Source organism: Oryctolagus cuniculus, chromosome 17 (genome assembly GCF_964237555.1).
Source record: "Oryctolagus cuniculus chromosome 17, mOryCun1.1, whole genome shotgun sequence".
Classification (NCBI taxonomy): Eukaryota; Metazoa; Chordata; class Mammalia; order Lagomorpha; family Leporidae; genus Oryctolagus; species Oryctolagus cuniculus.
In genome coordinates, this window is record NC_091448.1 from 19,104,836 (window position 1) to 19,228,124 (window position 123,289).

At 57.6% G+C, this 123,289-nt stretch overlaps 5 protein-coding genes across 10 annotated transcripts; 3 read left to right on the top strand and 2 right to left on the bottom strand.

Moving 5' to 3' along the window:
• The first annotated feature begins 14,166 nt into the window (after positions 1-14,166).
• HDAC5 (histone deacetylase 5) lies at positions 14,167-50,772 on the top strand. 4 transcript variants are annotated; one of them, XM_017349223.3, is made up of 27 exons: positions 14,167-14,325; positions 19,143-19,352; positions 26,243-26,317; positions 38,845-39,110; positions 39,194-39,338; positions 39,429-39,543; positions 39,753-39,883; positions 40,018-40,164; positions 40,252-40,364; positions 40,670-40,801; positions 40,959-41,181; positions 42,035-42,246; positions 42,372-42,653; positions 43,256-43,421; positions 43,978-44,111; positions 44,367-44,487; positions 44,906-44,955; positions 45,078-45,185; positions 45,457-45,512; positions 45,603-45,690; positions 46,476-46,595; positions 46,746-46,843; positions 46,993-47,111; positions 47,518-47,651; positions 48,128-48,212; positions 48,323-48,488; positions 48,567-50,772. In XM_017349223.3, the coding sequence occupies exons 2-27, from the start codon at positions 19,331-19,333 to the stop codon at positions 48,604-48,606; spliced, it is 3,348 nt and encodes a 1,115-aa protein (XP_017204712.1). In that variant the 5' UTR covers positions 14,167-14,325; positions 19,143-19,330; the 3' UTR covers positions 48,607-50,772. The 4 variants fall into 4 exon arrangements, with proteins under 4 accessions (XP_017204712.1, XP_017204713.1, XP_069916731.1 ...); XM_017349224.3 differs by having other exon boundaries at positions 26,246-26,317; XM_070060630.1 differs by lacking the exon at positions 48,567-50,772 and having other exon boundaries at positions 48,323-48,492.
• G6PC3 (glucose-6-phosphatase catalytic subunit 3) lies at positions 50,134-56,245 on the bottom strand. Of its 3 annotated transcripts, none has more exons than XM_002719432.5 (6): positions 55,877-56,245; positions 52,089-52,195; positions 51,639-51,729; positions 51,332-51,450; positions 50,995-51,136; positions 50,134-50,771 (listed from the first exon to the last, which is right to left on the bottom strand). In XM_002719432.5, the coding sequence occupies exons 1-6, from the start codon at positions 56,092-56,094 to the stop codon at positions 50,408-50,410; spliced, it is 1,041 nt and encodes a 346-aa protein (XP_002719478.3). In that variant the 5' UTR covers positions 56,095-56,245; the 3' UTR covers positions 50,134-50,407. The 3 variants fall into 3 exon arrangements, with proteins under 3 accessions (XP_002719478.3, XP_051681680.1, XP_069916733.1); XM_051825720.2 differs by having other exon boundaries at positions 55,799-56,241; XM_070060632.1 differs by lacking the exon at positions 52,089-52,195 and having other exon boundaries at positions 55,877-56,241.
• A 3,412-nt stretch (positions 56,246-59,657) lies between these two features.
• LSM12 (LSM12 homolog) lies at positions 59,658-85,828 on the top strand. Its single transcript, XM_017349222.3, has 5 exons — positions 59,658-59,890; positions 61,627-61,760; positions 81,890-81,999; positions 83,353-83,479; positions 84,188-85,828. The coding sequence occupies exons 1-5, from the start codon at positions 59,767-59,769 to the stop codon at positions 84,278-84,280; spliced, it is 588 nt and encodes a 195-aa protein (XP_017204711.1). The 5' UTR covers positions 59,658-59,766; the 3' UTR covers positions 84,281-85,828.
• Positions 85,829-96,643: 10,815 nt separating this feature from the next.
• On the top strand, positions 96,644-99,630 carry TMEM101 (transmembrane protein 101). The gene is made up of 4 exons (XM_002719430.5): positions 96,644-96,841; positions 97,149-97,329; positions 98,059-98,205; positions 98,660-99,630. The coding sequence occupies exons 1-4, from the start codon at positions 96,705-96,707 to the stop codon at positions 98,966-98,968; spliced, it is 774 nt and encodes a 257-aa protein (XP_002719476.1). The 5' UTR covers positions 96,644-96,704; the 3' UTR covers positions 98,969-99,630.
• Positions 99,631-100,607: 977 nt separating this feature from the next.
• Positions 100,608-104,434, bottom strand: NAGS (N-acetylglutamate synthase). The gene is made up of 7 exons (XM_008271564.4): positions 103,927-104,434; positions 103,195-103,469; positions 102,906-103,119; positions 102,553-102,733; positions 102,060-102,231; positions 101,787-101,969; positions 100,608-101,160 (listed from the first exon to the last, which is right to left on the bottom strand). Exons 1-7 carry the CDS (start codon positions 104,350-104,352, stop codon positions 101,007-101,009), a joined length of 1,605 nt encoding a protein of 534 aa, XP_008269786.2. The 5' UTR covers positions 104,353-104,434; the 3' UTR covers positions 100,608-101,006.
• Between the last annotated feature and the right edge of the window lie 18,855 nt (positions 104,435-123,289).

Genomic DNA, 123,289 nt, shown 5'->3' on the forward strand with positions numbered 1-123,289 from the left:
TTTTGGTCTGGCTGCATTTGTTTTGGGTTTTGCTTAGATCTCAAATCTTCCCTGTTACCTTCTCCCTCGCCCATCACCACATTCTGTCTTTTTCTCGGTGCCTTTTGGAATTTACGCTTGTCATGGTCTCCGGGTTTGCTTTGTGTCTTCTGCATCAGCGGGGACCTTGTCTGGCTTGTCCCACACCTAGCGGTGCTAGTGGTAGTGGTCCTCAGTTCTACCTCAGTTTCCCTTCCTGCTTGTCACTGGGGCAGCATCTAGAGCTGCAGAGCCTCGGAGACAAGCAGGAGGAAGGCAGCTGACTCGGGTGTTTTTATTTATTTATTTACTGAGTTATCTGTGTGAAAGGCAGAGCCACAGAGAGAGAGAGAGCCAGAGACAGAGCTCTTCCATCTCCTGGTTCACTCTCCGAGATGGGCTGGGCCAGACCAAAGCCAGGACCACCCTGGTCTCCCGCAGGGGTGGCGGGGACCCAAGTACTTGAGCTGTCATCCACTGCCTGCCCACCAAGAGCCTCAGCAGGGAGCTGGATGGAAGGTGCAGCAGCCGGACTTTAAACCAGCGCTCCAGTGTGGGACGCCAGTGCTGAAGGCGGGCCTCGGCCCCTGTGCCACAACGATGGCCCCAGGGACTTGGGATTTCTGGGGTGTGTGTATATGTGTTTAAGATTTACTTATTTATTTGAAAGGCAAAATTGCAGGGAGAAACGGAGAGACAGAGAGAGAAAGGAGAGAACGTGACCTTCCGTCAGCTGGTTCATTCCCCCCAGATAGCTGCAACGGCCAGGCCTGGGCCAAGCCAAAGCCAGGAGCTTCGGCCAGGTCTGCCACATGGGTGCAGGGGCTCAAGCACTTGGGCCTTCTGCTGCTGCTCTCCCAGGCCGTAGCAGAGAGCTGGATCGGAAGTGGGGCAGCCAGGAATCAACCAGCACCCACATGGGATGCCCGCACTGCAGGCAGTGGCGGCTTAACCCACTCCACCACAGCACCATCCCGTGACTTGGGTTCTTTGTTTATTTGAGAGTCAGAATTGGGATTTAGTCCAAGATGGTGGAGTAGGGAGGGAGCTTACTGCTCTAGTCCAGGAGAAGATTATTTTAAAAAGTGGAGAGAGTGTAGTCTCAGGGAAGAGTTAGGGAGAAAACAGCAGAGGAAACTGCCGAAATCGGAGGGACACGACAGACCTACATGCAGGGGGTGGCGCCCACAACTCAAGGCGCCAGCAGCCGAGAGCCCATGTGCCAGTGTTGGAAAGTGAGGTCCTTTTCCAACTCTCCCAGGAATATTTTGACATTTTTCACTGTAAAGATCTTCCACGTTGTATTAGTTTTCTAGGACTGCTGTCACAAATTACCACAACTGCGATGGCGCAAAACCACTGAAACTTATTCTCACAGTAAAGGAAGCTAAAGTCTGAAAGTAAAACAACAACAACAAAAAAAGACAGTCCTAATTACAGAGAGAAAGTGAGAGACAGAGAGAGAAGCCTTCCATCCACTGATGACCACAATGACCAGGGCTGGCCCCTCTGGGTCTCCCATTTGGGTCATCTTCCACTCCTCTCCCAGGCGCATCAGCAGGGAGCTGGGTTGGAAGTGGGATGCAGGCCCTGCAGATGGGATGCAGGCAGCTTAACTTGCTTCGTCACAGCACCGGCCCTGTGGCTTTGGGTTCTTAATGATCGAATCTGAGCCAGCCCTGACTCTTACCCAGGGTGGCCTAGCCCCTGGCCTGGCTTTGGATCAGGACAGCCTGTGGCTTCCAGCAGAGCTGCACGTGGACTAGACAATGGAGGCTGCCATGGTGATGAGAGAAGGAACCCAGATCACGAACTCTCACCCAAGGTATGGAGTCCCTCGGGCCGGCTTCTGAGCGAGGGAGACAAACCTCCAACCCTGTGGACAGGGAGCACAGGTGCAGCTCCTCCTGGAGACCCGGATACAGGAGTTCCCTGAGCCCTGAGTGAGGTCAGTTCCAGCTGAAGGAAGATCACAGAGCTCATCTGTTAGGAAAATGGCGCAGTCTTATCTATGTGCAATCTACACCCTGACACCATCCCAGGCGCTAGGGCCCCCCCCCCCCCCGCCATCGCCCAACCACTGGTGTCAGCCCCACCCCCATCTTAATGGGATTCACTGCTCCTACTTCCCTGCCAGCTCCCTGGCAAAGTTTTTTTTTTTTTTTTTTTGACAGGCAGAGTTAGACAGTGAGAGAGAGAGAGAAACAGAGAGAAAGGTCTTCCTTCTGTTGGTTCACACCCCAAGTGGCCGCTATGGCCGGCGCACTGCGCCGGGATCCGAAGCCAGGAGCCAGGTGCTTCCTCCTGGTCTCCCATGTGGGTGCAGGGCCCAAGCACTTGGGCCATCCTCCACTGCTTTCCCAGGCCATGGTTTAACCATTTGTGCAGTTGTTCCGCATAAAGACCCCACAAAGGGTGGGGTGGCGGTGATATTTTTGCAGAGTAGGAAACAGGCCCAGAGGGTGGCGCGTCTTCAGCTTGGAAATCCCATACTTTCTCCTCCAGCGCCTTTCTCCTAAGTTAGATGAACTTGGCATTGGCTTTCCCCACCTGCTGTCCCTACCCCCTGTTAGAACCTGAATGGAGTTGGGGCGGCTGGAGCGAATGAAGCGTGCAGAGCTGCAATTGCAGAGAGAGGCTGGCAGGAGGCAGGGAGGTTCCGTGGTTGCAGAGCTGGGAAGGACCCCCATGCTCAAGGGTCTCCCCAAATCAGATGTCTTCTCCATCCTAGCACTGCCAGCTAGAGGGAAAGGAAAAGACTGGGGCTCCCTGGTGGTGGGGCCCATCTCCCTTCTCTTAGTAAAAGGGTTAGCACACTCCGTTCTGTGCAACCAGGTTTGGAAATGGACACTCAGATGGAAAATGAAGGGAGGGGGACTGGTGTTGTGGTGCAGCCACTTGTGATGCCACAGCCCATATCTGAGTGCCATTCCAGTCCCGGCTGCTCCACTTCCTGTCCAGCTCCCTGCTAATGCACCTGGGAAGACAGCAGAGGGTGGCCCAAGTGCTTGGGCCCCTGCACCCGTGTGGGAGACCCAGATGAAGTTCCTGGCTCCTGGCTTCAGCCCCAGGCCAGATCTGGCTGTTGTGGCCATTCGCAGAGTGAACCAGCAGTTAGAAGATCTCTCTGTGTGTGTGTCTTTGCCCTTGTCTATCTTCATTGCTCTTTCAAATAAGTTTTTAAAAAATAATTTTAAAATAAGGGAGTGAGGGAGGGAGCGGTCTCAGTCGCACTCTGGTTTAAGCCATAATAACACGGGCCAGTACTTGCTTAGCGCTGTCTGCCTGCCAGACACGGTGCCAGGGCCAGGGCTGCTGTCCTGCCCAAGCTCCCAGAGCTCCTGGGCGGCGGGGCCGAGACTGTGAACCAGGCAGTCTGACTTCAGCATCTGCGGCCTTAACTACCACGTTGTTTCGCTTCTCAGGATTCCAGGGACCCGAGTTCTTAATCTGGGGCTTCAGGGAATTGGAGTCCCCTGTAATTACGTGCAAAACACCACGTGCCTGTGCATGCGCTTCGTTCTGAGGCAGAATCCGTGAGCTCCGTGCCACTGTCACCGTCTGTCCCTCTGCTCTGTCTCGGGGACCAGCTCCAGCCCGCCCCTCCGCACCCCGCGCCACCCTCATCTCTGGGTGCCTTACACTCCTGGGCAGACCTCACCAGCTCCTGCTGGGACTGGTGCAGTAGCCTCCTGCGTGGTCTCCCCAGCCCAAGCTCTCCTTCCTTCTCTTCATTCTTCTGACATGCAAACGGGGTCCTGGTTTCCTTTCTTTATTTTTTAAAGATTTATTTATGTATTTGAAAGTCAGAATTACACAGGAAGAAGGAGAGGCAGAGAGAGAGAGAGAGAGAGAGAGAGAGAGAGGTCTTTCATCCGATGGTTCACTCCCCAAATGGCTGCAACAGCTGGAGCTGCACCACTCCGAGGCCAGGAGCCAGGAGCTTCTTCTGGGTCTCCCATGCAGGCGCAGGGGCCCAACCACTTGGGCCATCTTCCACTGCTTTCCCAGGCCATAGCAGGGAGCTGGATTGGAAGTGGAGCAGCCAGGACTTGAACCAGCGTCCATATGGGATGCCAGCACTGCAGGTAGTGGCTTTACCCGCTATGCCACAGCGCTGGCCCGCCTAGTTTTCCACTGTAAAAATTCTTCAGAGCCTCTCCAGTCCCTGGCGGACGACATGTGAGTCCTCAGGGCCCTCAGCATCTGCCTCTGCCTCTGGCCTTCTCTTGTCTCTCAGTCAACACCAGTCCTTCTCTACTCACTCATTCTTCAAGTCCCAACTCACTTGCTGCCTCCTCCAAGGAGCCCTCCTAACTGCCCCAGGCAGACGCAGGTTTCCTTCCACTTGCCTGTGAGGCCTGCCTCCATGACAGCTCCGCTGTATGCCCTATATTTTCTCCAGGTGCACCTCACATCTCCTTGCTGAACCCTGAACTTCCTCCAGTCAAGTCTGTGGCTTTCTACCTTTGTGAACCACAGCGTGGCCCACTGAGGAGTCAGCAAGGGTTTGTTGCATGACTTAATGCCGTGTATCAGAAGGGAGTGTGAATGAGTCTGGGCGACTCCATGCTCACCTCCACAAATACTTCCAGTTGCCAGGTGAGAAGGCTTAGCCTCTTAGGGACAAAGGAGAGCACACAGGGATTGTGTGTGTGTGTGTGTGTGTGTGTGTGCATTTGGGGTCAAGGTGCTGTATTGCTGACTGTGGAGTTAGGCAAACCTTGGTTCCTGTTTGGTTCTGCTGCTAACAGGCTGTGTGACCTTGAGTGAGTCACTTTACCTCTCTGAACCTAAGTTGCTTCATCTAAGAAAATAGATGACGGCGCCTTCCTCGCAGGATTGCCGTGAGAGTCAATAGATAACTGCACTGCCGCGGCCAAGTGCGCGCCCGGAGCATTGGCAGGGCCTCAGCAGTGCGAGCGCCCTTCCCCCTCCCTGAGCTTGCAAACATGTGCGGAGTCGTTCCGGGAACCACATGGCTTGCGTATGTGTCTATTTCGGCGGATTTGCCAATGCATGTCACGCTCATTCGTATTTTCCTCGTAGGAACCAGCCGCCGTGCGCGACCCGGTGCGGCCGTGCCTGGGTTTCCACTGACATTTGCCTTGGTGTGGACAGTGGCGTGTTTGGACAGGAAGTGGGTGCGCACACTCAGCGCGCTGGGTGCTGCCTGTGGAGCCGGTGTGGAATTCGGCTCCTGTGCCACGGGGTGCGGGGTAGGAGGCCGTCTGTGTGAGTGGCTTTGTGTGTGCGCGAAGGCCTTCCGCTCTGAGCTGCTGTGTGGCCAGTGCCTGTGAGCCAGCTGTCCATTCTTGAACTTTCCGGGCCGCCGTCCCACGGAGCAGCCACTGGCCACGTGTGCCCCTTGAGCACTGGAAATGTGGCTGACTGGACTCAGGCTCTTAAGTTTTAATTGTATTTACTTTTAATTAACTTCCAGGTAAAAAGCCGCAGTACACGGCGGACAGACAAACTTCCAGCATGTTCCCCACACAACGGGCCGAGTGCGTCTTCCTCTCTCTAACCACCAAACACCCATCCCTGGAGCCCCAGCCCCCGCATGGAAATAGACCCCTGGAGCCCCGCCCGCGGTACGCGTGTGTGCATGCGCACCGAGGGCCCACAGAGGAGGCCGCCCCCTCCCCCAAGTCCCCAGCAGAGCCGTGAATCAGCCTGACAATGAGGTGAGTCATTCATGAACTGCTCGGGCCGGCCCGGCAGGCGGGAAGCGAACGTCAGCCAGCCGCCCAGCTCTACCCCAGCCCCCCCGTGGGATCAGTCAACCCCACGCACTGCAGATGTTGCCGGAGAAGCTGACGCGGGCAGGCCAATCGCGGCGCCGCGGCTCGGCTCCCCAGCCCCTCCCTCTGGTTTGCAGCCCATTCATCCCCAGCCCCTCTCTCCCCTCGGGTGGCGTGAGTCATCTCGGCGTCTCCCAGGGGGCCAGACCGCCGGCTTCACCAGCCTCCTCGCTCGGCTGACCCAGCTTGGGTCCTCCTGTAAGGCTGGGGGGCACAGGGAGGCTGCCCCCCCCCCCCCCGTGGGATACCCGGACTGGGCTCAGGAAGGAAGCTGACCTGCTCAGGGCTTAGGGTGGGGGAGGCGGCTGCAGGGCCTAGGGCAGGTGGCAGCTGGGGGACCGGGCTACTGCCGGGGCTGCTAGGATGAGGCAAAAACGCGCCTCTGGTTTGGGGGAAATCCCACCTACTACCTCCCCAGTGCCTGATCAGCGCAGGGACCCAGTGGCTTCTCTCCTCCGCATCTCCCTGACACCCCCTCCCCCACCCCAGCATCAATCAACCTCTTTCTGGATTAAACATGACCTGAGGATCTGCTTGGATAACTGGATCCCCTGGCAATGTCCCTCACTGGGTCAGGAAATACCCTCCAAAGCCTTAGAAATGCGTAGAACTCTGACCAAGCAGGTCCACGTGGAAGAAAATAAAAAACCATGTGTGCCAAGATTCCACTGTGAGAGTGCAGCTGGGGCCAGCGTTTGGCACCGTGGGTGAGATGCCTGCATCCCACGGCGCAGTGCCTGGGTTTCATGGGCGGCTCCTGACTCCAGCTGCCTGCTAATGCAGACCCCGGGAGGCAGCAGCGGTAGCTCAAGTAGCTGGGTCCTTTTCTCTCACATGGGAGACCCAGACTGATTTCCTAGCTCCCAGCTGTGGCCTGGCCCAGCCCTGGCTGTTGCACGCATTTAGGGAGTAAACCAGTGGATGACTGCGCTCTCTCTCTCTCTCTCCCATCTCAAATAAATAAAAAAGTAAAAATAAAAAACTAATGTGCATTGGTGGCTGGCGTTATGGTGTAGTGGGTTATGCTGCCACCTGCAACGCTGGCATCCCATATGGGCACCAGTTCAAGTCCTGGCGGCTCCATTTCCAATCCAGTTCCCTGTTCATGCGCCTGGAAAAACAGCAGAAGATGGTCCAATTCCCTGGGCCCCTGCAACCGTGCAAGAGACCCTGATGAAGCTCCTGGCTCCTGACTTCGGCCTGGCCCAGCCATGACTGTAGTGGCCATTTGGGGAGTCAACCAGCTGATGGAAGATCTCTCTCTGTCTCTCCTTCTGCCTGTCATTCTGCCTTTCAAATAAATAAATAAGTAAATCTTTTTAAAATGTTCTTTAAGAATGTTCCTCATACAGCATTAGTTAAAACTGTGAAATCCTGGAATCAACACACATGTCCATCAGTGTGCAACGGAACAAAGAAACTACAGTGAAACAACACAACGGAATACTAGGCAACCGCCAACCATGGCGTGGATTTGATACTGCGGGAATACTTCTATGACGTATGACATCAGAAATCAGAGGTGCTGTGACCCACGTGCCTGGGCGCCTGGGATCCAGTCCTGCCTCCGCTTCTCATCCGGCTTCCTGCTGTTGCCCACCCTGGGAGGTAGCAGATGTTGCTGGAGTACACGGGACCCTGCTGCCCACCTGAGAGACCCTCATGCAGCTCCTGCCTCCCGGCTTTGGCTTGGCCCAGCACTGACTGTTACAGGCATCTGGAGAGTGAACCAGTGGATAGCAGATCGATTTCATGTGCTTTCTCTCTCTCTCTCTCTCTCACTCGCTCTGCCATTCAAATAAGTAAAAATAAACTTTAAAAAAAATAGGGGCCAGCGTTGTGACAAAGTGAGTAAAGCTGCTACCTGTGACACCAGTAGCCCATATGGGCACCGGTTCAAGTCCTGGCTGCTCCTCTTCTGATCCAGCTCCCTGCTAATGCACCTGGGAAAAGCAGTGGAAGATGGCCCAAGTGCTTGGGCCCCTGCACCATGTGGGAGACCTGGAAGAGCTGGTGGCTCCTGGCTTCAGCCTGGCTCAGCCTTGGCCATTGTAGCCATCTGGGGAGTGAACCAGCAGATGGAAGATCTCTCTCTCTGTAGCTAAGTTTCAAATAAATAAATAAATTCATATTTATTTATTTATTTACTTATTTTAAGATTTATTTGAAAGTCAGAGTTACACAGAGAAGGAGAGGCAGAGAGAAAGAGAGAGAGAGAGAGAGAGAGAGAAACAGAGAGAGGTCTTCCATCTGCTGGTTCACTCCCCAGATGGTCACAACGGCCGGAGCTATGCTGATCCGAAGCCAGGAGCCAGGAGCTTCTTCTAGGTCTCATTTTTAAAAATAAGATTTAAGATATAATGTACAGTTCAATAATAATAATAATAATAATAAAAGCTGAGCAGAGGAACTGCGTTGTGGTGCAGCAAGTTAAGCCACTGCTTGGGATTCCCACATCCCATACTGGTGTGCCGGTTTGAGTCCCATCACCTCTCTGCTTCTGATCCCACTTCCAGTTAATGCATCTGGGAAGTAGTGGATGATGGCCCAAGTGCGTGGACCCTTGCAACCCAAATGAGAGACCTGGATGGAGTTCCAGGCTCCTGGCTTTGGACTGAGGCATTTGGGGACTGGATTAAAGAACGGAAGTGCACTCTATCTCTCTCTCTTCTCTGTCAGTCTGCCTTTTAAATAAACAAAACTTTAAAAGATGAGAGGGTGGGTGTTGTGGCATAGCAGTTGAACTATTGCTTGGGACACCCATGTTCCATATCAAAGTACCTTGTTCAAGTCCCGGCTACTCCACTTTCTATTCCAGCTTCCTGCTATTGTGCCTGGGAGGCAGTAGCAGATAATGGCAAGTACTTAGGTTCTTGCCACTCACTTGGGAGACCTGGATGAAGTTCTGAAAGGCAGAGTGATTGAGAGACAGAGGGAAACACACACACACATACACATAAAACACACACACACACAGAGATCTTCCATCTGCTGGCTCACTACCCAGATGACCCCAATAGCCAGGTCTAGACTGAAACCTGCCTCTTCTCCATCTGGGTCTCTGGTGTAGGTGACAGGGGCCCAAGTAATTGGGCCATTTTCTGCTGCTTTCCCAAGATGCATTAGCAGGGAACTGGATTGGAGATGGAGTGGCCAGGACTTGAACCAGCGTTCATATGGGAGGCTGGCATTGCAGGCGGCAGCTTAACCTGCTGTGCCACAATGCTGGCCCCTAAATATACAAATCTCCAAAAATAAATGAGCAGAGCAAAAAGATTAGAAAAGTATTTCCCTAATTGCTAACGGTTGCTGCTGCTGCATTATGCAGTTAGGAGTGATTTTATTTTCCTCTTTGTACACTTCTGATCCTTCCCACCTCGAGCTTCTACAATGAGAGATCATGACTCTTTACAGCAGAAAAAATAATTAACATATTAAGTGTTTTAAAAAGCCATTTGCGGGGGTGCTAACAGGAATTAACTGTAAATGGGTATTTTATTGTAGTGATAAAAATGTTCTACAACTGGGTTGTGGTGATGGTTGTACAACTTAGTAAATGTATTAAAAACTATTGAATTGTATACTTAAAACAGGCCAATTTTATCTTATATGAATTATACTTGGGTAAAATTATTTAAACAAATTTTTAACAGAAGCCATTTGCTGGGCTTTCTGCCACAGAGGTCAGCCTGCTGCGCTTCTAGAAAGCATGAGACAACCAAGCAGGGGAATCTACGGAGCCTGCGAGAGTGGGGTGGGAAGCGCAGGTGTGGAGGGGGGGCAGAGGTCATCTCCAGTGTGGAAGGTGACACTGGGCTCTGTGAGTGCTAGGGGTGGGTGCGTGGGAGACTGGGGTGGTGGGAGTGGGGCTTAGCTTTGGACCAGGCCCCTGCCAGCCCTTCACACTCGTACCTCATCACCTCCCCACCAACCCGGTGAGGAGGCTGTCACTGTTGTCACAGAGACGCAAGGGAGCTCAAAGCTGGTACGTGGCAGAATCTTAGTGCAGGCCACGCTCTTCACCCTCTTGTTGGGGTGCTTTCTTCACAAAGGCAGTGGGATCTAGTGATTAAATCAGTGGCCAAGGGGCCAGTGCTGTGGTGTAATGGGTTAAACCTTTGCCTGAGATGCCAGTATCCCATATGGATGCCCGTTCGAGTCCTGGCTGCTCCACTTCTGATCCAGCTCTCTGATATGCCCTGGGATAGCAGTAGAAAATGGCCAAGGTCTTTGGGCTCCTGCACCTGCGTGGGAGGCCCGGAAGAAGCACCTGGCTCCTGGCTTCGGATCAGCGCAGCTCCAGCCATTGTGAAGAGGCAGAGGCAAAGAGAGAGAGAGAGAGATCATCCATCTGCAGGTTCACTCCCCAGATGGCCGCAACGGCTGGAGCTGCGCTGATCTGAAGCCAGGAGCCAGGAGCCTCCTCCAGGTCTCCCACGCGGGTGCAGGAGCCCAAAAACCTTGGCCATCTTCTACTGCTATCCCAGGGCATAGCAGAGAGCTGGATCGGAAGTGGAGCAGCTGGGACTCAAACCAGCATCCACACAGGATGGCGGCACTGCAGGCAGCGGCTTTACCCGCTACGGCACAGCACCAGCCCAAAGGCTTCCTTCTTAGCCATCCCCTTGGACCTCTGCTCTTCTTGCTGTTCGAGGGGGGAGAAGGCTGCACACCGGCCACTCCCAGGCCTTCTGGTCACCTGCTGTCCTCTAGCAGGTAGCTGACCTGCGGAGGACGGCTCTGATGTGTGAGACCTGCAGACAAGGAGACGGGCAGTTTTTATCTGCTCTCACGCTCTCTTTCTCGCTCTTTCTCACACACACACACACACACATGCTCACACACATATACAATGGTTTGTTTTCTTTTTGCTAGATGCCATGACAGACACTGGCAGCTGCCCCCAGAATAGTCTTTATTTTTAAACAAATTCACAGCTTGTTCTGGGAGAACCTTGGTGCTGGTTTTCCCCAGGCTTGCCACTGCTGAGTGGCAGGAGCATGACCCAATCTCTAGAGCAGCAGGGAGAAAGTAGGAGGGCTGGGGGAGGGACGGATGGAATCAAGGGCTAGGTAAGGCTCTCAGGTAAGAGTGACTGGGACGCTAGCCAATAGCCAGGTCCTCCTTGTCTGTGCTTGTTTTGAACTGCAATTCCAAGATACAGTTAGCAGGCAGAGCTGGAAAAATCTTCAGAAGTCATCTGCCCCTTTTCCAGATGAACACACTGAGGCCCAGGGAGATGATAGCTTGGCTAAGGCTCCTGTCCGCTGCTCTTTTCCCAAATAGCTCGGAGTCAAGCATGACTGCCCTGCTGGCCGCTGGTCTGAAACTCGCTCTGAGCCTCAAGCTCAGAGAGGGCCCTGGGGGTGCGGAGGAAGGACTCGTTCTTCTTCCCTTCCTTCTCAGCTCCATCTCCTTGGCACAGCCGGAGACGGCTCTGGCTGGAAGGAAGGGAATCCAGTCCAACCCTCACAAAGGGAGCTAGGAGCCCACAGGGGGGCCTGGGCCAGACCCAGGCATCCCGGGGCAGTTTTCATCACATTCTGCATAACTCATTCCCGCCGTTGCTTTGGACCTGGGAGTGCACAGATCGTCCGCCATGCATTAAGCTCACTTTTGGTTCCCAAGTTCATTGGAAAGAGCCCAAGGGCAGGACAGGGTGTGAGCGACCTTAAAGCCGGGTACTGGGATGGACGTTGTCACATCAGCCATCATATCTTTTTTTTTTTTTTTTTTTTTTTTTGACAGGCAGAATGTATAGTGAGAGAGAGAGACAGAGAGAAAGGTCTTCCTTTTGCCATTGGTTCACCCTCCAATGGCCGCTACGGCTGGTGCGCTGTGGCCGGCTCACGGTGCTGATTTGAAGGCAGGAGCCAGGTGCTTCTCCTGGTCTCCCATGGGATGCAGAGCCCAAGCACTTGGGCCATCCTCCACTGCCTTCCCTGGCCACAGCAGAGAGCTGGCCTGGAAGAGGGGCAACTGGGACAGAATCCAGCACCCCGACCGGGACTAGAACCCGGTGTGCCAGAGCCTCTAGGTGGAGGATAGCCTATTGAGCCGCGGCGCCGGCCAGCCATCATATCTAATTTGTCATTCGCTGAGCATCGGAGGACAGAAGTTCAAGTCCTGCTTCCCAGAAAAGGAGACCGAGGTCCTGAGGGGAACTGACTCACCCTCAGTGCACAGGGATGGAGCTGTCCAGACCGGGTTTCTTCACCTCCCTACCTGTTTCCTCCTCCTCCTCTCCCCCTCCCCCCTTCCTCCTCTATCCTCCTCCTCCTCTCCTCTTCTTTGCAGTCCCTACAGTACAGAGCATTGTGCCGGCCTCATAACATGCTCAGTACATTCTTGCTGAATGGGATAAGTACAAGACACCTTTGTGTACCAGGTGCCTGTAGTGATTGATAGACACTTTAAAGGGAGCACATTGTCTTTGATAAATATCAAATACATGCTTATGCTTATTGCTTGGGTTTATCAGCTCAGCTCCTCCTGGGCTATATTATTTCCTGCCAGAGGCCATATTTAGGCAGAACTGGACTAGTCCCACTCTGTGGAGGCAAAGCCAGGCCCCAACATGCACTAGAACTGTGGCCTGGACGCTCTGGCCAGGGCCTCCCTGGAGTCTCTCGAATCCTGCCCATGGATCTGAAGATTTCCACCCAGGAGAGGCTGTGGGTGAAAGGCTGGCATGGAGGGCATAACTGAAGTGTGTCCCCTGTGTGCCCCCCCAGGCTTTGCCAACCTTAGAAGGCACAGACCCAGGCTGAGTAAGAGGGGGTGTGGAGGAGGCGGGTGCTTGTTGGCGGCCCGACAGTGACCAGGGAGCAGGAGGGAGGCTGCTCTGTCTCCTTCCCCGAGGCCTGCCCAGCACCGTTCTCCAGCCCGTCTCAGAGCGCCTGGCTGTGTGGCTCACCACTCCCCATTCCTCTTCCAACCCCTTTCAAAGTCCAGTCCCGGAGCTGCCTGCCAGGATGTAGGTTGAATGGCTGATTTTCTTCTGAGATTTATTTCCTGCTACCAAAGGCCAAATTCACCACGGGTTCCCAAGGTCAGAAGCTCCCCAAGCAGCTGCCAGATCCCCTCTGCAGGCTCACTGGACATCAGGCACCTGGGGTAGGGGTTAAGGAGATGGTCCCTCAGCTCCTGTTTCCATGGTGATGGGCCCTACCCCAGGGACACAGAGACAGTTCTCCTCTTTGTAAGGAACTTTAAGCTCCTTAAACCAGAAGCATCCCTACAGCCCCACACCTGCCACAGGTGCTCGAGAGTCATATGGTAGAGTGAATGAATTATTTAGCCCTCACTCACCTGAGAAGAGAAAATCGGAAGCCTCATCCGGATCCCATATGGTAAATTCTGAGGACTTCCGGGGCATTGGGCCCCTGGGGGACAGAGATGGTAATCTCTGAGACCTTCAGACAAAGGCCTGGAGTTCTGGGCTGAGCAGCCCAGCTCTGCCTGCCCCTGGTCGTCGTGTTTGGAGAGCCCAGAGACATGGGTGTGAACCCCAGTTCTTGCTTGCATGGACTCTGTAACTCCGGGCAATTATTTAACTTCTCTGAGCCAATTGATACTGATGGATATTTAGGTTGTTTCCAACATTGCCTATCAGTCGCTTCCCTTCTATGTTGATTTCCTTAGAATACATTTTTCGTAGTGGAATTGCTGAGCCATCGACAAACTAAGATTAATCACACACACACTCACACCTGGTCCCATGGGGAGCTGTAGGGATGATGGCGCTCAAGCCAGGGACCAGGAGTCTTTCTGGCCGCTGCTCGGTTCTTTGCAAGGCCTGGGAACCTCACTCCCATAGCCTGGCCGTTCCCAGGCGTATCTTCGCCTAGAGCCGATGCGGTGTGCGCGGTCAGAGCTGGGGGCTCCGAAACCAGTCTGAGCCGTCCTCTTCCAGCCTGAGCCCCCAGCAGGGGCTTCTGCCACCTTCCCAGCCCCTGGGAGAGTCCACTCCCAGTTCTCCTCCCCCACCACGGGAGCGCGTGTTAGGGAGCAGCTTGGGCAGGCAACGATTGCACCATCCGAGGTTTGAAAAGGAAGTCGAGGTAGCGCCGGGGGAAAGCCGTAAGTCCCAGAGGCCGAGCTCCAGCACTCAGCCCCGCCCCTGTAGCGCCCCTGGCACCGCCACTCCGGAGGCTCAGAGCCCATCTCTTCCACCCCCCTCCCCATCCCAACTCTTTCCTGGGTCCTGGCCCTTTAACAAGCTGTCACGGTGGCGCTGCTGGCCCCGCCTGGCGGGGAGGGCCGGGAGGGAGGGGAGGGGTTGGTGGTGGCTGAAAGGGGGGGGGGGTCTGGGTCTATTTTTAGCTCCGGGTCGGGTCACGTGACGGGAGTGACGTCTCCGAATGTTGTTGTTGGTGGCGGCGGCGAACGGAGCCGGAGGAGCCGCCGCAAAGATGGAGGAGCCGTCGAAGAGGCGCTGCCGCTGCTGCCGCCGCCGCTGCTGCCGCCGCCGCCCGCGAAGCCGGAGCTCGAGCCGCAGGGGGTGAGCGCGCCGCCCCGGCCCCGATTCCGTCTCCCCCGGCCCGCGGGACGCGAGGCGGCGCCCTCTCCTCCTGCCGTCGCTGCCCGCGGGCTCCCCACACGCGCGCCGCGCTCCGCGCCCCCTGCCTTCCTCCCCGCGCCCCCCGGGAGCAGCGCCCGCCGCGCCGCCCGGCCTCTGGGTTGCTCGCGCGCCCCTCCCCGCCCCTCCCGTGCAGGGGTGCCCTCCTTGCAGGTAAGGGAGGGGCCCGCCCTCCCGCGGCCCGCGCCCCCGAGTGGCCCGGAGAGCGGCCGGGGTGTCTGCTTGCCTGTCTGGCGAGGCACGTTGCGCTGCGGGGCGACTTGAGGCCTGCACCTGGCTTCCCTGCAGACCCCTCCTCGCTGGACACCCATCCCTTGGTACTTTGAGGTGAGGGGCGCTGCCCACCCGCAGCGCTTCTCCCCCTGGCTAAGAACGCATTCTCGATTTTCTGCCCTTGACTTTGGTGCATGAGGAGGGGGACTGCGGAGCCCACCTTACTTTTCTCTCCCCCTGTTCTCACCCCTTGGTCGGTGAGGCGTTCCTGCGTTAGTTTCCACCCTCTTCTCCTGTCTGACGCCCCGGAGCTGGGGAGAGACAGCTAGGAAATGAAATGGAGCTCCCCCCACCCCACCTCCGGGCTTTTTGTCTGGGCCAAGTGCCCCCCGTTTGACATCCTGGGTCTGTGGCGTGGAGGCAGAGCACAGCCAGTGCCTTGTTAACTTGGGGGAGTCAGCTTCACTACCCCGTCCATCCCTGGGGTCCCGGGGAAGGTGAGAACTGGCTTGGTGATGGGGAATTAACCTGGGAGTCTTAGGGGGCAGGCAGGGGAGGTGGGTGCTTCACCTGGGGGAGGAGGTGATCACCTTTGGCCTTCTGAGATGAGGTGTGTCCCTACGAAGAAAGGGTGCTAACGACAGTTGTCTCTGGGAAGGGGTGCAAAAGGGACCCACTGTTCTGACAGTGACCACTGGGCTTCTGGGACCTGCAGTTAGCTTGGGAGCCGAGGGAGGGGGTGGTGGTGGTGGTCGTGGCAGCGGTGGTCTTAGGGTTCAAGGTCCAACCAGGAGGGGAGCACCGTGCCAGAGCAGAGGAACAAAAGGAGGCAGGGGAGGGGAGATCAAGGAGTCTTGGCCAGAGGGACCCCTGGCCGGGCTGCCTTGCAGGATTGGAACCTGGGGCAGGGTCCTGCTCCGGCCTCCTCTTGGTTCTGAGGGTGAAGGGAGAGAGGGTCCACAGCACCCCGCGTCTCGGGCACCAGGGCCCCTGAGCCAGCACTGGCTGTGGGGATGCTAGCTTGGGCTGGGCCGGGGATGGTGAGTGAGCCATGTTGGGGCTGCCTGTTTGTTCATTCCGGTCTTCCCTCCTTCCTCTCCCTGAGCTGAGGGAGAGCTTGGTTTGCCTCCTCTGCTTTCCTTGAACCTTCTCTTTGCCCTCTCTCTCCACTTGGGCCTGGATCTGGGCTGTCTTAGAAGGCAGGTCGGGGTCCCTGAGAGGCGTGGGCCCCCAGCACGTCCACCCTGTCCTGGCAGTGTGTGTGCACTGGGGCCCCCCCGCAGGTATAGTTTCCTCCAGGGACGGGTGGGAACTGTTGGCTCTGTGCCAGCCTCCCCTTCTGCCCCAGTCCATCCTCCTGTCCCTTCTGCTGGGTCACGGAATTTGGAGGGGGCAGCAGTATCCCTGGCCCCACCCACCCCAAGTAGCTGCCGAGACAAAGGTTTGCTTTCCCTTCCCTAGGGGGTGGCACCTTGGAAATGGGGCCTGGGCCTGGAGGGGAGGGGGTCATTTGTGTTCTCCATGGCGGGGAGGGGATCAGCTCTAGGAGCGGGGGGCAGTGCAGTCGCTGCTGAAGTACCAGCTGTTCTTTAATAATCAATTCTTCCTACTCACATCCCTTTCAGGAGGGATGTCTGGAACGCGGCATCAGGCTCAGCCAGCTTGCTAGAGGACGCACTCCTGCTGGGGGGGGGTGCGGGAGAGACAGCGAGGGGGGCGGTTCTTGGCATTTTTGGAGCACTGTGGCTGCTCATGAATGAAAACCTGAAGCAGCCCGTGAGGGGCCTATTGTAGCCGACTTGGGCTAATTCAACTTTCTCTGCCTTTCTTCTCCCCCACCCTGGCTCACCCCAGCTCCAGCCCCAGCCCTTTCTTGAATAGGGACCCTGTCTGATCCTGCTGGTGAGGGGCTATCATTCTGCCTGAGGTTTTAGGGCAAACAGACCCCTCTCCTGCCCTCTGCCTCCCCCTCCTCCCTTGCTCCCCTCTCACCCCCCCCCCTTTTTTTTTTTTCTAGAAATAGCAGCCTCCTCCATCTGGCTTGTGCAGATGCCTGGAGCTGCGTCTGAGCAGACAAACAGAAATGGGCCGATTGCAAAAATGAATTTGTCAGCCCGGAGTCTTTTTTCCTCCTCTGATGTCCTTCCCCTCTCCCTGATTTTGGGCCTGGACAGCCAAGTCAGTCCCCCTGCATAGCTCCGTGGGCAGTGGAAGCTTCTGGAGGCTGGGGCCACGGTCGGAGGGGCCAAGGTGCCCGGTCCTCGGTGTCTTTGTGTGGGGTATCTGAGCTCCCGTAGCTTTTGGGCAAAGTTGTTGGAGCAAGTGAAGCAATCTGCAGCTCTCCAGTTTGGTTAAGACGACTCGCTCCCACCGCTGGGGCCTGGGAGCGCAGGACCTGGGCCTGCCTCCTGTGAGGCGCCGGCTGGTGTGTTGGGAGCGGGTGGCACGGTGGTAGTGGAGTCCAGGTCCAGCGCGGCCCTCCGCGGGACACCTGACTTGGAGGGAACTGTTGGAAAGCCAGCATCCGGTGGGGCAGCGTTTTGAGAAGGGGAGTTTGGGTCCTGGAGTTACTGGATGGGGGTCTGTGAGGAGAAAAGAGTGGGGGGGGGGCGGGAGGGGCAGGGCCCTGGCGGGGGGTGGGGGGTCTGTCTGGGAAGCCGGCTGCCCGCTGGTTCGGCCTCGCCCTCACTCTCTGCCAGGACCCTCGTAGCCCCGCAGTCAGCAAGTTTCTCTGGCCGAGGCGGGAACAAAGAGCTCAGGTTTTAAACATCAGGCTGCCCTTTCTCCCCTTCGTGCCCCACCCTAGACAAGAATCTCTGCCTGTCCTGATCGGGCCGGCCGTGAAGGCTGCTTTGTTTGCAGGGAGGCCGCGCCGGCCGGTGGCTCTTGTTCTCTGGGGAGACTTGGTGGGGGTGTTGTTGGCAGACTTGCTACCGGTGGCTGGGGCCCCAAGGGTCCCCGCAAACCCCGCAGGGTGGGGAGAGAGCATAGCAAGTCCTGGGCCCAGGAACTGCTCCCGGCTCTCCTCCCCAGCGGGTGAGGGTGAGGGTCAACACCTTCCCACCCAGAGAGAGGGTGGGTGGGCCAGGCGCCTGCGGGCTGGGGGCTGAGCTGCGCTTGCTTTTCATACCACTGGGCTCTGCCCCTTCTGAGCACCCTGCCATGGCGGTACCTCCCACCGAGGGAGCTGGGCTGGCTTCCTTGGGCTGCTGGGAATCGTGGGAATTTCTGAACCTGTGTTCCCCAGCCCACGGGAAAGGGTGTGAGCAGGACTGGGCGCCAGCGCTGGTGTGGGCACGGGCAGAGCTGCCTGCCCACGCGGGCCCTGCCAGCGCATCAGCCCCACCTGCCACATTCCTGAGCTCAGCCCCAACCCTGCACAGTTTCTTTGGTCCTGCTCCACACCTGTGCCTGTCCAGAGCAAGGCAGCCCCTTCAGCACCCTTGCAAACCCTGGATGAGAGTGCATGGCTCACTGAGAATTCATCGTGCCAGGAGGCAGTGCTGAGTGCCTGTTCCCGGCGTGGGGAGCAGAGTTAGGGCTGAAACCTCAGGCAGCTCTGAGCCTCCTCCGATCCTTCCCTGCCACTGGTATTGGAGGGCCTGCCTTCATCTGGAAGCAAATGAATGAGATCATGTCTGGGTGGATCTGGGCTGTTCAGGGATGGGCCCAGGTGGGTGCACACACAGTGTCTGAGGCTTGAGGACTGGCCGGGGCTGGGGCGGGGGAGGGCTGCAGGAGTTGGCGAGCCCATGGCTCTGTCCTAGACTCTCTTGTTCCTATGTTGACCTCATCCACTTGGGTGCCTTTGTTTCAAGTAGGAAAAAAAGGCCCTTATTCGGGGTGGTGGGGAGAGGCTTAGCAAGTGTCAAGCCATGGCTTAAGTCGCAGGCTGGATTTCATGCCTGTGGAGACCGGACCTGGCACAGAGCACAGAGCCCTGGGCTTGGGCCCTGGACCCTGCAGGCCGGGACTGCTGGATCCTCAATGTCTCTGACTTTCCCAGTTCCTGGAAACAAACCCTGTGCCCTGAGCCAGTGTTGAGTGGGGGTGGTTGGGGGTGGAGTGGGGAGGGACCAAGACAGGGTCTGGCAGCACAAAGGTCAGGACGTTGGGAGAAGAGGGCTCTTGCCAGCTCAGGCTGCTGGGGCTGGGATCCCCTGCCCGCTTCCAGGGCCTCCGCGTGAGCCCTGCGGCCACCACGCCAGGGAGGGCCGTTGGAAACCTCCCTGCACTTTGGCCTTCAGTGCACCCTGGTCCCGTGTCGGGCTCCCTTGGGAGTCTGTCAGATCTCCCCGCCTGACCACGAACGCTCTCACTTGAAAAGGAGTTTGTTTGGGTGTGGCCACCATGGCCATTTCCTATTGGGCACCAGAGGCTTCTGCAGTTCGGAAGCTGCTTCTGCTCATTCCCGGGGCAGGTGTCCTCCTGCGCGGCCCCAGGTGTACGCTGCCGCGCTCCAAGGTCTCCTTCAACTCTCAGCTTCCTGAGTTGGGGGCCTCTAACCCTGCTCCGTCTCTCCCCAGGGTTGCCGTTCTGAGTGCCTGACTGCCTCGCCCCGAAGGATGGCCTCGGATGGGCATTAGAGGCACGGCGGCCCCGGGCTCCCGTCCCGTCCATCTGTCTGTTATCGTCTGTCTCTCTTGACATCACCGCAGCTCCACCCCCTCCCGTCCCAGCCCCCAGCGCCAGCTTCCTGCGGGCCCCAGCCGGCATGAACTCTCCCAACGAGTCGGGTAAGAGCGGGGAGGTCGGAGGAGAGCACCCTGGGGCCGCTCGGATGCAACGGGGCCGTGTGGGTCTCCCGCGCAGGCCTGTGGACGCTCAGTGCTGAGCTGTCAAGGAACCAAGGGGTCAGGAGTGGAGCAGCATTGCAGGAAAAGGACGTGCCATGAGGTCACCCTGGCTGCTCAGGACCCTGGGAGGGCGTGGGTGTGATTCTGCCGTGTGTCTGCCCTCAACTTGGGGGCCCTGGGTTCCAGCTCTGCTCTGCGCTGTTAGCCGAGGCAGGCCTGAGGGTGGAGGCCGGGTCCTGGCTCTCTCTGGGTGGCCCGGGATGATGTTGGAGGAATTTCCATGCCATAGCTAAGTGTCCAGCTTCCTTTTGGTGGTGGTGGCTTCTCTCTTGGTGAACTGTTTCTCTGTGTTCTCATTTTACTGTTTAATCCTCGTGGAGATGGGCAGGGCCCCGGGCCCTAACCTCTGCCTGGGTGTGTGGAATTGGGATGCAGGGGGGCTGTTTACAGAGGAGCCTTGGCGCTCCTCTGAGTCCAGGTGGACTGTCCGTCTTCCACTTGGGCCCAGGATATGGCTGATTCCTTTTTTTTCCTTAAGATTTATTTATTTATTTGGAAGGTAGAGATACAGAGAGAGAAGGAGAGAGAGAGGGAGAAGGAGAGAGAGAGAGAAAGGTCTTCCATCCACTGGTTCACTCAACAGATGGCCACAAATGACCACCGCGACCACTGGGGCTGGGCCAGGCCAAAGCCAGGAGCCAGGAGCTTCTCCTGGGTCTCCCACGTGGGTGCTGTGGCCCAAGGACTTGGGCGTCTTCGGCTGCTTTCCCAGGTGCATTAGCAGGGAGCTGGATTGGGAGTGGATGTTGGCACTGCAGGTAGAGGCTTAACCTTCTATGCCACAGCGCCGGCCCCATGGTGGATTCCTAATTTGGGGTCTTCTGCTGTGATATTTCCCATTCCCCTCCGTTCCTGGGACCCTGCCCAGTGCTGCCACAAATAGTCTGTGGGTAGGAACCCAGGCAGCTTCATGTGAGGCTGGCTCTGGACCTGTGCCCTCGGGGATGTGTCCAAGTGGCCAGAGTGGACCCTCAGGAGTTTCCCAGGAGGGTCATGGGTCAGTGTGGTCAGTGTAATGACTGCCTTCTCTCTCGGGCTGTCTCCTTCTGCACAGTCTAAAGGGGGCAGAGTCCATCTTGCTCAACTTGAACCCGCCACAGCTCATCACACCCCCACGTCTTTTTCCATAAGGGTGGGTGGACATTTCCTGTCTAAATTTGAAGGACAGGGGCTCGGGGCCAGGGTGGGAAACCTGCCTGCAGAAAGCTATGCAGGTGGTGCCCGGGAGGCACCCGGGGTGCCCTCCACTTTGTTCCCCGTTGTCTGTCCTGCCGGGTTTGGGTTCCTGCCTGTGCCCTGGAGGCCTGGCTGTGCCAGCTTTGTTGTCCAGCTCTGGCTTTTCTCCTCCTCTTAGGCTGGTTGAGGTAAAGGGCAGGAGAGGCCTGGGGAGTGGTCACCAGTGTGTCGCCCGTCTCAGCCGGACACTGCCCCTCGCAGGTCCAAGTGTCTGACGGCACGAGCCGTGCCAGCTGCTCCTTCTCGGAGCTGAGACGCTGATCCATCTGTAGACCCTGCCTCAGCCTTGGCAGGGGCCCAGCAGCTGCCCAGAGGCCTCTGTTGGTGACTCGTGATGGATGTTCCCTAGCTGTGGGGCTTCATTCCCTTGCAGTGAAAGGTCCTAATCATCAACCCAGGGTAGGGGAAGTTATTGGCTGCCTTTCCAGACGCTACTGAGCTGAGTCCCCCTTGCAGGTCGTCTGCCAGAGCTGGCAGGAGTGTGATGTAGCTGGAGGTGGCCCCCGGAGCGAGCGGCTGCCCTGCTGCCCAGGATGGACCGCGTGGGGCCATGGACTTGGCCCTGCCTCCTGGCTGGCTTTCCGGCTACCCCCAGCAGGGGGAGATGCTGTCTGCTTGGTGTTTGGGAGGGAGAGAAAGGAGGGGGCTGGGGTTTGGGAACCTCCTTTTAGCACTGTTGGGAGGCCTCAGAACCGGGATCCTGGCTTGAGGCTGCCCCCCTGAGGTGCTTCTCCCAGCGTTTGCCTGGGGACGGGCTCTTCCAGTTGTGGGGTTCGGGCTGCTGTGGGTCAGGGAGGCAGCCAGCCTCTGCCGTTCCCAGAGCTCGTGCCGGCTTCTGGGCTGGGGCTGCGGGTGCCCGGCGCCTGGCAGAAGCCTGCAAACATGTGCCCTGGGACTCCACGGAAGTAAAAGGAAACCATGAATTATAGGCAGAGCACATGGGTGTCCACTTCCCTGCGGACACCCTGCAGAGCGCCCCAAGAAAGAGAGGTTTGGGGCCGGGGATGGAGACAGCACTGCTGGCAATGCTTGGTTCCAGGGCCTGGGTGCCCTGGTCCTGAGCACTGCCCACCCTCGCCCTGCCTCCTGTAGCATTCACTGCGCCTTCCCCTGGGGCCAGAGCCACGGAGCTGAGCAAGGAGGGTTTTCTGTTCATCTAGCTCCTCCCCACACAGCCCTGCTGAATGTCACGGGCAAGCTCGGCCGTGCGGGAAGAGGTGCGAGCGTGGGAGCTCCACCCCTGCCCCAACAGCAACAGGTCAGCAAGAGCAGGCGCTGCTGGGGGGGTGTCCCCTGGAGTCTGAGCTGCCCACCCTCTCTCCCCTGGGCTGGGCTGCACGAAAGCATTTGACCCGGTTTACCTCTGCCGGCCCGGGCCTAGGGACAGAGGCCACGGACAGGGCTGCCTGTGTCCCCGAGGTGACATCGCTGAGCTCGGCCGCCTTTTCAGGCAGGAGGGGACCGAGCCCGTGCTTGTTTTTCTGGAATTGTTTGTTTCTGCGTGTTCTGCGCAGTGGGCTTGGAGGAGGGACAGAAGCTGCCCTGGGACCTGAGAGCTGGGCCCACGCTGGTCATCGGGTGCCACTGCCCAGAGAAGAGGGAAGAGCCAGGCAGTGGGTGTTAGCTAGTCTGGGCGGCAGCGGGCCCCGGCGTGGGAGGCGGGCTTCAAGACAACACCTGCCTGCCCAGCACCTCCCAGCACCCTCTCCACTTTCTCTTCTTCCTTTTCCCAGGAGGGAGGGCACTGAACCCTCCTTTCTGGGTGACCAAAGAAACTGGGGCATGGGCGTGGGGTGGAGCCGGGAACCTCGGCGTCCTGTCTCCCAGCCTGGGGCTCTGCTGCTGAGCCCCTGGGAGGGCCGGCAGCCAGCCCTGAGGAGGAGAAAGTGGGTCAGCGCTGGCTCGGGCAGGGGTCGGCGAGGGGGCCCCCATCTCCCTTCTCTCCTTGGATGCCCCTAGCACACCTTGCGCACCGCTGCAGCGTGGGGTCTGCTCCCCTTCCTCTCCCTCTCCCTTAGCCCAGAGGGGTTGAGGGCTCAGAACCAGGTGACTGGAGGAGGCAGGCTCAGCAGTGAGGGGACCGGGAGAGGCCAGAGTAGGTGTTCACGTTTTTCCTGGCCCGGCTTCCAGGGAGAGAGCTCAGCCAGCACCTTGTATGGGGCCTGGCACACGTTAGCTCACAGCCGGTGCTGACCGGCTCTGGCACCACTAGGTTCAGGGGGCAGACAGGCCTCTCCCTCCTGGGCCCTGGGGCAGCTGGCGTCTCCTACTCCAGCACGGTGCTCCTGGGTTAGCCCTTAGCTTCCTACAAATGTAGTTTATTTTCATCTACTTGAAAGGCAGAGTGACAGAGAGAAACAGAGATCTTCTATCCTCTGGTTCACTCCCTAAATGGCCATGACAGCCAGGACTGGGTCAGGCTAGCGTCAGGAGCCATTCAGGTTTCCCATGAGTGGCAGGGGCCCAAGCACGTTAGCCATCCTCCACTGCCTCCCAGGAGGCATCGAGAGGCCAAGTAGTTGGGACTCGAACTGGCACTCCGATATGGGATGCGGGTGTCGCAAGCAGCGGCCCAACCCGCTGTGCCACATGCAGGCCCCAGCCCTTCATCTTCTGACCATGCACAGAGCAGAACTTGCTCTCCTCCACTGGGCCCCACCCCAGCCTTTAGACCCAGCACATGGGAGCCTGGGAGAGCTCAGGGAGCCAGCACTAAGCTCTTCCTCTCCTCCAGATTGAGAGTTGTGGGGTCAGAATGCAGCCTCTGAGGCAGGGGTTGGCGCCCCTGCAGGCTGGGGAGGACATGTGCCGTGGGTGCTGCGTGGGTGCGTGGGCTGACCCCTTGGAGAGCTGGATGAGTAGGGACAGAGAAGACGAGGAATCCTGAGAGCCTAAGGAGAGAGGCTTTAGCAGGAAGGGTTGAGGTTAGACATCAGGTTGACTTTGTTGCATCATCTGAATCATAGAAAAAAAAAAAAGAAAGACGCTTGCCCTACTCCTGTCCCCCCCCACCCTCCACGCGCCCCGTCCCCTCCCCAGCTTCCTTGCCTATTCCCCTTGAGAATTCTGGGAATTGCATTGAGGATTGGCTGTGCCTGACACTTCCCTTCCCACCTCCCGGGAACCTCTGTGGTCCTGGGAGCTGGCTCCAGCCACCTCTGGGTGCCCGTGGATCGGGTGGGTGCTCACAGGAGTGTTTGCTAAGCGAGGGGTCCTCTCCCTGGGGCTCAGGCTGCCCAGGCTCTGGGGGCTCTGCTTTCAAGTCACAGCAACCAGCGACTTCCTCTTCTCCAGAGCAGGGCCCTGCTGCCACTCTCCTGAGCCTGGGGCAGGCAGAGGGAGCCAGGACAGGGCCAGCCAGCCCTTCTGGTTGCTCCCAGCGGGGGTAGGTGGAGTCCTGGCTGGGAGCGGCCGGTGCCCACGCTCTCTGCTCTCCCTCGAGTCTGCTGCTGCCGCCCCACAGTGGGCACCTCGGCCGTCCCTTCCCTTCCCCTTGAGAAGGCCTGCTTGGCCAGGATGAGGTCAGGGCAGGGGCTGGTAAATGAGGTCCCTGGGCCCACCGTGGGGTGTCCACCACAGCCCAGCCCCCCGGGGGAGCACTGCTCCCCTTCATCCTTCCAGGGTCTGCTTGGCTGAGAAGCTGCAGCTCCAGACCCCCGATGGGTTCCCCGCCCCCAGGTACCCCAGCAGCATAGGCACTCTCGCCAGTCTAGGGCCCCAGAGAGCCTGCCCTCTGTCACCTCCGCTCTCCAGGGCAGGCCCATCTGCCGTCCCGGTCAAGGAGATGGGCCCCAGGAACCATGGCCACCGTGTCCTTGGCTGGCCAGCTTCTCCCAGGCTCTGACAGGAGGGTGAGGTCATTCAGTCCAGAGACAGGTGTCCCTGGCTCCATGCCTGGAGTAGGGGGCAAGGAGGGGCCAGGAGAGGGCTCCAAAATAGCAACTGTGACATCAGGAAGGGGGAGGGGGATAGAGACCCAGGAATAACCAGGCTATTAAAAGGCTCCAGTGAGGTCAGGAGGCCAAGTGGGATCTCTACACTAGTGGGAGGTGTAAGCTGGGGAGGTGAGGCAGGCCAGCAGTGGCGAGGGCAGGCCCATGGCCCCAGGTCCCAGCAGGGTCCAAGTAACAGGGGCTGCTCTGCCAGCCCGAGGCTGGTTGAGGGGGGACTCTTCACTCTTCCTGGAGGGCTCCAACCTCAAATCATTTCCTCCTTGGGTGTGGGGATCATCGGACCTGTTCCGGGAAACCCAGGGCCAGCTACGTGCATTAACTTGCATGGGAGGCAGTGCAGTGTGGTGGTTAGAGCTCAGCTTTGCACCCCGGATGTCCCAGCCCCCTGTGTAAGCAGCTATGTGACCTAGGATGAGTGACTTCATTGCTCTGGGCCTCGGTTTCCCTACCTGTACCTCACTCCCGAGGTCATCATGCAGGATAAATTAGGTGATGTGTATGATGCTCCCAGCAGCGCACGCGACATGCTGCCAGGGAAGTGCTTCCTGTGCTCTGAGAACTGGCAGCTGCTGTCTGGTCCCCGTCCCCTTTCCTGGCCTGGACTGAGGCCTGCCCAATACGAGGCTCCCTGCCCCCTGGGAGGCAGCCCCTGGAGGCCAGCACTGCAGAGAGGACCGGAGGGAGCTGCCATTGAGTGTCTGGCTGTCCAGGGGGCTCCCTGCTGGTTGAGGGGGTGGGGAGGGCAAAAGTTAAACAAATCCCCAGGCAGCTGTTGAGAGAACTCCAGGCAAGGTGCAAGGTTAGGCCAGGTGGCCGGGTGTCTGCCAGTCTCTCCCAGCCCCTTCCATTTCTTTTCCTGCTTTGGGTGGCAGGACCAGACCAAGTCTGACTTCTTGATCGAGCCCCTTGCTCCCAGCCCACGCCCGAGTACCCTGGCCTTGGCCCTGAGTGCAGGCTCTCCCCCGCTCCCATCCCCCTCGCCTGGCGCTTCCTCCTGGGGTGGAACGCGCCTCCCCCATGGGGCCTCCGCCAGGCCGGGCTCCTGGCAGCCGGCCGGCGGCTCCCTGAGCATGCTCCACCTATTTATAGACAGGGCCCTCCCCCAACTGCTATTTCAGTCTCCTGCCAGCTGCCGGCGGCTCATTCGGGAAGGAGGAGCAGGGAGCCAGGCCCAGAGCTGTCACCCGGGGCTGGGAGGGAACACAGAGAGCCCGTCTGCCCAACGAGCTCCTCTTCCTGTCCCCTGAGTGCTCAGCCAGACCCCAGCTCCTGGGAACTGAGGACGCGCCAGTGGTCGGCGCCCCTCTGGGGAGAGCTAGGCCACGGTTCCAGGGCCCCGGGGCCCCTCCTGCCCCTGCCACCACTAGGAGCGCCCAGGCCGGATGAGGCGCCTCCCCACAGTGCGGGTCCCGGCAGCCGTGGCCTCAGGGAGCCCCTGAGCAGTGCAGACCGCACCCGGCACCTTCCCCGCATCGGCTCCCCGCCTCAGGCGGCCCCTCCCTGGCATGCTGCTGGTGCCCAAGGCGCAGGGGCTGGTGGAGATGCTGCAGACCATCTACGAGACGGAATCCTGTTTCTCAGCAGATGGCATGTCAGGCCGGGAACCAGCCCTGGAGATCCTGCCCCGGACTCCTCTGCACAGCATCCCCGTGGCAGGTGAGTGCCTCGGCGCCCTCCTTGGGCTCTGTTCTTGGGCATCCTGGTCCCTGAGGCAGAGCAGCTGGCTCTGAGCCCTGCCCAGGTGGGCTCCTGCTTCAGGCTCTCTCGAGGGTGGCGGTGAGCATCCGTGGGGCTCGGCAGGGGGCAGGGCAGGGTGCTCACAGGTGGCTGCCTTCCCCCGGGCCACGCAGCTGCACCACGCTGCATCCCTCCCGTCCCTTTGGCTTCCGGCAGGGTCTGTCCCAGCTGCTGGGGGCTGGGGATTACTTGAGGCTCCTGGCCTAGTTGGCACCACGGTCAAGGGGGAGGAAGTGGGCCAGAGACCTGGCTCCAGGCTGCCTGCTCCCCAGCTTGGGGCAGGGGAAGACGCTGAAGCGACCCAGCTGCTTCGGCTGGTTTGTGCTGGGTAGAGGGTCGAGTGCAGTGATTTCAGCAGGTCCCCAGTCAGGCGGCGTCTGAGGATCGGACACTGTGGGGGAGATGCTGTGTGGTTGTGGGGGGTTCCACAGAGGCTGGCGGTTGGCGTGCGGGGGGCGCGGCTGCCCCGGCTCCCGGCTCCCCCATGTCTCCCCTCTCCCCGGGCCTGGCCTCAGCCCCACCTCTCTAGGATGCAGAGGCATTGCTCTGGCTCAGATGGGCTTCCGGACCCCCAGCCCTGGCTGCAGGATGGCCCCTTCCCCGGCTGCCTTCGCAGCAGCAATGCTTTCAGCCCTTGGCTGGGGGTGGGGTCCCCCAGAGCCGGGCCACTCCTTCCCTCACTCCCAGGAACCTGTTGGCAGCATCAGGCCTTGCTGGCACAGCCTCCCCACCAGGCCGGCACCACAGGATGCTTCCTCCAGGGAGGAGCCTGCTGGACCCACGCCCACCTGCCCCTCCTGGCAGTGGCTTGGCACTGTGTGTGTGTGTGTGTGTGCGCGCGCGCGCCCGTGCATAGGGAGTCCTTGCCTCTGGTTACGTGGGTGTGGATCCCAAGCTTCGAGTTAGAAGGTGGGAAGTGTGTGCCTCTGCAGGTTCCTGTGGCTCAGGGCTGGCTAGGGAGAAGGTTACAATGGAACTGGGATGTGTCAGAGGATGAATGTTTTGGGAAGGGTTTGGAAAAGCCTTGGCACATGGCCTGCCACCTGCCTGGGCAGGGATTTCCGTGCGGCATCCTAGCGTGGGGGCACAGCGTGGAGACCAGCCCTGCAGGGTCCATGCAGGCCCCTGGGACTAGGTGGGCGTCCACAGAGGCGCTCACTCGTGCCTACCCAGTTCTGAGCTTGAGCTAAGGACCTTTCTGGCTGGCTTTCAGCCTCTGCGACTCCAGGCAGTCTCTTGCAAAGCAAAATGAACAGTCGCCCAGAGCATCTGCTGGGGGCAGCTCTACCGGCGGCCACACCAGCCAGCCCATCCCACCCCGCCCCTGCTGCTCGGTAGCCTACAAGCTGCAGCCAGCTCGGGCCCAGGGTTCCTCTTCACATTTCGAGGTAGACCCCAGGAACCTCGCAGGCCACAACCCTGCTCCCCCAGCCCTTCGCTAAGCCCACCTGCCCTGGCCCCCCCGCCCCCGCCGCTGCCCGGCCTGCTGCGTGGTGGCATGGTCCATGCTGGCAGGGGAGAGGCGTGAGTCACCTCAGCAGCTCGGGGAGAGGCCGAGGAATGTTCCCCCTGCGCGGCTCTGATGCTGTGTCTGTGACGCGGCTCGGGACAGATATAGGCCTGGAGCTCGGCGGCCTTGTTTTTTTTTTGGACTCTGGAATGTAAATAGACGTTTCAAATAGAAACACTTTAACCTTTGGGTTAAAAAAAAAATCCTCCCTGGATAAACATGGCCATGAGGGCCCAGTCAGCCTGGTGATTCCCTCCCCACCCCAGCCCCTCCCCCGCCTCCCGGTCCCCCTCCTGATCCCTCTGCAGCCGGGATGCAGGGATGCGCTTTGGGGCTGAACGTGTCGCACAGGCGTCCCTAGCCCAAGGGGTTGGGACGAGGGGCTCTTCAGGGTGGTGGCAGCTGCTACCTCTAGCAGCAAGTCGCAGGAACCCTGTCTGGGGGGCGGCCTTCTTCTTTGGGGAGTCTTGCTCACTGCCATTGCCCTGCGGCTACCATAGTGCCCGGCCCTGGGATGAATGAATGTTACAGGAAGGGCTGGGGTTGCTGGCCAGGGGCTCGGCCCTCTGGGTGAATAGCCAGCTCCAGTGTGTCGCCCCAGCAGCTGAGCCGTGGAGCCTGGGGCTCTGCTGTTGTTGCTTCAGGGGCCTGGGGTGTGGGAGGTGAATCTTGGCGTCCACCCGTGGTGGTTGGGGTCCCCACCTAGCTGGCTGACCTGCCACAGCCCAGCACCCACTGGGCACCACTGTTACCCAGGCCTGGTCCCCGCTTGGGAAGTTTGAATTCTTTTTTTAAGGTTTTAACTGATTTTATTTGAAAGTCGGAGTTACAGAGAGAGGGAGAGGCTGGGAGAGAGAGAGCTCTTCCATCCGCTGGTTCGTACCCCAAATGGCTGCAATGGTCAGGGATGGACTAGGCCAAAGCCGGGAGCCAGGAGCTCCTTCCGGGTCACCCAAGTGGGTGCAGGGTCCCAAGCACTTGGGCCATCTTCCGCTACTTTCCCAGGCAGCAGAATCAGAAGTGGATCAGCTGGGCGTCAAACGGGCACCCGTGTGGGATGTTGGCATCACAGGTGGAGGCGTTACCTGCTATGCCACAGGGCCCGGGAGTTTGAATTCTTGTAAAGGATGCACAGGAGTTCTTGGCCCCTTCTGTGGGCCCTGGACTCTGACTGTGCGGGCTGCGGCTGCTGCTGGGTCAGTGTGTGATCACTGTGGATGTCGGGGGGTGCTGTGGGGTTCAGGGTTGGCACTGGCGCCCTCCCTGGGTGTTGCTGTCTGTGTCCTTAGGCCATTGCAAGCGTGGCTGTGTGTGCAGGTGTTGGGATGCCGAGAACATGGGGAGGATGAGTCTCGGGTGGGACAGGAACTAATGACACTGTCGTGTACCAGGTGACAAGGGCGTCAGGTACCGTTCTTTCTTCCCTCATCTCTCTTTTTTTTTCCAAGGTGTATTTTATTTATTTGAAAGAGTTACAGAGGGGCTGGTGCTGTGGAGTAATGGGTAAAGCCACCATTTGTAATGCCGGCTTCCCATATGGATGTCGGTTCGAGTCCTGGCTGCTCCTCTTCTGATCCAGCTCTCTGCTGTGGCCTGGGAAAGCAGTAGAAGATGGCTCTAGTCCTTGGAACCCTGCACCTGCGTGGGAGACCTGGAAGAAGCTCTTGGCTCCTGGCTTCAGATTGGCGCAACTCTGGCCATCACAGACAAATGGGGAGTGAACCAGCGGATGGAAGATCTCTCTCTCTCTCTCTCTCTGTGAAACTCTAATTTTCAAATAAATGAATAAATCTTTATTTTCAAAGATTTTATTTATTTATTTGAGAGAGTTACAGACAGTGGGAGGGAGAGACAGAAAGGTCTTCCTTCCGTTGGTTCACCCCCCAAATGGCTGCAACAGCTGGAGCTGTACTGATCTGAAGCCAGGAGCCAGGTGCTTCTTCCTGGTCTCCCACGCGGGTGCAGGGGCCCAAGCACTTGGGCTGTCTTCTGCTTTTGCAGGCCACAGCAGAGAGCTGGATTGGAAGAGGAGCAGCCAGGATTCGAACTAGCACCCATATGGGATGCCAGCGCTGCAGGCAGAGGATTAACCTGCTGTGCCATGGTGCCAACCCCATCAAATAAATAAATTAATTTTAAAAACTAAAAATAAAAAAGAGTTCCAGAGAGGCAGAGGCAGAGAGAGACAAGTCTTGCATTCGCCGGTTCACGCTCCAGATGGCCTCAACAAGTGGAGCTGAGCTGATCTGAAGCCAGGAGCCAGGAGCTTCTTCGGGTCTCCCACGTGGGTGCAGGGGCCCAAGCACTGGGCCATCTTCCACTGCTTTCCCAGGCTACAGCAGGGAGCTGGATCGGAAGTAAAGCAGCCAGGACTCGAACCAGCACCCATATGGGATTCCAGTGCTGCAGGCCAGGGCTTTAACCCACTGTGCCACAATGCTGGCCCCTCTTCCTTTCTCTCTCTCTTTCTCTCTCTCTTTTAATTTATTTGAAAGGCAGAGTTACAGAGAGGCAGAGGCAGAGAGAGAGAGAGGTCTTCCATCTGCTGGTCTCCCCGGATGGCCTCAACGGCTGGAGCTGTGCGATCTGAAGCCAGAAACTTCTTCCAGGTCTCGCCTGTGGGCGCGGGGGCCCAAGGACTTGGGCCATTTTCCACTGCTTTCCCAGGTAATAGCAGAGAGCTGGATCAGAAGTGGAGCAGCCAGGACTTGAACCGGTGCCCATATGGGATGCCGGCACTGCGGGTGGCAGCATTACCTGCTACGCCACAGCACTGGCCCCTCTCATCTCCTTTAATAAGATGTTAACAGCTACATTTCATTTTATTTTGTTTTGTTTTTAAAAAGATTTATTTTATTTGTTTGAAAGGTAGAGTTACAGAGACAGAGAGAGAGAGAGAGAGAGAGAGACAGAGAGATTTTCCATCTACTGGTTCATTCCCCAAATGGCAACAGCCAGGCCTGGGCCACACCAAAGCCAGGAGCTTCTAAAGGGTCTCCCACGTGGGTGCAGGGGCCTTGCACCTGGGCCATCTTTCCGTCTTTCCCAGGTGTACTACCAGGGAGCTGGATCAGAGTGGAACAGCTGAGACTTGAACTTGTGCTCTGATGTGGGCTGCCAGCATTGCAGGTGGCAGCTTAAGCTGCTGTGCCACAACACTGACCCCCCAACAGCCATATTTTATAATTGAGGAGGATCAGAGAGGCTAAGGAATTTGCCCAAGGTCACAGAATAAGTGGGAGCTTGGAATTGAACTCAGGTCTCTGGGTAGGGCCATTGTTGATCCACATATTGTTGATTCTTTTGTTCAGATTTTTATAGGGTAGCCCTTCTGGGTACATGTGTCCTCATTCCAGTGTACATGCTTGGTAGTGGCCCTTTGGGCTCGATTTTAGCCCCATTTTCCCCTTTAGCTGGGTGCCTTGTGCAGTGTACAACCTGCACAACCTCACGTGGTAGGCCAGACTGTGTGCCACCAAAGCTAGTGCTCCTAGAGGATGGAGCCAGTTCTGGCCTTTGAGAGCTCCTCCTGGGGAGTCTTGGTTGCTTGCTTGCTTGCTTGCTTGCTTGCTTTTTTTTTTTTTTTTTTTTTTTTTGACAGGCAGATTTAAACAGTGAGAGAGAGAGACAGAGAGAAAGTCTTCCTTTTCCGTTGGTTCACCCCCCAAGTGGCCACTATGTCTAGTGCACTGCGGTTGGCGCACCGCGCTGATCCGAAGCCAGGAGCCAGGTGCTTCTCCTGGTCTCCCATGGGGTGCAGGGCCCAAGTACTTGGGCCACCCTCCACCGCACTCCCTGGCCACAGCAGAGAGCTGGCCTGGAAGAGGGGCAACCTGGGCAGAATCCGGCGCCCCAACCGGGACTAGAACCCGGTGTGCCGGCGCCGCAGGCAGAGGATTAGCCTAGTGAGCCGCGGCACCGGCCTGAGTCTTGGTTTCTTATAAGTCCTTGGGGCCCCTTGGCCAACTCCTTCCCCACAAGGATTTTGTCCAAGAGAAGAAGGCGCAGGGCAGAGTTGGAACTGTCCCCCGCACAGCCAGCCTCCCTGCCCCTTGCTCCTACCTCTTCCCGTCTTCTCTGTGAGACCCTCAGCTGTCCCTTGCCCGCCGCACAGCTGCCAGGCAGGAAATCAGATTAACTGTGTCCACTCGCAGCTGTAACAGCTGGCGGGGGGCCGGCGCCCCCGGGGCGGTGAGAGGCGGCGGTTCTCAGGCTGCTTTCAGTTGTACGGGAATGGCCCAGGGAGTGCGTCCAGATGCAGAGTCCCAGGCCCCTGGCTTAGCTTTTGTAGGACAGCCCAGGAACTAACACTTAAAAAATTTCTTTGTTTGGAAAGCAGAGGCAGAGAGATACAGACAGACACACAGAGCTGGCATCCTTTGGTTCTCTCCCCAAATGCCCACAATGGCCCCCAGCCTTGGCTAAAGCCTGGAGCCAAGAACTCCATCCACGTCTCCCACGTGGGAGGCCAGAGCCGTCACAGTTCCCTCCCAGGGTCTGCATTCGCGGGAAGCTGGAAGCGGGAGCCAGAGGCTGGTGTCAAACCCAGGCAGAAATGCCCATTCCAGGAGCTAACGTTTTAAGCTCATGTTTCTGGTGACTCAGACCTTGCTTGGATAGGGGCTGTGAGGTCGGGGTCACGGGGTGCAGCAGACTGCCGCTGGATGTGAGCAGCATCCCTGGGAGGCCCCGTGGGCCGTGGGCCTCCTGGGCAGTGGCCCGTGCAGAGGGAGGGAGGCTGTCGCCAGTTAGAAGCGAATCCAATTCCCAGCAGCCTGATAGTCTGGAGAGAGAGGATGTTTTGAGACGCTGGGGAGCAGGTGTCTAAACCCCAGCGGGTCGAGGGGTTATGGCACGTGGCCAGGTGGGCAGGGCACTCTGCCGGCTGTTCAGGGCTGGGCTGTGGCTGCGGAGTGGAGGCGAGGCCGACCTGCGGGGGGCGGGGAGCGAGCAGCGCCAGCAACAGCTGTGGCCTGCGCGTGGTCAGTGTGCCTTCGATTGCCTCCCGCCTTGTGCCCGAGTGTTTCCTGGAAGTGGCTGGGAGATGGGAGGCAGCCTCTCCAGGTGGCCTCCCAAGCCGATGCGCTCCCGCTGGGCCTCCGCAGCCCCTGAGTAAGAGTTGTTCAGACATGCTGGTTCCTGGGCACCCCCTCCTCTCCTGCCCCCGCCCCCGCCCCCAGCTGCCTTCTCCCCTGCACTCCTGGGCTCTGGTGTACATGCGGCTGACCAGGCGCCCCGTCCACGTCCCTAACAGAGTGTGGTTCCTTCCTCCATTTCTCATTAAATCGGGAGCATCCCTCAGGGTGTCTCCTTCTGTCAGAAGAGCAGGGGTGAAGGGCTGGTTCCCCACCTCCTTTCCAGACGACCTTGAACAAGCCGCTTCCCGCGCTGGCCTCGCTTTGCTCCTCTGTGAACTGGGGCGGCTAGTTGCTGGGCTCTGTGAGGTCAGTGTCACGCTGCTTCTGCCTTGCGGGGAAAAGAGGCCGAGGGTCTTCCGGGTCCTCCCCGCAGAGGCTGTGCGCCAGTGCTGGGGAGAGCGCGCGCTTAGGTTAGAGCGCCAGGGACAGCCATGAGCTGCTGGGGGCCCCCAGAGTAAGGACTAAAACTCATGTCCTCTGTGCCAAGGAATGCTGCGAGGGGTCTCACTGCTCGGCCCGAACGCAGAGGACAGAGGGACCTGTCTTTGATTTATCTGAAAGACTCAGGGAGAAATCTTCCATTGGGTTTACTCCCAGGTGGCTCCATCCTGGTCTCCCGCATGGGCGGCAGGGCCCCAGGCACCTGAGGCAGGCATGACACCTGCTGCCTCTCAGGGTAAGCATAGGCAGGAAGGTGGAATCATAAGTGGAGCTGGGACTTGAACCCAAGTGGCATCTTAACTTCTGCACTAAACAGAGTGGCCCTTCTTGGCACTGGGGAGGCAGACGGAGATGGCCTGGATGTGCTGGAGTTAGGAGGGGGCTTCTCCCAGAGTCCTCTCCCGCACTGGCCCCAGGTGCTGGCCCCTCAGGCTTGGGTGGTGTGGGGTCCTCAGGAAGAGGCCTTGACTGGGGACAGGGTCACAGGGTGACCTTAGGTCAGTCTGCCAGGGATTCTGAGCCTGGCACCTGCAGTATCCAAGGGTTCTGGCTGCACACGATTCTAAGCCTTTTATTTGTTTGTTTTTTGTTTTACTTTATTTATTTGAAAGAATTACAGAGAGTGGTAGAACCAGCGAGAAGTGTCTTCCACCCACTGGTTCACTCCTCAAAGGGCTGCAATAGCCAGAGCTGAGCCGATCCAAAGCCAGGAGCCTCTTTCGGGTCTCCCACATGGGTTCAGGGGCCCAAGCACTTGGGCCATCTTCTACTGCTTTCCCAGGCCATAGCAGAGAGCTGGATCAGAAATGGAGCAGCCGGGACTTGAACTGGCACCCATATGGGATGCTGGCGCTGCAGGCAGTGGCTTTAAACCATTGCACCACAGCGCCTGCCCCTCTACGCCTAGTATTTTATGCATTTTAGAAAATGCTGAGAAATGGTCTGTAGGCTTCACTGGATTGTCAGCAGGGTCTGGGGCACACGGCAAAGTCAGGAGCCGTTGATGAGAGCCCTGACGGGCACCTCCTTAGGTCCTGCCGCGTGCATCTTCCTGAGCCTACCCACCCTTGGGGCAGGTGAGGTGCTCTGTCCTCTCCCATCTCACAGGTGCCTGTGTTGAGCTCAGGGAGGCACCCAGCACCTTGCCCCAGTGAGCGGTGCACCTGCCTGGAGCCCCAGCATCCTCTTACTCTTAGCCATTACATGATGTGTCTTCACTTGCGTTACTGGACAAGTTGTGAAAATTGCTAGGTGAGAGTCCTGCCCAGCTGGCACATGTGGAAACACCCTGTGCACTGTGGCAAGACCTGTTGAGTCTCAACGGGCCGCCCCAGTCACGCAAGAGCACAGGAATAGATCATGGGAAGCCGTGCTTGGTGGGGAGTGTCCTGGGTGGAGCCGCCTGCCCAGCGCCCTGCAGGCAGCATGGGGGAAGCGCCTTTCCTCCTCCAACGAGGGGCAGATTGAGGTGACGAGACATTCAGTTAAGGCAGCCGCTGACCGCCCAGGCTGGACGGGCAGGTCCCCAGGGCTGGGGTGCTGCTGGAAGAGGCTACCCCCTGGGAGCCTGGTGCTCACCAGAGAAGGAGGGAGGCTCCCCCCGCCCCTGGGCAGCGCCATCTACCCCGCGTTGGAGCCAGGCCGCACACGTTTGTGTTCAGAGGAGCCTGGTGTGCTGGGAGTCAGGACGCCCAGGTTTAGATCCCCGTCGGCTGCTGTGTGGCTGGCGGGCCCTTTGCAGGGCTGCGTCGCTAAGAAGCTTGGTTTCCTCGCCTGGGTCACAAGGGGGTTGAAGCAGATGATCTCAAAGGGCCCTTTCACCCTCTCCCCTCGGATCCCGGGATTATCTGCCCCGGCCTCATTTCTCTTCCGCATCAACATTCCAGGCGACTCAGAACACCCCTGTTTCATACTCTGCACTCCACGGGTCCTCTCCTCCCTTAGTCTTGGGTGGCTGCTGGCCCCTTCCCCCCCCGGGGCTGGCCAGGGTGTGCCACAGGGACATCAGCTGAGCTGACGACATCTCCAAGAGAGGCCTTGTCACTGGCACGTAGCGTGTGCCCAGCAGGAGGAAGGTTTGTCCGTGCATGCGGACAGCTCGATCTGTTTCCTATTTTGAACTGTTGTACTCAAAGGTGCCACTAAAGCCTGCTCCTCGTGGCCCAGTGTCCCTTTCCCGGGATGCCCGGTTGTAGGTGGAGGCTGTGCTGGCAGTGGTCCCGAGGGTTGCCCCGTCAGCGTCAGCATCATCTCTGCCAGAGGAGCCAGGCCCTCCCTGGGCTGGCGGGCATGGGGGCGGCCTGGGAGGAAGTCTCACTAGGGTGTCACCACTGCCCATTTGTGACCATGAGCTGGGCAGGGCAGCCTCTCCTGAGAGAGAGCTCAGTATCTGCAGAGCCTCTCTGATGACCAGAAATGTCCAGCTCTGCCCACCTGGCTACCCAGCCTAGAGACTCCTCCATGGAGGCCATGTGGGTCACCTCTGCAGAAAGCCGTGTGGTCCTTAGGCCTCCACTCCCAGGAAGTGCGAGGGCCTGAGTCCCTGGGAAGACAGAGTATGTGGCAGGGTGGGTGTCCTGGGCCTGCCCGCAGCCCTGCCCCCTCCCTCCGCAGGAGGCCTCTCCTGACTCCTGCAGCTGCATCAGGGCGAGGCTGGTGGGGAGGGGAAGGACCCAGGGCCTTGCTCTGCGTGCGACCTGGCTTTTCAAGTGGGCTCTTTGCTTGGAGCTCCCACGTAGTGCCCTCTTTGCCCCCCTGCCCGTCCACTTCTCCTTCCAGGAGTTCTGCAACCTTTAGTCTGCCAGGAGGCAGCCAAGTCTCTTCCTCTCCAGACACACCCACTTCCGCTTCCAGGTGCTTGGTCCTGGTGGCTGCTGCCGCCGCCTGCTCTGCTCGTGCGAAGCTGGCAGAAGGCACAGACCCTCGAGGGGTGCAAGGCCAGCAGACTGTAGGCTCTGCCAAACAGGTTACATCCTAGGGACTCCACGCCCTTCCCTTTCCTGAGTGCAGCCAAGCCACCGTGGCCCCTTCTGTTTTGCGTGGAGCCAGGTCGCTGCCTTCTAGACCCCTGGAGTACTGGCTGCAAGGTCTTATTTTCCCAGCTGGCCCTGCTTCCCACTGCATGGGAGTCGGGCTGCGTGGCAGGGCCCTCTGGCTGCCTTGCCACCTGCCTGCCCATGGGGCACAGCTCCCACTGCAGCACCGGGCCTGACATCTCTGTGGAAGCAGCCCTGGGGAGAGATTCCCCTCGCCTGGGCCTATGTGCTTTTTGCAGGGCTCCTGCAGGGGAAGCTACCACTGCTGGCTGCAGTTCCAGCCCAAGGCAGGGTTATCTGCTGGGAGCCAGGAGCACTTGGACCCCTGCCTTCCCTGGGCGGGCAGGCGGCCTGGCATCCGGCTCCCGCAGCCCTGGTCCTGCTGGGAGCAGCAGGTTGAAGTCTGCCCACCGCTTGGCTGAGTGATCCGAGTGCCGTGGACCAGGCCAGCCCTGCCTGGGAGCAGATGACCCTACAGCAAGGCTGGGGCCTTCCTGAGAGCTCCAAAGGCTGCTTACGGCAGCCCTGCTTTGCATCATGGGGCCGGGGCAGGACATGGGTTGGGGAGTGTGTGTGTGTGACCCCACCCTCCTGGCCACATGGAGCCACTCCTGCAGATGTGGCTCTGGCCCCGTGGCCGCAGAGTCGTCAATGCGGCTGGCAGGAAAGCCACAGAGGAATGTGCCGCGCTGGGGGATTAGGGGCTGTGGGCATGCAGAGAGGCGTCCTGCCCGGGCTTCAGCCTCTCCCACCCACCCGCGCCGTTGGGAGTCCCAGGGGCCACATTCAGCCAGGAGAATGGCACGGCCGTTCACGGCCTCACCCGTTCAGTGCTGGGTTCCCTGGAGAAACCCAGGTCCCTCTGGACAGGGTGTGGCTGCCTCTCTTAGCCCACTCTGTGCCCACTCCCGGTCCCCTCCCCACTCATAATGAGGGCTGGTGGTGAGGGCCCTGGGGCTGTTGTCAGCTTGGACTCCGGGGGGGCCCCCGCTGCCACAGGAGAATCTTCGTGGCGCCCGTGGCCTCCCTGGGCTATAGCAAGGAAAGTGAGGGCTTTCTTTGGAGAAAGAAGTGGAAAAGAAACGAGCTGGGGTGGCCCTGCCTCTCTCACTTCCTCCTTCCCAGCACTGTATCCTGCCTTCCCCTTCCTGCCCGCGTGGTCCGGAGGTTTCTGTGGGGTGTGGGCTGGGCTTGGGGCTCCCTGCTGCTGTGCTGTTTGCCAGTTGCCCTGGCAACCATAGGGCAGCGGTGGAGAGTGGCATTCAGTGACCAGAGGACAGTGCACGGGACCAGAAGGTCGAGATGCAGCCTTCCCGTGAGCCACTGCAACCTTTTGGGCTCCCTGGGGTCTCTGGGCCAGGGTCTTGGAATCCAGCAAACTGCCCCCCCCCCCAGGCTGTCCCCTTCCCTGGTGGGGGCCCCTCCCTGGGGCTGGAGTCAGGTCCCTGCCTGAGGTCCCTGCTGCAGCCCTTACCCTTCTTCCTGTCTGATTCCTTTTCCTTTCCTGTCTCCTCCTCCTACCTCCCGCCCGCCCATTCTCTCAGCCCCCTTCCCCCAGGCACAGCTGCCGTTGGGCTCACTCTATATATAGCGGCATTTTCAGGGTAATTACAATAAAACTGTTGAAAGGAGAGAACCCAGCAAAGGAAGCCAGTCTGACTCCCAGCCCCCTCCTGTCCCTGGCTGGGTGCAGCCCTGCATCCCATTCCCTGCGGCTGCCTGTCAACCCCACCTTCCCATGGCCGCTCCCAGGGCCCCCTCTGCACCAGCTGGGTGGGAGGCAGAAGACAGGAGAGGGCAGTGCGGTGCAGAAGGCGTCCACAGGCCTGGCTGCCGGCCCCACTAGTTCTGGAGCCGCCGCGGCACCTCCGTGTATCTCCTTTGGGGGAGGATGATGTTGAGAGAGGGGAAGAAGGTGCAGGATGGTGGTGAAGACGGAGGATTTAGGTTCACATCCTGTGGCTTCCCTCGCCTGTGAGTGATGACTTAAGCCTCTTTCCACCTCAGTTTCCCTTATCAGTAAAGTGGGGTGATCACAGCACCCAGGTCATGGGGCTGAGGCCTGAAGAAACCCCTGGGTAAGGTGCCCGGTGTTCCGTGCCCGGGGGCTGGGCCTCATGCTGGTGCTCATCTTCTCTCCGAAGTTCATGGCGTTGACCTTGTGGGATGAGGGTGGAAGGCTGTGCCCACGGGGCAGGGGATGTGACTCTCTGTCTTCACTCTCTGGGTCTCCTCGTCCTGCCTGGTGGCCCACTGGGCTGCCAGTGGCTGTGGGGACTGGGACGGAGCCCACTGACCCCTTCCTGTCTCTTGTGCCTACAGTGGAGGTGAAGCCGGTACTGCCAGGAGCCATGCCCAGCTCCCTGGGGGGCGGGGGCGGGGGCGGAGGCAGCCCCAGCCCTGTGGAGCTGCGGGGGGCCCTGGCGGGCCCCGTGGACCCCGCGCTGCGGGAACAGCAGCTGCAGCAGGAGCTCCTGGCGCTGAAGCAGCAGCAGCAGCTGCAGAAGCAGCTCCTGTTCGCCGAGTTCCAGAAACAGCACGACCACCTGACCCGGCAGCATGAGGTCCAGCTGCAGAAGCACCTCAAGGTGAGAGAGGTGGGCGCGGCGGGGGCACCCCCACGCCCCACCCCCGGGCCCGCTCACCCGACCCCGGCGCCGCACCTCTGCAGCAGCAGCAGGAGATGCTGGCCGCCAAGAGGCAGCAGGAGCTGGAGCAGCAGCGGCAGCGGGAGCAGCAGCGGCAGGAGGAGCTGGAGAAGCAGAGGCTGGAGCAGCAGCTGCTCATCCTGCGCAACAAGGAGAAGAGCAAAGAGAGTGAGGCCCGCCCCCTCCGCCCCGGGGTGGGGGCGGGCTGCGGGGGTCTCTGCCCCAGACCCCCCAGGTCAGCTCCGCTCTGGCCCGCAGGCGCCATCGCCAGCACGGAGGTGAAGCTCAGGCTCCAGGAGTTCCTCCTGTCCAAGTCAAAGGAGCCCACGCCAGGCGGCCTCAACCATTCCCTCCCACAGCACCCCAAATGCTGGTAATGGCGCTGGGCAGACGCGAGAGGGCAGCCGGGGGCAGGGTGGCTGTGAACAGGCCCTGCAGGCTCCACCCCACTGCCTCTCCCCACTGCCCTCCCTGGAATCCATTTCCTGCCACTACATATATACAGGAATGTAGACCACCGGGTGGCCGGCCCGGGCCTGGTGATAACCCAGACCTGCTTCTGTCGCTGTTCCCCACCTGCAGGGGAGCCCACCATGCTTCTTTGGACCAGAGTTCCCCTCCCCAGAGCGGCCCCCCTGGGACGCCTCCCTCCTACAAACTGCCTTTGCTTGGGCCCTACGACAACCGAGATGACTTCCCGCTCCGCAAGACAGGTGAGGCAGGGCCTGGCCTGGCCTGGCCTCCCGGCACGTGGCTGCTGTGAGTCGGCCCTGACTCGGGTGGGCTGGGCTGCAGGTGTGCGCCAGCGTGCGTGGATGTCGCTGAGCCCTGGCTGCCTTCCCTCCAGCCTCTGAACCCAACTTGAAAGTGCGTTCGAGGCTAAAACAGAAGGTGGCGGAGCGGAGAAGCAGTCCCCTCCTGCGTCGCAAGGACGGGACCGTCATCAGCACCTTTAAGAAGAGAGCAGTTGAGATCACGGGCGCCGGGCCTGGAGGTAAGGGCTCCTCCCGTGTGCTTTTTCCGGGGGCCTGGGAGTGGGAGTGGCTCGGAGCAGGCCCAGTGACAGCCCCCTCTCCTGTAGTGCCGTCCGTGTGTAACAGTGCGCCTGGTTCCGGCCCCAGCTCCCCCAACAGCTCCCACAGCACCATCGCCGAGAACGGCTTCACTGGCTCAGTTCCCAACATCCCCACCGAGGTACAGGCCTGGCCCAGGGCGGGGCCGGGAGGGAGTGGGCGCCAGAGCTGCTCTCTTTCCCTTTCCCGGTCTGCCTGCCTGAGCGCGCCCCGGCAGGAGGGTCCTTGCTCAGACATGACGCTTTGTAGAGGGGTTCCCCCCGACAGGCCTGTGGGGGCTCTGATGGCCCAGTCACCCCAGCTGGGGCTTGGGGTGGGGGGTGTGGAGCAACCGTCCGAGACCTTGGCCTTGGCCCCAGGCTGCCCTCCCTCACCAGCTCCCCTGTGCTGGCGCTCATGCCTGTCTCTCCCCTGCCTGCTCCCCAGATGCTCCCCCAGCACCGGGCCCTCCCTCTGGACAGCTCCCCCAACCAGTTCAGCCTCTACACGTCTCCCTCTCTGCCCAACATCTCCCTAGGGCTGCAGGCCACGGTCACTGTCACCAACTCACACCTCACTGTAAGTACAGGCCTCTGCTGTTGGGGTCACTCGTCCCCACGTGTCCCAACCCGGGCCCCGCAGCAGTTCAGATGGTCCGCCCTAGAGCTGAGGGTGGGCAGAGGGTAGACGAGGGATGTCGGTCCCCGATCTCCGGTCTCCCTCCACCCCTTGCCAGGCCTCCCCGAAGCTGTCGACGCAGCAGGAGGCCGAGAGGCAGGCCCTCCAGTCCCTGCGGCAGGGCGGCACGCTGACGGGCAAGTTCATGAGCACATCCTCCATCCCGGGCTGCCTGCTGGGCGTGGCGCTGGAGGGCGACGCCAGCCCCCACGGACACGCCTCCCTGCTACAGCACGTGCTGCTGCTGGAACAGGCCCGGCAGCAGAGCGCCCTCATCGCGGGTGAGTGGGCCGCTGGCCCTGCTTCCGGGGGCTCCAGTCAGGACCCAGTGGCAGGGAGCGGCAGCCGGGGAGACTCCTGCCACGGCTCCCCTCGGCGGCACCACTGAGCTCTCCCGCATTCTGCAGGCATGGAGTGTGTACAGCATGCCAGGGGCGGTTGTGGGCGGAGTCTGCTGCTGTGTCGGGGTGTGCGTCCCACAGCAGCGCTACCCAGTAGAAACCCCACACAAGCCACCTGCGCAGTTCAAAGTTCTTCAGTAGGCGCAATAAAATATGTAGTAGGAAAACAGGTGGCATTACTTTTTTAATATATTTAACCCAGTGTAGCCGGAATGTTCTCATCTCAACACGGAATCAGTGTAGTCATCCATCAGTTATTTTACTTTTTGTTTCATACCAAGTCAGCCCTGCTGTGTGTGATGCTCCTGGCACACCGAGGTAGTCGGGCTGTGTTTCTGGGGCTCAGGCGGCCCCTGGCCATGGGACTGAACAGCACAGCTTCGGCCCGGCCAGCCCCTTCAGTACCTCTGGGCATCAGAAGAGGTTCTGCTTGAAAGTCTGATCCTGGCCCCAGGCCTTTCCAGCCTGCGGGAGGATCCATGACCCGGAGTTCTCACTGCCACTGGGGAGAGCCAGTGGATGCCACTCGCACCTGGGAGGGCCCAGGAGCTCGTGCGCACTCTGTTAAGGGAATCCAAGGGAGGGAGTGGGGAACCCAGAGGTGGAGAAGGGGGCCCAGGTTTGGGGACGGGGTGCTCCGGGCCCCTCCCACTTCTTCCTGAGTGCAGAGGCACTGGTGTTCCAGGAGGGGGAGGGGTTCTGACGGCGTTGCTTCTCCCCCATCGCCCCACAGTGCCGCTGCATGGGCAGTCCCCGCTGGTGACAGGGGAACGCGTGGCCACCAGCATGCGGACGGTGGGCAAGCTCCCGCGGCACCGGCCCCTGAGCCGCACCCAGTCCTCCCCGCTGCCGCAGAGCCCCCAGGCCCTGCAGCAGCTGGTCATGCAGCAGCAGCACCAGCAGTTCCTGGAGAAGCAGAAGCAGCAGCAGCTGCAGCTGGGCAAGGTGAGCCTTGGGCTGTGCGCGATGCGGGATGCGGGATGCGGGGGCCACCGTCGCGGCCTGGTGGCTGCGGGGCAACAAGCAGGAGGGCCCGCTCCCAGCTGCTGTGCCCCGTGTGCTGCCCCCAGATGCTCACCAAGACCGGGGAGCTGCCGAGGCAGCCCACCACACACCCTGAGGAGACCGAGGAGGAGCTGACGGAGCAGCAGGAGGTCCTGCTGGGGGAGGGCGCCCTGCCCATGCCCCGGGAAGGCTCCACGGAGAGTGAGAGCACCCAGGAAGACCTGGAGGAGGAGGAGGAGGACGAGGAAGAGGACGATGAGGACTGCATCCAGGTCAAGGACGAGGAGGGCGAGAGCGGCCCGGAGGAGGGGCCCGACTCGGAGGAGTCCAGTGCTGGCTACAAAAAGGTGCCCCCAAGCCCCCACTGGCCCCGGTCCCTTGGCCAGACCCTGTGTACCCTCCCACCCTTGCTTTCGCTTCTCAGCTATGCAGGAGCTGCCTTCTCAACAGAGCAGGGGGGGAAGAAAGAGGCCGGGAGGGACTCGAGGGCGGGCCCTGCTTCTGTGGGTCCCCAGCCCCCGCCTCCGCTCGTGTGTGTGCATGTGCACACGTGGCCTGTGTGTGTCTGCATTTCTGCCTGCATCGGTCTCTGTGCGTGCGTGTGCGTGTGTACACACACGCCCCCGCTGCTACTACAGTCTGCCTTGTGCCTAGCGCTCTGCGCTCCATTCATTGCGGACACAGCCGAGTCCTCCGGGCCTGACTCATCCCGCCCCCGCCCCCGCCCTCCCAGCCTCTTACCTCAATGCTACTCCTCGCGGTGACTCATCACATCCCCCCAGCGGGTGAAGGCTGGAGTGTCTCCTGTCCCTGGGGGGAACAAGTGGGAAGAGGTGGGGGCAGGAAATCTGGAAGAGCAGGGCTGGATCGGGGCTCCCCCGGAGGCCGCAGGGCCATCTGCCCTCCCTGGCCAGGCCAAGCCTCACCCAGACTCCTTCCCGCTCTCCAGCTGTTCCCAGATGCCCAGCAGCTGCAGCCCCTGCAAGTGTACCAGGCGCCCCTCAGCCTGGCCGCTGTGCCTCACCAGGCCCTGGGCCGCACCCAGTCCTCACCTGCTGCCCCCGGGAGCGTGAAGAGCCCCCCAGACCAGCCCACCAAGCACCTCTTCACCACAGGTGAGCTTCCCCTCCTCCCCTCCGTGCACCAGGGGACCTTTAGCATCCAGCCCCAAAGTCAGAGTCAAGAGGCAGCCAGGGAGCCTCAGACGCTCTGCAGGGATCCTCCTCTTCTCTGCGCCACAGCCACAGAGTGGTGGGGGCAGCCTCTGCCCACCACCGGGGGACACGTGACTTTGCACCATAGCCTCACAAGCCCCAGGGCTCAGGGTGGGGAGAACCTCCTGTGTCTTTGGAGTCGTGCCCCTTCTAGCCTCTCCTCCTCCCTGTGAGGTCGGAATGAGGCCTCAGAGAGTTCAGGAAGCTCTTCCCCACGAGGCTGGGGCCCCATGAGGGGAGCAGCACACAGGGCCTAGGGACGGCAGGGGGAGGACGTGCAGGGGCAGAAGCTGGAGGGAAGACAGGTGTGTAGGAGGGTGGCTGGGTGGCTGTGGGAAGGAGTTGGGGCCAGGGATGGGTCAGGGAGAGCTTTGTGAGCTCTGCTGAGGATGGTGGTGGCCAGGCGGTGACAGTGGGCCCAGAGCAGGGCTGGCTGACACAGGGCTGTGTGGCCCAGGTGTGGTTTACGACACGTTCATGCTGAAGCACCAGTGCATGTGTGGGAACACGCACGTGCACCCCGAGCACGCTGGCCGCATCCAGAGCATCTGGTCCCGGCTGCAGGAGACGGGCCTGCTCAGCAAATGTGAGGTGAGGCCCCCTCCTTCCCCGGACCTGGGGCCAGCATCCTCCAAGACATCCCTAGGCCCAGCCCTTGCAGCCTCGTCGCCCCCAGCGTCACCAGCGGGTGGGCGAGGATCCGGGAGTAGAGTTTCTCAAACACCTGTGCATCTCCGGAGGCCAGGGAGCACTTCCACATGCCGTGGGCTCTGAGGGAGCGAGGCCCTGGGCACCAGGAGGGCTCAGGCTTCCGGGGGCCTCTCTCCCTGGCCTCTTCTCTTGCAGCGGATTCGGGGTCGCAAAGCTACGCTGGACGAGATCCAGACGGTGCACTCTGAGTACCACACCCTGCTCTATGGGACCAGCCCCCTCAACCGGCAGAAGCTGGACAGCAAGAAACTGCTTGGTGAGCTGGGTGCACAGGGCGCAGGCCAGGGCACAGCCGCTGCTGGGTGGCCAGGTGGGCACAGGTCATGCCATCACCTCCAGAGGGCGCTGTGTGCAGACATGCACAGAGAACGGTGCCTGCCGATGGGACACCGCGCGTGATGCACCTGCTGGTCCGCTTGTGCTGGGGGAGGGGTGTGCTTCGCCCCCTCCCAGCCTGTTGTGCCTCTCTGTGCATCTGCCCCCAGAGGTGGGAAGCCGCCCAGAGCAGAGGGCCGGCAGCTCCCAGCTGCTGAGGCTGGCAGAGGCCTGGCCTGGGCCTGGGCCTGGGCCTGGGTCTTCATTTCCTGTGACGGCGCTTGCTGCTCTCACAGAGCCGCGCCTGCAGCTCTGGTGGTCGAGGCAACTTGCAGACTAGCTCGTCCCTCTCCCTGCAGGCCCCATCAGCCAGAAGATGTACGCCATGCTGCCTTGTGGGGGCATCGGAGTGAGTAGGGGCACGCCGCCAGGGCTGGGCGGGCGGCTCCCAGCCCCCATGGCTGCTTACTCATTGTCCAGGTGCCCACCGCCTCAGGGGGCTCACTGAGGCCCGCTCTCGTGCCCCCGCAGGTGGACAGTGACACCGTGTGGAACGAGATGCACTCGTCCAGTGCTGTGCGCATGGCAGTGGGCTGCCTCGTGGAGCTGGCCTTCAAGGTGGCCGCGGGGGAGCTCAAGGTAAGGCTGTGCCCCTGGCCTTGGCGACCCTGCACTGGGGTCCCGCATCCTCAGGGGCGGAGGCACTGGCGGTTGGGGAGCATGAGGAACCCGAGAGCAGGCACCATGGAGTGTGGCTCTCGCGGAGGCCATGGTGACGAGTGTTGAGTGTGTGTGCACGGCCTGTGTTCTCTTCCCTGCCTGGCTGTGCTGCTCTCCTGCGTCCACCCCTCCCCGGGCCGCCTCACCTTCTGGTCTGTCTGTCCCTGGTCCTCTGCCCGCCCCTCTGCAGAATGGATTTGCCATCATCCGGCCCCCAGGACACCACGCCGAGGAATCCACAGCCATGTGAGTGCCGCCCCCTTCATGCCCGGAACCGCAGCCGCGCCCTCCTGCCTCCTGCTTGTGAAGCTGACCTCTCCTCCCCACCCCTCTCAGGGGATTCTGCTTCTTCAACTCTGTAGCCATCACAGCCAAACTCCTGCAGCAGAAGCTGAACGTGGGCAAGGTCCTCATCGTGGACTGGGTAGGCCGTGGGCCGGGACCAGGGTCGGCCTCAGGAGCCCCTCCCGCATCGCAGTGACTGACTAACCCGACACCCCTCCTCTGGGGTCATCAGTCCAGTCCTGGCCTCCAGGAGGCCTGCCTCCTCACCACGGAGACCCCCAAGTCCTGTCAGCCCAGTGCCACCTCGCCCCCTTCTTGCAGCCTCCAGCAGCCAAGGGGATGTCCTACAGGGACACCACTGCCCTCGGGAGCAGCCCCTCTTCTCTCCGGCTACTCCCTGGCTAGGAATCCCGTTAGTACTTGACCCGTGGTGCTGCTCGTGGCCACCTCGAGCACCAAGGACTGGGCTGTCCATTTCCATCAATGAGGGCGCCACTGGGTGACTGACTTGGGGCCACTCAGCGGGGGCTGTTGCCCACTGGCTATCAGTCCAGGCTTTCTGGCCCCACCACTTCTGCCCTTGCTCCTGTGGGTGCTTTGCAAACCTGCCCCTGCTGGTGGAGGAAAAAGCACACAATTTGAAGGCCAGTTTGGGCTTAGAAATCCATGTGTCAGGTCCTCCTTTAGACCTTCCCTGCTTATTTGCCAATTCCTCACTAGCCTCAGTGTCTCCACCCAGACTGTCCTGTGGAATGGGTTCTGCAGGGACACGTGCCACATCTGAGCCAGGCCCCTGTATGTCCTGGAGCCGGGGGAGGGCTCACCCCCAGAGAGCGCCATGGGGTGCAGGCGGGGCCACATGGAATTCTGATCTTTGGGTCAGGGCTTGGACCACTCTGCCGATGCTTTGCCTTGTCCCGCTAGGACATTCACCATGGCAATGGCACCCAGCAGGCGTTCTACAACGACCCCTCTGTGCTCTACATCTCCCTGCATCGCTACGACAACGGGAACTTCTTTCCAGGCTCCGGGGCTCCTGAAGAGGTACAGTTCCTGGGCACCAGGTGGGCTTCTCCGGGACATGGCAGCGAGGGGCCGGCGGGACCCCATGAGGCCTAGGGTGGCGCAGGGACCTGGAGAGTCGGCCGGCTAGGCTCCCCGAGCAGTGAGAATAACCACCCGACCCTGCTACAGGTTGGTGGAGGACCAGGCGTGGGGTACAATGTGAACGTGGCATGGACAGGAGGTGTGGATCCCCCCATTGGCGACGTGGAGTACCTGACAGCCTTCAGGTGGGGACTGAGAAGGGCCCAGGGAGGGGGAGGGGCAGCGGGCACTCAGTTCAGTGTAGGAGGAAGGGGGTGGGCTCTGGCTGGGGGACAGAGTGGGGCGAGGCCTGGCCCAGCCATCTGCCGGGTCAGCTTGGGCCATCCCTTTGCAGGACAGTGGTGATGCCCATTGCCCACGAGTTCTCACCTGACGTGGTCTTAGTCTCCGCCGGGTTTGATGCCGTTGAAGGACATCTGTCTCCACTGGGTGGCTACTCTGTCACCGCCAGATGTGAGCCTGCTGGGGGATTAAGGAGGGTGTGCCACGGAGTGGCGCGGGGCAGGGGCAGGGTGTAGACGGACACTGCAGGGGAAGGGGGCGGGGGGCTGGCCTGAGACCTGGAGTCATGCTGGGAGTGCTCCCCACTACCCCTGCAACCCTGGCCCTGGGGCGGCTGGGGGCCGCGGAAGGAGCACGCAGATCCTGGCCGGCCCAGCCCGGCTCCCAGCTCTGTGCAGTTCTGTCGGTGCCGGAGCACTGAGCCAGTTGACACAACCATGGGCACAGAGGATTTGGGCTTGAATCTACCCTCTTACGTTGTGCCATTTCTCCCACTTTTTTTTTTTTTTTCCTCTTACCACTTCTTGAGTTACTATTTTTACCTTTTCATTCTTCTCCCTTCGCCCATCCCCCAAAGGTTTTGGCCACTTGACCAGGCAGCTGATGACGCTGGCAGGGGGCCGCGTGGTGCTGGCCCTGGAGGGAGGCCATGACTTGACCGCCATCTGTGATGCCTCTGAGGCCTGTGTCTCGGCTCTGCTCAGCGTGGAGGTGCGGGGTGGCGGCAGGGCCCCTTGGGAGGTTTCCTCAGTCCCGAAGGCGGTTGGTGGGGTGCGGGCTGCGGTGCAGAGGTGAAGCTGCTGCCTGGGACCCACGCATCCCATCCCAGGGCTCAGGTTCGAGTCCTGGCTCCTCTGCTTCCAGCCAGCTCCCCGCTCACATGCCTGGGAAAGCAGCAGAGGATGGCCCAAGTGCTCGGTCCCCTGCCACCCACACTGTGATGGGTTCCTGGCTTTGGCCTGACCCAGCCAAAGCTGTTGAGACCATTTGGGGGAGCGAATCAGTGAACAGAAGACCTTTCTCTTTCTCTGCCTTTCAAATAGATGAAAATAAACAAGCATTAAATCAAAAAAATTAAGATGATTGGGTGGTGGCCAGGGAAGGCTCTGAGTGTTGAGTTCTGAAAAGACCGGGGCAGTTGGGGGGCCAGCATCCCCACCCTAAACTCTCCCTCCTGTCCCCGCCAGCTGCAGCCCTTGGACGAGGCTGTCTTACAGCAGAAGCCCAACACCAACGCAGTGGCCACACTAGAGAAAGCCATCGAGATCCAGAGTGCGTGGGAACAGCAGGGACAGGCGGGCAGGGCTTGTGGGGGTGCAGGGCTGGGGAAGCCCCCCATGGGGGTCGCCCGGCCTGATGCCCTGCCTCTTCCTCCTCCCCAGGCAAACACTGGAGCTGTGTGCAGAGGTTTGCTGCTGGTCTGGGCCGGTCTCTGCGGGAGGCCCAGGCAGGGGAGACCGAGGAGGCAGAGACTGTGAGCGCCATGGCCTTGCTGTCGGTGGGGGCGGAGCAGGCCCAGGCCGCCGCCGCCAGGGAGCACAGCCCCAGGTAGGGCCCCGCCCTGCTGCATGCCCGCGCTCCAGCTGAGCCCCCCACTCACTGCCCACCCTCTGCTTGTCCCCACAGGTCGGCAGAGGAGCCCATGGAGCAGGAGCCCACCCTGTGACACCCTGGCCCCCTCCCCACCCCCATCCCTCTGGGCATCATCATTGTGATTTTGTTTATTTTTTCTATTAAAAACAAAAAGTCACACATTCAACAACTCGTGCCGTGTGGGTCTCTCAGCCTCACTCCCTCTGCTCCTCACACTGCCTCAGGCCCTGCCCGAAGCCCACCTCTCAGTTCTGCTCCTTCCATGGGGTGGGGGCTGGGGTATACTTCCCGGCACCCCGCCTTCTCCCTGCCTCTGTCCTGCCCCTTGGAGCACCCAGACAGCTCTGGGGCCCTGAGCCAAGGGACAGAGCTGGTGCCTTGGTTCAGCTGACCTGGCGGGGGAATGCCTTATTTCACTCTCCTCCCCTCCCCTCTCCAGCCTCAGGAGGATGTGCAACTGTCCAGGACGCTGAGTGGGGCGGGGGGGCTCCCACCCTGTGCTCCTCCCGCTCCCCCCTGCAGACGCTGCAGTGACCCAGGCTGGGGGCAGGAGGGTGGGGAGTCAGGGCCCAGAGGCCACACACCCACCTGCTCTCCCCTTACTGCTGGCCTCCCTGCCGGTACCCACTGCGGAGGGGGACAAGGTGGTCCCCGCAGCGTCTCCGTGGTGAGCGCTGCTGTGCAGGACCAGATTCTCCCAGCTGTCCAGCATGTGGCTGGGAGAAGGGCAGGGCTCACCTCTCTCGGAGCCTTTGCCTTTGCAGCCTGGGCACGGTGACAGCGGGGCTGGTAGAAGGGACAGGGCCAGGACCCGGGAACTCTGACTTGGGCGCTCAGCCGGGGCTGCCTTCCTCCTGAGCTCCATTTGCTGGTCACCAGTCCTGCCCTCTCCCGGGAGTCCTGCTCAGCCCTGTTTCTAAGGGCTGAGGCCCACAGGCTTCCAGGAGATTCTGTAGCCCGTAGGAAACCAAAGACGAGAAGTGGTGTCTGGAGGGCTGACCCTGCCTCCCTCCTCCGCAAAACATACTCTCTGCTCCCACCGCAGACCCGGTTACATACTTAGTACCCTAATGGCCTGCAGGGTGGAGGGAGCCAGGGGAGGCTTTTTGTGCACCTGCGCGTGTTGTGTGCTCCTCCTGGCGGGGGGAGGGGATGGTGCTGGGCCCCAGGCTCCAGCCCCCCCCCCCCCCCCCCCCCCCGTGCCTGTGGCTGGTCTGCTGCTCGTGTACGCTCACTCCTCGCTTTGTCTCTCTGGAGCTGCAGTCCAGTACTTTGTAACCCGTCACACTGTGTGTCCTGGTGTAAATAAACTCATCCAGGCAGCCCCTTCTGAGGCCACTGTCTGTTCCCTGTTCCCCACGGAGGCGAGGTTCTTCTCCCCTTCCCAGTCCATGCTGCTGTTCTTCCCTCCAGCCCTGGCCTAGAAGCCAGCGTGGGCCTCACAGGTGGGAGACAAGGCCTCACTGGGTGGAGCCAGCGCATCTCTCGGGACCTCCAGTGGGGCTGAGGGGCCCCCGCTCCCCTGCAGGAGCAGTGCAGAATGGTGGCCTGGCAAGGCTGAGTTCTGTGCCCATGGGCGCAAAGGCAAGAAAGGAATCCAGAAATTTCAAGGGCTTTATTGAGGCTGCCCGGAGCCTCCCCTCGCAGTGGTGCAGGAACCCGTTGGTCTCGCCGTGGCCTTTGCTCTCTAGGGGCCTCCGAGGAACGGCAGGAGAGGGCCCTTTTTGGGGGCCGAGACCAGGTGGTGGGACAAGTGGGGAAATGCCAGAGAGCTGGCCTGCTCGGGGCTGGAGGGGGGCTGTGCCTGGAGTGTGGAGGTCACAGAGTGCTGGCTCGGTGGGAGGGGCGGGCGGGGCTGAAGGAGGCCCAAGAAGTCAGGAAGAGCGGATGGGCGGAGCTTCCTGGGCACTGAACGTGTACACCGCCCAGGGCACGAGGGCCAGGACCAGGAATGGCCAGAGGGTGTATTTGAGGAAGTTGAAGATGTAGAAGAGGCTGACCTGAGGGGGGTGGCCCAGCCAGTCCAGAGGGCCCAGCAGCCCCATAGCCAGCAAAAGGCAGGCTATCTTCTGGCCATTTCCCAGGTATGCCCGCCGGATCTGGGCATAGCAGGGAGAGTGCAGGGCGATGCCCAGCCCCAGGGCAGCCCCTGAGTCGCGGCTCAGGGAGGCAAAGGGCCGGCTGTCCAGGTGCACCCACTCAGGCCGCTCGCACCACTTGGAGGCCAGGTTGATGGACCTGTGGGAAGAAGAGTCTCGCCAGGAAGCTGCAGCCCATGGGGCCGCTGGCTCTGAGCCATCTGCCTTGGGGACCCACTCCCACACTGGGCTGTGACCTCAGGAGGGTCAATGCTTAGGGACAGATAATGCGCCCTTTTATTGCTAGGACAAACCAGAGCCCCATCAGACTAGGTGCAGGTGAGACAGGCCCCAGCCTTCCCAGGCTTCAAAGCGGGACTTACCAAGAAAGATCCAGGCCCAGGCTAATGAGCGTCCAATAGATGAGGCTGGCACCCAGCATGAGGGCCAGCGCGGTCAACCCATAGAAGCTTAGCTCCCGCTCCATGGGTACCCGAGGGGTCATCAGCCAGCCCAGGATAGCACCTAGGAGAATGCAGTGACAGCAGCTGCACGAGTTTGGGGATATGGCCCCTCACTCTGAACTGCAGTGCAGGTTGAGATGTAAGGGGGGCCCGGAGCTTGGCTCAGTGGAAACGGGGAATGATGGGAAGACCCTACACTTGTCCTCCCACTGCCAAAGGCGCCCTCCTGGCCCACTGTCTTGCCCCAGTTGCTCACCGGTTAGCAGGCCAGCCAACACCTGATGAGGGAAATGTGCTAACAGGAAGACCCGGGACAGGCCGACCGCCAAGAGGAAGGTGAAGTAAGCCAGGCTGGGAATCGCCCGTATCCAGCGGCTAGAAAGAAGAGAGGCAAAGGGCTTGGGGACACAGCGGGCCTCCCTCGGTGCCCATGCGCTTCTTGGTTTGACCAAATACCCAGGGGTCCCCGGAGCTGCAGCCCCCAGGCTATCATGCTGCTGGGTCTTTTGGGCCCAGGATGCCATCGCCCAGACTCTCCACGGAGGACAAGGCCAAGGGTATACCTGTGGGCCCGAGTGGCCATCTGGGCAGAGAGGGCCGTCATGATAGGCCAGAGGGCTGCTCCTGTGATCATGCAGTGTCCAGAAGGGCTGCCTGCCGGGGAACCCAGAAGCACACGGTAAGGATGGAGGCAGGAGCTGGAGCCTGCCAGGACATCTTCCTCCCAGCTCTGGCCCACGGCTCCCTCTGGCTGGAGGCCTCTGCTGTCGGCCTTCTGCCTTGAGCAGCACTGCGTGGCTCTACTCTAAACAAGGGGGCAGCCGGGCAGTGTGGTGCCTGGCATGGCCACCCTCCTCCTGGTTTAAGTTGGGTTTCCTGGGGCTTCCATGCTCTCTGATCCAGTAGCTGAGATGCTGGGCCTCTGGTTGGACCACCCTGGCTGAACGGTCCTGGGAGAGGCTCACTCAAACCCAAATCATATTGGGAAAAGCAAGAGGGTTGAGGTTTCCCACCTGGACCAGTTTCACAAGAAGATGGAAACTGGTGAACCTGGGCTGGAGCCTGGTTGTAGTACCCAGACTCATGGACCCACCAAAAGGGCCTGTCTCCGAACAGAAACCTGGAAGAGAAAAGATGCAAGATGACATTGCGGAGGGGTGAGGGAGGGCAGAAGGATGCCTCAGAATACTCCAGGGGGTGGGAGGAGGTGGGCCAGCGCTGTGGCACAGCGGGTTAAGCTGCCACCTACAGGGCCGGCATCCCATATGGGCGCTGGTTCAATTCCCAGCTGCTCCACTTCAGACCCAGCTCCCTGATGGCCTGGGGAAGCAGCAGAAGATGGCCCGAGTGCTTGGGCCCCTGCGCCCTCATGGGAGGCCTGCAGGAAGCTCATTTCCTAATTTTCATCTGGTCCAGTTCCCGCCATTGTAGCCATTTGGGGAGTGAACAGGGGATGGAGGATATCACCATCTCTTCCTCTCTCCGTAACACTTTCAAATAAAACACATCCAAACAAAACAAAACATAAACTACTCAGAGGGCCTGAAGCATGGGGTCAGGATAGGGTCCCGATTCTGAGCTGTTACCTTGCCATGGTCTCTACCTTGGCACAGGACAACACACACTATTTTAAAAGTGATACAGAGGGGTCGGCGCCGTGGCGTAGCAGATAAAGCCGCCACCTGCAGTACCGGATTCCCATATGGGCACCGGTTCCAGTCCCAGCTGCTCCACTTCCGACCCAGCTCTCTTCTATGGCTTGGGAAAGCCGTGGAAGATGGCCCAAGTCCTTGGGCTCCCACACCCACGTGGGAGACCCAGAAGCTTCTGGTTCCTGGCTTTGGATCGGCGCAGCTCTGGCTGTTGCAGCCATTTGGGGAGTGAACCAGTGTATGGAAGGCCTCTCTCTCTCTCTGCCTCTGCCTCTCTGTAACTCTGCATTTCAAATAGTAATTTTTTTTAAAGTGATACAGAGACAAGTTGTGGTGCTCGTGTGTGTCAGTGTGTAAATGCACTGGGATACTCGGGCGCCCCCCTCACCGCTCCTACTGCAGGGCCAGCTCTTTACTTCTCATTGAGACTGCCTGGACCTGGCTCTTCTTCCCAGACCTCACTCATCCTCCTCTCTGTGGCTGAGTCCAGCCTGAATTACCTGCCCCTGAGCTACTGAACTGAGCCTCTCACATCTGAAAGTGGCAGTGGGGAGTGGGTCACAGAAAGGCTGGAAAGAAAGAGAAAAATATTCAAGAAAATATTGAATATGGCAGAGAAAAGTATTCAAACTCCTCTGGCCTAGCAGGTGCTTGCCTGGGCTTGGGGAAACACAGTGAAGAGGTTTTGGCTATGGGCACAAAAGGAAACCGTGGGAGAGAAGAGATGCGAACAGCAAGCGGAGTATGGGAGAGGGAGACATGGGGAGGCTTGCCCCCCCAAAACCTGGGCTTTGCACCCACCAAAGGCTCCACACATGCTTAGGTAATGACTGGGGACATACAGAGTGTCTTCTGATGGAGCAAGTGTCGTGGGGCAGTAGTTAAGCTGATGCTCGGGACACCTGCCTCCCATAAGTGTCTGATTTCATATCCCTCTTCTGCTTCCGACTTTGGGTCCCTGCCACCCGCATGGGACATGGATTGAGTTTCTGCTCGTGGTTTCAGCCGGGCCCAGCTCCGGTTATTGTGGGCATTTGGGGAGTGAACCAGCAGATAAAAGATCTCTGTTTGTCTTTTTCTTTGAGTCACTTTGCCTTCCAAATAAATAAAAATAAATTTTCAAATCTTTTTTTTAAGATTTACTTATTTTATTTGAAAGGTAGAATTACAGAGAGGGGCTGGCGCTGTAGCGCAGTGGGTTAGAACTCTGGCCTGCAGTGCCGGCATTGCTTATGGGTACCAGGTTGAGTCCTGGATGCTCCACTTCCGATGCAGCTCTCTGCTAATGTGCCTGGGAAAGCAGTGAAGGATGTGGTGGATGGCCCAAATCCTTGGGGCCCCTGTACCCACGTGAGAGACCCAGAAGAAATTCCTGGCTTTGGATCAGCTCAGCTCTGGTCATTGTGGTCATCTGGGGAGTGAAGCAGCAGATGGAAGACCTCTCTCTCTCTGTAACTCTGTCTTTCAAATAAATAAATTAAAAAAAAAAAAAGAATTATAGAAAAAGAGGAAGAGACAGAGAGAGATCCTCCACGTGCTGTTTAACTCCCCAAATGGCCGCGATGGCTGGAGCTGGGCCAGTTGGAATCTAGGAGACAGGAGCTTCCTTGGGATCTCCCACATGAGTGTAGGGATCCAAGCACTTGGGTCATCTTCTGCTGTTTTCCCAGGCGCATTAGCAGGGAGCGGAATCTGAAATGGAGCAGCTGGGAATCAAATCAGCACCCATGTGGGATGCCAGCCTGCTAAGCCACAGCACTGGCCCCATAAGTTTCCTTTCCTTTTCTTTTCTTTTTCCTTTCCTTTCTTTTCCTTTTATTCTTTCTTTCTCTCTTTCTTTATTCCTCTCTTTCTTTTTTAAAGATTTATCTATTTATTTGAAAGAGTTACACACAGAGAGAAAGAGAGGCAAAAAGAGAGAGAGAGGTCTTGCACCCCTGGTTCACTAGCCAAATGGCTGCAATGTCTGGAGCTGCACCAATCCGAAACCAGGAGACGGGAAATTCTTCTGGGTTTCCCACATGGGTGCAGGGGCTCAAGCACTTGGGCCATCTTCCACTGCTTTCCCTGACCATAGCAGAGAGCTGGATTGGAAATAGAGCAGCTGGGACTCAAACCGGTGCCCATATGGGATGCTGGCACTGCAGGCAGCGGCTTTACCTGCTACGCCACAGCGCTGGCCCCTACATCTTTAAATCTTTGAGAAAAAAAAAGTGTCCACTGAGAGGGGTGGTCTGAGCCTTGGGGCACAGGAGTACCGGGGGGCTTGCAGAGACTCAGGGAGGAGGACACACAAAGCCACAGGCATCAGGCAAGGCACGCGTGAGATGGAGCCCAGAGAAGAGCCGAGGAAAGGTAATCTGTATCTCGTTTCTCAGCAGTCATGCCAGCGTCTCTAGGTACCACCCTGTCTTCCCTCGGGCTGGAGATCTGGCACCAGAGAGGCTGAGGTGAAGGGAGGCGTGGCAGCCTGCCCAGCGGACAGACAGGACAGGTGGCATGAAGAGATAAGCCCCAGGGCTGAAGGGCCTCCACCCACCTGCCTGGGATTCCCTGCGTGAAAGGGAAGACAGAGAAAGTGTTCCCTGGAAGGCGGTGAGCCCAGGGCGCTCTGAACTTCACCTGGGGACCTTAGTAGCTGCAGACCCCAGCTCAGGAGCTCTGGCCTGGGGCCCGCAGTCTCCATTTCCAGCTGCCTATGCTGCTGGGCACTGTCCAGAAACCACGCCTTAATTTCCAAGGGTTCTCTGTCCTCAGCAGCCAGCCTGGCACAAGCGTGCCTCTTAAACATCACGCCAAATGAACGAACAGATGAATAGAAAGCTCCTTAAATCATCATCCATGTGAAACACAGACTCCCAACTCATCGGAAACCAGCCGTCTGGGGAGACGGAGGAGGGGGTGCGCGCATTTCAAGCCCCTGCCCCTTAGGCGAGCCCTCTGATCAGGCCGGCTGAGCAGGATGGGCAGGATGGGTGGACTGCGAAGTCTCCGTCCGAGACAGATGCACAGGGATGCTCAAGGCGGGAAACGAGGGCTGCGGGGAAGGCGTGGGGAGGCCTTTGACACACCTGCTGAGAGACCAGGGCCTGCACAAGACAGGGTTCTCGGGGGTGGGGGCCAGGTGCCGGGGGGCTTCGCTGTCTCACCACTTGAAGACGAGGTTGAGCCATTCGGTGATGAGGCTGATCCACAGTACCGCGACACCTACGCGGCGGCGGGCGTAGTAGGCCGCGGGGAAGTAGAACAGAAAGAGGCTCTTGGGATCGCCCAGAAAGGTGACCCAGAGCCAAACGTTCTCCAGCCAGGGCAGCCGATTCTGCAGAGCCTCGGCCATCGCGATGCCCGCGCCCAGCGCGGACTCCATGGCCGCCGCGGAGCAGGCCGAGGCCGGGCAGGCGCTAGTGCGGAACCCGAGGACTGCCGGCGACAACCAAGCGACTACCGGCTGCCCTCCAGAGCCCACCCTCCCGAGCCCGCGGCCCCGCCCCCTTCGCCCGCGGCCGGCGCCAGGCCCCGCCCCGGCCCCGCCCCGACCACGCCCCCGGCAGGACAGGCTCGCGGGAGTCGCGCTTCTGGCTCCTACTGCTTCCTCCTGCGCTCTTCCCCGGCCTTCCTCTCTACCGAGCGCCGCAGGGGACAAACCTTCCCGAAGGCGTTTCCTCAGGGCCCCACGTGGCCGCCGGTGCCGGCACGTGGGCAGCCGGCGTGGTGGGGACACGAGCTGCCGTTCCGGGTCAGGGGCCGGAGTAACCGGCGCGTCCGGGTCCGTGAGGGTGGACGTGTGGTCACGAGGCCAGATCCCTGCCAGACCGGACCTCTCTCCTCCAGTACCGCCGAGCACCAAACGAAACCTCCACAGATTTCTCCAGTAGGCGGCCTTTCGAAACCAGGGAGCTGAGGGCAGCCCTGAATTCACACACATCCTTAATCGCTCCAGGCTTTCTCCCCCAGAACCCCGCCCCCCAATTGTAACGATGCTGATTTGGACAGATAAGCCTCTTTGTTTTGAGCGGTGCGGTCTTCGCTAAAGTCTTGTGAATTTAGCCAAAGTCAGGCTTCCAGGTCCAACTGCCTGCCCTACTCTTTCCATCTCACAGTCAGGTGCAGATGAACCGAGAGATAGTGACAGCTTGGGTATGGAAGGAGGAGCGGCACCGAGCAGGCCAAGTTGGGAACAATGACTGACAGCAGCACTCGCCAGCGAGGCTCGCTGCTTCAGGTCCCGCTCTCGTGGGAGACTCTTCACTGGCTCCTCAACTTGGTTCCTGCAGAGTGTTCCGATGAGCGGATGAAACCCAGAATGCAAGGCTGGGTCTTCTTGGAAAGAGATTAATGGCACTAGTTATAAAGGTGTGAGGGAGAGGAGCTGAATTTAAATCTCAGTTCACTCCCTTGCTGAATGTTTGCAGTTGCCCCAAGGAGAAAAGTCCCGAAAAAGTACCCAGTGTTTGAAAGTCTGCCGTGGCTCCGGCTGCAACCTCCACCGTCTACCCCCACACGCCATAGTTTTGGGCTAGTTGCCTCTGCCTGGACCATGGCCACCCACGTTCCCTGAGGATCTGTCAGGTCTCAGCTTAGATATTTTGCTTCTTCCAGAAACCTTTCTTTCCTAAGGATGCCTGGAAGCCGTAGCAAAGTGTCAACAGGCACGCCTCAACTGTCTGAAGCTAGGAAATGAATGTTAGATCCCCTGCCGTTCCCAGCAGTGTAGTGCACTCGCAGCCACTCTGCGCCACCTGGCCTGGGATGGGAATCGGCGCTTTGTCCAGGGTCCGCATGCTGTGTGTGCTACCCATCTGGTAAGTCACTTAGCAGCCCTCCAGCTGATCAAATTCACTGCCTCAACCGCTCTGATACCACAGTGCTTGTGTTCAAGTCGCCATTGTTTCGCTTCATAATGTCCCCCAAGCACAAAATGGTGATGCTGGCGACTCAGATGTGCCCAGGAGGAGCCAGAAAGCATATCCTTGAAGAGTAAAAGTAGAAATATAATGAGAGGTGGAGAGAAACCATCCTTCCTCTGTTGTTGAAACTGTAGCAACGTTATCATCTCTCACTCTAGAGTTTGTAAATCAAGCTTTATCACAAGAATGCACGTGTGGGAACTTAGCGTATGCAGGATTCAGTATTGTCAGGGAGTTTCAGGCATCCGTGGCCAGAGTGGTCAGAGGGCTCAGCCGCACTCATAATGGAGTGGTGGTTGCTGCTGAACAAGGATGAGACAGGAAAGTTCTCTGAAAAACCCAGAGTAGACAAGAGAAGACTTTTTATTCCTATTATGATGACTGTACCAACACTCACAGCACCTGTTTCCCGCAGGGCAAGGAAACACTTCTGAACTTTGTTCAGGCTAAGCAGCGCCAAGGCCAGCCCTCTGCCTCCCTGTGCAGTGAAGAAAGGTCAGCCTGGCTTTTGCATATGAGGATGCAACGCATCTGCATTGAGGGGTGGGTGGGTGAGGGCTGGCAATCGGTGGGGGGGGGGCTTGAGAGTGCATCTGCATGGTCCATCTGCATGGTCCCTCCTATAAGGTTAAGAGGGTACGGGACCCTAACTCTTCCTTTGTCACTGTCACCGCTGCTCAGGCCTGCCCTCTGCCTGGCTTTCTGGGGGACAGGGCAGGAGGAAGATGGAGAAGCGTCTTGTGTCCCAACGGTGATGGGTGATCATGGGGAGACTTCCCACCATTCACTAAAGACCTACTACATGCTGTGCACACATCCACATTCGCTCGTTTATACTTAACTATGAGGCAGCTATTGTTATCCGATGCACTGTGGCAGTAAGCAGCACCTTCTCTGGAAAGAGGTAGATCATGTCCTTAAGAGTGGTGTGACCTTGGCCAAGCACAGTCATAAGACTTAATTTCTGGGGGCTGGCATTGTGGCATAATGGGTAAAACTGCCACCTGCAGCGCCAGCTTCCCATATGGGTGCCATCTTCCACTGCTTTCTCAGGCCATAGCAGAGAGCAGGATCAAAGTGGAGCAGCTGGGACTCGAACTGGCACCCATATTGGATGCCGGCGCTTCAGGCCATAGCTTTAACCCACTGCGCCACAGTGCCTGCCCCATTAATAAATCTTTTTTTAAGGAGTTATTTTTTTCTTTGAATATTTATTTATTTATCTAAAAGGCAGAGTTAGAGAAAGAGAGGGAGAGACAGATTTTTCACCTGCTGGTTCACTCCACAAATGGTTCCAAAGGCGAGGGCTGGGCCAGGCTTAAACCAGGAGCCAGGAGCTTCTACCAGGTTTTCCATGTGGGTAGAGGGGCCCAAGCACTAGAACCATTTTCTGGTGCTTTCCCAGGCACATTAGCAGGGGGGCTGGGTTGGAAGTGGAGCAGCCGGGAGTTGAGCAGTCACCCATATGGGGTTGACTTTACCCACTATGCCACAGCGCCAGCCCAAGACTTAACTTCTTCATCTGTAAAACGAGGCTATGGGTTCCTACCTTAAAGGGTGTTGGCTCAATAAGTGATAATACACACGCCAAAGAAGAAACAGGGTCAGGTTAGTAATTTGCTCAAGGTCATATAACTTATTACTAAAAAGGCAGACCTGGGATTCAGATTCCGGTTTATCCAACTCTATAGCCAATGTGCTTCCCACAATCACTTTGTGATTCATTATAATCATCTTGAGCAAGTCTCATTAAGTCCTCTGGACTTCCGACTCATACGTACAATGGGAGAGTTCATTCATTCAACTCTTGTGTGCAAGGTGTGCACCTAAGGGAGACTACAGCCGCCTCCTCTTTCTTTTCATTTCACGAGAGCCATTTATCTCCAGCTTCTAAAATGGACCCTACACGCACTTCATCCAGCGAGAGCGGCTGCACAAACATTATTACCGGATTCAGATTCCTTTATTTCCTCTCCTTTCCTTTTCCACCTAGGCTCCCGCCCCACCCAGCGCCAGACCACGCCCAGACGTGTGACGTCAGCACGCCCCTGCGTGCGTCGCGGCGCACACTGGGGGCCCGGCTTTCGCCCGCTGCTGCCGCCGCCGCCGCCGGCCGCGGCTGCTCTCCCAAGATGGCGGCTCCTCCGGGCGAGTACTTCAGCGTTGGGAGCCAGGTGTCGTGCCGGACGTGCCAGGAGCAGCGGCTGCAAGGCGAGGTGGTAGCCTTCGACTACCAGTCCAAAATGCTGGCTTTAAGTATCCTTCCCTGCGTGGAGCCCGAGGCCGGGCCGGCGTGTAGGTGCGGCGGCGGTGGGGTGGGGGACGACAGCGGCGGCTGGGGCCCTCTCCGGGCCTAGGGGCGACCGGCTACCGCGGCGCCCGGGGCGCATGCGCACGGCCCTGAACTCCCCTCCCCCTCCCGCGGGCCCTTCGGTCCGCTTTGGGGATCCTGTCTCCCAACCCTTCTGGGAGCTGGGTCCCGACCGAAGGCGGGTGGGTGGAGGGGGCTTTGACACGCGGTTGGCTTTCCGGAGGGGGAACACTATGTCAGGGGGACACCGTGCTTAGGAAGGAGGTGGTAGTGGGAGGGGGCCGGGGATCGGAGCCCGGATGGAAAGGGGGGCGGGTTAAATCAAAGGTGGAGGGGGTGTGTAGGTAAGGAGCTGCTGGAAGGGCAGGGGAATAGAATTTAGAAAGGGGTGTCCCCTGATGGGAACCTGATCCTAGAGAGAGCGGTGGGATGGTGACCCAGGGGCTCCTGCGTGCAGAGGGGGTAACTGCAGGACAGTTTGTGTGTGAGCTGGGGCTTGTGCGTGTGTGTGCATGGTGCCGTCGGTGGGGTGGGCTGATCTTTAGGTGGCCTGGTCGTTTTGCAGTTGCTGTTTGGGGGCGGTTTACGTTGGAAACCTGGTCCACCGAGAACTTGCACTTCTTCCGGGGGCTTAAGAGTGTGAGGGTTCCAGGTGAAAGGGTGAGCTCATTTTCTCCTGCTCAGTCAGCACGGGAGTCCCGGCTTCTCCACTGTAGTAGCCTCCCTTCTGAAACGAGGGGTGGTACGCTGGAAAAGGCGGCCTGCTTCTTTGGGGTGGAAATGATTTCTGAATTAATCCAGTAAACTCGGCCTTGGCAACAAACACTTCCTGGTTGGAATAAGCGTGCCACCGCGTCCCCTTTAATTTGAGCTACAGGTGGGTTTATTTGAATTTTTGTTGTTTTTGAGGAGTAGTCCCTTATGGCATCTTTCGAAATGAAGTTTCCTACTGAGGCTATTGTCTTTGGTGGCAAGTGTTTAAATTGATTTAGCCACTAGGTGTACGTGTCTAGCTTAGGAAGATGTCCTCTCTAATTACAAGAACAGCAGTCGCTTTTATTTTTGATGTATTTATTTCTTTAGGCAAGAGGTCATACCTGGAGCAGATAAGGCCTTTTACACCAGTGGTTTCGTTGGAAGGGTCTTGGAACGAGGAAATACCCTGTTTTTAATTGGCATGTCGCAGGCCCTCAGTAAGTGGTTGGAGAGTGAATGAGCAGATGAATGAGTGAACAGATTAACTAGTGAGGTCACCTTAGGTAAATTTCCTCTCCAGTGCTGTATTTTTTCCTCTGCAAATTGGGAAATCCCAAATTTGAAAAAAGTAAAGAGAGCACCATAGGAAGCACTGTAATAAGAACAGAAGGTTCTGGGTCTTCTTTGTGGTTCATGGGTTCAAAACAGACAGCGCACACAGGGCATTAAAAAGCCTGCAGACACGGTGACAGAAACCCCTCTGTGCCTTCCGATTTGGGTTTGAGAAGTTTGCAGACTTTTGGGTTTGGGCAGGAGGAAAGGGACAGGTTGAGATTGGCCCAGGAGGAGAGCTGTGGTTCTGTCCGGTCCTCTCGCTTGTGGCATGCCCGTTACGCCCGCGGTGTAGGTTGTGATTCTGTGTCTCCTCTGGGACGTGTCCGTGCCTCTGCTTGCCCTATTTTCCTTAACTCTATTTTCTCACCAGAATGTCCCTCTTCCAGCGGAAAGCCCAACCACGCAGACATCTTGCTTATAAACTTACAGTATGTTTCAGAAGTGGAAATTATTAACGACCGCACAGAAACCCCTCCTCCCCTAGCTTCACTCAATGTCAGTAAGGTAAGGACTCACGGGCAGGCCTGGCACCCGAAATGGTAGGAAAGATGTCTCATTGACTCTCGGTGATGCCTACGTTGCCTGTCGTCTCTGTTTAGTTTTTCTTTTTTATTCCTGGATATTGTCAGTCGAAATATTTTAATGCCCAAATAGACTTGAGAGCTTGCTTTTGTCCTTTGGGAAAGGGGGCTTTTTTATTATTTTTTTCCTGAAGCCTGGAGTCCATTCATGAAAATTTGGTGGTGGGGGGGTTGGATGGGGCTGTTGCCTGTGCCGCTCCTGCGGTTGTGTATATGTGGGGTTCTGCGTACATGAACATGTGTGTCTCTTGGGTGCAGATCCTGGAATATGTTTCATATTCTCAGAGGGATTCATGACTTAAAAAAGCCATTGCCTTAGAGTTTCATTTTTGTCTTTGAATTTTGAGGTTTAACACAAATGTTTAGAGTGTTTTAATCTTGCATAAACAGACTGATCTCTGGGATCCTTTCTTAGAAGCTGTTTACTTAAGGTATACAGACCTCATGCATTTCATAAATACCCCGAGACACCGTTGACTCCTCAGTTCAGCCGGAGGTCATGTTACGGAGTTCATGCCCAAGCCCTGTTGTAACCTGTACTTGGACTGCTCTTTCTTTCTTTCTTTCTTTTTTTTTTTTTTTTTTACATTTATTTATTTATTTAAGAGATGGAGTTACAGAGGGAGGGAGAGACAGATAGAAACGTCTTTCACCCGCTGGGTCACTCCCCAAATGACTGGAGTGGCCGGAGCTGGGCTCATCCGAAGCCTGGAGCCAGCAGCTTCTTCTGGGTCTCCCACATAGGTGCAGGGGCCCAAGTGTTTGGGCCATTCTCTACTGCTTTCCCAGGCCATTAACAGGGAGCTGCATCGGAAGTGGGGCGGCTGAGACTCAAACTAGTGCCCATATGGGATGTCGGCACTGCAGGCAGAGGCTTAGCCCAGTACGGCACAGCGCTGGCCATGACACGCTCTTCCGTAAGGAATGCCTGAGTCCTCTCCATCAGGACTCAGGTTAAATGGCGCCTCTTCTAAGAAGGCTTCGCTGATCACCCAGGCTACAGCAATTTGCCCCTGTCATTCTTTCTCCTAGTACCTTGTCTTTCACAGCTGAGGTGACCACATCATTTAAGCTTCCAGCTGGGACACTGGGAGGGGAGGGGGGAGCTGCTGCTGCACATTGGGAAGCCTGTGCAGAGGTCTCCGACGCTGGAGGGGCTTCAGATGACCCGCTTTGTAGCCTTTTTGTGCTTACACGTCGTTTACTCTTCTGAGTCTGTCTCACCAGACCATTCCACAAGGGTGGGAACCGTGCCTGTTGCGTTCACTACTGAATACGCAGGGCCTTGCTCAGAGTAGGCGCCTTCGTACTGGTTGGAGGAGAATGAACGTTAGTAGCAGCTGCCTGCCTTAGTTAAGTTTCTTGGGAGATTTTCCCTCTAGAGAAGTCTCATAACAGTGAATATTCTCTTGCACTGTGGGGAAGGTGATCTGTCCCCTACAGTTCAACAGCCAGGTGAGGAAGCGCTAAACGGTGGAGGGTAGCAGGTGCAGCTGCCTCAGGCCTGGAGCTCCCTTCTCTTCACAGGGGCAGACTGCACGCTTTTCAGCAATGGCACAGATTGGGAGGGGTCTTGATTTTCATGTTGAAGGCTGTTGTCACATCCAGGGTTTTCCATCCTTGAAGCCTCGAGGTGTTTTTTTTTTTTTTTTTTTTTTGGACAGGCAGAGTTAGACAGTGAGAGAGAGAGACAGAGAGAAAGGTCTTCTTCCATTAGTTCACCCGCCAAATGGCTGCTATGGCCGGCGCACTGTGCCGATCCGAAGCTAGGAGCCAGGTGCTTCTACTGGTCTCCCATGGGGTGCAGGGCCCAAGCACTTGGGCCATCCTCCACTGCCTTGCCGGGCCACAGCAGAGAGCTGGCCTGGAAGAGGGGCAACCGGGACAGAATCCAGCGCCCCAACCGGGACTGGAACCCGGAGTGCCGGCACTGCAGGCAGAGGATTAGCCTAGTGAGCCGCGGTGCTGGCCCTTGAGTTTTTTTGTTTGTTTGTTTGTTTTAAGATTCATCTATTTATTTCAAAGTCAGAGTTACACAGAGAGAGAGGTCTTCCATCTGCTGGTTCACTCCCCAATTGACTGCAATGGCTGGAGCCACACTGATCCGAAGCCAGGAGCTTCCTCTGGGTCTCCCATTCGGGTACAGGGGCTCAAGGACTTGGGCCATCTTACTGCTTTCCTAGGCCACAGCAGAGAGCTGGATTGGAAGTGGTGCAGCTGGGACTAGAACTGGCGACCGTATGGGATGCCGGCACTGCAGGCGGTGACTTTACCCGCTATGCCACAACATCGGAAACGTTGAGTTTTTAACCCATGGCTTAGTTACCTCCTACCAAAGCATAGGAGTTCTTGGAGAGTTCTTTGTTAGCTTATGAAATTTTTAAAAGGTTTGAAATGAAATTATTTATTCCCAGTACATTAAAGAGGAAAAAGAGTCTGAAAGTTTTCCTTTGGTATTCACAGGGTACGAGGAGTCAGTCACTGGGCCTTCAGTTAACCATAGGGCAGAAACTGGAAGAGCAGTGGTTTTCTCACATTTGAAAGATACTGGATTTCTGCTGCCGTGACCCGCAGGTGCCGCCTCCTAGAGGGGCTGGGGCCGTGCGGGTGGGGTGGCCGAGTGGGAGCTGTGAAGCTGTTCTGTCAGGTCTGCTCTCAGATACAAGCAGCTCTTGGTTGTTGGTGGATTATTTTTGCTTTTAGGATTTGTTGTCTGCTGGTCAGTTTAGGCTGGTTACTGCCATTGTTGTAAGCCACTTGTTTACTTCAGAAAGCAGCAGGAAGTGAGAGCTGGGGAGTAACAGAAATCTTCACTTGTCTTACTCCAAGACGCCTGCCAACTCTTGGAAAAGGTTTGCTGGGAAGAAGAGTCAGAAACTGAAAACTAAAATTAGGTTGGAGGGTTATCTTTGGATTTCATTTATTCATTCTGCCGTTTGCAGAGATGTTTATGTGTAAGCTACATAGACTTTCCCTTGAAGCTAACCTTCCAGATCTCCTTGAGGTTCGTTTAGAATTCGGGAGAGCCCGCTGGGCTGGTACTGCAAACAGCTCCTCTGGGTGGCTGTTTAGGTGTTCCTTGAGTGACAGGAGAAGTTCATCTTGTCTCTAATAGCATAGACCTGGGGTTTTCTTAAGATGGAGGATGAGTTAAGCTTGTGGAAGGGAACCAAAGTAGTCTAAGATGCCTGGAAGAAATTTGCTGGAAGCATGAAGCTCTGGATGCCGCAGGCTGGGGAGCGGTATTTGCACGCTGGTAGCTTCCAGGGCTTGGCACCATCAGGCGCTCACATTGTTGACAAACTGGATATTTCTGTACTGACACAGGAGGGAATGGGACAGAAAGCCTTAATTTTTTTTGTAAGCTCAGTAAATTTTTTTTAAAGATTTATTTTATTTATTTGAAAGAGTTACAGAGAGAAGTAGAGACAGAGAGACAGGTCTTCCATCTGCTGGTTCAGTCCCCAGATGGCCGCAACGGCTGGAGCTTTGCCAATCCGGAGCCAGGAGCTTCTTCCAAGTCTCCTACGCAGCTGCAGGGGCCCCAGGATTTGGGCTGTCTTCTAAAGCTCAGTAAATTTTTATTTATTTGAGAGGCTGAGGGAGAGTGACAGAGCCGCTGTCTGTTGGTTCACTCCCCCAGTGCGCACAATGGCTAGGGCTAGGTGTACTGAAGTGAGCAGCCAGGTGAAATCCAGGTCTCCCAAGTGGGTGACAGGAACCTAGTCACTTGAGCTGTCACTGCTGCCTTCCATAGTCTGTGTTGGCAGTAAGCTGGAGTGAGGAGTGAGTTGACTATTACAGCTAATACTCTGATACAGGACACAGGTGTCTTAGCCTCTGGGACAAAACACCTGCATTTTATTTTATTTATTTTTAAAGATTTTATTTATTTGACAGGTAGAGTTACAGGTAGTGAGAGGAGAGACAGAGAGAAAGGTCTTCCATCCATTGGCTTACTCCCCAAATGGCTACAAAGGCCGGAGCTGGGCCGATCCGAAGCCAGGAACAACTTCTGGGTCTCCTACGCAGGTGCAGGGGCCCAAGGACTTGGGCCATCTTCTGCTGCTTTCCCAGGCCATAGCAGAGAGCTGGATCAGAAGAGGAGTAGCTGGGACTAGAACTTGCACCATATGGGATGCCAGCACCCTTATGGGATACCGGCACCGCAAGCGGAGGATTAACCCACTGCACCGCAGTGCTGGCCCCAGTGCCTACATTTTAAAGGAAATACTTAATGATAGCTCAGCAAGTTCTTGGAAGTGAGCCATTTTGCTTTCATTTGTTTATTTTTTTTTTTTTTAAAGATTTTATTTATTTGAGAGGTAGAGTTACAGATGTGAGAGGGAGAGACAGTGAGAAAGGTCCTCCTTCCACTAGTTCACTCCCCAAAAGGCCACAATGGCTGGAGCTGCACCAATCCAAAGCCAGGAGCCTGAACCTTCTTCCCAGTCTCCCATGTGGGTGCAGAGGCCCAAGCACTTGGGCAATCTTCTACTGCTTTCCCAGGCCACAGCAGAGACCTAGATTGGACTCGAACTGGCACCCATATGGGATGCCGACACTACAGACTGTGGCTTTACCTGGGATGCCACAGTGCCAGCCCCTCCTCTTTTTTTTTTTTTTTTTTTTTTTTTGACAGACAGAGTGGACAGTGAGAGAGAGACAGAGAGAAAGGTCTTCCTTTGCTGTTGGTTCACCCTCCAATGGCCGCCGTGGCCTGCGCGCTGCGGCCGGCGCACCGCACTGATCCGATGGCAGGAGCCAGGTACTTCTCCTGGTCTCCCATGGGTGCAGGGCCCAAGCACTTGGGCCATCCTCCACTGCACTCCCTGGCCACAGCAGAGAGCTGGCCTGGAAGAGGGGCAACCGGGACAGAATCCGACGCCCCGACCAGGACTAGAACCTGGTGTGCTGGCGCTGCAAGGCAGAGGATTAGCCTAGTGAGCCGTGGGGCCAGCCTATTTTTAAAATATTTATTTGAAAGAGCTCAGAGAGGAGAGATGAAGAGAAAGCTTTTTCATCCTCTGGTTCACTCCCCAAATGGCCACGACGGACAGATCTGGGCCAGGCTGAAACCAGGAGCTTCATCCCGGTCTTCCACGTGAGTGGCAGGGACCCAAATACTTAGGCCATCATCTCCTGCCTTTCCAGGCACATGAGCAGGAAGCTCGATTGCAAGCAGAGCAGCTGGGACAGGAACCCTTTTTGGCTTGGCAACAGGTGGCTTAACCCACTGTGCCAGAACCTCGGCCCCCTGCTTTGCTTCTGATTGGTGATTCACTGCATGCCAAGAAGCCTTATGTGTGTCCCCAGCAGTGCGATGTTAGCTGAACCTTCCCCACAGGAACATGCTCCCCTGTAAAGTGCTCCCAGTTTTCTGGACCGAGCCACCGAGGCTGTCACCTGCTGCTTCCCAGAGTCGGGAGCGGAGCCAGGACTGAAACCCAGCTGTCTGGTGTGAGATGCCAGTGTCTTAACCGCTGGGCCTGACATGTTTCCCTGAAAACATATTTTGCACAAGACATTAGGGTAAGCTGTGCTGGGGACTATGCCCAGGATTTCCTAGTGCTTTATGTTCATAAAGAGCCTTGGCACATTTCATCCTTACAACCAGCTTGTGTGTTAGACAGTTTTTGTTTTCTTTTAGAGGAGAAAGCAAAAAGGCTCATGCAGGGTGATGAGATGGCTAATAGCATAGGAACTAGTGTTTTCATGACAGGAGTTTGTGTGGTGTGGATCCAGTTGTCCTCTCACAAGAGGAGTCAGCTGAGCCTCACGGAGGATGAGGTACACTCTTCAAGTCATGCAGCTGTTAAGTGATACAGCTGAGATTTGAACCCAGGTCATTGTTTTTTTTTTTTTTTTTTTTTTAAGATTTTGTTTATTATTTATTTGAGAGGTGGAGTTACAGACAGAGAGAAAGGTCTTCCATCCACTTGTTCACTTCCCAAATGGCTGCAACGGCCGGAACTGTGCCGATCCAAAACCAGGAGCCAGGAGCTTCTTCTGGGTCCCCAGCGTTGGTGCAGGGGCCCAAGCAGTTGGGCCATCTTCTACTGCTTTCCCAGACACATTAACAGGGAGCTGGATTGGAAGTGGAGCATCTATGTCTTAAATTTTTTTTTTTAAGATTTATTTTATTTATTTGAAAGACAAAAGTTACAGAGAGAGGTAGAGACAGAGAGGTCTTCCATCCGCTGGTTCAGTCCCCAGATGGCTGCAACAGGCGGAGCTGCGCCAATCCAAAGCCAGGAGCCAGGAGCTTCTTCTGGGTCTCCCACGCGGGTGCAGGGGCCCAAGGACTCGGGCCATCTTCTACTGCATTCCCAGGCCATAGCAGAGAGCTGGATTGGAAGAGGAGCAACTGAGACTAGAACCGGTGCCCATATGGGATGCCAGCGCTTCAGTCCAGGGGTTTAACCCGCTGTGCCACAGCACCAGGCCCCAAAATTTTTTTAAATTTATTTTCCTTTTATTGAATGGCAGAGGGACAGGTGTAAACAGAGAAACTCTGCTGGCTCACTCCCCAAATGCCCATGATAGCCACACCAAAGTTAAGAGCCTAGAACTTGACCTGGGTCTCCATGTGGGTGGCAGGGACACATGAACTTGCCTGTCACCTGCTGTCTCCCTGGGTGATCCTAGCAGGAGGCTGGAGTCAGAGCGGAGTCTAGACTTGAACCTAGGCATTCTGATAAGGAATGTCGTTGTCCCAAGAGGCATCTTAACCTCTTCACCAAATACCAAACCCAGTGTACAATGTCTTTAAAAGATGTTACTAAGAAACCCCTTTTTGATGACCAGAATTACTTGAATTTCCAAAGGAGGGTTGTCATTGGTGCCATTAATTGAGCACCTGCCTGAGACCTGGTGGTTAGATGAGCAGTCAGAACCTGGGAGGCTGTGCTCTCTGTCTCTCAGAATCTCGGGTGGCAACTCAGACACAGCCAAGGCCCGTCTCCATTAATGGACACTTCCAGTGCATTGAATGAGATGGAAGTCATCACTTTGCAGAGTTGGATGATACTTTTTTTTTTTTTTAAGATTTATGTATTTATTTGAAAGAGTTAACAGAGATAGGAGAGAGAGAGATACCGAGAGATCGTCCAGCTGCTGGTTTACTCCCCAAATGGCTGCGAAGCCAGGCGCCAGGACCTTCATCACCTGGAGGAAGACCTCTCCCACGTGGGTGGCAAGGGCCCAAGCACCTGGGCCATCTGCTGCTGCTTATTCCAGGCACATTATCAGAGAACTGGGCTGGCAGTGGGGCAGCTGAGACATGAACCAGTGCCTGTATGGAATGCTGGGGTCACAGGTAGCAGCTTAACTTGCTTCATCACAACTGTGGCCCCTGGGGGGTACTTTCCTGGAGATGTAGGTGGGGGCTGGTGGGCAGGAAGAGATGAAGCACGGAAAATTGAAATCCACAGGTAATACAGAATAGAGGCATTCACCTCTTACCAGGATACTCACTGATTTGTCAGCCTTTCTCTTCCTTCCTTCCTTTCTTTCTTTCTTTTTTTTTTTTTTTTTTTAGAAAGGTCTTCCTTCCATTGGTTCACCCCCCAAATGGCCACTATGGCCAGAGCTGTGCTGATCCGAAGCCATGAGCCAGGTGCCTCCTCCTGGTCTCCCATGCAGGTGCAGGGCCCAAGCACTTGGGCCATCCTCCGCTGCCTTCCCAGGCCACAGCAGAGAGCTGGACTGGAAGAGGAGCAACCGGGACAGAATATGGCGCCCCGACCAGGACTAGAACTCGGGGTGCCGGCACCGCAGGGGGAGGTGCAGCGCCAGCCTTTATTTTTCCATTTATTCCCCATTTATTCATTAGCAGGAAAAAATGAGTGATCAGGTGGAACCAGGGAGAAGAGATTCCGAGAGCTTATTGTTGGTCACTGGTACTGGAGAATGAATTGGCTGCCACTGAATGAAAAATGGTATCTGGGAGATAGGTCTTAGGGGTGGAGGGGCTTGGTAAAGTTAAGACGATGAAAAAGTAAAAGAATTAAAAGTGTTTTTTCGTTGAGATTCCTCATTCTGCAACACCAGCATTAATTCATTCATGAGGATGAGGCCCTGTGATCGGATACCTTCCACTAGGCTCTAACTTGTAAAGCTTCTGCCAACCCCACCCTGTCACACTGGGCAAGAAGCTTCCAGCATGTGGACCTCTAAGGGAGCATACCGGGTCCGAGCCATAGCAGGTATCTCATGGAAGATGCCAGCTGGCTGTACCACTGTTGGGTCACAGTCTGGTGTCAGTCTCCTCTCTGAAAGCAGATGTCCCCTTCCAAGTTCCTCCTGTTTCCCAGAGTTGGGCCCTCCCTTTACAACGTTGGGGAACAGGTGGAGACACCCTGGCAGCTGCTTTGGCTTTTGCGGCATCTCACTAACCTGATCTCCGGCACTGCTTTTCAGATCTGGGCATCGGTAAGGGGAAGAGGAGAATGAGCCTGATGGAGAATTTGATGGATCTCCAGTGTGCCCAAGACTCTTGACTTAGCTCATCCATTCTTCATGAATGTTTTCACAAAGTTCACTTGTTTTGTTTCTGTAGATTTATGTGTTTACTTGAGAGGTAGAGTTACAGAGAGAGAGAGAGAGAGAGAGAGTCTTTCATCTACTGGTTCACTCCCCAAATGGTCGCAACGGCTAGAGCTAGAACAGGCCAAAGCCAGGAGCCCGGAGCTGCTTCTAGTCTCCCACGTGGGTGGGAGGGCCCAAGCTCTCGGGCCATCCTCTGCTGCTTTCCCAGGCCATCAGGAGGAGCTGGATCGGAAGTAGAGCGGCCGGGACTCCAACCGGCACCCATGTGGGACGCCAATGTCACAGGTGGATTCTTAACCTTATTAGGGTTAGAATATGCCACAGCGCTGGCCCCTTTGTTTTGTTTTTTAAAGCTTTATTAATTTAAAGGGCAGAGTGACTGAGAGAAACAGATTTTCCATCTGGTTCCTTCCCTAAATGCCACCCCAGCTGGGGCTGGGCCAAGCTGAAACCAGGAGTCAGGAACTCTCACAGCGTGGCAAGGACACGAGGACCTGGGCTCTCCTCTGCAGCCTCCTGGTGCATTAGCAGGAAGTGGAATTGGAAGCTTGGAGTAGCTGGGACTCAAACCAGACACCCTCCTGTAAGTTGTGCCACAACACCTGCCCCCCCAAAAGTCACTTTTAAAGAAAACTGACCTTGGTCAGTTTACCTTTAGGGTTCATGTCAGACTGAGAGAACTAACTTTATTTTTTGAGTTCTCCCAGTTACACAGGTAAGGTTCACTGTGACTTTTTGGTGATTCGAGGGTGAAACCTGAAGTATGAGTAGATTCCTGGGGCAGTTGATAACTACTGCTCTGTTGCCTCTGTTCATGGGTCTAACCAGTTAGCTGGGCCCCTGGCTGTATTTTGACCCTGGTGTGTTGAGATGTGGCCAGAGTCAGAGATGGCCTGGTCACCCTATGCTTAGGTGTGTGTATTTTGGTAGGAAGCAGAAGGTATGCAAATGTGGGAAGGGAAATAATCACTTATCTAGGACAAACACATTTATGTTGAATGTAACTTTTTTTGCTTCTAAAGGCTAGAACTTAGGGCTGAAGTTGTGGCATTGCAGGTTAAGTTACTGCTTCATACTGCTGGTATTCCGTATAGGCACTAGTTCGAGTCCCAGCTGCTTCACTTCCCATCCAGCTCCCTACTAATGCATCTGGGAAAGCAGCAAAGGACGGCCCAAATCCTTGGGTCCTTGCACACAGGGGAGTCCTGGTTGGAGTTCCCAGCTCCTGGCTTTGGCCTGGCCCAACCCCAGCCTATGCATCCATTTGGGGATTGAACCAGCAAATGGAAGATCAATCTCTCTCTTTCCTTCTCTGTAACTTTGCCTTTAATTTAAATAAATAAATCTTCAAAAAAAAAAAAAGGCTATAACATTGATTCACTTGCTATAGTATGTTGTCAAGGCCATAGTCTCTGGTGAGACTCCACCAGTAAGATGTGGTTCTGGCTCTGAGCAGCCAGCTGTTTTCTTGTAGAGTGTCCTGAAGATGCAGGTGGGAGGCAGAAAGGGCAGCCAGGCACTGCTGAGTGGCTGAGGGCGTGAGGGCATGGTGTCAGATGTGATCAGAGAGGGAGAGTGATTGAGTGCCGTTATAAAGAAATCACTGGCTCTTTGGTTCAGTGACATGCAGAATTTGGGGGTCAGCCTGCCAGAGCTGTCGTAGGAGATGGCAGTGCTGCAGGCCAGGGCTCGTGACTCAGATTGGGCTGCAGAACATGTCAGCCAGGTGACTCAATGGGCCCTTGGTAGGCCAAGGGTTTAGTTCCCAAGAGAGCTGGCACCGTGGGGTGTAGAGAGAGTTGCTGTCCACCTGAAAAGGCAGGTTGCTGAGCCCATGGGACTGGTTGGCAGAATTGTGCCATAGGTGTGTTATGGCCACTGCTGTACTTGGCTATTTTGACCTGGGGGCAGTTGGAAATAAGAACTTTATGGCAAGTCAGTAGTGGTATTGTGTTTAGAGAGGAACATTCTTAATTTTTCAAAAAAAAAATTTTTTTTTAATTTGAAAGGCAGAGAGAGATCTCCCATCTATTGGTTCACTCTCCAAATGCCTCCAACGGCTGAGGCTGGACCAGGCCAAAGCCAGGAGCCCTTAATTCAATCCAGGTCTTTCTTTTTTTATTTTTTATTTTTTATTTTTGACAGGCAGAGTGGACAGTGAGAGAGAGAGACAGAGAGAAAGGTCTTCCTTTTTGCCGTTGGTTCACCTTCCAATGGCCGCCGCGGCCGGCGCGCTGCGGCCGGCGCACCGTGCTGATCCGATGGCAGGAGCCAGGAGCCAGGTGCTTTTCCTGGTCTCCCATGGGTGCAGGGCCCAAGCACTTGGGCCATCCTCCACTGCACTCCCTGGCCACAGCAGAGAGCTGGCCTGGAAGAGGGGCAACCGGGACAGAATTCGGCGCCCCAACCGGGACTAGAACCCGGTGTGCCGGCGCCGCTAGGCGGAGGATTAGCCTAGTGAGCCGCGGCGCCGGCCTCAATCCAGGTCTTTCATGTGGGTAGCAAGGACCCAGGGACTTGGGCCATCACCTGCTACCTCCTGCTCCTGGGGTGCACGTTAGCAGGAAGCGGAATTGGGAAGAGAGGTAAAACGAACCCAAGTACCCTGACGAGGACACAGGGGCCCTAAGCAGTGTCAGCCCCTGCGCTGAGAGGGTCGTTCTGAAAGGTTCCGTTTCCTGTCAGAGAACAGGCGTGGAGAAAAGAACAAATGCAAATTCTAGAACTGGAACTTTCAGCCTGGTACAGATAAATATCAGAAACTGTCCTGGAGATCGTAGCAGACTGTCCCTGCACTGGAAAGTGAAAGGATCCGCACACTGCCGAGCGCCCAGCAAGGTAGGCTGGGGCGCACTGAAAAGCTGGGCTGATGCGTATGACCTTCATTAGTTACTTGTGGGAACAGTTTTGTTTTTTCTTTAAAGATTTATTGATTTGAAAATCAGAGTTACAAAGAAAGAGATCTTCTGTGCACAGGCTCCCTCTCCAAATGGCTCCTTCTCCAAATGGCCACAATAGCTGGGGCTGGGTCAGGCTGAAGCCAGAAGCATGGAACTTCATTTGGGACTCAGATAGGGGTGGCAGGGACCCATATACCATTGGGCCATCTTCTGCGGCTTTCCCTGGTGTGTGAACAGGAATCTGGATTGCAAGTAGAGTGGCTGGGTTCTTGGGGACCAGAACCAGTCACCATATTTGGTACCAGCATTACAGGTGGCAGCTTAACTTGCTGTGCCAGAGTGCTCGTGGTTTTTTGTTTAAATCTTTGTTTATTCAAAAAAGCAGAGTGACGGAGGGACCGAGATCTTCATCTGTTGGTACACTCAGATATGCACAACAGCTGAAGCCAGGAGCTGGGAACTCCATCCGGGTCTCCCATGTGGGTGATAGGGCCCCAAGCATTTGAATCATTTGCTGCCTTCTCAGGTGAAAGCTGGAGTCACAAAAAGGAAGAAGCAGAGAGAAAAATATCTTCTATCCTCTGGTTCACTTCCCAGATGACTGTAACAGCCAGGGCTGGGCCAGGCCAAAGCCAGGAACAAGGAGCTTTATCCCAGTCTCCCAGCAGGTGCAGGGACCCAGTGACTTAGGCCATCTGCTGCTGCTTTTTCCAGGCGCATTAGTGGGGGGCTGGATTGGAAGTGGAGCAGCCGGGACTCAAACCAGCTCTCATATGTTCTTGGTGCTGCAGGTGGCAGCTTTACCTGCCACGCCACAATGCCGGCCCCATCACTATTTTTTTTTTTTTTTTTAATATTTATTTATTTACTTGAAAGGCAGAGTTACAGAGAGGCAGAGCAGAGGCAGAGAGAGACAGGTCTTCCATCTGCTGGCTCACTCCCCAGATGACCACAACAGCCAGAGCTGCGCTGATCTGAAGCCAGGAACTTCTTCCGGGTCTCCCACATGGATGCAGGAGCCCAAGCACTTGGACCATCTTCTACTGCTTTCCCAGGCCATAGCAGAGAGCTGTATCAGAAGTGGAGCAGCTGGGACTCAAACTGGCGCCCATATCGGATGCCGGCACTGCAGGTGGTAGCTTTACCCGCTATGCCACAGCGCCAGCCCCTGTTGTTATGTTTTAGTGTGGATATATCACACTATGAAATGGATAAATCAAGCTAATTAACGTATCTGTTACTTCACATAATTTTTTAAAAAAGATTTATTTATTTGAAAGAGAGAGACAGAGAGGTCTTCTATCTGCTGGTTCACTCCCCAGTTGGCTGCAGCGGCTGGAGCTGTGCCGATCCGAAGCCAGGAGCTTCTTCTGGGTCTCCCACAGGTGCGGGGCCCAAGCACTTGGGCCATCTTTGACTGCTTTCCCAGGCTACAGCAGAGAGCAGAGTCAGAAGTGGAGCAGTGGGACTCAGGCTGGGGCCTTATGGGATGCTGCACTGCAGGCACCAGCCCCACTTCATGTGCTTTTGTGTGTTAAGTGTCAGTATTGGTTTTAGGGCTTTATGTGTGTATTTTGCCAAACTCCAACATCACCCTTTGGGATATGTTCCAGCACACAGACGAGCAGACTGAGTCTCAGGAGAGGTTGCATGTCTTGCTCGGATTGCTGCATCTGGTGAGTGGTGGGCAGGGGATTGAGCTGGAGCCCAGGAGAAACAGAACATGGCTCTGTCACTAATAAAATCGGCTTTGTTACTCCACACAAGGGGCCTCCCATTTGGATGATGAAATTAAAGGCATTTTCAACTTTTTCTGGTTATTTTTGGGAGGATGGCCTCTTTCGGCCCCTTTAGCGACTTACAGAGTAAAACCAGAAGATGGGGAACTCAGTGAGATGGCAGGTGTGTTCCTCTTCCTGTTGGTAACCAGTTTATGTGGTAACATTGAGGCAGTGTGAGCTCATTGGCTTGTGCCGATGTTTCTGAAATGACCCAAACGCCGCCTTCTCTGTACTGATGCTGTTACAGCGTTCTCTGGTGTTCACGCAGTGCTTGATGGCTCGCCTCGTGCTTTCTCGTCTCCGTAGTGGTGCGGCCCGGGCCACACTGGGACATGGCTCCTTTGAAGTTAATTTCAGTGGATGTTCCTGGAGCCAGATTGTTGAGGTCAGATTTCAGCATTTATCCCAGCCAGTGTTCTCTCTGGCAGAGCCACATGGTGGGCTTGACGGCAATATGGTTTCAGGGTCACAGGACTAGGAAGTTACTCTGTTGGTGCCCAGTAGGCTCAGTTGTTGTTTGTAGCTCTGAGTAGTATTTCATGACATGATTACAGATAACCAACAAAAACTACTGACTTGGCTGATTTCCAGGTTTTTTGTTATAAACTGGGTTGAAGATGAAATTTTGCCTATACTGTGTGCTGACTGTGACTTGAATCTGGTTCTGTATTGTGCGGTAGCAGTGTGATGGTTTTTACAAGTATTCTGTGTACTCTTAGAGATGGGGGCAGTAATGTGCCCTGTGGATTTGCAGTATTTTTCATCATAGCTAAACTCCTTGTTTTTTTAAAAAAATTATTTATGTATTTGAAAAGCAGAGTTAGAGAGAAGGAGAAAGATCTTCCACCCTCTGGTTCACTCCCTAAATGGCTGCAATAGCTGGGACTGTGCTAGGAGCCAGGAGTTTCATCGGGTCTCCCATGCAGGTGCAGGGGCCCAAGGACTTGGGCCATCTTCTGCTTTCCCAGGTATATTAGCAGGGAGCTGGATTGGAAGTAGAGTAGCCGGGACTCGAACTGGCGCCCTCATGGGATGCTTGCACTGCAGGCTGTGGCTTTAACCGCTGTGCCACAGTGCCAGGCCCCAGCTAAGCTCTTAACGTGTCCCAGCATTCACATGCAGGAGACTTGTTTGACTGACTTTCTCTAGTCTTGGAACATCAGAAGAGCATGGATCTGGGAAATAATCCTATCGTTATTGGCTTATGTCTTCAACCTTAAGTGGGCCTCACTTCCCATAGGTGGACTTGCCTAAGTGTAGTGTGGTGATTAAGTGCATGCCGTGGAATCCAGTTGCCTGGGTTCAAATCCACACTGTACCCTTTTGGGTTGTGGGAATGATTTCAGTCCCTATTTCAAGAATTGTGAGGATTGATTGTTTCGTATATGTAAATTGTGTAGCTTGGTGTCTAGCAAGGCAAGGTGTAAACTCTTACTCAGCTGAGGTTGGCTTAGAATTTTAGCGCTCACTGTCAGTCTTTGGCTCGACCGTTCTCGCTTGATTCGTCGTTATGTATTCTAGGGCACAGCTTCAAGTGGGGTCCTGCAGCTTTTTGAGTTCCCAGCTATCTGAGGATTTTATTAGCAGCTTCCCAGCAGGTGCGTTCAGCCAGGGAACAGGGAGACTTGGAGATGCTGGTATTTGTTAGAACTGTTTGAGAGCCTGTTTGTTGCTGGCTAAGAATGAGAGCTTTCTAAGAGCCTGCCCCAGATTTAAAGCAGCAGGAGCAAGCCAGGGCCCTGAGGATGACTTGTTGGTAACCACGCTGCCCTGCCATCGCTCGGCCCCGCTGGGCCTGCAGGCAGCATGGGCAGTTGCGGGCGGCAGCTGCAGTTAGGGCAGCTGGCTGGACAGTGTGCTACTCAGAAGACAGAGTCAGAGAGGCTTGTTGGAGTCAGTAGGTCACATCCCGCAGGTTGCTGTCTGGGCTCTGCCTTCTTGTATCAGCCCTGCGGAAGGAATCCCTCTGGGGGTCCCCACAGCACCTGTGCTGGCTCAGCTGGGGACTGAATAACAAGGTGAAGTGCGCATTGCTTGGATGTTGTTGTTGTGGCTGGAGTGCAGGAAGAGACGAGCCCCTCACTTCCAATACCAGCAGCAGGTGTGACTAGAAGCTTTGGACGTTGATGTGCTTTTCCCCTTTGCCCACATCAAGGCGGTGCATGTAAAATGGCCGCCGGAGGAAGCAGTAGTTAGTAGATAAGGAGTTCTGTTTTTCCACTGGGAATTGTACAACATGAAGGGAGCAGGTAAAACACTGGTTGTCACATGCGGTCGTTTTGGTTAAGCCGCAGACACCTTAGTGACAGAGATGAAGTAGGTTTGTGCTACTTGGTTTGTCTGAACCCAGTGTATTCTTAAACTTGGTGTCTTTTATTATTTGAGATGCTAACCACTTAGTGCTTCATTTTTTTTTTTTAATAAAGATTTATTTATTTATTTAAGAGGCAGAGGGAGGGTGGGAGGAAGAGAGAGAGAGGTCTTCCATCTGCTGGTCTACTCTCCAAATGGCTGCAATGGCTGGAGTTGGGCTGGTCCAAAGCCAGGAGCCAGGAGCTTCTTCCAGGTCTCCCATGCTGGCGCAGGGGCCCGAGCACTTGGGCCGTTTTCCGCTGCTTTCCCAGGCTATAGCAAAGAGCTGGATTGGAAGAGGAGCAGCCAGGACTCTAACTGGCTCCTGTATGGGATGCCAGTGCTGCAGGCAGCGACTTTGGGATACTTCAGTTTTGAGTGGTAGCAAGGCCAGCACCTGGCTAACTTGTTGGCATTGAAAGTGAGTATATGTGGGGCTGGTGCTGTGGCATAGCAGGTAAAGCCGCCACCTGCAGAGCCGGCATCCCATATGGGTGCTGGTTCAAGCCCCGGCTGCTCCACTTCCTATCCAGCTCTCTGCTTATGGCCTGGGAGAGCAGTAGAGGATGGCCCAAGGTCTTGGGCCCCTGCACCCACATGGGAGACCCAGAAGAAGCTCCTGGCTCCTGGCTTTGGATCAGCGCAGCTCCAGCTGTTGCGGCCAACTAGGGAGTGAACCAGTGGATGGAAGACCTCTCTTTTTCCTGCGTCTCCTCTCTCTATGTGACTCTTTCAAATAAATAAATACAATTAAAAAAAAATTGTGAATATGTGGGTGACAGCCATTGGGTTAAAGAACATTGTGGTCCTGATGGCCTCCTCAACCTGAAAGGACACCCTGCACCGTGTCTGCTGTGGGCAGCTTTTAGGGCAGTTTAACAACAGCCGTGAACTGACCAACTGGAAATAAGTGGACTGTTTGTAGATACATAGTTGTTTACAAAAGTATATGGAAAATTTAGATTCGTATGACAGTTGAGGGTAGAGTGGTCATTATTTGCTGTTCAAAAGAAAGCTTATGCACATTCTATGTGTGTGTTCATGCCCGAAAATAAAAAGGTAATCTCCTTCCCCCTCTAACTACCAATTAAAAAAAAAAATTTTTTTTTTTTTTTGACAGAGTGGACAGAGAGAGAGAAAGGTCTTCCTTTGCCGTTGGTTCACCCTCCAATGGCCGCCGCGGCCGGCGCACCACGCTGATCCGATGGCAGGAGCCAGGTGCTTCTCCTGGTCTCCCATGGGGTGCAGGGCCCAAGCACTTGGGCCATCCTCCACTGCACTCCCGGGCCATAGCAGAGAGCTGGCCTGGAAGAGGGGCAACCGGGACAGAATCCGGCGCCCTGATCGGGACTAGAACCCGGTGTGCCGGCGCCGCTAGGCGGAGGATTAGCCTGTTGAGCCGCGGCGCCGGCAAAAAAAATTTTTTTTAATATTTTGAGAGAGCTCCCATGTGCTGGCTTACTTCCCAAATACCTACAGGAGCTGGGGCTGGGCTGGGGTGGAAGTTTGGAGCAAGGAACACAATCCAATCCAGGCCTCCTACGAAGGAGCCAGGGTCTGCGTAGTAGGAAGCTCAAGCCAGGAGCCAGAGTGCAGGATTTGACCCAGGTGCTTTGATGTGGGAGGTGGGGATCTCAGCTGCTAAGCCAAAGGCCTACCCCTGACCCCCAGGTGTGAGGAGAAACCACATTGGTGGTTTCTCTTTGTGAGGCTGTCTGTGGAAGAAGTTAACTCTGTGGTACAACTTTCCAAAGCAGTTTTTCAGAATGGAAAGACCCCCTGTGGAGTCAGGCTTTGTGACCCCGCCCCTGCCCTGGTAATCCCTGCTAATTCATCTGGAAAGCAGCAGAGGATAGCTCAGAGTACTTGGGTTCCTGCCACCCGGATGAAAACCAGAAAGGAGCTCCTGGTTCCTGGCTTTGGCCTGGCCCAGCCCTGGCTGTTGCAGGCATTTGGGGAGTGAACCAGCAGATAGAAGATCACTTTGTCTCCTTCTCTTTCTGCCACTTTTCCTTTCAAACAAATAGATGAATCTTTAAAAAAAAAAAAGAACGCCTATAACCTGACAACTGGGGGTTTCGGGTTTGCAGTGAGTCCAGGCCCCTGAAACAGTCGCAGGTGCAAGTAGGGTAGCGGGGATGTGGAGGTGAACGGGAACGTGTGGCCAGCTTTTCTGCCGACTCCCAGTCAGGCCGTTAGCATCATTTAGCACTGGGTTCTGTTTGTTCTGGCTACAAATGGAGAATCACCTGGGCCGTCTCCTTTGCTTTCAGAGTCTAGAGGAGATTGCACGGTGGCATTTTGGGCGAGAGGGGCAGGAGGTGTGTTCTGGCATCGGTGTTCTATACCCAACATATCAGCTGTCACTCGTTCTGTCTAAACTAAACAATCACTGTGGGTGAGATTTATATCCATTTTATTTTTATTTTGCTTCTGGAAAAATTTCAAAAGTGGTTCCTCCCCCAGCCTTTTGTTTTTCCCTTTCAGCTTCATTTGTCAGTTCCATTCTTAAACATTCTGCATAGACGCCTGGTTTCCTGAGCCAGCTCCTCTCCTACTGAATGGGCAGTATGTGTTTAGGCTGTGATGTGGCTGATGAGGACATCTTACTCTGACTAGTCTACACAAGCTTTATAAAAGCAGCTTTGTTAGGGCCACTGTCGGCGTGGGGTTTTTTTGATTTTCAGGGATACGTGTTTTTAGGAGGGATTGAGACTCCTGACTGCCTGGCCACTCGTTGCTTCCCAGGAGCTCTGCTACCCTCCGGATTTTCCTGCTTTCCTTGGAGACTCCAGATTTCTAAGGCAGCCTTTGGAAAGCAAGACTCAAGGAACCTCCTTGTTACCAGGGTTTTCTTGTTGCTTAAGTAAGCGTTGCTTGTTTTGCTTAAAATATCAGCAGTTCTCTTTCCATAGGAGCTGTGTGTGTTCAGGCCATGAGGCTTTCTTGTTACAGTTGGAGTTGCTGCTGCTTGGAGTGCTGTCAACGCTGTGCGTTTATTTCTCTGCCGAATCGTAGCCTGATGAGGCCAGAGAGGCAGCCAGCCTTGAAAGGTTACTCAGATACTGGTGCCGTGTGCCCCGTCCACGTCCTGTCAGATACTGTGGTGCTGTGTGCCTCTGTCCACGTCCAGGAGGCCACAGCGAGGCAGGAGCAGTTTTGTCTTTCTTTCCCCGTAGGGAGGGAGGTCACCCTTCTGAGCTCCCCCACCCCACCATCCCAGACAGTCTGTGAGCCAGCCCAGCTCCCCAGAACCTCACGGAAGACTTCCTCTTCTTTACACTCAAACCCAAGCCCTAATGAAGTGCTGCTTTTGTCAGTAAAGAACCAGATGCTTTGTCTATCCCCCCCCCCCCCACCTTAGAACTGTGTTGGTTTATGGCTTGAAGGATCACTGTAGAAGCAGATTGCAGCCTTTAATCATTCCAGGCATCTTGGGACTTGCTGGAGGGATCACCCCTCTTTGTATTTGTTTGGGGATAGGTTGTGGGTCACATGTGCCTGGCCGTGTATTTGCATACTGTGTGGCACCGTCGTCATCTGCAGCTGTGGATCTCTATGGTCTGGAAATTCCCCAGGTCATTTGCTTGAGGTGCTGTCAGCCTCTCTAGTTCTAACTGCCGTGTCCCATGCATTTCTTCGTCTCACGCTCAAAAAGATTTATATTTCCGGGGTCTTTGGCAGCTAGTAGTGTGGGTGGGAATGAGAAGTGTGCTCCAGGGCCAGGGGAGTGACAGGTACGCACCCTGGCAGGAGGAATTCCCAAGTGTTAGTAGACTTCCAGAATTTGCTAGGGCTTCTTTTGGGCAGTTCGTGATTATTCCAGCAGAGGGCAGTAAAGGAATTCAGCCCATTCCCTTTCCTGGAGAGCACTACAGGGTTGCCATCGGCTCCAATGAAGGTGGACAGTATCTGTGGTTAGGTGCTCGAGGCCTAGGTGCCTACGTGCTGCCCCGTGAGCTCACGGAATGCCGCTGGGCAGGTCGGGGCTCAGAAGCCTCACGTTCTGTCCGGTAGAGGCACTGCTGACGCAGTAGTTGACAGAAACCCTTAACTCTCTCAGACAGCAATAAACGCATTTTATCTCTGACCAACTTTTCCAACCAACAGCCCCCGTCATGTTGCGTGCTGTCGTCCTGCTTTGTCTGCCAGCACTACACTGTCCCAGCTTCCTGCTGAGGCCTTTGTTCCCTCACCCATCCTCACGGTGTCTCTAACCTAGCGTAGCGACACAGGTGACACGTGGCAGACGCTCAGTAAGTACAGGAGGGGGCAGGGGTGTCGGCTGGGAAGCAGCAGTCACTGCTCAGGTATGTCGTGGGGTTTGCTGTTTGTTTCACCTTTGAACTCTGAGAAGCCCGAATCTGCCGCACTGCTCTCTCGTGGCCTCTCTCGTCGGCTTGGAGCTGCCAATCAGGCAGGACGGTGGTGAATGCGTCTCTGAGTCTCTTTCCTCTCCCCCACCTCAGCTTGCCAGCAAAGCGCGGACGGAGAAGGAAGAGAAGCTGAGCCAGGCCTATGCAATCAGTGCTGGCGTCTCCCTAGAGGGCCAGCAGCTCTTCCAGACCATCCACAAGACGTGAGTTGGGGAGCGCGGGTCCCTCGTCCCCGGGGGAGGCTGCCTGGCTGAGCTGTGTGCCGGCAGCCTTCGGGCGGTTGTCTGCCTGGAAGTCTGTTGGCGAGACCGGGGGCTGCATTGGCAGTAGCCAGGCAGCCAGAGATGGGGGTGATGGTTCCTCCTGTTCTGCACAGGATAGTGTGGTTGTGGTCACGTATCTTCTCTGGGCTTCAGTTCTCGCCGGCAAATCCTACTTTTGGATTAAATTACCCTTAAGAGTACCCTTCAGGTCTTGTGGTCCCTGGTTATCGCTAGTGATCTCTTTCTCTTGTTGTTTTGTTTCTGCGCCTTCTCTAAAAGTTGATAGTGGTTTTATAAAGGGAAAGTCTATCTACAGCACTTTCCCAGTTGTGCACTGGAATGCACACAGGGAGTTAGAGAACAGAAGGCCACCTTCTTACCACCTCCTAAAAGACATTTTGTCACAGCAGAGGTCATTGGACTCCCCTGGCTTCCCTGGCTGCTGCAAAGCTGGGACATTTGACATCCCCGCTAGCTCCCGCTGCCGTCTGTTACCCTGGCTCACCAGCCTGGCCCAGTGCACAGATGGCAGCTGGCATCAGAGCCGTTAGAGGCCGTGGTGTGTCTGAGCGTTTTCAGGTGTGTGAAGGAACTCTGTTCGCATCAGCTGCCCTGGGCTTCCCCACGTGTGAACTAGACAGGGTTTTCCCAGCCTGGCAGGTGCCCAGCTGTCTGCTGGTTGAGGGGAACCAGTCTGAGGAGCAGCTGCCATTGTGAGTGGTGGGGAGCAGAGGGCGGATCGCCGTAAGATGGGGCATTTGTCCTGCCTTTCTGCTTCTCCCGGGGCCAAGGGCTGGAAAACGTGCCAGTGGGCCAGCTCTGCGCATGTGTTTATGGGTGCTCTGTAGCAGCTTTGGCACATGAGGACAGAGACGGCTGTGATGGAGACGTGGCCTGCCAAGCCTAAAACATTTGCTGTGTGCCCCTTGATAGAAACGATGGGCGCTCTGTCTCAGCTGCCAGCGCAGTTGGACCCGTAGCCTGAGCTTACTTGTTGATGTGTAACTGGATTTGGCTTGGACTTCTGCAACTGCCACATTTTTCATGGTTCCAGGTCTCTGATGCTTTGGAGTAACACTCGTGGGCTGTCCTCAGAATAGACGTGCATCCGTTCCGTTGCTTTCGTAGCCAGTGGTGCCCAGGGAATGTTTCTGGCTGTTCTTCCTCTGCGGGCTGCTGGCTTCTAGTTGTGGCTGCTAGGTGACCTGAGAGCCTGGGCCCGCCTTCGGGAGTTACATCAGGCGGGAGCTGTGGGATGCCCCAAGAGGTAACGTTTCACCTGCTCTCTTCCAGCATTAAAGACTGTAAATGGCAAGAAAAAAACATTGTAGTCATGGAAGAAGTTGTTATTACACCCCCATATCAAGTGGAAAACTGTAAAGGCAAAGAGGGGAGTGCACTGAGCCATGTACGCAAAATAGTAAGTAAGGGTGCTGTGGGGGGAGGGGCTCGCCAGTTGTAAGGGCACTGTGGGGGGGAGGGGCTCATCAGCTGTAAGGGCACTGTGGTGGGGAGGGGCTCGCCAGCTGTAAGGGCGCTGTGGGGGGGAGGGGCTCGTCAGCTGTAAGGGTGCTGTGGGGTGGGGGGCTCGTCGCCTTCACCTTCGCGCGTCAGAACAGCATTTTCCGCTGCAGTGCCTGCCTCGTGTCCCTGCACTGTGGGCTCTGCAGCTGTGACCGGGGCCTGACGAGGCTGGGACCACTGACAGTGCGGGGTGAAGTGCTCCGCCTCGGGGTCTTCGCCGCAGGGCTCTTGGAAGTGGTCCAGTGATTCCATGATTTGGGGCCTCAATACTTCGTCCCTTCCAGGCTGGGCCCTTGGCTGCAGGCACCTTGCTAGAGGAGCTGGCTGGAATGAATAGGTTGCCGTTGCAGCTGTGGGAAGGGGGCAGTAGTCTGGGTCATAGTTATCTCCATTTTATTTTATATTTTAGTTTGCATGTTCAATTTCTGGTTAATTTGGCTGAAGCTGTAAAAAATGCGGCTGAGAAGAGAGGCCTCTGCCTGCCTTGTAGACAGCAAGGGGAAGGCGCCCAAGCAGGCCAGGTTCTGCGCAAGCTTGGCCTAGATTGTTGGGGAGATTTGCTTGCCGGCCTCCCTTCCTGACTGGCCACCTTGATCTCTTTCAGGTTGAAAAGCATTTTAGAGACGTGGAAAGCCAAAAGATCCTGCAGCGCTCACAAGCCCAGCAACCACAGAAGGAGGCTGCCCTGTCCTCCTGAGTCCACACGCGCCCAGGACTCTCCCAGCATCCAGCCCCGAGGGGCGGTGGCTTCGGCGGAGGCAGGCCGGGGGAGGGAAGGGATCCTGTATTTCCTGTTGGCTCTTGTTAACAGAGGGTCAGCGTTTCCAAATCTTAGACTTGAACAAACAAAACACCCAACAAAAAAGAACAAGAGAGTAATTTAAAAGTTGAATCATTACTTGACTAACAGACTTCGGTCCACCATGTCCTTTCACAGCCCTCCTGGAACAGTCACCTTGTTAATTTTATTTTCCCTCCTGCCTTTCCCTTCCTAGTCTGTTCCTGCCGTTCTGTTTTTATAAGTGGCTACGTTTGCCTTCTGAGTGATTGAAAGAAACTTTTACATCTTTTCTTCCAAAATAAAAATAACAAGCTGACTGTGACTCTTACGTTGAGACCAGAGCAGCAGGCAGAGGTCTCACTTTAAAGTTTTCTTTTTCTTTCCCTTTTCCTTTTTTTTTTTTTTTTTTTTTTTTGCACAGGGCATGGCTTGAATTAGTTTTATTTTTCTTAACTTTAAATATATATATGAAAATATATATTAAAATGTTCTCTAAATATTTTCTGCTTCTTGCAGGTCTCTTTTTACTAGATCATGGCCACTCTTCCCACCTCATCCCTCTGAAAATAAAATGTAATACCCTCCCCAACACCCACAGCTAGGCAGCGTGACCTTGACCTCAACCTGGTTCACAGCCTGAATCTCCTGCAGCACTTTGTAGAGCCAGTGTGTGCAGCCGGGATTTGGCTTTGAGGGTTCCTGACGGCTTCTTAGTTTGACCTGTGTGTAGCAGTCTCACATCTGGCCCAGACCTCAGGATTCTCTCTGCCTCTTGTCTTACTTCATGGTACTAGAAGAGCCTCCTTGCCACGCCCTCCGCTGGGAGCGCGCGCTGCCCTTTCTCCTGTGCCTCTGCGGGAAGAACTCTTTGCATGGCACATCTTAGCTCCTCCTCCTCGAGGGATGGTTTTCTTTTACAAGAAACTTGGTGTCCATCACCGCGACCTCTCTTTGAGTCTGGATCCAGAGCCGCTAGCCCAGGAAGAGGCTCCGGTGACCTAGACTTCTCTCCTCTGCCACTCTCCTGCTCTTAAACCCCCTCCCCCCCAGTCTTACAAGCTGATGGCAGTTTGTATGTGCTCAGCCAATGGGCAGAAAACCTGGAAAGAATTTTTGGACTTTAGCTCACCAGTTTGTCTGGTTTGACTAACCTGCTGAGAGCCAAAACTGGCACCGTTGGCCCTGTGCCTTCAAGGGCAGTGTCAGGGGCCGGGCGTGCCACCCTCTGAGCGTCAGGCGCCAAGTGGGGTGGGGTGATGCTCACGGGATTGGCTAGAGCTTTGGGGATGGGGTGGGGGTAACTACTATTTTTTTGGCCGTGATCTCTTTCCCCTTCCTTTTTTTTTTAAAATTAAATAAATGGATCAAAATTAAATAATTCAAGCCCTGCCTTCAAAGTAAAAAAAAATTTTTTTTTAGTATTGTTTAGCAAAAACAATAAAACCCAAATTTTTTTAACCATCACTCATGTCTCGGGTTTGTGCGTGCTCAGAGGCCCCAGAGGCAGGGGCTAAGGTGGGGTTGTCTGTCGCGTTTGACCTCTTCCTGACCTTCTCTGCTTCTTGCTCTCTACCCTCATTTTCCATCCCCAAGAACTCAGAAATGCAGTGCCAAGTATGTAATCTGCCAAGGAGCCCCGGGTCAGAGCCGCGTGTGGGTGGGATGTGGGGAGAGAAGGGCACGGATGCGGGCACAAGACCATTCATTGCCCAGCTGTTCGGAGGCAGGAAGCTGAGGAGTAAGCTTTCGAATTCACCTGCCATTGTTCCGAACTTGATTCAGAAGCTGGCGTGGACATACAGCCTCGTGGAGACCACCTCGCAGGGTCTGGGGAGCCTGAGGTGGAATTACAGAGGTGAAGCTGGCTTACTTAGTGGGCAGCAGTGAGTCTGGGGGAAGCCGTGTCTCGTGGAACCCACATCCTTCCCTTCCGGCAGTCCCTGGGTCTGTGAGTGGGGAGAGTGGAGCTCAACTGGTTTGGGCAAGAAGCACTTTCGACTCCTTGGTTTTCGTTTCAGAAGTGATGTGGGGGAACTTGAGAGGTAGATTCAGAATGGTTTGTAAGGCGGACTGCGAGGTGCCGAACAAAGGTTTTGCAGACAGACAGTTGGGTTCAAATCCTCGTAGCCCCATTGCTCACCGTGTGACTGGATGAGTCATTCCACCTGCAGGAGCCTTAGATCTCCCAGCTGTGAATGTGGGAGTAATACCCGTCTGCCAGGGATCTGAAGGGTTAAGAAACGAGGTGCCGCAGGGCAGGGCAGTGCCAGCGTCTGGAGACTGGGACACCTACAGCCCGAATCAGGTCTGGACTCTCACTCCAGCTTCACCCTGAGAGGCAGTGGTGACGGCTCAGATACTTGAATCCCTGCCACTCACGTGGAAGACCCGGGATGGAGTTACGGGTTCCTTGGCTTTGGCTGGACCTGGTCCAGCCCAGGCTATTGCAAGCATTCGAGGAGTGAGCCAGTGGATGGAAGATAGCTCGCCCTCTGCATTTCAAATAAAATGAAAATAAGTACTAAATTTTTAAGATGCCTGGGGTAGGCACTTGGCACGGTGGTTAAGTCTGCTGGGTGCCCGCATCCCACACTGGAGTGACAGCTCAAGCCCCGGTTCTGCTTCCAGTTCCATCTGCCTGCACTGCACCCCCTGGGAGGCAGCAGGCAGTGGCCCAGGAACTTGGGTGCCTGTCCCCCATGTGGGTTAAGTTCTGAGCTTTTTATTATTATTACTTAAGATGTATTTATTTAGTTGAGAGGCAGAGCCTCTTCCATCTGCTGGCTCACACCCTGGATGGCCGCAGTGGCTGGAGCTGACCTGATCAAGAGCCAGGGTCCTCTTCCAGGTCTCCCACGTGGATGCAGGGCTGCAAGCACTTGGCCCATCTTCCACTGCTTTCCCAGGACACTAGTAGGGAGCTGGATTGGAAGCGGAGAGGTGGGGACCCCAGCCGATGCCCACATGGGATGCCGGTGCCGTGGGCAGAGATCTAACCTTCCATGCTCAGTGCCGGCCCCCAAGTTCTGAGCTCTTGGCCTGGCTGTTTGAGGCATTTGGGGGTGAACCAGCACATCAGCAGAGGGGGGATCTTTGTCTGCTTTTCAAAAAAATGAAAGTTAAAAAACAAAACCTAACACTTGAAGGATGCTTCCCAAATGTTAACTTAAATGTTAGCATGGGCCTGGCATGGTTAAATCTGGAGATGAGATTACATGATTTTCAGGATTTTTTTTTTTTTTAAGGGAAAGGGTTTATTGGGGAAAATGCAGCAGACCAGAGGGAAGAGGTGAAGAGGGAGAAGGAGAGTAAGAAAGAGGAGAGAGGGGAGTCAGAGAGGAGAGTGATTTTCAGGATTAAAACAGAAGACAAAACCGTACACAGCTCATTATAGGAAAATGAGTAAGGAGAATTTTTTTTTTTTTTTTTTGACAGGCAGAGTGGACAGTGAGAGAGAGAGACAGAGAGAAAGGTCTTCCTTTTGCCGTTGGTTCACCCTCCAATGGCCGCCGCGGCAGGCACGCTGCGGCCGGCACACCACGCTCATCCGATGGCAGGAGCCAGGTGCTTTTCCTGGTCTCCCATGGGGTGCAGAGCCCAAGCACTTGGGCCATCCTCCACTGCACTCCCTGGCCACAGCAGAGAGCTGGCCTGGAAGAGGGGCAACCGGGACAGAATCCGTTGCCCCGACCGGGACTAGAACCCGGTGTGCCGGCGCCACTAGGCGGAGGATTAGCCTAGTGAGCCGCGGCGCCGGCCAAGGAGAACATTTTCCACCCTGGCATCCTGAATACCTCTGGCGCCCTCTCCCTTTCCCTGTGCGGATCAGATCCTCTACATTCCGAGACTTCTCCCTACCCTGTGGGTTTCTAGAAACTCCGTGTGCTTCCCAATGTCGGAAGAAACCTGCCAAGTTACTTCCCTCATCCCTGGCCCACGAGGTGCTTTTTTGTGCGCATGTGAGGTTAATTTATTGGAAAGGCAGATTGAGCAGGAGTCAGGAACTCCCTCGTGGTCTCCCACACGGGCGCAGGGTCCCAAGTATTTGGGCCATCTTCGTTGCCTTCCCAGGCACCAGTAACAGGGAGCTGGAGCTGTCACTTCCACAAATGGGTGCCATTGTCAACTACACTCCAGTTCTTGTCCAGATGTCTTTTTCAAAAGTGTCCTGCTGTCACCGCTGTGTACTGGCTGCGTGTAGTCAGGAGTCAGGGTGTGTACAGTGGACGAGTCCGGGAGACCCTGTGGGTCGGGGTGATAGGGCAGCCTGCAGATTTCCTGGCCTTTAAAATGCCAGCAGTCAGCCTCAGCTGACCGCCCCTCCTGGAGTACTGGCACTGCTGGGAGTGCACACCTCCAGGAGGCCTGTGAGAGCTGGACCAGGCCCTTCAGTCCTGGAGGGAGGCCCCACTGTGGGGACTGAGGCTGGTGCTAGGGCCTGCTCCCCACTCCTTGCTCTCAAGGGTTTCACTTTGCCTGGCGGTCCCTGCGCCTAGGGGCCCGGGCAACACTGCGTGTGCAGACGTGACCGGGCGGTAGCTTCTCTGCAGTGCAGTGGCTTCTGAGGGGCCCTTCCCTAGTTGTTGAGTGTGGCCCCAGCGCAGGACCCTGGAACCGGCTCTTGTGGTGCCATCGGGATGGCCACAGCTTCTGAGAGTGGCTTTAGGCAGCCCTGTCGCTGTGGACTGAGGCTGACACAACCAGCGAAATCTGCCTGGAATTCTTACAGAAACACCTGTTGGACCACATCCTCTCCAGCTTCCATATGTAGACTAAATTCCTAACAACGGATTGTTACGTGTCTAAGTCTGGGAGAGAGAATTCTCAATTGCTGATTTACTACGCAGAGGCCCACAGTGGCCAGGACTCTCCTGGGCTGAAAACTGGGAGGGTCTCCCACGTGGGTGCAGCAGTCCAGTTACTTCAGTCAGCACCACTGCCTCCCAGGGTCTGCGTCAGCAGAGAGCCGAGCCAGAGCCGGGTATTGAACCTGGGGTCTCTTACGTGGGATGTGGGCACTTTAACCACTAGGCTTAAAAGCCTGTTCATTGAGTATAGTTTTTTTTTTTTTTTTAAATATTTATTTATTTGAAAGAGAAAGAGAGGTCTTTGATCCACTGGTTCACTCCCCAGATGACCACAATGGCCAGAGCTGAGCTGATCAGAAGCCAGGTCTCCTATGTGGGTGCAGGGGCCCAAGGCCTTGGGCCATCTTCCACTGCTTTCCCAGGCTATAGCAGAGAGCTTGACTGGAAGCGGAGCAGCCAGGACTCTAACCAGTGTCCATATGGGATGCAGGCACTGCAGGTGGTGGCTTTAACTCACTATGCCACAGTACCGGCCCCAAGTAGAATATTTTAAACTATTCCAGCCTATTAAGAGCTTTTAGAATCATGATTCTATGGTTTTTTTTTTTTTTTTTTTTTTTTTTTTTTTTTTTTTTGACAGGCAGATGGACAGTGAGAGAGAGAGACAGAGAGAAAGGTCTTCCTTTTGCCGTTGGTTCACCCTCCAATGGCTGCCGTGGCCGGCGCGCTGCGGCCGGCGCACCGCGCTGATCCGATGGCAGGAGCCAGGAGCCAGGTGCTTTTCCTGGTCTCCCATGGGGTGCAGGGCCCAAGCACCTGGGCCATCCTCCACTGCACTCCCGGGCCACAGCAGAGAGCTGGCCTGGAAGAGGAGCAACCAGGACAGAATCCGGCGCCCCAACCGGGACTAGAACCCGGTGTGCCGGCGCCGCCAGGCGGAGGATTAGCCTAGTGAGCCGCGGCGCCGGCTTGATTCTATGTTCTAATAAGCTAGTTTTCTATTTCAATGTTTTCTGATTTTGAGAAACTGTCTTTATGTTTTCATCTTACCCAAAGGGATATCATGAGAGACCTTTTTAAAAAACAAAAATTATTTGAAGGGGAGGAGGGGAGACGGCACCATGGTGTAGCAGGTAATGTGCGGTGCTGGTATCCCCTATGGGTGCCAGTTTGTGTCCTGGCTGCTCCACTTCTGATCCAGCTTCCTGCTAATGGCCTGGGAAAGCAGTGGACCCTGCACCCATGTGGGAGACCCAGAAGAAGCTCCTGGCTCCTGGCTTTGAATCGGCCCAGCTCTGGGGAGTGAGCCTGTGGATGGAAGATCTCTCTGTCTCTCTCTCTAACTCTGCCCTTCAAATGAATGAGTGAATAAATGAATAAATAAATCTTAAAAAAAAAAAAAAAAGAGGGGTCTTCCATCTGCTGTTTTGCTCCCCAGGTGGCTACAATGGCCAAGGTCGGGCCACAATAAAGCGAGAGCCAGGAGCCACAAACCAGGTCTTCCACGTGGGTACAGGGGCCAAGGACTTGGGTCATCTTCTACTGCTTTACCAGGCCATAGCAGAGAGCTGGATCAGAAGTGGGAGCAGCCAGAACTGGAACCTGCGTCCCTATGGGATGCCAGCACTGCAGGCGGCGGCTTTACCTGCTACGCCACAGCGCCAGCCCCAACCTCGACTACTTTAAGGGCCATTAGGAAGTCAGTATTGTGGCACAGTGGGTTGTCACTGCTTGTGTCGCCAGTATCCCACATCTGAGTGCTGGGCTGGTTCAAGCCATGCTGCTCCACTTGTGATCCAGCTCCCTGCGCATGTGCCTGGGAAGGCAGCAGAGGGTGGCCCAGAGAGCTTGGGGCCCTGCCGCCCACATAGGACATCCAGACATCCTGGCTCCTGGCCATTGAGCCATTCGGGGACTGAGCCAGCAGATGCGAGATCTCTCCTCTGACGCTCTGCCTTCCAAATAAGTGAATAAATCTCTAAAGGGCCATCTGGCTGGGAGACACTGGCCTAGTCCTTGGGGCAGGGTCGCTTAGTGGGTAGCACACCTGGCTCCATTCAGGCTCGAGTTGTGTCCCATTTCACCTCTGGCCCTCAGAAGCAGTGAGAGCTGGGACCTCAGCAGCTGTGCCAGGCGTCGGGCCGCTCTGTAAAGGACAAGTCCCTCCTCGCGCGGAGTGGGTGCAGCCTTTAGTGAAACGCCTGCTTCCGCGTGGCCATTGCTGTGCTGGCGTTGGCTGGGCAGGCTGGTGACACACACGGGTGCCTAGACAGGTGGTGGGGAGAAGGCAGAGGTGCTGGGCACAAAGCTGGGGTAGGGGATGCCAGGCGCTCCCTGGAAGGACGGGGTGGGGTGTGCCGACCTGTGGCCCAGTGAGGACCAAGGGGAGCCTTCCCCTCTGTGCCCACACAACTTCCGGGTGGTGCATTTCCTAGGCAGGCAGTGTGCGGTGAGAGGGGATGCTGCCCCCTCCCTACCTGAGGAAGCCCCCGCAGCCTCAAGCTGCCACCGTGGTGAGAGCAAGCCGTGGATCTCCACGAGCAAGAGGATGGGGGCTGGGGGTGTGCTCCCACAAGGCTTTCTACACCCCTTCCTGCGCCCCCACGCCGAGAGCTGGGCCCAGGCGGCAGGAAACGAGCCCCGGTGCTTGTCACTGTCAGTCCTGGGCTGGGCTGCGTCCGGGGGCATGACCAGGATCACAGGTGAGTGTGCTGGGCTTCGCTGGCCCGAGACCTGGGGCCAGGGAGCAGACTGAGCCAGGGTCTGAGTGAGGCTCTTTGCAAATGTGGCTGTGTGAGGGCAGGGGGAGGCAGGGTTGCTCGGGGGGCCCGCGGAGAGGTTCAGAGGCCTGAAGCTGACTGCTTTTCACCCTGGTAGAAGGAAGGGATGGAGGAGTGACAGGATGGGGACTGGGCCAGGGCCGGGGCAGACGCCTGGGTAACAGGTAAAGTCCTGGGGGACAGAGGGGGCTGCACACGAGGCCCCTGAACGGCGTGTGCTTGTCTTTCCTGGTGCCCACTTCCCCAGGGTCAGGGTCAGGGTCAGGGAACCAGGCACCGAGGTCTCAGCGGCTATGAGTGCCTGACACGGGCCTCATCACCCTGGCCCTGTGAGGGGCAAGGACAGGCCTGGTGGCGGCTCTGCTCACGGAGGCCGCGGCCATGGCAGAGGCAAGGCCCTTCTTGGGAATCGTGACAGCATGCCCAGCTCTGTGCGCCTGTCCAGCTGTGGGCAGTGTCATGGACTGTGGGGCCCTCTGCCTGCTCAGCCTCCCTCCCAGGCTCCCTGTGGAGTCTGGCTCCTGGAGCTGAGCCGTGGTCACCTTGGCCACCTGCCGCTTCCTCCCAGGACTTCTGGGGACAGCTGCTGCTGCTCTTTGACCACATCCGGTGGGATCTGGCTGGGGGGTGGGGTTCACAGAGCTGAGCCTGCAGCAGCTGGGCCTCAGCCTTAGCCAGCTGGCCTGCCCGCCCCCGGGGACTTCTCTGCCACCCTGGCTCAGCTCGACCTGCACCTCTCGTGGCCTCACTGCTCTGACCCCTGCAGCCTGGGGCGCCACCTCCAGCTTGCTGAGCTGGGACACAGGTGGGCTTGGGCTCTTGCTGGTGGGATCTGTGGCGCTGGTCAAGGATGCCACCCTGGCTGGGAACAACACCCATGGGTTTGTGACCCTGTGGGCACTGGGTCCCCCTTTCCTGGGGGCAGCCAACTGCACCACCTCAGGCTCCAGGTGGTGGTGGGCACACAGCTGCTGGCCAGCAGCTCCTGGGTGTGTGCCTGACCCGCAGCTTTCCGGAAGCTTCTGTGTGGTGCTTCCATGTGACGGGCGACTTGATGGCTTGGCTATCGGGCACTGCTGAGCCGCGTGGGAGCCTGGCTCTGCCTGCCTGAGGTCACTGCCGGGCATCCTGGGCGCCATGCTGTAACTGGGGCCATGGCTGTGGTTTTGGCCAGATTGGCCAGGAGGAGCTGGGGAACTGGGGCGCCCCCTAGAGGGAGGTGAGGGTCGCTGCCAAGGGAGCTGCAGTTGTGTGTGGGTGGGGGCTGGGAGGGAAGGAGCAAGGGGTGTGCTTTTCTCAGGGCCTGGGCCACCGCCTGTCCACCGGGCCAGCGTCTGCCCCAGCTCTAGACCCTCTCACAGCCACTCAGGGGAAGAGAGGTAAAAGGCAGAGAGGGACTCAGGAGCCGGGGAGACCAGGAGAGCTCCCTCCCTGTCCTCGTACACGTCCCCGGCCTCTGCTGCTGCGGACCTGTTTGGAAACTGCTTGCTGCAGCGCGAGGGTGGGCGCTGTGTGGGGATGGCCGGGGGTGGGGGTGCGCCTTGCACTGTTACAGACTCGGCTCCAGCTCTGGCCCTTCAGCTCCTAGGGCTGTGCATCTTGTCCATTTGAACCAGGGCTGGGTGAGGAGATGCAAAATAAGACCAAGTGGAAAGTTGATTCTGTGCTAAGGGGCTGTATCATGGAGAAGAAACACTGCTGTCGGGGGCAGGCAGGACCTCTAACCTGGCCCTTTGCCTGCTCCACTGGCCTGGACGTCCTCCCACCCCAGCCTACGCTGCAAGAGTGCCGTCTGTGGTTTCCGCACGAACACGTGACGCTCTCACAACAGGTTTTAGTGTCCAGCTGTCACGGCTGAGTGCCCGTGAGGAATGCAGTCTGGGCATGAGCCACTTCCCGGGGATTGGAAACCGACCTTCTGAACTAATGACGAGTCGGAGGGTCTTGTAGGGTTGTAACTTCAGTACTGGAAGAAGTCTTGTGTGTGCAGGAGGAAGGTGGGGGCAGCTTCGGGGAAGCAGCCTCTAGAGTGCCCAGAACTTTGGCCCATTTATTTGCTCAAGAAGTATTAACTGGGGCCGGCACCATGGCTCACTGGGTTAATCCTCTGCCTGCAGCATCGGCATCCCATATGGGCACCGGTTCTAGTTCCGGTTGCTTCTCTTCCAGTCCAGCTCTCTGCTGTGGCCCAGGAGGGCAGTGGAGGATGGCCCGAGTACTTGGGCCCTGCACCCGCATGGGAGACCAGGAGAAGCACCTGGCTCCTGGCTTCGGATCGGCGTAGCTCCGGCCATGGCGGCCACTTGGGGGTGAATCAATGGTAGGAAGACCTTTCTCTCTATCTAACTCCAATAAATAAAAATAAATATCTTAAAAAAAAAAAGAAGTATTAACTGAGCACCTACCATGAACCAGACATAGAGACAATAGCTTTAAAAAATATTTATTTGAAAGGCAGAGAGTTACAGAGAAGTAGAGAGAGGTCTTCCATCCGCTGGCTCACTCCCCAGTTGGCCACAGCACCAGAGCTGGGCCAATCCGAAGCCAGGGACCAGGAGCGTCTTCCAGGTCTCCCACGCGGGTGCAGGGGCCCAAGCACTTGGGCCATCTTCCACTGCTTTCCCAGGCCACAGCAGAGAGCTGGATCAGAAGTGGAGCAGCCAGGACTTGAACTGGCGCCTATATGGGATGCTAGCACTGCAGGCGGTGGCTTTACCCACCATGCCATAGCGCTGGCCCGACAATACCTTTTGCCCGTTTATTTATGTAACATAAATTTCCTAAGTACATCCTGTATACTAGGCCCTGAAGATATAAATAATAAGCCAGATACCATGCTTGGCTTCTTGGCACTCACAACCCAGTGGGGGGGCCCTGGTCATTAATAAGAGAGACAAGGGGCCTGCTCTGCGGTGCAGTGAATTAAAGCTCCGGCCTGCAGTGCCTGGTCTGAGTCCCGGCTGCTCCACTTCTAATCCAGCTCCCTGCTAATGTGCCTGGGAAAGCAGCAGAGGAGGCCCGAGTCCTTGGGCCCTGTACCCACATTGGGGACCCAGAGGAAGCTCCTGGCCCCTGGCTCCAGATCAGCTCAGCTGCAGCCATTTTGGAGTGAACCAGTGGATAGAAGACCTCTCTATCTGTCTCTACCTCTCTCTGTAACTCTGTCTTTCAAATAAATAAATAGATAGATAGAAATGCAAAATTGCCACTGTGTGGCGCGATTCACAGGAAGTGTAGGAGAACAGAGAATGTACAATAGGAACAGACTAGTGGAGACCAAACAGGAAGTGGAGATCAACAAATGATCAGGCAAGGGTGGGCTTTGGTGCAGTGATTGATGGGATGTCACATGGCAAAGGGCCTGGGTTCGAGTCCCAGCTCCACGTCCAAGTCCAGCTTTCCACCCATGTGCACCCTAGGAGACGGCAAGTTTCAGCTCAAGGAGACTGAGTGGGCCAGCCCCGGCCATTGCAGACATCTGGGGAGTGAACCAGAGGTTGCAAGATCTCTGTCTACCTTTTGATTTTTAAAAAAGATTTATTTATTTGAAAGGCAGATTTACAGAAAGATAGAGGGAGAGACAGAGACCAAGAGAGTGAATTTCCACTTGCTAGTTCACTCTCCAGATGGTTGCAATAGTCAAAGCTGGGCTAGGTTGAAGCCAGGAGCCAGGAACTCCATCCAGATGTCCCACGTGAGTGGCAGAGGCCCAGGCACTTGGGCCATCTTCTGCTGCCTTCCCAGGTGCATTAGCAGAGAGCTGGATCTGAAGTGGAGCGGCCGGGACTCAAACCAGTGCTCATAGGAGATGCCACCATTGCAGGTGATGGCTTAATCCACTATGCCACAATGCCAGCCCTCTAGCTTTCAAATAAAATATATATTCTCTCTTTTTAAAGATGATAGCTTGAGTCTGGAGTGGCAGCACCAGAGTTGAAAATGGACCGGGATGCTGTGTCCCATGCATCCTGCTCTCAGGAGACGAGGCAGACCAAGGCCAAACTGATTGCGCCAGGAGCCGGGTCTTGCAGCACGTTTCTCTGGAGGGTTTGCACTATTTATTGAACCCCTGGGGCGCTTGTGAGCAGTGAACGTCACACCCACACCCATGTGTGGCACAGCACGCACCGCGACAGGCCTGGCACCCGTTCCAATTCCAGCTCCCTAGTGCACAGCCCAGGAAGCTGCAGCTGACACTCAAGTACCTGGGTCCCTGCCACCTGTCTGGGGGTCCCGGGTGGAGCTCTGGGCTCCTGGTTTTGGCCCGGTACGGCCAGGGCTGTTGCAGGTATTTGGGGGTGAGAGGAGGAGAACTAGAGGATGGAAGATCTCTTTTTCAAATAAAAACGGATAAATAAATAAAGCGAACTTCACAACCACTCTGCTGTTAGATGTCCTTACATCTCATAGGTCCAAAATCACAGGGCTGGAGTTCAGAGTTCAGGTCCAGCTGAATTCAAAGACAAGTCTGCTTCCACACAGGCTACAATCTAAGACGTGTGATATCCTGACCCCGCTGTTCCTCTGGTCTAGTTTTCTACTTCGCAACAAAAAGAGGGGCCCTGAGCTCCCCACCAGAAGAGCGAAACGCTGAGCGCAGCAAGGACATTGTTCCACTCCTCTCAGAACTATACAGAAAGAGCACTGCTTCCGGACGGCAGGGAAAGAACGAGGGACCCGGAAGTTGCGTGTCTCAGCCCCGCGCTTGCCTCCTGACGGGAATGAGGCCGCGACGGACTGCCCTTTCTCAAGATGGCGTCGAAGATAGGTTCGAGACGCTGGATGCTGCAGCTGATCATGCAGTTGGGTTCGGTGCTGCTCACACGCTGCCCCTTCTGGGGCTGCTTCAGCCAGCTCATGCTGTACGCCGAGAGGGCCGAGGCGCGCCGGTGAGCCGGCCCACGCAGCCGCCGGACGCGGTGGGGGCGGGACGGCCCGTCCCGGGAGCGGGGGTGATGTGGGGAAGAAGTTGGTGCCCAGAAGTTGGACTGCGAGGAACTGGGCCCTCGGACTTGACGAGGGGCTGGGGGGGTGGGACTCCGGTGCGGCCACCGGGCCATGTCTGATGCGGCGGTCCTGGCCATGAGCGGGGACTCCAGTTTGGGGTAGCGGAGGAGCGTGCCGGTACTCAGGGGGTCTCACGGCCCTCAGCCCCCGGTCACTTTGCCCTCTTGCTTTCCCACTGCCGCCCCGCAGGAAGCCAGACATCCCCGTGCCCTACCTGTACTTCGACATGGGGGCGGCCGTGCTGTGTGCCAGCTTCATGTCCTTCGGGGTGAAGCGGCGCTGGTTCGCCCTGGGGGCGGCACTGCAGCTGGCCGTTAGCACCTACGCCGCCTACCTCGGGGGCTACGTCCACTACGGGGACTGGCTGAAGGTGAGCGCCTCGGCCCCGGAGTGGGGTGGGGGGCATTGCGGGGTGCAGCCTGGCAGGCGGGACCCACAGACAGAAATGGAAGGACCTCAGCGACCACACCAGCCTCTCCTTCCGAGTGTGGAGAGGGGAGCAGACTTTGCCAAAGCCACACCACCGTTAGCAGATCGGTGGGGGCCAGAATCCTTTAAACCATGGCGTTAGTCATCCCAGACTTACAGGGCAAAAGGGACCTCGGTGAGTACCCGAGCCAACCATCGTATTTTAGGAGATATAATCTCAGTGCACCACCTGAGCCTGTAAGTGCAGGCACTGCTGGCTGGACAGTGGCCCTGGGGACGGGACCGTCCAGTCCAGGAGGGGAGGCAGATGCGCAGGCAGCTCCGAGATGGAGAGGGCAGTGTTGTGTTTTCAGAGAAGGCGCTGTGCTGTATAGAGGTGTTTGGGTCTGCAGACCTGGGCGTGGGAAACGGGGCATTGCACGGCGTCTGGTTCTGCCACTTTCTGTTAGGGCCATGGACAATTTTCTTAACCCCCACCCCCGGCCTCAGCTTCCACTTCTGTAAAAGCAAAAACCAAAAACTCAACAAACAATTATGTCTCTTCAGTACCCATGTGCCATGCCTTGGAAATGGTCAAAGAGGGCTGGTCAGGTGGAGAGGGATGTGTAGGGCAGCCAGGGGAGACGTGGCGGCCGCAGCCCCTGACTGGGGTCCCCTTGCTCCGACCTAGGTCCGTATGTACTCTCGCACAGTTGCCATCATCGGCGGCTTTCTCGTGCTGGCCAGCGGCGCCGGGGAGCTGTACCGCCGGAAACCCCGCAGCCGCTCCCTGCAGTCCACCGGCCAGGTGTTCCTGGGCATCTACCTCATCTGCGTGGTAGGCTGGGCGGCTGTCGGGTGGAGGTGGCCTGTGAGCCCAGGCCTGGCAGAACAAGGCCTTGCCTGCCGCTCCAGATGGCCTGGCCCCTGGGGATTGCCCTGGCCAGCCTCTGGGGCCCTGCAGGTGCCCAGAATCTCGTGAGCGTTCCTTCTTCCAAAGTTACTGTCCCAGGTGTGGAAGAAGTTCCATCCCAAGTGCCCTTGTACTAGGGAAGCCAAGGCGGATGGAGATGGCCTCGTCCTGGCTCCCGGGTGCCACGTCCTCTGCGGTCTCAGTGGGCTCCCATGGTCTGTTCAGAGGTGGGAGCCCCAGGCTGGCTGTGGAGATGCACTTCCTCCCATCAGAACCCCCAGGGCGAGGCGTGGAGGCCCAGGCCCTAGCCCCCTGGGCTCTGTAGTCAGCGGGCGCCCCAGGCCCTCCCGAGGGGTCTCAGGGGCCGGTGTTTCTGCAGGCCTACTCGCTGCAGCACAGCAAGGAGGACCGGCTGGCCTACCTGAACCACCTCCCGGGAGGGGAGCTCATGATCCAGCTCTTCTTCGTGCTGTACGGCGTCCTGGCCCTGGCCTTCCTGTCAGGCTACTACGTCACCCTGGCCGCCCAGATCCTGGCCGTCCTGCTGCCGCCGGTCATGCTGCTCATTGATGGCAACGTCGCCTACTGGCACCACACGCGGCGCGTTGAGTTCTGGAACCAGATGAAGCTCCTGGGAGAGAGTGTGGGCATCTTCGGGGCTGCTGTCATCCTGGCCACTGACGGCTGAGTCCCCTGGGAGCCACCGAGGGCGAGGGCTGCCTGCCTTCCTCCTTGCTGGCCCCGTTGCTGTTTATTTATGCTTTTTGGTCGGTTTGTTGGATCCTTTGTCTCCCCCGCCCCCTTTCTTTTTGCATTGTTCCAAGGAGGCAGGTGTCTTCCCCAGACCCCTGGGCTTGGCCCCGGGAAGGGTGGCAGTGGCAGGTGTTTTCCTGTTTGTTAGGAGAGCTGAGGCCACTGCTCCCTGGTCTCCAGGCCCTGGGAAGGGAGTGAAGCAGGGCTGGGGCCGCCTCTCCTGAGAGTGGGAGAGAGGCCGGAAGCGAGAGATCTGAAATGAGCGAATGTGAGACTGCTTCATGAGCCTGGCAGGTGCTCCCCAGCTCTGCCATGCTTTCCAGACGCCGAGAGTCGAGTGAGTGTGCTGACAGCCACGCGTCAGGCTCGAGAGAGCAGAGGGGCTGGCGCCACAGAAGTCACGTGGGTTCTCAGGGTATGCCAGGGCCAGACAGCAGCAGCCCTCTGAGCTGGGGTCTGCAGGGTGGAGCAGGCCGCAGCCTGCCAGCCCCGCACCTGCTGTCTCTGTTTGCAGTTCTGAGGTTGGCCTGGTAGGGGTGGAGTGCCTTCCCAAACACCAGACCAGGCAGTCCTCCAAAAATAAACGTTTTATGTAGACACTGGCTTTGCTGCTGCTTTGCCCGCAGGGCGCTCTGCTGAGGGTGGCGACTGATCTCGGGTCTCCTGAGAGGCTGGGTCTGGCCTGGCCCCGCCTTGGCCCTCCCGTGACCTTTCCCCAGCTGTGAGGGTCCCCCGGCCCTCTGGCCCTCTTTTCAAGAATCTCAAGACCCTGACTGTGGAATGTGCTTTTGATGTCTCTCCTCAGTCCTGCTCGTGGCTTGTCTCTTCCTCCCCAGCCTGCTGCCAGCTCCTTTGAGGAAGTCTCTTGTGAGGGCAGCTATAGGAAGAGAACTGACGGTGTTCAGCGCAGAGCCAAGTGTGTCTGTTGTTTGGGGCCCAAGCCCAGGCGTCCACTTGACACCACCCATCTCCTGCGGGAGGACAGAGGCTGCCCCTGGGCCTTGTGTACCACGACGGTCTCACCGTTGACTGGCTCCCTCCTTGTCTTAAGTGCCTTCAGACCAGTAAGGCGCCTAGCACATCATCAACAAATATCGAATGGAATCTCTCGGCTTTGGACTCCAGCCTGTCTGGGCCGTGCTGGTCCTGCCCAGACTGGATGCAGCCTCCAGTGAGGCCAGGGGAAAATGTCCAAGCCTGGGCTTTCAAAGCCAGAGCACCCCGTTGTGGCTTCTCTGGGCTCTTGTAGGTAACAGATGAGCCACTGCTGTGTGGGCTTGGCGTTGACCCCAGCCTGGAAAGGGGACTGTGGGTGGAGGCCCTCACGGGTTGGGGGGCTGGGGCTGCTGTCGGCCTGGTCTGTGGATTGTAGGGTTTCCCTCACTAGGGGTAGGGGAGCCTGTCCTGGGCTGTGACACCCAGGCGAGGGAGACAGTGGCGGTGTCCCTCCTGGGGCTCTCCTGTCTGATGAGTGCCTCGACTCTCTCCGGGAGGCCATCGGTTCTCTGTTCTCAAGGTCTGGCTCCCGTTAGGGTCACTGCTGATTCCCTTCCCAGTGTGAGCTGACTCTCAGACAAGTGTGTGTGCTTTAATCAAGGCCTCCTGAAAATCGCAGGACCCCAAAGGGATGAAAATGAGTGACGGGAGCAGGCAGGCAGGGGTGGTATTCTTGCAAGGGAGCCTCAAACAGCACAGAAGTCAGAGAAATTGGCCGCCCTCCGGTCAGCCCTGAGCAGAGCCCTCCAAGGCGAGCGCACACCCCAAGCCCAAGGCTCACAGCTTTGGAGCACGCGGCCCCTCCTTCCTGTGCGTGTCTGACTGCACCTGCTCTGGGCAGGGTGGGGCTGGGGCTTCCTCTGCAGATCTCTCGGCCGTCGGCTCCGCCCAGCCTGGGGCTGCCTGGGTCGCCTGCAGCAGGCGTGGCTTTTGGTCCACCCTGGCTGCGCCAGGGCCTTGCCGGGTCAGTGTGAGGGTCAGCTGCCTGGGTCTGAAGCTGGCTTGCAGAAGGAGTCTGGCAGCCCCTTGGCGTGGTTGACCAGCTCATAGGAGTCCCGGATGTCGGCCAGGCCGAACCAGAAGAAGATCCACTGCTTGTTGGAGAAGCTGCCGTCGCTGTGTGTGAAGTACCTGGGTGGGGCAAGGCCGGGGGGGGGAAGCTTTCTGAGCAGGGCCGGGGCTGGCTCCTCGCTGGCTCCTCCTTCAGAGAACCTTTATGGAGGGCCGACCACCTGCTCCTTGCCAGCTGGGAGCTGGCAGCTCAGTTTGCTCTCTCAGCAGCGGCCTGAGCCTGCGCATCTACCGTTCTGATCTCTCAGGGAAGCAGCCGGGGCTCAGAGAAGTCAGCTCTCTTGCAGGGTCACACAGCTGAAGGCCAGAGTGAGCCCGTGTCTCGTTCTCTCCGTACTGCCGTGCTGGGCAGTGAAGGGAGGGTTCTTGCTCCCTTCTTAGTCTCCACAGAGCCAGGCAGCAGGGGACGAGGAAGGGGTGTCCCCCTGGAGGTGCAGTGGGCCTGGAACTGGGAGCGTGGCGCTGGGGGCTGAGGTGGAGCCTGGGAGAAGCAGGCTGCATGCGCTCAGGGTGGAGCCCTGTCTTCCAGGAAAGCAGGGTCAAGGGGCCACCTCTGAGGACAGCTCAGGCTCCTTGTGTGGGCTCCCCCTGGGGAATGGCACCGGCAACACCCAGCAGGGCCTCTCCCTGGGCAAGGCAGTACCCCAGCGGGGGCCCAGCCCAGAGCCCTCAGGGGCGGGACCTACCAGGGATTGATGGGGTTGGTGACCCGGGAGCGCCAGAACAGCGTCTGCAGGTCCCGCCGCAGGCACTCCCACAGCATCTGGCCGGAGCCTTGGCCCTGGCGGCTGGAGCTCACCACGAATTTGTCCAGGTACGGGGTGCCACCCAGGACCGGCTCGGTGGTCAGGATGGCGGCTGCGTTGTACCTGGCGCGGCGGGAGAGAGGCAGGCTGGGACTCCGCCTTGGCCAGGATCAGTCCCTGAGGCCCTGTCCTCGGTGGGGTCTGCAGGCTCACCCCTCAGACACGTAGATGGAGTGCAGCCGGGGGCGCAGCGAGGCCAGGTAGTCCTCCCGGAGCTTCTTGCCGAAGCTGGCGTTGATCAGGGTCACCAGGCGGCCCTGGTCCAGGCTGTCCAGGCTGCGCAATCGCAGCATCCGCTCCGCATTCTTGAACAGGGTCCCGGACCCTGGACGTGAGATGGGGGCAGCGGGTCGGTGTGGCACTCGGCGCGAGTGGGGCTAATGGAATAGTCTTCAGAGACCTCCACAAGGAAACGACTTCGCTGGTCTGCAGTTAGTCCTTCAATCCCGCCCATCGCCTCTAGTCCCACCTCCTTTGCTAGTCCCGCCCCTCTCCCTAAACTCTGTTGCTCCGGCCATGCCCCCGCCCCGCCCCGCCCCGCCGACAGCGCCTCCTCCCACCGGCGCCAGTGCCGCCCGGGGTCGGGGCCATCTCCCTCCCGTCCCGTTGCGGCGGGCGTGGCCGCGGCTCTCCCCGCCGCCCTCACCCTTGTTGCTGAAGAGCTCGGTCAGCAGCGTGCTGGCGGCGGTGATGGCGGCCGAGGAGTGGTGGGGCAGGCGGCTGAGCACGTCCACGATGAGCCGCATCTGCTGCCGTTCTTTGTGGCTCACCCACTCGCTGTTGATCACCAGGTCCAGGTCGGCGGGCAGGTTCACGTTACTCAGGACCTGCGTCCGGAGCGAGGCCGTGAGCCTCCGGCCCGCAGTCGGCCCCCGAAGGCCCCGCGAACTCCCGGCGTTGCCGCTGCCCCCTGGGGCTGCCTTCTCCCTGGCCCCTTTGTCCCTCCTGCTCCCGGAGTCCCCTGTTGGGGAGGACTTCGGTCTGGGGGCCGGGGTGCACCTTCTGTGTGGCGTCGCGCAGGCCGCCCGTGTTGTTGACGAAGATGACCTTGGTGGGCTGCAGCGCCTTGGCCAGCGACGCGGTCACCTCCAGCGAGTCGAGGAGCACGGAGCGGCGCGCGGCCGTCTCCCCGATCGGGCACAGGAGGGGGATGCTGCCGGACTCCAGGCACCACTGCAGCAGGTCGGTCTCCACCGAGACCACGCCGCCGTAGCTGCGGGCCAGACACGGTGCTCGAGAGGGCCCTCCACCCCCGCAGGCCCGCCGGGGCGGTCAGGGCCGCACTCACCTGGCATGGGGAGCGGGCTCAGCGGCGCTCAGCACCGACCCGCCGCCGAAGAAAGGCACGGCGGTGGCCGCGTTGTGCCGCAGCGCATCCGCCAGCGCCTTGCAGCTCTGGGCTAGCTGAGCCTTGGCCTCCCAGAAGGAGAGACACCCCGAAGGCGCCGTGGGGGCTGGCAGCCCCAGCACCACTAGCGGCTTCATGTCCATGCGCTGCAGGAAGGCCAGGGCAAAGGCCAGGCTGGATACGGCCTGCGAGCACTTGAGCACCTCCTCATCCACCTGGGAAAGAGTGGGCGTTGTGGAGGGGGTCACGCTGACGCTGAGCCACCTGCCCCCACAACCTGCTGTGGCGCTGTCGGCCCCGCTGCTGGCCACCCGTTCCACCCTTTGCCCAGTCGGATCTTGCCACCCCCTTATCTCACACCAGTGTTCCTCGCTCTGCGACCTTGGACTCTGGGACGCCTTTGGGGGAGGGGTAACGCAGGCAGCTGCTGTCCAGGTTCTCAGGTCTCGGTCCGAACCCCCAACTAGCATCCACAGCCGGGGGCAGCGGAGCTGTTTCAGAGCATCACGCCTGCCACGTTGGGATCCCAGGCTTCTCGGGCTGGGCGCGGGGCTTTCGAGGAGCGCGCGGCCGCGCCCACCCCGGCGCGCCCCTTCCCGGTCCTGCAGCCCCGAGTCGTGGAGCAGCCCTCGCCTCCTCGCGGCGACACCGCCGACGCCGCGCTCCGCTCACCTCGATGACAGCGAAGGGCTTGTCGGAGGAGTAGTGCTGGGCCTGGAACTGCGTGAGCCAGTGGCGCGCTTCTCCGGGGCTGGCCCCGCACTGGCTCAGGAAGGCCTGGATGTCCCGCTGGACCAGCGAGCGGCCGGCCAGGGGCTCGGCAGTTTCGAGCGGCACAGAAGGAGCGCGAGGTGGCGTCCCTGACGGCTCCTGGGCGGCTGGCGGCTGGGCGCTGTCCTCTGTGCCCTCAGGGTCTTCCCGCGGACGCTGAGCCGGTGCCCAGGCCGTGCTGAGCCGGCGCCCGGGGCTGACGCCGCCCGCCGCCCGCCGCCGCGCGCTGCCGCTCAGCCTCCGGGAGCCCCCGGTCCCCCGCGAGCCGCGCAGTCTGCAGCCTGCGAGGATGGCGCGGAGGGCCGCGGCCACTCGCGCGGTCACCATGACGACCGCCAAACCACGGGCGCAGTCTGCCCGGAGCGCCCCGCACTTGGGGGCTCTTAACTCGCCGCGGGGCGGGGCTGAGCCGGGCCTGGGCGGATCCGGACAGCGGCCGGGGAGTCGCCAATGTGTGCCGGTGAGGAGCGCCAGGCCAAGGGTCAGGGGGCGGGACTGCCAGGATCTCCCACCCCTGGGGCGATGGAAACCACTAGTGAGGGTCACTGGGAGGCAGATAAGGGCGGCAGAACAGAGTCTGCTGCCAAGGCGGCTTCCAGGAAGGGCTCCGAGGACCCATGGTGGTCTGCGGAGTCCTCAGGATCCCGAGGGGACGCTGGCCAGGGCTAGGAGGAAGAGCAGCGGGCAGTTAGGGCCTATGTGTGTGTGCGCATGTGTGTGCGTGTGCGTGCGCTCTTGCTAGTGTGGGTGGGTCTGTTCTGCTGTCCCAGCCCACAGTGAGGTTATCAGGGTTCCATATCCCAGCCACTGGGTTACACCTTGAGGAATGTTGTCACGTCCCTTATTAGTATTGAGGCCTACTTTTAACTTTTTTTTAAAAAAAGATTTCTTTATTTGAAAGAGAGAGAGAGGAGAGAGACAGAAGTCTTCCATCTGCTGGTTCACTCCCCAGTGGCCACAACTCCTGGGGCTGGGCCAGACCAAAGCCAGGAACTAGGAGCTTCTTCTGGGTCTCCCACGTGCCTGCAGGGGCCCAAGCCCTTGGGCCATCCTCAGCTGCTTTCCCAGGTGCATTACCAGGGAGCTGGATTAGAAGCAAAACAACTGGGGCTCAAACCAGCGCCTGTATGGGATTCCAGCACTGCCAACGGCAGCCTAGCCCACTGCACCACAGCGCCAGCCTGATTGTGACTTTTTAAACATAAATGTATTTGTATCGTGCATAGGCGTTTGGCACAGAGATTAAGGAGACTGTCGGGACACCACCTCCCACGTCAGAGTCCTGAGCTTGTAGTCTGGGCCCCACTTCCAGCCTCCCGAGTCTCCCACTGATGTGCACAGCGAGAGGCAGCAGGTGACGGCTCCAGTACTGGGGTCCTGGCCACCATGTGGGCAGCGTGGGTGAAGTTCCTGGTTCTTGGCCCAGCACTAGCTGTTTGGGCATTTGGATGTGTATTCTCTCTTTCAGTCTCTCAAATAAATAAACATGTATTTTTAAAACTTTTATTTATATAGAGACTAGAACTAGAAGACCAAAAAGCCTTAAGAATAAAGCAAGTAGGCCGGCACCGCGGCTCACTAGGCTAATCCTCCACCTAGCGGCGCCAGCACACCGGGTTCTAGTCCCGGTCAGGGCGCCGGATTCTGTCCCGGTTGCCCCTCTTCCAGGCCAGCTCTCTGCTGTGGCCCAGGAATGCAGTGGAGGATGGCCCAAGTGCTTGGGCCCTGCACCCCATGGGAGACCAGGAGAAGCACCTGGCTCCTGCCTTCGGATCAGCAAGGTGCGCCGGCCTCGGCGGCCATTGGAGGGTGAACCAACGGCAAAAGGAAGACCTTTCTGTCTCTCTCTCTCACTGTCCACTCTGCCTGTAAAAAAAAAAAAAAAAAAAAAAAGCAAGAACCAAGCAAGGTTATTCAGTTCCAGCGCTGCCTGCTGTCTTGGTAATATGGAAGGTTGGCAGGTGACAGGTGTGAAGGTGTGAGACGCCCTAGCACCACCGGGGCTTTTTGATAGAGTAATAGCTGATGTATGTGGAAGGCCAGGTACCGTGCACAGCACTTCCCAAATCATAACTCAGTCCTCACGGCGATGCGGCATGGGTGTTGTACCCCCATTTTACAGGTGAGGAGACTGGAAGGCTGTGAGGGCCAAGGTCATTCAGCTGGAAGCAGTGGCTCAGGTCCCTGACGCGAAGCCGCTCTGGTCCAGGTCCCTGCTCTTCCGCACGACTTGGAAAGGACTTGAAAGGCTTGAGCCTGTCATGGGCTGTGACTCAGTGCTCCTTCACCCCGGGCCACGTCCGGCCCACAGCCCCTCCGTGCGCAGGGAGCGGTGCACAGCTCCCAGGCAGCCCACTGCTGTGGCTGCGGAGAAGGAGCGAGGCCCTCAGTCCTTGCCAGATCCCAGGCAGCTTACGTGGCCCCGCCCCCTGCTCTTTCCTTCCTTGCCTGTGGTTTGGAGCTTCCCCACGCCGGGTCAGGACCCCGGGCACTGCCTGATTGGGGAGCCGCGGCTGGCACTGCCTTCCTCCTGAGTGTTCCAGAGCCTTCCGCGCGGATATCCCAGACACAGAGGCTGGAGACGGAGGAGTGCGCGTGGAGCTGACCTCTGTGACCCCTGCGGTGAATGTTCCATTTTCCCTCGTGGAAATCTCGGGTTCTCAGGCAGGGAGTGAAGCAGCAGCCTGGAGGGTGTGCAGCCCTGCCCATGGGCCACCTCCCAGGCCCTGTCTTTTGCTGTCTTCCCGGCTCTCTGTCCACCTGTTGCTCAGGGCACCCACCCTCCCTGGCCCTCTCCACTCTGAACTCCTCCTGCTCTGTCTCTTGGTCTCAGACTAGAGCTCCATGAGGGCAGGGCTGGGGGTCTCCTTCCTTGGACAACAGCTCCCTGCCAACCCTTCCCCCCCACATCACTATCCTTGCCTCATTTCCCCTGAGCCCAAGGGACAGACACTGGCCAGGAAGCTGCCTCCAACTTCTTTGGGTGTCTTCCCAGAGGGCTGTGTCCCCAGGTGGCCAATGGGGCCCAGGGATATCCGGAGTAGATGATTAACTCCAGTCCCATCGACCCTGGGGCCGTGGTGTCCCCACCGGCTCTCCCTGGGACAGGCCAGCCCCTGGGTGGGGATGGCCCTGCTTTTGGGAGGGTGTCTGGGATCACACTCCCTCCTGACCCAGGGTCGCTGTGGCTGTGGTCTCAGCACAGGGTCCCCTTTTGCCCCTCTAAAGCTGTCTGTAGTTCTGATTTTCGGAGCAGAGCCTGTTGTCAGTGTGCCCAGAACTGGAGTCCAGCAGGGTCCTCAGCCCTGAACATATGGGGCAGGTTTGAAGGGCCGAGGTTCTGCCTTGCTGGAGCCCTCGACCAACAGTTCAGGTGGGCATGGAACCTGGGCAGGGAGAGGGGCCAGAGCTGATATGGGCAGTCCCAGGGCACACACGCCGATCCACGGGTGTATAAACACACAGCTGCACTTGGACACACTTCTGTGTACAGAGGCTCTCCCGGCAACTCTGCCACACGCAGGAACACACACTCGGCTGTGGGATACCACTGACCACCCCCAGACAAGTAGACACACCCCGAGAAGCACACAGCCTCCCCACCACGCGCAGGGCTCGGGCAACGCAGGGCCGTCCTCTGGCTTTGGCTCCGCCCGTCTTTCCTCTGTTCCGTGCCTGTACCAGGCTGCCAGGGGTGGGTGCCGGCTGGGGAAAGGCAGGCCACCTGATGCCCGCTCACGCTTGAAATCACAGCCACACACCACCCGGCTTTGGTGTGGTCAGACCGAAGCCGTGGTTTCTGCTCCCAGGCAGTTCCTCTTCTCCACTCCTCAAAGCCTCAGCACCGCCTTCCCGGCCCCCTGGGAAAGGGAAGCTCCCACAAGGGACTCCCACGCCACCTGTTGGCCCACTCCCTGCCCCTCCTGGCCACGACCCCTCCACGGCCCACAGCCCAGTCAGCCACCTGTGGCCCCCTTCTTGGCTCCGTGGGCTCCAGCGCTCCGGGAAACACTGCGCACACACTGGCCACGCCGCTGCCTTCCTCTGCCCTTTCTACCCGATCCGCCCAGGCGGTCGCCCCTTCCCTCCATCGCTCCCGTCCAGGCAATGCGCGGCCACGGTGTGGGTAAATCGTGGGGTCCATGTGCAGCCTGCCTCTCCCTCCCAAATTCCCCTGATTTCTCGTCTCCCTCCCCCCATTCCTCCTGTCTCTCCCGAGCACTGCCACAGTTTCACACACGCGGACACACACACAGATGCGTGCGTAGGCATGTCTGTGCTATCTGTGGCTGTTCCCATTACCCCAAAACTCAGTGGCTTCAGAGAACCATTTTACACCTTGATAGTGTTGGTGAAGAACCCAGGAAGGGCTTCCCGGCCGGTCCTGGTTCTGAGTGGCTTCTGTGGGTATAGTCAGGTGCAAGGGCGGGGCTAGAGTCTGTCTGTCTTCATGGTGTCCCACACCCCTCTGGGGTCTCTGGGCAGCTGGTCTGTGGCTTCCAAGGCCATGTACTCAGCAAACAGGCAGATGCTCAGCTTCTGTGTGCTGAGTGCCCCTGTCACCTCCTGCTGGTCACAGGAGTTGCAAGCTCGCCCCACTCAAGGGGAGGTGGCTGAGGGACCGAGGCCACATTTCTTTCTCTTAAAAAATGCATTAGGAAGGCGGAGAGACAGAGACAGAGATCTCTCTCACATTGGTTTGTTCTCCTAATGCCTGCAACAGCCATGGCTGAGCCAGGCTGGAGCCAGGAGCCTGGAACTCAATTCATGTCTCCCTTGTGGGTGTCAGGGACCCAAGTCCTTGTCTACAAGGGTGCACATCTACAGGAAGCCGGGATAGGAGCAGAGCCAGGACTCGAACCTGGCCACTTCAGTGGGAGAGGCAGGATCCGATCCAGAGTCTTAACCACTAGGCCCAACACCTGCCCCGTGGGCCTCATGTCTTGGTGGGGGGTCTAGGTCTCGTGGGAGAGGGTGCATGGGCAAACCCAGGGCAAACACAATCCACTCCGATGGTCCGCAGCCTGTCTCCCCGCCCTGGCGCCTACCAGACTGTGGCAGGGATCCGTAAGAGGAGATAGCTTTGTTCTTCTTTAATCTGTTCCAAACGCCAGCACATGGAGAAGCTCAGTCAGCACCTATTCAGGGAGTGAGTGCAGACACGGCAGAGGGAGGAGCAGAGTGCTTGGTGGTTTGTGGGGCTGACCCCAAGGCAGTCCCGTCCATCTGTGTCTGCAGGAGCCGAGCCTAGAGCTGCGCCTGCAGGGTGTGACCGAAGGCCTCTCCATTGGCCACCGCTGGGTCTGAGTGCACGCTGGGAGCCAGGTGCTTTGAGGTTACAGCCCCATTTGTCCTGGCTGGAAGTCGGGTCTGGGCTCTTCCACTTCCTGGGTTGCAGAGGTTTGCGCGAGGCATGTAAGTTCTCTGACCTTTGGTTTTTCTCACCTGTGAAATGGGGCACCGGAAGTCCGTCTTGCACTGTGGTGAAGCCGGAAGTTCTGCGTGAGGCCGGCGTTGTGCCCAGATTCAGCCACCCGCACCCCGTGCTGGGGTGATGACTGGAGTCCCCAGCTGCCTGCTCACCGGCCTTCTGGGAGGCCGTAGGTGCCGGCCCCACGTGTTAAGATGCAGATGGACTTCCTGGCTCCCGGCATCAGCCTGGCCCAGGCTTGGTTTTTGCAGGCATCTGGGGAGTGAATCAGCAGACAGAACATGTCTGTCTGTCTGTCTCTGTAGGCCTTTCAGGTAAAATGAAAACAAATTCCGAGAGTCCTGTGCTGAGTGTCCAGCAGGGGGCTCCCCACTCCAGACCTCTTTCTGCGGCCACTCTGGTTAAAAGGAAACCGCTGGGGGCTGTGTGAGACAGGTGTTGGGGGCCAGCCAGCATCTGCCTGAGGTCCTCTTTTTGAGCCGATTAGAAGAGAGGGGCTGGTGGCAGGAGGAGGAGATAAGAGAAAGATGTACTCCTAAACCCCGTGATCCTAAGGCGCTTACCTCAGTGTACAAGCTCTGGCAATTGGGGTCACTGGAGCTCCGGTCTGGAGGATGACCCCCGCAGCCCCTTCCCCAGGCATGCAGTGCTTTCTCCCGAGAGCGCCTGGGAGAGGGGCTACTGTGACCGCGGTGTCCCCAGGAGGCTGGTTTCAGAAACGTGGGGTGCAGGTGGAGCTTCCTACAGACAGCTGGGAAAGGGGCCTGGAGCTCAGGAGAGAGGTCATGGCTGGGAGGCGGTTCCAGAAAGGTGATGGACAACCCCCCAAGTGTACACCCCAGTGTCCTGGGGTGAGGTAAGCCGCCAGGAGGGGCTGTGGTCCACAGCGGAGGAGAGGTGGGGGCTCAGGTCGGAGGCTCACCAGGAGCCTGCTAGAACCCGTGGCCTGGGACACCCGGAAGGAAGGAGTTTGGGGCAGGGGTGAAGCCGCTGCCTGGGGTCCTCACAGACGATACTGGAGGCCTGGGTTTGAGTCCTGGTTCCACTTGATCCCAGCTTCCCTGGGAAGACAGCAGACAATCAGAAATGCAGACTCCTGGGCGCTGGCCAGTCAGAGCGTGCGTTGCCCTGAATTCCGGGTTATGCCTGTGCACAGCCCTACAGCAGAGATGTGCCGTCCCAGAACTCCAGAGCTGGGCTCTACCCACGGGGACACGCAGGTGGGTTTGAGGCAGTAGCACCATGCACAAGGAGGTGGTGCCGCCAGGGCACTTGGTTCAGGCCGGGCAGCATCGGGCTGGCAGAAATCGCCCTGGAGGCACCCCCAGAGGGGAGGCGAGTGTGTGGAGGTGTGGCATGTGTGTGAGCTAGCGTGTGCGAGAGCGACAAGTGGGGTGGGTAGAGTTTGTGTGTCTTTTTGTATGTTTTATGTTTACAATAATCAACTAGCGGACATTTCATATGGTTCAACCTAATGTGTGCATGTCCCAAAACGAAGTTAATGTATGGGTAGGAGACTGCGGGGTTTCAGGGTTCAAGGAGACGTCCTTAGGCTGACTATTCAGCCTCCTGGATTCAAAACTCGCGAGGACGCGATTCCACCTTGCGTCGCAGGTTGTAATTACACGCGGTTGCCAGAAGGGGGCGGCGCTGGCCGCGCGGTGCTAGGTCCCGGTGCGCGCCCGGCCGGCAAAGCAGGAGGATCCCGCTCGAATGGCCAGTCCCCCCCCCCCCCCCCCCGGGCCAGGGCGACATCTGGGGAGGACTCCTGGTCCTCTCGTGCCCAGGCTTACCGTCACTCCCCTGGGCCGCGGCCACCAGCTCAAGGCGGACCGCCCTCTGACCCCGAGGTCTACCGTGAGAACGCAGCCCCAGCGGGACAGTCCCGGCCTGGATCCGGGGCTGGGCTCTGGGTTCGGATCTCAGCCCCACTTTCGGGCCTCGGGCTGACTGGCCAGTTTCCCTCCTGCCTTACCGGGTTGTCGTGGCCGGAGCGAGAACCCCGGGCCCCGCGGTGCCTATCGGTACCACTGCGTTTCGCAGTGAGTCTGCTTCCTGCAAACCCTTTTTATCTGTGCACTGCTGTGTGCATGTCCTTACCTTTCCAGGTTTGTCACTTGCCAGGAGGTCACAGCTCCTTATGACTTCCCATGTGGCTTCCCGAGGCTGCGTGAGCAAGTGCCACCAACCGCATGGCTGCAGACCACAGAGGCGTGAGTTTGCAAGTCTGAGGCCAAGGGGCATGGGCCGGCTGCAGGACTCTGGGGGGCATTGCTGTCCCTGCCTCCTCCAGCCCGCCGGCTTGCTGGCCCACACCCCAGGCCCCTGCCAGCAGCTGCGCCCCTCCAGTCTCTGCATCTGTGTCCCATAGCTGTCTTCCCCTCTCATGAGGACAGCTGTCACACTAGGTCAGAGGCCACCTCCTGCAGCACCGCCTCACCTGAACAAATTCCACCTGTTGCCAAATAAGAGGTCATTCTCAAGTACTGGAGGTCAGGACCTTAGGGTGCTATTTTGTGAACAAAATTCACAGTACTCCTTGACCATGTCTTTTAGTTGTAGACTTCAACAAAGGTCAAAATTCCTCATTTACACATTTTTCTACTATTAAACACTTGATGACCATCCAATTTGTTTGTGGTTATAAATGAAGCTCCAGGATCCAGGAGCTTCCTCTGGGTCCCCCACGTGGATGCAGGGGCCCAAGCACTTGGGCCATCTTCCGCTGCTTTCTCAGGGCGCATTAGCAGGGAGCTGGATCGGAAGTGGAGCAGCTGGGACATGAACCGGCACCCGTATGGGATGCTGGCAACACAGGTGGCTGCTTAACCAGGGCCACCCATGTTCATTGTCCGTTACGTTTGTGGGATTGTGATGCTTACCTCATAAATCCGTGCATTTCACCTGACACACAGAAAAGATTAGCCCTTTGTCATATCTGCCATCTGAATTCTTCTTAGTCTGTTGATTCCTTCATTTTAAAAATAATCATTGGGGGCTGGCGCCCTGGTGCAGGAGGTTAATCCTCCGCCTGTGTCGCTGGCATCCCATATGGGCACCGGTTCTAGTCCCAGCTATTCCTCTTCCAGTCCAGCTCTCTGCTATGGCCTGGGAAAGCAGTAGAAGATGGCCCAAGTCCTGGGCCCTGGCACACACATAGGAGACCCGGAAAAAGCTCCTGGCTCCTGGCGTCGGATCGGCGCAGTTCCAGCCTTTGCGGCCATTTGGGGAGTGAACCAATGGAAGAAAGACATTTCTTTCTGTCTCTTCCTCTCACTGTCTGTAACTCTACCTCTCAAATAAATAAATAAAATCTTAAAAAAAATAGTCATTGGGGCAAATGTTGTGGCACAGTGGGTTAATGCCCTGGCCTGAAGCGCCGGCATCCGATACGATATGGGTGCCAGTTTGAGACCCAGCTGCTCCACTTCCAATCTAGCTTCACTGAGTCCTGGTTTGTGTTAAATGCCCTTGTGCGCTGGGCACAGAGACGAAGCAAGGAAGCGTAGCGGTGCCCAGGTCCTGGGGCGGCCCTGTAGACCTAGGATCGCAACACTTCCGTCTCTGCTCTGATGGAGGAGTGACCACCCGGTGCTGGGCGTCGGGCCACCCACAGCAGGCGGCTGAGGGCTGGCTGGTCAGGGAGGGGGTCCCTGGGGAGCGAGCGTGGGCGGAGACCCGGCCTGCGGTGTGCGTTTACACGTTTATGACGCTCGCTCAAGCGGCTCCTGCCTCTCCCACGGAGGGCGCGGCTGGCACACGGTGACCTTTCTCTGGGTGATGCCATCAGCGCCTCCAGGCTCAGAAAGCTCTCTCCTCGCAAGAGGCCTGCCGGCTCGCTCCCTTCTGTTTTTCCACGGTCCCATTTGTCGTTACACTGAAGCCCGTAATCATCTCGAAATTGTTCCAATGGCCTGGGAGGGGGGCGGGCGCGGGAGCTGCAGGGGGCGCAGTCCGCTGTCCTCCTCCCTCCTCCCTCTGCCGCGCCCCTTCCCCCTTCCGCAGCTGAGGCCCCCTCCCTGCGGTTGCTTCAGGTGGGAGGGGGTGGGAGATGATGACCGAGTAAGACCGCATTTGGCCTTGAAGTACGAGGGGTGCAGAGGCGGCTGCAGCACCGACTTTCAACGTGGGGCTAAGTGGGTGCAGGGAGTGCATGCACCAGGTCCCCTGACGAGCCCCCCTGCACCCTTGGTTTCAGCTCTCATTCCCCTTGCCTTGCAAATGATCCTTTCCTTCCCCCTCCCCCTCCCTCTCCCCCTCCCCCTTCCCCTCTCTTACCTTGCTTGTTTGTCTGGGACCTGCCATGGGCGGCTTGCTCCTGTGTGTGTTCCCAGCACCTTGAACAGGAAGTGGTGTGGAGAGGAGGGCGAAAGGACTGGAGGGAAGGAATGGCCCCTGGGGGTGCGCGAAGCCCGGGAGCCGCTCTCAGCTCCAGTCCTGGGGGCGGGTTGCTGGAGCCCCTCGTAGTAACAGTCCCATGGGCTCTGAGTTCATGGGGGCATGGGGGGGGGGTTGGCTGAGGGCTGGGTCTTCCCCCAAGCAAGAGGCCCTTTGTAGCTGAGGTCTGGGAGGCAGGGCTGGAATCCTGGAGGGGCGGCGGCAGCTGCGGCGGCGGCTGCTGCTGCTGCTGCTTCTTCTTCTTCTTCTTCTTCTCTAAGATTTATTTGTTTATTTGAAAGGCAGAGCTATACAGAGAGAGGGAGAGACAGAGAGACAGACAGACAGAGATCTTCCATTTGCTGGTTCATGCCCCAGATGACTGATATGGCCAGGGCTGGGCCAGGCTGAAGGGTTTCCCATGTGGGTGCAGGGGCCCAAACACTTGGGCCATCTTCCACTGCTTTCCCAGGCCACAGCAGAGAGCTGGATCAGGAGTGGAGCAGCCAGGACTCGAACCGGCGCCCCTATAGGATGCTGGCGCTGCGGGGTGGCGGCTCTACCTGCTAGGTTGCAACACAGCCACGGGGCTGCTCCTGATCAGGTCGCTGTCTCGGGGGCCCAGAGGCCTTCATTACAGCCGAGGAGGAGGAGTAATTAAGGCAGAGCAGTGCGGGGAACGAGGCCGGGAGGCCGGGTTTCCTCGGGAGGCCTCTGGTGCAGTTAACCAGGGCAGCTGAGAGGCGAGCGGTGAGCTGAGGCTCTGGGAACCGCAGTGACCGAGCCGTGGCCTGGGGGGGAGGCGGGCACCAAGGCAGCCTCTGCGGGGCCCGACCTTGACCCTGGCATTGCTGTCTACCTATTATGGGCTCCAGGGCAGGTGGCTTCACCCCGCTGAGCCTCAGCGTCCTCACAGGTAAAATGGAGCTAAAGACACAGGCCTCATGGGACCACGGTGGGAGTCGGGGCAGGATGCCAACAGGCAGGCAGAGCGAGGCTCAACACTGATGGGTACCCACGGGCCGCCAGATTGGGTGGAAGGTGCTGGGCCCCGGGGGCGGATGGAGCGGCCTCAGGGACAGTCGAATGGACCCGGCTCTGTCTCCCTCCTTCACCTCCGGCCCCTAGAGACCCTGCCAGGGCACCCTTCTTCCCGTTTACAGAAGAGAGAGCCAAGGCCCGAGAGACAGCATGGCCGGCGCTGTGCTGCACTGGGTGAAGCCGCTGCCTGCGCTGTTGCATACCGTAGTAGAGCTCTGGTTTGAGTCCCGGCTGCTCCACTTCCGATCCGGCTCTCTGCTGTGTGCTGGGAAAGCAGCCGAAGATGGCCCAAGTGCTTGGGCTCCTACATCCACGTGGGAGACCTGGGTGAAGCTCCTGGCTCTTGGTTTTGGCCTGGCCCTTATGGATTGTGGGGATGTGTCGCAGGCAGTGGCTTTTACCCACTATCCCACGCCACCAGCCCCTAAAAACAACTTTAAAGAGAGAGAAGAGAACGGGGCTAGTTGAAAATCAGTGGTTTGGAGGGAGGGGACACCACCTGGGTTGGTCTGGAGCCCGCGGCACTGAACCAGGCTTCCCTTCAAGTGCCAGGACATAAACCTCGGTGTGCACAGGGCGCAGGAAGCCACGTGGCCGGCCCTGGGTGAGCCTTGGGGAGCTACGGCCGCCGGCCTCTTAAGCACCCCCAGTACCCTTGGACACACGCATGGGCACAAGTGCTCAGCGGGGGAAGATAGGCACTCCTCTCTGTGTGGCCAAGGGGGAGCTCCTGCCGCAGGGCTTGTCCTGGCAGTCCTGGGTCTTGGCTTCTCCCCGCTCTCCCAGGGCTGTGGCCTGGCTCCAGCCTTCCTGGGCTAGATGTCGGGCCCTCTCAGCTCTGGGCCTTCCTCACTCCCCCATTCCTGGCCAGAGGCTGGGTGGGGGGAGGTCAGGAGAGACCTTGGACGAGGCATTGGGTGGCACCGGGGTTGGGGCGAGGTGGTGGGAGCCGTGCGGTTGGTTGACAGGCAGGTAAGCAGAGGAAGGCAGTAAGGGGGGTGCAGCAGAGGGAGTCAGGACCAGACCTGGGGGGAGTTGGAGCCTGAGGCAGTTTTTCTGGGGGAGAAGGGTCCCCACCCATGAGCAAACTTCAAGGGCTAGTGTCCCTAGGCTTGGGACACTGTGTGAAGACACAAGGGAAACCGTGCTTCAGGGATTATACAGTGACCTCAGAAAATTCACGAAAAAGTAGAATTACAAGATCAGATCATTTTGGCACAAAATTTTTGAAAATCAGTGTGTATTTTTTTCATAATAAGCACTTTTCATGAAATTTTTGAGGATCCCTCATGTGCATGGATTTAAACATTTTTTTGCGCCACAATAAACTTACCATTTATTTTTGGTTTTAAGATTTATTTACTGGGGCCAGTGCTGTGGTGTATCGGGTAAAGCTGCCGCCTCTGATGCCAGCATCCCACATGGGCACCAGTTTGGGTCCCAGCTGCTCCACTTCCAATCCAGCTTCCTGTTAATGTGCCTGGAAAAACAGCAGAGGATGGACCAAGTATTTGGGCCCCTGCACCCACATGGGAGACCCAGAGGAATCTCCTGGCTCCTGGCCTCAGATCAGTCCAGCTCTGGCCATTGCGGCCATTTGGGAGTGAACCAGCAGATGGAAGATCTCTCTCTCTTTCCCTCTATCTCTCTGTAACTCTGCCTTTCAAAGAAATAAATAAACCTTTTAAAAGAAGTAAAGACTGAGGGGGTGGGGGGGGGAGAGAGAGAGAGAGAGAGAGAGAGAGAGATCTTCCCTCTGCTGGTTCACTCCTCAAATGCCCACAACATCCAGGGATGGGTCAAGCCAAATCCAGGAACCCAGAGCTCCATCTGGGTTTCCCAAGAACTTAAGCTGCCTCCCAGGGTGTGCTTTAGTGGAAAGCTGGAGTGAGAAGCAGAGCTAAGGGGCCAGCCCTGTGCATAGTGGGTAAAGCTGCTGCTGGCTACACTGTCCCATATGGCTGCTGGTTTGAGTCCTGGCTGCTCCACTTCTGATGCAGCTTCCTTCTAACAGCCTGGGAAAGCAGTGGAAGATGGCCCAAGTGCTTCGGCCCCTGAACCTGCGTGGGAGACCTGGCTCTGTTTTTGGATGGGCGCAGCTCCAGCCATTGTGGCCATCTGGGGAGTAAACCAGGGGATGGAAGATCTCTCTCTCTTTCTCTCCCTCTCTGTCTGTAACTCTGCCTTTCAAACAAATAAATAAATCTTAAAAAAGAAGAAGCAGCAGAGCTACAGCTCCAATCCAGGCGCTCTGATTCAGTGTGGAGTCTAAAGTGGCATCTTAACCATGCCTGCCCTTTCATTTGCTTCTTGTTTGTTTTAAAAATTTATTTAGTTGAAAGTCAGAGTTGCGCAGAGAGAGAGAGAGAGAGAGAGAGAGAGAGAGAGAGAGGAGATCTTCCACCTGCTGGTCCAACCCCTAGCAGAGGCCAGGAGCCAGGAGCTTCTTCTGGGTCTCCTACATGGGAGCAGGGACCCAAGCACTTGGACCATCTCTGCTGCCTTTCCACGCGTATTAGCAGGGAGCCAGACTGGAAGTGGTGCAGCTGGAACTCGAATTGGTGCCCATATGGCATGCTGGTGTTACAGGCATCAGCTTTCCCTGCTACACCACAACGCCGGCCCCTTCATTTGTTTTTATATTTAGTATTTTTAAAAGATTTGTTTATTTATTTGAAAGTCAGAGTTACACACAGAGAGAAGGAGAGGCAGAGAGAGAGAGACAGAGACAGAGGTCTTCCATCCGCTGGTTCACTCCCCAGATGACCACAATGGCAGTAGCTGCACCAATCTGAAGCCAGGAACCAGGAGCTTCTTCCAGGTCTCCCATGCAGGTGCAGGGGCCCAAGGACTTGGGCCATCTTCTACTGCTTTCCCAGGCCATAGCAGAGAACTGGATCAGAAGAGGAGCAGCCAGGACTCAAACCAGCATCCATATGGGATGCCAGCACTGCAGGCGGCGGCTTTACCCGCTCTGCCACAGCGCCTGCCCCTATATTTAGTATTTAGAAGAGCCTTTCTTTTTTTCATTATAAAAGTCATGACCACTTTCCCACAACTTTGGAAGACAAACAAGCAACGTCATGCCGGCGGGTTCCACTTCCTCATGCAACCAGACAGGATTTAATTAAAAGCAAAGCGGAGATCTGCTGAGTGCCAGGCTCTGGTCTAGACTTAAGCGATCGATGTCAGCACCCCCGGAGCCCACCCCGTGCCTGGGCAGTGCGGGGGACCAGCGGCTGGTGTCTGCCTGGAGCACTGTGTCTCAGTTTCTTCGTCTGTAGAGCTTCTGGTGGGTCTCTCAGGACAAAGCAGGTGCAGGCGGTGGGTTCAGGCAGTGCCAAGTTCAGATCCCCGCGGTGCCAGCGAGCAGCTGCAGCTCCTGGGGTTCAGCCTGTCTTAGCAAGCAGCCTGCACCCCTGGAACAGGTCGCTGGTGTGCGCCCCTCCCTGGATTACCGGGAAAACCCAAGCAGATGGCAGCAGTGACAATGCGTTTAGGCCCACTGGGGTGGGTGGCATCCTGTTCAGGGATTCCTGTCAAGCCGCCTGCTCGCCTCCCCCCAATCCAGGCCGGTGGGGGTGGAGCCGAGCCTGATGCCAGCACAGGCAGCCCAGGGGCTGACCCGGGAGGGGACAGCATCGAAGTGGGCTGAGAAGTTCCTGGCTTCCTGTCCAGGAACAGGGTCTTCCTAACAGCGGCCCCATCACAGAGGCGACTCGAGGACACCGGAGGGAAGGCGCTGGGGAGTGGCCGGCCCCGGCTCCCGTGGCTCCCTCCGGTCCTTATCAGCGATGGGTTGATAGATAAGACAGCCGAGATAAGCGAGATAAGCGGATAAGCGGTTCCGGCGGCCCCGCGGGAGCGGTAATGGACCGACCGCCAGGCTACTAGAGGTTCCGGCGGATCCGGGCGCCGTGTTTGCGGGAGATAAGCGTGGCCGGCCGCGGCGCCCTCCTGGGTACACAGACGCCACTTAACTGCGCAAACAGCGGCCGCTCGCCTCGGGACACTCCGGACACTCAGGCCGCGCTGCTCTGGCACCGGACACGCGGCCCCTGAGCGCGTGGGCGAGCACCCGGGGAGGGCGGGGGCGGCGGCGGCGGTCACGAGCCAGGCCCGCAAACCGAAGGTGCAGTACCACGTCCCTGCACAGCCACTGGCATAACGAAAGAGAGAAAGACAACGCCAAATGCTGGCGAGAATGACCGGCAGCCGGAGCGTGCGCGCTCTGCCGTGGGAGTGCACAGCCCCACCTGAGCCCGGCGGTTCCCAGGCATGTGTACCCGCGGTCACCAAAAGCCGGGGCCAAGAGTGTTCACAGGGGCCGGCGCTGTGGCGTAGCGGGTAAAGCCGCAGCCTGCAGCGCCGGCATCCCATATGGTCACTGGTTCAAGTCCCGGCTGCTCCACTTCTGATCCAGCTCTCAGCTATGGCCTGGGAAAGCGATAGAAGACGGCCCAAGTCCTTCGGCCCCTGCACCTACACGGGAGACCCGAAGGAAGCTCCTGGTTCCTGGCTTCGGATTGGCGCAGCTCCGGCCGTTGTGGCCAGTTGGGGGGTGAACCAGCAGATGGAAGACCCCCCCCCGCCCACACACACCACCCGCCTGTAACTCTGCCTCTCCAATAAACAAATACATCTTTATAAAAGAGTGTTCGCAGCTGCAGTCATTACAACATCCCCGAACCTAAAGCTTTCCAAACCCATCAATGGCAGAGCACATGAGTGAATCATGACCCATTCACATCGCAGGAGTGAGCCCTGACTCCACACAGTGTGGGTCAAGTTCACAACTACGGGGTTCAGCAGAAAGCTGGATTAAGGTGGGCGTTTGGCACTTGGGGCGCCCCCAGCCTCTATCAGAGTGCCTGGGTTCAAGACCTCTCCTCACTTCTGATTCCGCCTCCCTGTTCATGGGCACCCCCGCGGAGGCAGCAGGTGACGCCCAGGTACTTAAGTCCCTGCCTCCCCGCTGGGGGCCCTAGAAGGGGTTCCCAGCTCCTGGCTTCAGCCTGGCCCAGTCCTGGCTGTTGTGGGCATCTGAGGCGTGGACCAGTGAGGGGATCTCTGTCTGTCTGCCGGTAGCTGGCCCCAGAAGGATTCTGGGATCCCATTGACCGGGTAGAAGCTGCGTTGGCTCGGGGAGGGCGTGGCGGGGCGCGGGGGGCGGAGCCCGGCCTTCTGAGCGAGCGCGGTCCCCGCAGCTGGGCGCGCGCCGCTCTGGCTCTGAAGCGTTCGGTTGGTGAAAACGCACGGAGCCTAGAACTTACGATGTGCGCGCGGAGCCTGGAGTTTGCGCATTTGGGGCGGACCGCAGCGGGAGCAGCCTATTAACGCGCGCTCTTTCCCCTCCGCCCCCCGGGCCCCACCCCACCGCCAGTTCCAGGTTCTCCCCGGGCTCTGCTTCTGTCCTGCCTGGACTATCCCGTGTTCATGCAGCCACGTTTTTTTTCTGTTAAAGGAAGACCAACATTAAATGATTAATTAATACAATTAAACATTTTTCTTCTGGAGCTGGTGTTGTGGTGTAGCAGGTAAAGCTGCTGCCTGTGTGTAGGTTAGGTCCCGGCTGCTCCACTTGTGATCCAGCTCCCTGCTAATGGCCTGGGAAAGCAGCAGAAGGTGGCCCAAGGGCTTGGGCCTCTGCACCCCCGTGGGACACCGTGGAGCTTTTGGCTCCAGGCTTTGGCCTGGTCCAGTCCTGGCCCTTGCGGCCATCTGGGGAGTGAACCAGTGGATGGAAGACATCTCTCTCTCTCTCTCTCTCTCTCTCTCTCTCTCTCCCCCTAACTGCCTTTCAAATACATGAACTTTTAAAAAAATGTTTCTTTCCTACATTGATGCTGTGCAGACTGGGACAGTCCCTGCCCGCAAGCCCTGTTTCCCTTGATTTTTTTTAATCAGTTGGGCTTAGATTCAACTCTGAATGAAGAAGAAAAATCAAAGTGACCTGATATGCATTAAGCCAGGGGTTTCCAGATGTGAGCCCACCTCAGAGTCACTCAGAGGCCTTGTTAAAATACCCGGATTCTGAGCCCATCGGCTGAGGGTGGGGCCCGAGAAAGTGACGCTGACGAATCGCCAGGTGGCACCGGTCTGGAAAGACGCTGCAGGTGCACCGCGTTTTACTCTCTCAGGGTCCAAAATGGCTGCTTGAGCACCAGCCATCAGGGATTCACCCCTGGAAACCATTTTCCTTTGCAGTTTATTGAGCAGAAATAATCACAAATGCACAATAACCAAGGGAGGCTAGGGAGGGTGATTTCTTATTCTGGACTCCCAGGTGTTCCGGGGTCATCTATCCAGTGAAATAGGGAGAGGACAGATAGTGGGGAGACCAGCAGGAGCTGGCGAGCACAGCCACCCCCTGCTGTCTGTCCTGGACCAGGAAGCTAGGCCTCGGCTGGGTCAAGGCCAGGTGAGCCGAGGGTAAGGCTAGGTAAGGCGAGTTGCACCACTCCCCACGTCTTCACTCAACACCTGCTGATCGGGCCTGTTGCCTGGCGCTGGGCGGGAAGCCCAGGATGGAGAAGGAAGCGACAGGGTGCTGCCCGTGGGGCCCCCGCCGTCCAGGGCGCAGGTGGGAAATGCCCCAGGCCCTCCTGATGCAGGAATTGCGGGGCCGGGGGAGTGAGTGCGGCCAGCATGGCGCGGGACAGGTGCGTGTGCCCGTGACTCACCCAAGGCACCTCTCAGGGCCAAGTGCGTTGGCTTCCAGGGGGCACAGACCCAAACAGAGGCAGGAGCGGGAGTGTGGTGGGAGACCTGCTTTCACCCCGGCTCTGCCCCCCCCCCCCGAGGGCTTCCCCACTGAGGCCCCGTGCCGCCCCCGCAGAAGAACCTTGTAGATAAAAATCTCACCTTGGCTGCTGGTGGGTTCCAGGCGCCCAGGCTTGGGACGGCAGTGTCAGGAGGTTTCCTGAGGGGTGGGCGTGTGGGTCCCACATCCCGTACTGGGGCACGTGGTTCTGGTTCTGACTGCTCCACTTCTGGTCCCACTGCCTGCTCATGCGCACCCTGGGAGGCAGCAAATGATGCTCGGAGCTTGGGTCCCTGCTGCCCACGTGGGAGACCGGGAGGGAGCTCCTGGCTCCTGGCTCCTGGCTCCTGGCTAAGGCCTGGCCCAGCCCTGGCTGCTGCAGGCTGAGGAGACACCAAGGGGCACAGTGAGTGTGGGGACAGAGTGGACAGTGAGGGGTAAAAGAGGGTGGAAGGGGAGGGAGCAGGCAGGCCCCAGGCACGGTGCTCAGGTGCGCAGGTGTGGGACCAGGCTGCAGCCCGAAGTCCCCCGGCTGGGGTCAGCACCCCTGCATCCGTGGAGGCCAGGGCTTGTCCACCACGGACCCCTGGAGCCTTGGTTCCTGGTGGCCGGCCCAGGCCTCGGTGGCGGGAGGAAGGGACGGATGGTGTTTTCTTGTTTTCTCTTCTCCCTGCTGTCACCTTCCACCCCTCCCTGATGGATGGCTCAGACTGAGTCACAGCTAATGACTTTCCACGGGGCCCTGGGAACTAATGAAGGCGCTAACGAGTGTCTGCGAGGAAGCCACTTCATCATCCCCACCCCCCCGCAGCGCAGGAGCAGGACACAGCCGGGGAGGGGGCGCAGGCTGTCGGGCTGGGGCTGGGCGAGGAAGGCAGGGGCCAGGGTACCTGGAGAGGGTGTGGAGGGAGAGGGCAAGCACGGGGGAGGGGCGGGGGTGGGGTGGGCTGCCCCCTTGGTGTCAGGCACTGGGGCACAGAGATGCGAGCCCTTGAGGAGACTGGAGATGGCAGGGAGGGAGAGGAGTGGATTTATCCAGTGTTTGGAGTGGGCTTCGGCTCGCGGAGGGCGGGCAACTTCCTCAAAGGCACAGAGTGGGCAGGTGCAGGGACCGGAGCCTGAAGCCAGGAGCGTCTGACCCCAGAATCGCGCCCTCTCCATGGCCCCGGGGTTCACATTCGGAGAGGGCGCTCGGGCCAAGAGCAGATGACGCGCTGATCCGATTTTCTCTGCTGATGGAGTTACGTGGTTGGGCTGGGGGAGCCGCGGGCTCCTCGCATCTGGACTTCAGCAAAGCGCTCGGCCAAATCTCTCCTGACATCCCGTGGACACCAGGGTGCTGTGTGGGCGAAAGGGCTGAGGCTGAAGAACTGCTAATTAGATCCCCCGCCGCGCTGCTCGGGACGCGGCTCCGCACCACGGCTCTGCTTCCTATACTCTCCCCTCTGCAATTTTTTAAAAAAATTACCCAAGTAGTAAGTCTGCTGAGGAAACCGGGGGGAGGGGCTCAAAATGTCTGTGGCAAACTGGAATTAAAAGGGGATGCACATTTTCCACAAACTTAACACTTTTTACAAATTTCTTTGTATTAATTTGAAAGACAGGGGCCGGAGCTATGGAGCAGGGGGTTGAAGCCCTGGCCTGAAGCTCCA

Bases quoted from the DNA above. Each gene is read 5' to 3' on its own strand.
- HDAC5 (XM_051825719.2), top strand. From the start codon at position 26,167: ATGCTGCTGGTGCCCAAGGCGCAGGGGCTGGTGGAGATGCTGCAGACC. The intron at 40,165-40,251 runs GTAAGGGCTCCT...CCTCTCCTGTAG, and splicing joins CACGGGCGCCGGGCCTGGAG to TGCCGTCCGTGTGTAACAGT. The intron at 40,365-40,669 runs GTACAGGCCTGG...CCTGCTCCCCAG, and splicing joins TTCCCAACATCCCCACCGAG to ATGCTCCCCCAGCACCGGGC.
- G6PC3 (XM_002719432.5), bottom strand. From the start codon at position 56,094: ATGGAGTCCGCGCTGGGCGCGGGCATCGCGATGGCCGAGGCTCTGCAG. The intron at 51,451-51,638 runs GTATACCCTTGG...TCTTCTTTCTAG, and splicing joins ATGGCCACTCGGGCCCACAG to CCGCTGGATACGGGCGATTC. The intron at 51,137-51,331 runs GTGAGCAACTGG...GCATTCTCCTAG, and splicing joins GTTGGCTGGCCTGCTAACCG to GTGCTATCCTGGGCTGGCTG.
- LSM12 (XM_017349222.3), top strand. From the start codon at position 59,767: ATGGCGGCTCCTCCGGGCGAGTACTTCAGCGTTGGGAGCCAGGTGTCG. The intron at 61,761-81,889 runs GTAAGGACTCAC...CCCCCACCTCAG, and splicing joins CTTCACTCAATGTCAGTAAG to CTTGCCAGCAAAGCGCGGAC. The intron at 83,480-84,187 runs GTAAGTAAGGGT...GATCTCTTTCAG, and splicing joins TGAGCCATGTACGCAAAATA to GTTGAAAAGCATTTTAGAGA.
- TMEM101 (XM_002719430.5), top strand. From the start codon at position 96,705: ATGGCGTCGAAGATAGGTTCGAGACGCTGGATGCTGCAGCTGATCATG. The intron at 96,842-97,148 runs GTGAGCCGGCCC...GCCGCCCCGCAG, and splicing joins GAGAGGGCCGAGGCGCGCCG to GAAGCCAGACATCCCCGTGC. The intron at 97,330-98,058 runs GTGAGCGCCTCG...GCTCCGACCTAG, and splicing joins ACTACGGGGACTGGCTGAAG to GTCCGTATGTACTCTCGCAC.
- NAGS (XM_008271564.4), bottom strand. From the start codon at position 104,352: ATGGTGACCGCGCGAGTGGCCGCGGCCCTCCGCGCCATCCTCGCAGGC. The intron at 102,232-102,552 runs GTGAGGGCGGCG...TCTCACGTCCAG, and splicing joins CGAGCTCTTCAGCAACAAGG to GGTCCGGGACCCTGTTCAAG. The intron at 101,970-102,059 runs GTGAGCCTGCAG...CCGCCGCGCCAG, and splicing joins TCCATCTACGTGTCTGAGGG to GTACAACGCAGCCGCCATCC.